This window comes from Phytophthora infestans, genomic scaffold (genome assembly GCF_000142945.1).
Source record: "Phytophthora infestans T30-4 supercont1.18 genomic scaffold, whole genome shotgun sequence".
In the NCBI taxonomy this organism is placed as follows: domain Eukaryota; phylum Oomycota; class Peronosporomycetes; order Peronosporales; family Peronosporaceae; genus Phytophthora; species Phytophthora infestans.
This window is the reverse complement of record NW_003303741.1, coordinates 541623-684268: the sequence shown is the minus strand read 5'-3', so window position 1 is coordinate 684268 and position 142646 is coordinate 541623. Positions and strand designations below refer to the sequence as shown.

Sequence of the window (142646 nt, the reverse complement as noted above, 5' to 3'; positions counted from 1 at the left end):
GGGCATTCACGAGCGTAATTTCAAAGAACTCGTTCCAAGCGAGGACTGCACCACTCAAGACGTCAAGTTCCTAAGCTGCTTTAACCGTATTACATGTCAACTCGCTGTGGCCATGGATAAAAGTGTGCACATGTATTTGCCTGGAGAGATACCGCTCAGTATCAATGTAACATCACCAATTTGGTTATGTTACATTGGTGATGTTACATTGAATCTGAGCGGTTTCTCCAGGCAAATTCTCCTGCACACTTTTGTTGGTGACCAATGACTCCACGATTGAGATGATCTCAATGAGATCACAGTTATGCGCAGTAAGTTGTACCAGGACATCACAGTGAAGATCGCGAAAGAAGGATCCTATCGCACGTTTACCAAGCTCATGTGCGAGAGCGCGTTCCCTGGTGTACCACCGGGGGCATCATTATCACAACCGCAGCTAAGCTTACTCTCGTGGATCTGATCAATGCAACCATCTCCCAAAAGCGACCTCATCGAATGTTTCTACCGTATCGACGTCGAATGTGATATTCCATGGTGTCCCGACGTGCGTCTCCTCTTGCCTATACATGTAATCATCCTAGCACCCGAACTACCCAACTCGTGGGTCCTTGAACCAGCAAAAGGCGTTTAAGGGTTACGGTAGTGTTAAATCCTAACTTAGGGCTTTACCGTACCAGGTACTCTACCAACAACTTTTTCTACAGTGCTGACTGGATAAGGGGACGCAGATACTTGTCGTACTCATCGACCACTTCGGAGGCATTCAGAGGCTCGCGCTTTGTTTGTTCCACTAGAGCACGGTAGATATCTCCGTCGTAGCGACCGATAGTTGAGTTGAGCTCAAAGTCGCTAAAGTCCCAGGCATCCGTCAGTCGGACAGCATTACGGCGCACTGGACTCAGCAACTTTTGTAGCTGCTGGTGCACCATTCCCCCTTGAGCGTGGGAGAAATAGTCGTCCTGGCGGAAGTCTCCCAGTCCTCTCACTAACAGCGACGCTCCAAAGAGCTGACAGAGCTGCGCAACCGCTGCCTTCGTCTTCCCTGCGGGCAAAGCGTACACACCTGAGACGAAAGACTTGAGTAACATCAGCTCAGCGTGATGTGTCGAGACAGTGGTCATGAGCATCATGCACGCGTTTCTGTCGTTTCCGGATGAAGCCATTGCCTCAGCAAGTCGCTGTATCGAACGAGCCGCTCGTACCTCGAACGCATCCGTCAGTACGTGGAGCTTTCCGAAGTCTTCAGCACGATGAGCATTGCATCGAAGACCAGGACGAATGTACAGCTCAGTGAAGCGCAGGAAGCTGGTGGGAGTCTCTTCGTAATCTCCTCGAGTTGCTTCACTGCGACGTAGACGAGCATGTGCCTTTAAGAGATAACGAGCATGTTGTTGCACCAGCACGTCGAAGGTGCCTTCAAATGTGCATGCACCCACGTTCTCTGCAAGAAGATGCGCCAAGTTGCTAGACTGCAGGAAGCCAGAACCTCCACACAGTCGACGACATTGCTCGATACCATCATTCACTCGATCTGCCAGGAACGCCTTCAAACCAGAAGATATCGCGTGGATCTCTGCAATTTGCGTTGTAAAAGAGCCGTGACCTCGCGTCACTAAGTCCAATGTGTCGTCATGCAGTGCTGTTATCGCTCTACCAGCGAAATTGGCAGCATAGGCCAGTGATAGCAATGGTAGAAGCACGTGCTGTTGGTTCTGGTAGTCCAACACCTGATACTCCTTGATCATGTCATCACTGCTCGTCGCTTTCTTTCCTTGCACACGAGCAGCGCTGAATCGCGTCGTGATCGTCGTCGCTGCTCCTAGAACGAAGCTCAGTTTTAAGATCAAATAAGCTCGAACTTGTGTCATGGTCAAGTACACCAGTTTGGAGTTCTTGGGCTTGATGAACGTGCCATCTTTCCGCACTTTTGCATACTTCATGAGCATGTTTCGTCGTGGGATTCTCACGTTACGGAAGACTGCGTATCCGTTGTCCAGCGACTTGAAACCCACCTTCGGTCCGATATCCCCCAGCTCAATCCCAGGTAGAGGAGAGTGGTCCTCCAATGACCTTAAATGCACAATGAATGCCTGGACACCTTCGTCGTCTCCGTCAATCTGTAGCTTGGCATGTACAATGGCATGCGTCGCGGTCTTGCCTAGACCTCCTGGCCACCATTTTCGACTCGTCAACGTTGGAGAGTTGAGGATGAAAGTCTGCGTCTCCTTGTCGTACACTGCCGTGGTTTCTAAGCCCTGCACATTGGAACCATGGCCCAATTCCGTTTGCGCATAGGCACCTATAATCTTGTAGCCTCTAGCAAGCGGCAACCACTTGGCTTGTTGCCCATTGTCCGCTTGGTTCTCGAGCGTCGGGATGAACATGGCACGATGCACTTCGAGTGGCAAACGCTCGCCCAATGCCACGTACAATTCCTCCTGGTCGCGTGGGTCGTCGATGCGTTGATCTTGCACTAGCTTGATATAGTGATAAGCCTTCTTCAAGCCTTTAGCGCAGCGTTGCTCGTGGTTCTGGAACATGGAATTCCGCTGGGACAGCACTGGATGACGACGCACCAACTCCACCATCAATTTGCGACGGCGATTGACCTCGCGACCTCCACGCAAAGCGTCAGCCAGCAAGTCCACGTCGATATCGCTGCATTGCCGCTCGCGACGTAGGAGTAGCGGAGCCAGGTCGTGCAGCGGAACGGATGACACAGACGCCATGCTTGTCATTTGGGAGATGAGACGAAACGAATGGCACATTTTGATCCGATTACTCATCATGCTTCGTAGCCATTACACATTTTTTAAATACTGAATGCAAGTTTATTAAAGAAGTGATTACGGTCCAATTTGTGACGACCAGTTTGAAAATAGTCCTGGAGAAACCCCATTGCACGACCATCGCCATGCTGCATCGCACATCGCTCCGGACGGGAGACTCCCTGCATTTACCTGCCAATTGGACTAAGATTGACCAGGAAATTATCGAGGCATTGCTGCTCAATCAGCCAGCAAGCGGCATCAGGTCAGTAGATGCTGGCCAAATACTTCGGCTTAACTCGTCTGCGCACTTTTTGACTCATATCTGTTGCTTTAATACAAGAGCGACGAGTCCGATTGCGCAACAAATTCTGAGCTCTTTTAGCAAGGCAAATAAGCGACGAAACACGCAAGTTTAAGCACAGAGCGATGCAGCGCCGCTTCATGCAGCGGAAAAAGGACCAAATTCTTCGAGTAAAGCAACAGGTCCAGCGACTCGAGAGAGAGTTCGAGCTGTTGCAGGCGAAAAAGCAACTGAAGACAGAGAATGACGCATTAAAAGAAGGTATCGACAGGTGCGGACCGCTGTCAGGAACATATTGACTTGTTACTAAGCACCAGCAAAGAATAATTCGAGACCACTACACGCCGTTGACGACCGCCGATTGGGATGATCTTTTGAGGAAAAACTTGCTGGAGTTTGAGGCTTCGAGCTGTGAGAAGAACTATGCTAGTACAGAAGCTGTAGTGCTGGGCTGGAGTCATCGCCGAAAGAGCGACGTGGCTAAAGGAACGACGCGCTTCGTAATGACCAAGCGGTTTGCGCATCTCAACGCACACGATTTCCACAAGACGACGTATGACAAGCTGTGCAAACCAGAGACACATCCAAAACTCTTTCATCCTGCAGTGACGATCCGGATGCAAAATCTTCAGGAAATAAACAAGGACGGCGTCGTGCTGCATCGCTGTATATTCAATCCGCAGACTGGTGACGTCGTGCATAGAGTCCTTAACAATGATGGTCAAATTGAAGTATGTTATCAGAGTGTTGTTCGTTTATGAGGTACACACAAAACAGCTGTGAAACTGGCTCCAGGAGTCACGGTACGGTGCAGTAAGTATTAGTGTATCAATCGGCTCATCGTCGACAAAATTGCAAAAACACCGTTCGAAACGGTGTGCAGCACCCTCAAACGCATAATAGCACCTTCCGGGGAGGGGCGACGCAGCTATGGCGCCAACTAAGGCGAGCGGGTGCGAGGTCGCGTAGCCGCAGCAAACCCGCGCGGGGAGCCCGCGAAGCAGGGCCGCGCGGTATTTGCGGAGGCGGGCCCAGCGCCGAGCTCACCAGCGAGCCGCGCATTGCACTTCCCAGGTGAGAGAATCTATTAATCGCGAGCGAAGCGAGCCCCAGCCAAGCGAAGCGCGGCTGGTAACGACCTCTTTACATTAAATAATGCCTTTCCACAGGAGAGTCGGGTAATCCCCCCCGGCTGCGCTTACAAATACCAAGTGAAAACAAAGCTTAAGTGTTATCCTGCAAAACAAGGTGTTTTAGATGCGTTGTCCTCATCGTCCCTACCGATTGATCACGAGTGATCTCACTCTCTTCGTTCGAGCTATCCTACTGTTCATTAGGCTCCGTGGTCGTCGCCTTCTCGCTGTTTGTCCCGCTCTTTGACGTCGCGACACTGCTGTGGAAACTCTGTGAAATGGAGTCGACGTCTGCGCTGCCTCCAACTGCGGATTTACCTGCTAGCTGGACGCCTACGGACCAGCGCATCATGGAGCATTTGCTGTTGGACCAGTCGGATGTGGAGGAACATTACGATGCAGCTCATCAAGATGCACGGAATTCCCCGCGAACTGTGGAGCTCAATAGGGCTGAAGACAAGCCCAAACCAAAGCAGAGCACTACGAAGCGTACTGTTAGTCCTGCTAAAGCGGATGACAGTAACAAGGCCAAGCGGGTGGAGGAGGACAGACGAGCGCGTCATCGAGAAGTACAGAGACGCTTTATGCAGCGCAAGAAGGCAGAGGTGGAACGCACCAAGACACTAGCGCAGACACTGGAGAAAAAATACCGGTATCTCGAAATTTCGGCGGAAGAGAAGAGCTTGAAGGTCGAGAACCGTGGGCTTCAAGGACGAGTGGACGCTGCGGCGTCCTCAGTGCCTCGAGTGCCTCATGTGGACCCTGTTCAGCTTTTGATGCAGGTAATAGATGCACTTTTACGGACCGGACTAGTGAGAAGTATCAAACTGATGCTTTTTATTGTTTTTTTTTTTCTTTCATTTTACCAGAATCAGATGGAGCTTGTGAAGGAGTTTTACGAGCCGATCACGCCTCATGTTTTAGCGAGTGTGCAATACAATGCGCAACAAGAGTACGAGCTCTCTCGACACGATGATACGTTTAAAACTTCCGGCGCGTCAGTCATGGGATGGAGCGACTTTCGTAAAATGGAGGAATCTTCCGTTAAATTTGTGCTCTCCAAAGGGTTTCCGAACGTACGAGCGCTGCATTTGATGAACTTTACTTGGGATACACTGTCCAATCCTGCTACGTACTCCTGCTTCTTCAGTCCTGCGTTCCCAATCAAGGTTTGTGCCCGATGTTTTTTATCATTTGTTTTAAACAGGTGCTTACAGTTTTTTTAGGTGCAAGTTCTGCAGGTGGTTAACCGCGACGCATTGGTGATTCATCGTGTGCTGTTTAACCCGCACACTCAGAGCTCGTCCAACTCGCTGGAGTTGCTGTGGCGTGTTCGGTTGGGAGAAGAATACGTGATTTTTGACACTGCCTTGCAGCACAACGCCGTTCAGCAATGTCTTGGTGCTTCTTACAAGTGGACGCAGATGACGACGTCGTTGGGTTTTGCTCCTCTTGACGTTAATCGTGACAGCGGCTGCATCCTCCGTCATGGTGGCTGGATACGCACCTCCATCACCAACGTCAAGTTTTGGTTCACTGAAATGTTCTTCATGGCCTTGCGCTTCGAGAGCACAATGGTAGCCCCAGTGTTCGCGTTGCCATCCGAAGAATGACGCATAGCTCTACTCGATACACAAAACAGGTAGTCTGGCCATCCGGATCGAACGGAATAAGTCAGTTTTGAACACTAGGCGTTTGTAGAAAATGAACTTGTACATTGCTAGACCTTTTACCATTTGTTGGTACTTATACATGTACGTCGCTAGTGTAACAAAACACCTTTTTGCCTTGCTCTCAAGGGACAAAATGACATCCAAGTATGCTACACCGGGTCAGCGTATAACTAGGCCATCGGTGGCTACAAGGTGGACTCGCGAACGCGCTGGGCATCAACACGCAGCGTGAAAACCAAATCGTCGGAAGCGAGCTCAGTCGCTTCATAAGTGGACAATCCGAAGAAGGTGGCGTTACCAACGTAGTTGGTTGGCAATGGACGCCTTCCAAAAATATAGTAAGCACCTGACATATCTGCAGCAGATATGTCAGGTTTTATCGACCTCTATGTCGACTTATATGTTTTGTGCCCCACCACAAATCTAGTAAGAGGAGGAACCTAGGCCAGTGCAAAGTGTCCCCTCCGCAAGAAGGTACTTGAGTTTACTAGCACTTTTATACATTGCGGCAATTTCTATTGGACTAAAAAAATTGTACTTGAAGCTCACCACTTCCCCTTTAGAGACTCTCGCCAACAAGATGCACGAGGAGGACGATGACGTTGACGTGCTGCTGTTATTGAGCGCCGCACACTCGTGGCGCGAAGCTAGTTTGGGTAGTGTCCGCCGTGAAGTGCACCAGCAGATGATGGAGAGCGCGTGGCGCGTTGCCATGCGTACACGTCACTACCTGACGGTGTCATGCTTGGATACACCCTGTGCGGCCGCGTGGATGGCCCTTTACCGGAACGGCCTCGACACGAACTTCATAAACGCTACAAGCCTCACGAGGTAGGTTTTATTGACGAGCGGATAATGTTCGCACTGTTCGTAACAACTGCTACTATATACTACGCAGAGCTGCCTTTAAACACCTACTTAAAAGATTCTCGCGCTTCTACCACCTTCCTTCGGCGAGAAGTAGAGGTCGGCCACCGAAGCTACGATATCACCATCAAGCCCTAGGACTTGTACTTTGCTTCTACGTGGGTTCAATGGAGAACGCGACTCTGTGCATGTTGTTCGGGGTTCCTCCCAGCACGTTGTCGCGCTCGCTACGTAAGGCCGAAGAAGCATTGTCGCGTGCCCTTCAGGACTTCTATCTAGCACGTATTTCATGGCCGTCGCCATCTCGACAGCGAGAGCTGGCGACGCTGGTCAATTCCCGCGAGCCGCTATTGAAACACACGTTCGGGTTCATAGACGGCAAGAACTTTCGTGTGGGTCTCTATACTGACTCTCTTTATTGCTACATGCCAATTAATATTCTTCTGTTGCTGTTTATATGTTTCAGGTGCAGCAACCATCTAATGCTGACCTACAAAATGCAATGTACAACGGATGGCTACACTCCGTGCTGGTGACCGGCACGATCTGCTTCGCCGCCGACGGGTGCATCATATGGTCCAAGCATAACTGCCCTGGGTCCTGGAACGATTCCGACACCTCTTTGGGATTTCGCATGAAGCTCCTGGATCCTACTTACTGTCCGGATGTGCGCATGAACGTCGTGTCAGATTCGGCGTTTCCCTGCTCCACGGCGATGACCGGGAGAATATTGACGCCGTTGAAGGACGGGGATCTCGAGAGGATTCAACCGTCGCTACGAAGCTCGGCGCGCACCCTGCACAACGCCATCACGTCGGTGAGACAGGCTGCTGAGTGGGGCATGGGCAGCGTGCAGAAGGTTTACAGTCGCTTGAACCTGCCGCTTCCCTACGACCAGAAGCTCCGTGGACTGCGACTAAACAACCTATTTCGGATGGCAAATTACCGAGTCCGCACGGTGGGCATTTCGGAAATCCGAACGACGTTTACAGGCGCGATGGAGATCTCCCTGTAACACGGGGTTGGGATTATGTATTTGAAGAACAGTGTCAAAGTTCCTTTGCATGAGTAGTTTCACTACGAGTTATATACAAGCGGAGATGACGGACAATTAGCATCGTGTTTGTGGGATTTTCGCTCTCTATCAAGGGCTATTCTCAATATGCAACGCTACGAAGTGGACTTCCTCCCTCTGTGGGCTGGTTTCTGGATAAGACTTCTAACGCTAGAAGCACTGACCGTATATCTTCTCACTCCTTCTTGAGAGGGCACCAATGAAATACATGAGCTCTTGCGATCGAGCGCGGGCTTCCTCCCTATCGCGACGAGCTCGTTCTTCCATCTCCATCTTCTCTTGGCGGCGGCGTTCTTCAGCTTCAAGTTTCTCGGCGTGCCAGAGGGCCTCCCGTGCTGCGACTTCATTGCGTCGGCGCTGTTCTTCATCGGCACGACGAGCTTCACCTCTGCGTTCGCTGTCCTCTCGCATGAGGATCATCATCTCAACGATATTGCCCCCCACCGCGGAGACATCTGTCTCCAGGTCACTGAGGCGTTTCTTCAATTGGTTGGCCGCTTTCGTAGCCTTAACTCTCTTCACTTTGGCGTAGCTGGCCTCCGAGAGGTCATCGTCGCCGTCAGCTCCGCGTTTGCGTCCACTGATGCTTCGAATTTCGGCTAGGTTGCCACCGCCGAGGCGGTTGGAAGACGTGTGGTATCGCTTCGAATACTCTGTGTCGTCAGCTCGGATCGAGGCGGTTTTCTCCACGCTGATGACGCTTGAGGTCGAAGCTTGCGGCACGTTCGGCTTCGGCAAACCGGTGGATCGGTCCTGTCGTTGCGAGGATCTGGTACAGACTGGGGACGGTCCCGAAGTGTTTGCAAACGCCTCTAGTCCTTCGCGCCCAGCAGCCGAATCCATCAGCTCGTCCATGCCGGCGATTTGAGCGGTGGAGTCGTCGACCGACACTTCGCCTAGGTTGGTGGCCGAGTAAAGGCTGGTTGTACTGACAGCGGAGGTGTTAACCATGTCGTCAACGCCTTCCAAGTCAAAGCTGAAGTCAGGCTGGTCGTCCTCTTCATCTTCGAATTGGCCGTCGACATCGGCACCGTCGTCCATTTCCGTCACCCCCGCCTTTTCGTCAATGTTCTTCTTCAGCAGCTTCGTCTCCTTGATATGTGGAGGCATGTCCGCCACACCTGTTGGTTTGCGGGTGCTGTAGAGCATCTTAAACTTTCGCCGCAGACTCTCGTAATCACGCTCGGAGATGCTACGACCTCGGTTTGAGTTATAGGAGATTGCCAGACGTTCCCACTCATCTTTACCAAGTGACAGAAACTTCTCGACGAGAGTTGGCAGTTGCACCTCGGAAAGTTTGTAGTCTGTACTCCCTGTTAGTTTAGCCATCTACAAGTAAGAACACGAGCGCATCGATAGACAAAACGTTAGTAAGGCTTTAGCGGGAGCACAGGAGAGGTTTTGACAAGTACCGGGGTCGTTGAGAACGCTGAGGGCACTGAAGGGCGAGGGCTACGTCGAGAACGGGGGTTGGACTTGCCCGAAGCTTGGCAAAACCAGTAATGAGAGTTCCATAGTCGCCTTGTCAACGCCGCGCTTTTGCGCGGAGCCGGCGGTGCTATTTGGCCTCTATCCACCAAAATCGAGCGTCAGTAGAAGCTACAAGATGCGTTCGCGCCCAACCGAGTGCGCTAACGGAGACCGAAGCTTTTTCTTACCATTAGTATCTCTTGGGGGCTCTTGTTTTGGCGCGAAACCCCGTCCTCCAGCTTCAACTTAGACTGTAAAGCTTCGAAATGAAGATACGTACAACTTCACTTCAACACCAGCGTGGACTTTCGAAGATGATTACATTCATTCACAGGATGTTAGTATGTATCCGCTTCTACTCATCACGCTCACATCTTGCTGGTACCCGCACGCACGCTACGGGTCCTGCTCTTTCTGGATCTCGCGGTGGCGGCAGGTCGCGAGGCCGCAACGACACACGAACCAGAGATCCGTCCCGTAGTCGACGGTGATTTCCTCTCCTTCCCGGATGTATTCCGTCGTGGCAACGACAACGGTGGTGCGACGGCCGTTCGACACCTCTACGAACTGCGCCACCGGCGCACAGGAGTGGTTAACGAAGCGCATTAGGCCGCCCATGCTCTCTGCGTTGATTGCGACACGGATCGGGTGGCTCGGCCTTTCCGGTCTCTGTGTCATAACAAGACGATAACCTTCGTTTCGAGGTCGGCCGCGGGGATTGACGCTCACATGCTCTAACTCGCCCAAATATTCGCCCAGCACTTCACCCGCTTCGATGTCTTCAGCCGCTACAACCGCCAACTGCCGTGTGCAAACATTCCGCGCCAAGAAAACCGAAGAGGACTCGCCCAAGGCGTTCCCACAATTGGCTTCGTAAGGACAGCAGCCTGGCGTGCAGAAAATCTGCATCAGTGAGTTCCTGCACGTACCCACACGGCACGGCAGCGCGCACTCACACCAGCCGAAGTGGGCCACCGTCGGGAACACCAAACCGGTCGGGTTAAACGGGGTGCGCAGATTGGCCACTCGACACGGCCAGTCTGCAGGTACAAAGCGGTCGCGAGAACGGGACACAGCAACACGCGGCTTTAGAGCCGAGATGGGGCTTGTTCTCAGGAGTCCCCGGGGGTTAGGCGACGATGACGCTGGCTCACGAGGATGGCCATGACGTCGGCGGTATGGGTCAGCAGCAGCCCGACGCTCTCGCCGTGATGAACGATGCTCGCGTAGAGGAACGCTTGGGCGCGGACGAAAGCAGTGGCGATGGAGGCGCCCCCCAGCATCACCGGTGATGATGTCGTCGGGGCTGCGTGGCGCGCGCGTGTGTGACGGAGATGCTGATGCCCGCAACCCCTCACCAACTGTCGGAGTGCCCCCCGGCTTCGGCTTGCGCGGCGGCGTATCCCTCACTACAGACGAAGTGCCTGTTGAGCTGTACCCGTCCAGATTATCGGCAACACCAGTGTGGAGATTAGGCGGCGTGTTCTCCTCCTCCGTCGACGAATCTGCAATGCACCGCTCGCGCCAATACGTGGCCGAGTGAACCATCTCCTGCAAGTAGGAAGCTAATTGGCTTCCTACTTGCAGGAGATGGTTCACTCGGCCACGTATTGTTTGCTAATTGGCAAACATTCTTCTCCAAGCTTCTTGAGTACGTACCTTTCGTTACGATGGCGGCACTTTGCCCTCAACGACCGATTTTCGAAAGTGTGGGCTTCTTCAACTTGAGCGCAAAAATGAGATATGCGAGATATATGCAGAGAGAGAGTGATTGTGGGTCAGTTCAGAGCGATGGTCAGCATTTCTAATACAAAATTCTAGATCTAGCGATAAGATGGCTACAGAGATTAAATATAGGGGAAGGGTAGATTACTCAGACGATTTTTACGCCCCACGGATTTTATTCGATCGTTAAGCCTGCAATATCTGCTGCAGGTATGTCAGGTGCTTACTATATTTTTGGAAGGCGTCCAATGGCGGTTTTTTACCAATACGGGACAAACATTCTTTTGAAGGCCTTTGTAAAGCTAGCTTGCACAGGGAAGTTTGTAGTTGCTACTCACTCAGAGGGCTCACGGTGTAACTGCAACAATCACGATGCTAAACCATGGGCCCCGGGTCAATGAAAATCAGTACGCTGAAGACTGTTCAACACCTGACGTAATTCAATTTGATTGTGCTGCGAATCAAAAATTAAACAAAGATCGTTGTTTCGATACCCTTTCATATTTAGTAAGTGCGATTTGAGAATACGTAACAAACACGTTTTAAATTAATCTTTCCGCTGAAATCAAATAAGTTATTCTTTCTATTATATTGAAGGAGTCTACTGTACATGTATCTTCAAGGCTTCTTCGTACTTCACTGCTCACTTTAGCTAGGTCAGCTCCAACTCAAATGTCTCGGCAGCATTTCCACCCCAAACCAGTTGCTCATTCTCCAATTTCCTCCCTGCAAACAATCGAGTTCTCCACTACGATGACCACCGACAACGCTTCCAACATCGTGGACTTGTCCCCCATGGACGCAGTCATGACCAACATCGGCGTCACGATCCTGTACATTTACGAGGCCACGGACGCCCTGTTGGAAGTGCAAGATGTGCACGTACATCGACTCCAGAGTAGTATCCTATGTTACGGCATATGGAAGGTTCTAGAAGGATCTAGACATAGTGATAGGTCTTAGTTAGCGGATGGTTTGTTAGTTCTCACTTCGAGATTGGTAAAGCCACTGACGAGGCCCCGGCGGGGGCCGAAACGCGTCTGGCGCGCGTTCAATCCAAGTCATTCACATCTACTCGATTCTACATTTCCTACAGGTTATGAGCCCAAACGGCTTGGTATGGGCACTGCGGTGTACGCGGAATACGCGCTGGGGGAGTTCACGCTCAAGTCGTCGCGGAAGCAACGGGCTCCGACGACAGGGGGAGCGGAACATACAAGTGCGCGGTGGACACGCAGTCGCTCTTTGCATTCGGGAAAAGGACGGCCGAGTTCTGCACAAGGAGGTGGTTTCGAGTGGTGTGAGTGGTGGATCAAAAGAGGTCGATCGAGAAGGAGAACAACAACAAGCTCAAGCAAGGCTTAAGGACGCCTACAAGGTGTCAAGAGACGACGTAATGGTGAACATGAGGGAGCCGGGAAACCTAGCGATCGCGGCAGCAACGGTTACGCTGGCCAGCGCGCAGGTGGTAAACCCTACAAGAATGTATGCAGTGAAGAGGCTGCAGCTGACAAGCATCATGCGGAGAGCAGCCGATGGCTGTACACTCGTGACCAAGACGGCTACGACTCATGTCGTCGAGGGGGAGTGTTGGAAGTGCAAGATGTGCACGTACATCGACTCCAGAGTAGTATCCTATGTTACGGCATATGGAAGGTTCTAGAAGGGTCTAGGCATAGTGATAGGTCTTAGTTAGCGGATGGTTGGTTAGTTCTCACTTCGAGATTGGTAAAGCGACTGACGAGGCCCCGGCGGGGGCCGAAACGCGTCTGGCGCGCGCTCAATCCAAGTCATTCACATCTACTCGATTCTACATTTCCTACATCTTCGTACTTCACTGCTCACTTTAGCTAGGTCAGCTCCAACTCAAATGTCTCGGCAGCATTTCCACCCCAAACCAGTTGCTCATTCTCCAATTTCCTCCCTGCAAACAATCGAGTTCTCCACACCGACAACGCTTCCAACATCGTAGACTTGTCCCCCATGGACGCAGTCATGACCAACATCGGCGTCACGATCCTGTACATTTACGAGGCCACGGACGCCCACCGCTACAACTTGAAAAAATTGAGGGCGTCTTTCGTTGAGACGCTGAACCAAGACTATCCGATCCTACTAGGTGAGCTCCACGTCGATCATGTACGGAGCGGGATGCTTTACGTTAAGCTTGACCCAAACAAGAGCGCAAGTGCTGTCCCTTTCCTGACGGATCCTGCGTGCCCTCAAACCACTGAGCAAGCACTCGACTCGCTCTCGTACGACTTCATGCCACCCCCACGCGAAGGCAGACACCAACTCATCGCAGCCAAAGCTTCCATTCTTTCGGACGGTGCGTTGGTCATTGGCCTCAACTTTGCTCACGGGGTGCTCGACGGAGAGGCCGCATTCACCTTCGTCAAGGTGTGGGCGCAACGCTATCGACGTCTAGCCGGGGGGCCCTCCAACGAGATAGAAGCACCAATCAAGCTGAATCACGACCGACACTTGCTCTCTGGACACGGAAATGGGGTTTCGGCACCTCATCCGGAGCTCCGTGTGGCTACTCCGAGTGACCTCAGTACTCAACATGAAAGCGCCAAAACGAAGCCTATGTTTGGTCCTATCCCTGTGCCGGTCAGTGACCCTGCACCGACAGCTCAACGCACTTTCCACTTGACCTCCGACAAGCTTGGACGACTGAAGAAACTTGCCGGCGGAGCTCGAGCGTGAGCACTATCGACTCGCTTACAGCACTCTTGATCGTATTGATCACTCGAGCTCGTGACAACGGAGGGGATATCCGCGTCGCAACGTGTGTCAATGCACGTGCTCACCTCCAGCCGCCATTGCCAACCAACTACGTTGGTAACGCCACCTTCTTCGGATTGTCCACTTATGAAGCGACTGAGCTCGCTTCCGACGATTTGGTTGACACGCTGCGTGTTGTTGCCCAGCGCGTTCGCGAGTCCATCATTCGAACTCGGGACGACCAATTTCTTCGTGATTCGATGGCATTCATCTCGTCGCAGGCCGACAAGAGCGCCGTGAGCGTCAGTACCGATTTCTTCTATGGGCCAGATCTCTTCGCAGGGAACCCGAAAATGCAATACTTAGATTAATACATCGATGTGAGCTGAGCAAAATTATAATTCATTTATTGGCATTACTCCGGCCCATGCTCGAGCGTACCTTGTCCACCGCACTCATGTCCCACAAGTCACGATTGTAGTTCAGAAACATTACGTCTCGGAGACATTCGCTTCCGTAGATCAGACAGCATCAGCTTAGCGAGAGAGATGAAGCGCTCACACTTGTTAGACTTTGGCGGGATGTACGCGACGTCGACGTAGTGCGCAATTGCGTTTCTTGAGCGCCGCTCTCACAATAGAACACTCCTCGGCGGCTCTTGAAGACGACGTTCGACCTAAATTCAGCGCAGGCTAATTTTTTCCGCGACGTTTAGCGCGCCCCACGCTGTAACTTGACTAGACCTTGCTCTAAATTAGGGTTGTTCACTAAAGTTGCCGTTGTTGACCGCCATAAATTAATAATTAAATTAAAAAATTAGGATTAATTTTTATGCATATAATTTTTTCGGGTTGTCACCTCGTGGGTGCGCATGGGGGCCTACGACGCCAATTTTGGCGGTGGAAAAGCAAGCTACGCCGGACTACCGCGGCTACCAGTCACTGATGGCTTGGTTGTCATTGCTGACCCGATGTATCCTGAGGAAGATGGCTTGGATGCCACTTTGTCACTTGAAAGCAAGACAATGATGGCTTTTAGCGATTTGTGGCAGTTATTTGCCCTGTGAATCTGGTAGCGCCATGGCCAGAATATCACAGGAGCTTGAAGAAGGCAAGAGCGCAACAACGCACAAAACTACATTTTGTAACGAACAGTTACTCTGCACATTCTCGCATCCGATAAATCAAGTTTTTTGTGTGTCCGTTTTAGCGTGCTACCCGGAGTTGAATCACATAAAATCACGGATCCGTTAAAAAATACCCCCTTTTGTGTAAATAATATTTACACAAAAGGGGGTATTTTCAAAAATTTGGTACAGTCAATATTATTGACTTTTGGATCTTTACAAACTAGACAAACAATTATTTATTACAGGACATGGAACTTTTAGAAACAGATCGGTTGGTTTTTTAAATTAGGCAGGCTAATGAAATAGCTTTTTTTTTTTTTTAGCGAAATCACGTTTTTCAAGTCGCTAAAGCTTTTTTTTAATTAGAGACTGCAGGGCAAACACTACAAAAACCATTTTTGCTAACCCACTTCAACTTGAAGTCAGGTCAGTTTTGACAAGTAAACACTTCAACAAAACACGGGCCGCCCTGCTCAATTGCCATCATCTAATTTGATCTGAAAGCGTCATTTGTCCATGGAGCTGAAAGATCTGACACCTCTGCTGCTGCAGCGCGAAAGAGAGTCGAGTGATGTGGATGTCGAGTTGCTGACAAACACTCTCCGTGGTGGCCATGCTGCCAACGTTCACCGGAAAGACGCCGAAGCTGCGACATTTTGTGCTCTCAAAGCGAGACACAGCCTTTCAAAATCACACGCAGCGATACGTGAAGCTCATCCAGAGCGGTAAAGTGGACAGTGACGCCCAGCAGATCATGTACGATGTTATTGGCGAGAAGCTCCCGATCCAAGTACACCGCTCCATGTTCAACCCGACTTTAGAGAACCAAGCGGACGACGAGCAACAAGCTCATTGGCTGCCTCTCGCCACGTCGTATCGGATCCTTGGAGCCTACGCACAGACGGAATTGGGTCACGGCTCGAACGTACAAGGTCTAGAGACCACAGCTGTCTACGATAAGGGGAAACAAGAGTTCGTCATCAACTCCCCCTCTTTAACGAGTCGCAAATGGTGGCCTGGAGGGCTAGGAAAGACTGCCACGCATGCCGTTGTGCACGCACAGCTCCGTATTGACGGTGTGCACCACGGTGCTCAAGCGTTCATTGTCCCTCTACGCTCTCTAAAAGACCACAAGCCGCTACCTGGTGTGGAAGTGGGTGATATCGGTCCAAAAGTGGGTTTTAATTCACTCGATAATGGGTACGCTGTGTTCCACAGCGTGAGAATTCCACGACGAAACATGCTCATGCGCTTTGCCAAGGTGTTACCAGATGGAACATTTATTAAACCGCCGAGTTCCAAGCTCGTATACCTCACTATGACACAAATTCGCGCGTACTTGATCCTCAAGCTCGGGCTCGCTCTTGGAGCTGCCACGACCATCGCCACCCGCTTCAGTGCTGTCCGTGCTCAAGGACGTAAAGTAAGTGATAATAACCTCACGTTAACGAGCGAGACCCCGGTGCTGGACTACCAGAACCCGCAACACGCTCTGCTGCCATTAGTGGCGCTATCCTACGCAGCCAATTTCGCTGGACGGTCAATGGTTGACATGCACGATAAAGTGCTAGCTATGGTCACCAGCGGTCAGAGCGATTTCGCTACTCAGTCGGCTCAGCTACACGCCATCTCGTCCGGATTAAAAGGGTGGCTAGCGGACCGTGTGAACGACGGCATCGAACACTGTCGTCGTCTCTGTGGAGGCCACGGTTTCTTACAGAGTAGCAATCTGGCGCATCTCTTCGCTGAGACTGCGGGATCCTGCACGTATGAAGGCACAGCCGACGTGCTAGTTCAACAACACGCTCGCTATCTGTTGAAGGAGTTATCGAGCATTGCCACGGCTCAAAACGAACAGTTCGTAGGCTTTCTAAGTCGCAGCGACTACTACTCGAGCCCGAAGCTACGATGCAGAGCCAAGAGTTCGGCAGATCTCGGTAGCTTGAAGGTGCTGATAGAGGCGTTTGAGGTTCGAGCAGCTCGCTCTATTCGAAATCTGTCGCGTGCGATGAAGAAGTCAAACGACAACGCGAATGCGTGTATGGTACTGATGACTGCAGCGTCGACGCATCACACGGAGTTGTTGCTGCTTAAGTGGTTTATCGCGGGAGCTGCATTGTTGCCCGTGGGGACGACAAAGAATGCCGTGACGCAGTTGTGTCAGCTTTTTGGTGTTTGGCTTCTGGTCAATGGCCTTGGCAACTTCCGTCATGACGGCTACTTCTCAAGTGCGCAAGCAGATATGGCGCATCATCAACTGGCAGCGATGTTGCCGCTAGTTCGCCAGAATGTTGTGCGATTGACAGATGGCTGGAACTTTAGTGACTTCGAGCTCAACTCGACACTTGGTTGCTTCGATGGAGACATCTACCGCTCTTGTTGAACACGCGCAACGTGAGCCATTAAACTCGTCTCAAGCCCCGGATGGATACGACAAATATCTTCGTCCACTCATCCAGTCTTCGCTCTAAGCTCTTCAGAGAAAAGTTGAAACTGAGTCTATTTTTGTTGCTATTGCTAGCTCTAAAACTCTAAACGTTCTCTGAGCTCTATTCCGCTGCATTATAGAACTTGTTGTACGCGTGGATAACCGCAGCGTTCGGATACTCTCGCCAAGAGTGTTTTGGCAACTTCAGCATGGCAACAAGATCTTCTTCGGATTTTCCAACGTAGTACCAACGTGCAAACTGCGCCAGCTGTAACTCTTCGGCAATCTTTTTCGTTGGTGCAGATTTTCTCCCCTCTTGTAGCAACTTCACGGTGCCAAGTGTCGTGAACTGGTTTGTGAGTGTCTCAATTAATGTTGTCTCTTTTCCTCGATGTGCCTTGTTAAAAACACTCAGATAACTCTCCCACGCCAGCATTTTTGGGTCCGTGAAAATGACCACACTGGGTTAGTCAAGCTTGAACACCCAAAAAATGTCGTCAGATGACTTCTGCTTTTAGCAACCACTGCTGCTTCTGTTGCGCTTGCAATTTGGTCGCAACGCTTTTAGTTGTCGACACTTTCTTTGCTGCTCAATCATTTCTGACAGGGGGCACCTCTTCGTAGATCTTGGACAATTTTGGCACAATCTTGGTTGATATGGATTTCTACAGGAGATCGTATTGAAACAGATCAATGACGGAATTCTATAAAGCTGCAAAGACTTAGCTTGGTAACCGCTCGCTTGTCTTGTTAACCAATTAAGCTACAGTACCTTCAATTATAAATAAATTATTCGACATGACTTCTCATTAAATGTAAAAGTTTATGGCTGCGGCGTGCAGTTCACTTAGCAATTGGTCCTGGAGAGTCTCCAGGCTAACCACAAGCACCAGGCAACGTCATCGAGAAGACAGAAGGCGATGGGAGGCATTCAGCACTGCGTCCTGCCCGGCTACACTGCCAAGTTTGTGTGATGTGGTTGATCCGATTGGATCGGATTCGATCCGATCAGAAGTGTAGTTGGTGCGTCTTACTTCATTATTTCAGTAAATCACAGCTGCGCAGCGCCGCCTGCGCTGTGCGGTCTGCACATGGACCCGCTCTGATTTAGCATCTCATTTCCTAATTCACTTCATCCGCATTTTCCACTTTTAGCATAGAGAGTCAGGTCGAGTCAAGCACAAATTCCGGGTCAAGTAGTATAAGGCACACTAAAAATCTAAGGCGCTCAGATATATGGACCTACATCTGCTCAAACGCGGACGGCACGTTCACGTGTCTGTTATGCCCTGCCGACACCGCTCCAGGTTGGAACAGCTGCGCTCACACCACATTGCGACGGCACTTACAGAAATGGCACAAAGAGGCGCGGAGATGACGAAGCTGTGGAGGGTACGAACGGTGCTCGACAGAAGGATTTACTTGCGTTCGGATTCGAGCGGTATGTGAGGCAGCGTACGTTTGACAAGGCAGCTGCTGACTCCGAGCTCATAGCCCTGATTGTATCCAACGCACTTCCTTTTAGTCTTGTCGAGAAGAAAAGGTTCAGATTGTTCTGCGACACGCTCTGCTCGGAGTACATGCCACCAACACGCAAGATACTGCGGAAAAAATATTGAGAGCGTTAGAAGTGCGAAAAAGGGCTGGTTCGGTATGCAATTCTTAGTGGCACTAAAAGGGGCTGGGTCTGTGCGGCAGAGGCTACGTACACAGTCTGAAGGGTATGAGTCAGTAATTTTTGCAGTGTCTTGCAGAGTCGTGCACAGCCCTGCACAGTATCTGGTGGATAGCCTCACCATGTGCTGGGTATAGCTGCCAGATGGCAGTCAGGTTTCTCTTCATAGAGCGAGCAATTTGGACAGCCCTTGGCAGCTGTGGTCACGCTTCTCTTCATAGAACAAACAGCGCTATCGGCTAAACTGTCTTCACAACAGGAACGACGGGCATCTTAGAGATTTCCAGCATTAAAAAAACGCAGTGTCTAATACGGCTGCCTAAAACAACGAGTTCGCTACGCAGCTAATGATCAATTCTTATACGTTAAGCAGCGATGCAATAGTGTAGGCAATATGAGATTACATTGTGCTTACAATCTGACTGATGTACCTATAGCGGAAGTACTGCAGCGCAGTCGAAGTATCAAACCCGGTCGGAACGACATCTAGCAGGAGCATTTCAAAAAACATTATCACGAAGACTCCGCAGTTATAGTCATCCACTTGCGCTACCCATTCAACTCGCTTGAATCGGTAGCGCTTTGGTGACGGCGGCAGCGGCAACAACGGGACCAGCTCATCACGAAGATATCTTCTTAGAGTCTCGAATCTGTCTCCGGTTAACTGAAGGTCGAATATCGTGATAGTGAGCTCATTAAAGTTTACAGCGGTGGCACACCAGTGGTCGCTAGCATAGAGAATAACAGCAAACAACCACACTGGTCTTTCTGGGCCACTGACGGCAGTGTAAGGGGCGGTTTCCCCCCATAGGTTCATCCTCTTGACTGCATCGCGGAGGTTCACTAGAACCTTCGACTCAGCAATGAATAGATTATCCACGGAGGGAAATCTCATCATGTACGAAGGGATGCAGAAAATCTCGTTGTCTGCGTCGTACATGCTCTTCAACGCATTTAGAGCAAGGTCTAAACACGATAGCTCCACTAAAGAGCGACCTCGGAGGGTTGTTATCCAAAAATAATCACCGAGAACATCGATATTTGCAATACGTTTCTCCAGATCATCTGGGAACAGCAATCCTGTTCGCCAACAATCTTCGGGGCTCCAATCTGTCAAATCTACGTGCCGAAGCCAGTGAATAGTTTCTCGAATGTCATTGAACCGCTGGACAGCTCTGTGCTACGAACGCATGGCTTTAAGCATCTCCACGTCGTACACAATACATTTGTTAATACCAAGACTTGTACACAGTCTGAGACTGACAGACATTTAGATCCACACAATAAACATACCTGGTGCGTTCGCCTGCTGTAGCTCCCCAAGTAGCGCACTAGATCCTCCCAGTCCGCAAAGAGTTTCACATTCAGTTCTGGAACGCGGATAGTGTTCTCCAGAGGGCTAAGACGCATTGGTGTAGGTTCATGTTGATCTTCAGAAGACGAATCCGATTCAGCGTTCGAGTCGGATGATGAACTATGTCTCGGCGGCGACGATAAGCGCCGCGACCGCCTCTTCTTTTGACGCGTGCTCTTCTGGTGCCTCGGTTGAGAGCTGCTCTTCTTTCTTTTCTTGGACTTCCGAAACGTAGCAGGAAGCGGACTCTGAAAATCGCTGTCTCCTCTCTCTTCTGTTTGCTCTCTGGACGACGAGACGTACCCTGAGCTTTCGCTCGCTGACGAGGCGTCTTCTCCACCCTCCGAGCTATGTGCCACCTCTGCTAGGACGCCGGCGTGCCGGCGGCGAGACATCGTGGAGCTCCGGGGATGCTAACGGTGCTGTCGGAGCGCGCGGATACGAATGGAGGGAGAGGCACGCAGGACCGCAGATTTCTACGACGAGAAAACCACACAAATCTGCGTGGATAGGGGATACACTATCCCACAGTTGACATCCCACTTCGAGTGAACAACGCCCCTTTTAATTACTGTGTACGAAGCCACTCTCGGGTCTGTGCCACGACAGACATGTGGACGTCAGTGGCAAACAAGGGATATATGGTGGTGACGCTACACTGGATTAGTGAAAATTAATTAATTTAGACAGTGATGGTTGGATTCACCAGGGTTTAATATCCTCATACCGGACCCCTTTTGCGCATCACCTTGTCGATACACTTCGGGCGATGCATGGGTCTTTGTTCTAAAAATTGTGGGCTATTACAACAGACAACGCCAACAACAAAGGAACAAAGATTGAAACAATTAATGCACTACTGCAGGACCAGATTGAAACCTACGCGCAACAAGCGGTGCCTCCTTCAACTTTTGACGAGATATCTAAACCTTCTTCGGATGTGCCATCTGAGCCAAGGGTTATACAGGTGCGGTGCCTTGCGCACGTTGTGCAGATAGCTGTTAAAGCGGGGCTGAAGCAGTGTCCACTCATGGGTGACAGCATCGGCGTGATTCGTGATTTTCTCAAGAAATTATCTGATTCACCTTCATTGCTAGAGGCTTTGCAGGGGGGGGGGTGCACGTCGGTAAACGTAAAGCTCATCGCACCGGAGCTTGATTGCGTGACAAGATGGAATAGCACGCTTACGAAGCTAGCGTTAGCCCACTCGCTAAAGGTGGCAATCGTAGAGTTGCAACGAAGAATTCGAGGGCGACCCGAGGGGTACAAAGACTTCTTCATCGGTCCAGATGACCGCTTAGCTGCACCTATTTCTGAGACCACGTGGGGCTATGTGGTAGAGCTCATGACGTTTCTGCGGCCTATTAAAGACGCTACAACGATGATGCCTGGGAAAAATTACCCGACGTTCGGCGTAGCACTGGTAGTTTATCATCTCGTCAGAGAACATGCATCAAAAAAATGCGGCAAATGCTGTTTCCTGATACACGAAGGACTTCGTGCGCGCGTTCAAGACTAAGCTTGATGAATACATTCCGGTCGTGAAGCATGCACAAATTGCTGCAGTGCTCGATCCTCGAGCCAAGTTCCACCTCTTCGACATTGGCATTGACGTCGAAAGCGTATAGCGCCTTGTAGAAGCTGACTTTGAATCCGTCTATAAGGGCTCTCACGACCAGCTTGAACTTGGTGCCATTTCCGAAGAGAACACGCCGAAACAGATTGAAGCAGCCGAAGACGCGGAGGCGCTGTACAGTCTAATTGACGAGCACATGGAATCGGAAACACTGGTAAACAGCACAAGCGAGTCGGTCGCAACGGAGTTGGCGAGGTGGCTAGAGCACCCTGATCGATCCATGGCCCTTAAAACAACCAGTCGAGCTGTCTGCAATTGGATGAAGCACGAAACAGCTTCGTTTCCGCGCATCAGGAGGATGCCGCGTGATTATTTGTCTGTGATAACTACTTCAGTGCCGAGTGAAGAAGCCTTCTCTGCTTGAGGAACAACTATCCGTTCTCGAAGGGCCAGGCTTGGGGATGATGCTGTCACAGCGATTTCGGAGTTACAAGCATTTTTAGCATTTAACATGACCTCGGGTGATGCCCATGCCGATCCCGTTGACATTAGCAAGCTAGTGTAAACAAACCGTAGCGACAGGATGTCAGTGATGCGTCGACAATAGATATTTGTTTACCTTTCATTACAGCACATCAACATCTACAAATAACTCCTACAGTACCAAAAGTTCAGCGTCCACCACCACCTCCGCCATGCCACCTCGTGCAGCAGGTACTCGCAAACAATTAAGTAGCAAAACGTTTCCAAAACAGAAACAAAAACAGTCGTTCGAAGTCTTGTACCCCTTACGGAGCTTCTCAACGCTCCTTCTCACGATCCGCGTCTTTTCCCAGCTGATTATTCTCCCCAAGCAAAGACGTCGTCGTTGGGCTGAATTTGTTGGAGCTCTTGGCAGCGACAGCAGACTTACTACTCCTCATTCTCTTCGCAAACCCGCCCATAAACGCATTACAGCCCTGGACATGCGCTCCATCTCCCTCACCTGGTTGTCCAGCTCCTGAGCAGTGGCGCTTGCGGCACCGGTCTGCTTCAGAGTCAGTTCGTATTCAATCTGGAGACTTCCGAGCTCTTGCGCAGAGCGGCAGTGCATCGAAGTGGTGCGCGAAAACTCCATCGTCGCTCACCACTGCTTCCTGGGCCACTTCGATCTCTCCCGAGGCCTTAGTCGCGCTGTATTAGTACCTCCGAAAACGCTGAAGAATCGACTGCAACTGCTGCTTGTGGTGCCGCGAAGCCTTTCGTCGTCAGCTCAATAACCTGGTCGGCCAGCTTCGACCGCGCAGCTTCCAGCTTCTTGCTGGACTTTGTTTGACATCAGTGTTGGTCGTGTCTTCCCCGTCTTGTAAATGAGCACGAGAAGGATCACGCTCGTTGCTGAGCTTCAAGGTGAGCGAGTTGATTTGGGAAACGCAGCGACTCTACATCTCTTGCCGAGACATGGCCATCTACACCAGACGCTGGTCGTTGGCTTGCTTGGCCTTTGAGGAAATATGAAAAATCCACAGTTTTTCAAGGATAATCCACACCGACAGATCCACAGTCCACAACAATCGACGACATTGTACTGTACCAGTGCAGTGTTATATCGACGTCATCGCCTGTAAAACGATGACGCCCTCGGAGGCTTAAGTACCATTGGTACTTAAGCCTCCGAGGGTACTACCAAGTACTGTTTGGTAGCCAGTGTTTTATCACTCGAGAACTACCAAAGAAGCCCCAATTCGTCGCTTGAGCAGCCCGCAACCCCGTCCAAATCCACCCGCGCACAACAATCACGACGCAGTGCCTTCCCCCAAGCACGAGCTCCGCCACCACTGCCAGAAGAGTCTGAGCCGCCACCAGAAGCCGCACTTGCTTGTTTTCCAACCCAAACGCCACCGAGGTGTCTGTTCCGTCGTCCGAAGCCTTGAAGATTCTGTTAACGAGTCAGTATTGACCCCAAGAAGCCTCGCAGTCGGCACCTACTTGCTGTTCGTCGTGAAGAGGCTGCTGCTGTTTACAGACGTGCGTTGTCTTAGACGCGTGAAGCTACAACCGTTGGTCCGCTCTGCTGGCGAGTACCTCAACCACATTTACGACTTGACACGACCTGTGTGCTCCTTCACGTGTGTGCCTGGCCAGTAAGTGTGACGAGGTGTCAGTCATTATGGACGCTAGTCTAAAGGCGCAGTTCTGGAATGAAGGCTACCTTGTCGGAAACTTAAGACTACCGCCTCACACTTTGGAGAAAGCTAAGCAAGAAATCGAGCAACTGGACTTCAGACCTATTTTTGATGAAGTGTATGAAGTAGAACGTGACCATTTCCGTCTTCAAGCTTCTATTGCTACATTTGGTCCGGCTACAAACAAAATATACAAGCGAGTGAAGGGTATTGTGGAAGGATCTGATAAAACTTGGTACACCAAAAAGTCTATTTGGAACGCATTGAAATCACTTCCGGGGGGCCTTTGCCAAGGCATCTACCTAGATTTTCCTTCATTCGAGACAAGCAAAGCGAAACTGGAAAAGGGTATTGTTCAGGCGTCTGTCATTATTGCTCTTCAATCAGACACACAGTTCTACGTCTATCCTGGCTGTTTTAAAGTCTATGCAGAAATGGACAAATGCAAACTGTTGTCACTCGACGCGGGTGCATTCCTGCTGTTCCGCGGAGACTTGATCCATGCAGGGGCTGAATTTGAAGAGGAAAATTTGAGGCTGCATTGTTACGTACGTGTACGTGGAATTCCACAAGAGGCCGACGCAGCTGAAGCTGCTGTGTTCAGAAGCTACATGTGCGAGCATTGCGTCCAGCAGTGCACATCGCGTCGTCATCTCTCCAACCACCGCCATTACTGTGCTGACAGCCCCAACAAGGTCAAGTCCAAGAAGGCGCGCCTAGAAGCTGATGCGCGTGGGGGGATTTGCCACAAGTGCAACAGGGAATTCAAGAAGCGAAAAGCGCTGTACCAGCATAACCACCGCCGCCATCCGAAGAAACCGGGGAAGTCCAGCTACACTGAAGAGCTAGCGTACGTGTACCACGAGGACGGCGTGGATGACGAGGTCGAGCACGGTGATAACATTGAGGAGGAGAGCGATGATGATTTCTACGTAGATAATGATGATGCGGTCGACGCTGAGAGCGACGACGAAAGTGAGGACGCTAGCGAAGAAGAAGTCAAGGAAGAGGAGGGTGGGGAGGTGGGAGAAGCAGAAAGCGCGGTGGAGAGCGAGTGAGAGAGTGAGGCGGAGAGTGCACAGGACAGTGAATAACTGAATACACAATTTAATTTGTTTTTCTGTTTATTTTACGCTAAATAAAAAAGCGATCCGTATTGTCAGAGTAAGCGATCCGTACTGTCAGAGTAAGCGATCCGTATTGTCAGATGCAAAATGAAACTGTGCGGATCACGGTCGAGTCGTTTTAACAGTGTCTTCGTAGTGAAGCCGACAAAAAATGTGCTAGTGTCGGTTCCTTCACCAATATTGATGTCTCCATTACAATTCATGTTGCTCGAAAACGAAAATGCAGAGCTTTCTTCTTCTAGCCCAGTGTAGGCGTTTGCTCTGATAACTTCCTCCAGAATATCCAAATGGTCCGTATTGTTCAATTCAGTCTTGTGGCAATATGTAACAAAACTTTGCACCTTGCTAAGATGCGGATTTTTTTTCGCAGGGGCACCAACAGCCAGCGCGTTTTGAATTCGAGCAGGTTTCAGACCGTTAACAGCTAGTTGGCACGCCGTTCTCTTTTGTTCCAACGTCAGTCCGCCAGTAGGAGGATCATCTCCTTTCACTTCGTGTAAACCAAGCTCGTAAATATTCACTATGCCGCTTTTGCAGCATACAAGCGTCTTGCATTTATACCGACACCTCAAAGGTGCGACACACGCATCCGCACACGTAGCTGAAGAACACGAGAAGACCCGGTATCGCATTGTGTGAGGTGATGGATCCGTACACACGGCACATATCGATGTGTTGCTGACAGTGACTTTGTGTTTCTTCGCGTGCTTCATGTTTTTCACAATACGCTCGCTTTCCCCCTCCGACACCTGCCGATACAGCATAGCCCACGGGAGTGGCTTTCCCATTTGCTAAAGCGGCTGTGCCAGATACATTGTTAGCAATCAAGCAAACAAAATACAATAATTAGGTAGTTTTAGCGTCCGTACGGTAGGTAGAGGATTTCGTCTAGCTACTCACTATGGGCTTACGAGTGCTGCGCGTAGAGAGCAAGGGGAGTCAGGTGGCGTTGTCGGTGGCTGGTCTCGACGTTTCCTACCGCAGATTTTGATTGGATGCGTGTTGGCCAATCTCCGGAGGTTTGTAATCGGCCACTGGCTGGCTAAATTTTAGTTTGTTTGATTACCTGACATTTGGTGGATTGATTGATCTTCTAGTGGATTTGTCAATTCAGCTATGGATTAGTATAGTGTGTTATTTACTGGGCTCACAGATCTGTGGATTAATACTATCTCTGTGGATTGACCTCATAGTCCTGTGGACATTTTACGCGTCCTCCTTGGTCCTTTAATGTTTCTGATCTGCGTCTGTTTCTACTCGACACTTCGGCAAGATTAGCACGAGGCATCTCGATTTCAGCCAGCATCTGGCTCTTGACTTTTTTCAGCCCCTCCTCCTTCTCGGTAGATGCACTGCCACTCTTCCATCTGATTATCGCCGCCCTCACCTCCAGACGATTCTTCGTCTCTTCGAGGTCCAGAATCTGGCTGAGCACTCGTCAACCTTGCTGCAAGCCTCCTACATACCACCCGTCAAAGTCTCCACTTCACGCTGATGCCAATCGTTTCGCCCTGTAGCTCATTCTTCAGTTCTGCGATCGTCGTTTTGGTCAAGCACCGACTTGGCGCCTTTAAGCTTCGTTACGTTCCTCGAGCTTTGCCTTTATTGGTGCAAACTCTTTCGTGTGCACCAGACGGAGATTCACCTCGGTCTTGAGAATCATACGCGTGTGCTCGATCTGAGCACGCTGGATCCGGCAAGTTGTTCTTCTCGTCCTTTAGCTCCACCGAATGTTCTTCAAGCGCGTCTTCTCATCAAGCGTGCTGCACAGGTGGTACATGACTCTGTGATCTACTGCTACATCTCGCTGGTCTTCTCGTCGTAGTCGCTCGAGAGCTTCGTGATGAAGCCACCTTCTGACTCCACTCGGCAGCGTTTAACTCCTCCGTCCAGGTTCGGTAGTAGAGGGACATTTTGTTTTTAATAGTAGTGAATCGCTAAAAGCGATACTGTATCACTACTAAAGATACTAGTAATATATATGCATGTCGGAGAGTAATAATTATTAATATAGTTATCAGTCCAGCATTGACGTTACCAGTATCAAAAGTGATATGACTGATAATATCACTAATAACAAGCTGCAACAACCGAATCTTCCCGTGTACTCCTTGATAGCCATTTCATTATCTTTGCGTACTTGCATTAAATGGCTCTTTGCGCTTATCATGTTGCTAGTATCTTTATGGCTTCTTTTTTAAGTACGTCTACCATATGAGCAAATGTGTGCGAGCTCTTTGCCCCTGTGCGTGGTTGTCCTCAGTCGGGGAATCGATCCCCAAATGGAGTCAGCTGACTTCGTAGGCGAAACGTGGGCAGTGTTGTTTGGAATAGCGCTGATGGAGCCAAGTATCGCGACTAATTCGGCCTGCAATAGATCACCACTGTTGCATCACGCTCCGGCGTTTTCTAATACTGACTGCTTGGTGTGAACTCCTGCTACTAACTATCAGGGCCGGTGACCTTACCAACGCGAAAGTGGTTGCAGAACCGGCAGGTATAAACGTTTTAGTATAAGTAATCAGCGGTGGGGATACTAGCTATTAAAGATCCCCGCGGTAATACAGTTACAAATAATGCGCTGGTCGACTGCACACGATGCATTAGAAGTCTCTCGGATTTTTCCCCAGGAGCAGTCGACCTTCGCACACTTGATCAATTGGCAGGAATCTTAAAGATGAGCGAGTTCTAGCGAGTTGGGGAGGATCCAGCAGCTAGATTCAATGGATTCAACAAGATTTTGCATACATTGAAGTTCGTTCACAGATTATCAGTAATATAGTAGTAATATCACCGATGTTGTTTTACTACTATTAGATACTTATATTACTATTGGTTGTTCTAAAGCCAGATAATAAATCATATCATTATTTCTAGTAGTAACCCTTTCGTGGTCAAACGCGGCATTTTGCCGCGTTTGACATGTTTTTCAAAAGAGGGTGGGAAAACGACCCTTTAAACGCGGCATTTTGCCGCGTTCTACAAAATCCACACCTTGTTTTGTTCTTGCCAATCAGATCTTCGGATTACGGCTTCTGATAGATCCTTTTGTACCGACTGGCGAAACTGAGTTGTGAATATCGCGAGAGCGCGTATCTTTTTCGGCCAGTATAGCGTCATTTTTGCAGTTCGGCTGGTAGCCGCACGAAACGCAAGAGAAAAACGTGTTGTAAACAAGGCTAGCAGATCCTAAGACCTATCATAAAATTATGGTCGAGGCTTCAGCCCCAGATCCACCAATCGTGCTGGTATCAACTATAGTATTCCTAGGTTAGATGCATGCCTTCTCTCTCAGTATGTTTTGCTATGCGGACCAACTTCACCGACGCACAAGACAAACAAATTGTAGCGCTTGCACTCGAGTATGAATCCCAACACAAGCGAGTAGAATGGAAGGAGGTGTCGCGGGCCATGAGAAGTAAACATTCTGTCCAGAACCGGCTGCGTGCTCTGAAGCGCACGTACATCCGCGATATCTTCAGCAACGTTTCGGCCGCGGACGTTCGTCAACAAGCTGGAAAGACGGATGAGAACGCAGGTGAGATGCTGCCTGCCGCTATATCAGCGTGATTCAAATGATTGGAGCTGTGCATCAAGACGACGTATTTCTTGACATTGGTGCTGGCCTGGGGAATGTTGCAGCGCAGTTTGCGATTCAGACGATTGCACGCCAATGCTTGGGAATCAAGAAACGACCGGAGATTTTCTTCGAGGTGTTCATTGTTTGCGAGCGCATGTACTAAGGCTGCACGAAGTGTTTTTGAGCCAAGGAGACGCTCTTGATACGCCCCTTTCGTCGCGTTTACCATTTCAGCGTGCATCAATAGTTTTTCTAAACGATTTCCTGTTTGATGAATTAACAAAACAGGCCGTACAAGAGCTGCTGCATATGATGCCGAGAGTACGTTTAATTGTTTCTACGTCTCGCTATTGTTGCTCCAAGTGGAGGCTCGCAAAACCACGTATAGACGGGGTAGCTGGAAGTCTCCTCCAATCCCAATCTACATGTACACGACATTCCAGACTGGAGAGGATAGTGTGCTGATGCTGGAACGGTCGTTGAGACAAGTATCACGGGGATAAGACAGGAAAGTGGCCGAAGACGAGCGAGGACGTGGGCTTCTTCACGCTGACGTCAAGTTCAACAAGACACTGGACAACAAGGGCAAGGACAGGTTCCTGTCGTACCTAGCCCAGCACGAGAAGAAGGTGTTCTATGGCAGCTCGTACGTGAACCTGATTTCCGCGAACGCGGGCAACGTGTATGCCAAGCTGCCACCCGCAAGCGTGGACCACGCGTACACCAAGCGGCTGCCCGCGGACGTAGAGCCCGCATACACCGGCAGCGAGTCGCCGTAGGTGGTCACGTTCGAGCTGGTCATCTGAGGCAGCACCCAGCGCCTGCACTCGCTCGTGCGCATGAGGGTCAGCTCGCACGGGTTCAAGACCGACGGCAAGAGCGTCAATGAATGAGTGCTGGTCAAGCAAGGTCTACCAGAGAATCAAGTCAAGAACCTCAACCAGTTCGAGGCCAAGGACAGGGTGGGCACCAATCACGTCCCAGGCCCGCAGGACAAGAAGCCCGCGGACTACGACGACACCCCAAGACCATCTCGGGCCCACGCCACGACGATATCATTGGGGAGCGAAATACCACAGCAGTTGGCATAATACAGAATATCTAGAACAGAGACAAGGGCGGTAATAGTTTAATCAAGATATATTCACGTGTACGCAAAATTTTGCCGTGTGACTCTACTCTCTTGGTTCGGAGGGCTCTGCTGAGGTTGTTATCTGCTTTCTCTTTGTTGCCCTGGTGACCGGTGCTAATACAGAGTATCTAGAGCAGAGATAACGGCGACAATAGTTTGTTCAAGATATATTCACCCTATCCAGTCCACATACAAAACTCAAGTGATTTTCGTCGCCAACGCCTATGACGAATATAGGCGTTGCCGACGAAATGTATATTTTGTGTATGGACTTACATGTGATTAGGAGGACTACGGAGGAAAGTAGAAAGGAGCTAGCAAAGCAAGACAAGTACAACTAACTCAATAAAACTCACTTTCAGATTTCATTTCTCCTTAACACTCGACTACTACAAGCCTCGAACGCATACTCTCAATTTCAGGAACAGAGACAACGGCGGCAATAGTTTAATCTAAATATATTCACGTTTGCTCAAAAATTTGTCGTGCGACTCTAGTCTGTTGGATCGGTGGGCTCTGCTGAGGTTGCTGTCGGCTTTCACTTTGTTGCCCTGGTGAACGGTTCTCATCTAATAGGCTGCGTTGACTCGCTAGATCGTCTCCGACTGGTTGGGTAGCGCATTTGCATTGAACCTTGAGCTTGACCAACGTTGAGGACCTACGCAGATTCCTTTTTTCGTTGAAAAGACCGCTTTGAAGATAGAAGCGGTGAAACTTGTCCCAGCAGGTCCAAGTGCTATGTGGCCAGACAAATGGAGTTTCAGCGTCACCGTGCACAACTCGGCAAAGACACGCGGTGTGAGTTAGACAGTAATCGGATACCTATGTCGCGTATCTTCCGTCATAGCGACAGACAACGCACTCACGCTTTCTCCTGCTCCTATTATTGTACATTTGCTTTGACGATATCGCCACACACCGCGCCGACTGAGTCGGTGCCGGGACTATAGATAAACCTGTGCTGGGAGGAGTAGCACTGGGGGTGGCGGCGGCTTCTGCAGCTCCATCTCTGCACCATACGTCGGGGTCGGCATTGCCTGCAGTCACTTGAGCAGTGTGAAAAGCATGATCATCTGCATGTTCGTGTCCGCCGACATCTTGTACGACATCAGGTTTACCTACAACAACGGTACTTATATGTTTTGAGTCAACAGCATTATTGTAAGCGCTGGAGAGCAGGTACTACTCACAATGTTGTACGGAGTGCCACAATACTTCTTCTTCTCCAAGCAGGTAATCAACGTCAGCTCTTCCGCTACCAGTACAACCGGGGAGGACAAACCGATATCGATCGTCGAGGCCACTTGGAAGCTTAGACGTCAACCCAGCTGCCTTTAGCTCTCTTCACACACCGTTAAAGCCTAGCGTCGATGACAATTTGGTAGCGTTGTCGCTGAGGGCTTGGGCCCGCCGAAGCCGCTGCTTTCTTTCAAGCTCGACGACATATTGAAGAGCCCAGGTTTTTAGTGGTTTTATTATGCAAATGATTTCAACACAAAGAACCCTGGCGAAGTAGTGCCGAGTCGGATTCTTCTGGACACAATTATACGGCCACCTCGTCGAGTGCCCATAACTCAGTCAATTTTTATTATTGGACTATGCGGTTTTCACACAAGCTGCAAAATATGCTTCAAAATAGCAAGGGTGTGCTAACTCTCGCGTTTTTGTCATTTAAAGGGAGGCACACATACAAAAAAGAGATTTGTCAAGCTGGACACAATTTACGGCCACCATGGGCCCAATACAAAAACCTAATTAAAATAAAACATGTGTCATTTTGGCTGACTAGAAAATTGTATGGGCTGAGTACAATTGACTCCATAAGCGCTTCTAAATTTTGTTGTATTTATACCGTAGCAATGTCGTGAAAGCGCTTAAATGGCGACATGATTAAGAGCCTCTGTGATGGCGAGATGCAGTAGCTACAGTTGTAGCTTCTACACTGCACATTCTTATTATTGTACCCGTTTTTAAAGAGACGTTGATAATTTACGTCAATTACTCGGATATACTTTACAATATTTAACGCTCGCTAGCCACACACAACTACTATTAGCATCTAGCTCTACATCGACACGACCAGCGGTAGCTAGGTGGCCTGACGAAACCACCGGAGTCCGCCCTTCGAAGTGCCACATGAAGGCACGCACCCAACGGGCAGCCTGCCGCCCGCCCTGCCGGGTAAGACATCACAGCCCTTGACGCTTCGCCCGCTGCTGATATCCCCTTCGCTTCTTTCGTCTTTGAGCTCCTTCCTGTCCTTGCTGCCGCTATTCTTGTCGCCGCCGCCACCCTCCTGCTGCATGCCGTCGTCGCCACCCTCCTGTCACACGTGCCGACGCCGTCATCGCCTCCCTCCCCGCCTTCTGCAAAATAATAGTGTTTAGTGTGTGGGCCACAGCATCTAATCCATAAACTAATAAATTGGTTTTGAGGGTTTTCAAATAGCGTACCCTAGTTTTGGTACAGGTCCCATAAGGTCATCCGGTCCGATAAATTTTGGTATGGGCACTCGACGAGGTGGCTGTAATTGTGTCCAGGAGTGTACCGATCAGTCGGATTCTATCGAAGCAGATCGAAAATCAGCCAATCGGATCCCTCAGAAGATACATCTCGATTGATCGGATTAGCATTTTAAACGACCGGTCTAAATTAGACCCAGATTTATGAAATTAAAGATATGCTCAGAGGTTTCGGAATAAGTACCCCCAAAGCGGAGGCGAAGCTACGCGGAGGCGCTCGGTAATAATACGAAGAAGTATCGGTACATGAAAGAGTTAACTTTCGTTCGAGCTTGGTTGTTCACGGTGTCTGCAGCACGTAAAATCATCGTTAGTGGCGTACGTAAATGCAGTCAGTAACGGAAGGTAGCGCACCGGGATAAGCGTGCCCAAGTCCTCAAAATGCCAGTTCCAGTTGGACGTGTACTCGATAGCGAAGTAAGACACGGCAGAGATCACGCTATCGTAAACCTTGTCTGCGATCGAGGTGGTTATATCGGTGGCGTGCTGCATGACTGCTGTCGGCTGATCTTGGCGCAAATTCGGAAATGACAATCTGCCCGCAGCTATCATAGGTATTGCAACCCTAGCTTCCCCCGTTCGTTGGGAATGAAATGCAATGGTCATCATCCACACTCGATGACGACGGCGAGATGACCGCAGATCTAACAAAGTTTGGTACAATCGACTGGCATCGACCACGATTCATGCATTCGATTCTGCTTCAATGATGAGGTGAGCCCAGTGATGACAGCAGTATATTTCCTAGCTGTAAATCTAGTTGGTTTCTAAATTATTTGTTGCCAGCCTCCAAACTTCAACTTTGTTTTACGGCCCCTGCAACACATCCCTTACTGAATCTAGTCATTTTCCGTAACCCATCACCAAACCGTCGTAACCTCGCAACGCCCTTATTACTCAGCGACAATAATGGAGACGGATGCACTGCCGCTGGAGCGCGGCGGCGTGGAGATGACGACGCTGCTGCAGCCCGCGGGGTCGCCCCCAGTTCACGCCGTCTCGCAGGAAAACCTCACGCCCACGCACCAGAAGATGCAACTCATGCGGCGCGTACGCAGCGTGCAAGACGCCGCCAAACATGGACTGCTTTTGAGCTCTCAGAGCCGCAGTACAAGCCGCCCCGGTCAATACGGAGCCGTCACCAATCCACACAGCTCTCAGCTCACATTCTCAGTCCACGACAGCTTCAGCTCCAGGGATCCCCTCGCGACTCCACAGCTAAGCCCATGGAAGGTTAAATCATTACTACTCGACGTTGTCGTGAACGGGACGTCAGGCGTGATTGCGTTTTTACTATCGTCGACACTTGCAGTGTCCTGTGCCAGTGTTGTCGTGGGCCACGGAACGCCATTGGCCACAGTAATCGCCCACTTCATCGACATTAACCTTCTCGGTACTGCGATTTTGTCGGTGGTTCTAGCTTGGCAAAGTTGCGCGCCATGGACATTAGGTGCCATCGATGTGTTCGTGGCGCCAGTAATGGCCGAGATGGCCGAGAAAATCTCGCACCATTTGCATGGAGATCTGGAAAAAGTGGTGCCCACCACAGTCGTGATGGTCGCCATCACCTCCATGATTCTAGGCCTCGTCTTCTTCTTAATGGGGTTGTTTCGAGTCACATCCATCGCAAACTACATGCCGTATCCGGTAATTGCAGGTTTCTTATCCGGAATCGGAGCGCAATTAATGAAGAACGGAGTGCACATGGCGTCCAGTAAAGCGGTGACAGCGGCGTTCTTCACGTGGAAAGTGCAGCTGCTGTTACTCCCCGCAGTGGCTTTCGCTGGCTTGGCTAGACTTGGTCAGTACTTGAAATTCCCCGTGGCTTTCTCCTTCCCGTGTTTACTAGCTCTGTCCCTTGTGGGATTCCAAGTCATTGCCTCCATGTATGGGTCCAATATGGAACGACTGGGTAAAGAAGGCTGGGTGTTTTCGTGGGACCCAGTGGTAGTGGAAGATACGCCGATGTGGTTTCCTTGGGCTGAGATCGACTTTCAACACGTGCATTGGCACACGCTTACCAACGAATGCATGGAGTTTATGGTCTCTCTTATCATTCTCGGAGCACTCAAATACAGTGTCGCTACCACGTCACTTTCGACGCTTTTCGGACGGGAAATCTCTCCAGATAACGAGATGCGAGTGATCGGATTGGCCAATCTCGCTAGTGGCTTGATGGGGTGTTGTGGAGGCTGTCACTACCTGTCTGCTATGGGCATTATGAAGCAATTTGAGGCTCATGAGAAGGTCCCAGCTTTGGTCTGTGCCTTCCTGGTTGTGGTGCTGTGGATGGTGGGTATCCGGATGCTTCAATTCGTACCCAAATTCATCTTCGGCGGATTGCTGCTGAGTGTTGGACTGCACTTTTTAGAGGCCTATTTGGTGACCCCATTCCACTTCCTCAAGCCTATTGAAAAGGCCACAGTTGTGCTCATTACGTCGAGCTTTTTGATTATTGGCATGTTGGAGAGTGTAGCTCTGGGTATCACTATCTCCATGATCGAACTCATCTGGCGTATCCACGCTGTGGGTTGTGTACACCACGAAACAACTGGTGCATTAACTCGTAGCGCAGTGGACCGTACGCCCGAACAAACGGCGTATCTCGACTCGGAAGGAAGCGCCATTTTCGTGTTACGACTCCAAGGATATCTGTTTTTCGGAACGTCAGTCAACATCTTGGAGCGTATGGACACTCGCGTGCATTCGCTGGATTTCCCCAAACTCAAGTTCGTGGTTATTGACTTCGGACTTGTCCCGAGTTTTGATGCTACTGCGTTACTCAATTTCCGCAAAACTTCAGCTCTCGCAGACATGTACATGTTCGACATCTACTTCTGTGGCCTCAAACCGGAGATTGAGTGTGCACTTCGACAAAATCACTACTCGCGACGTGTGCATTTACTTAGTAGCGACGTGGATATCGCACTGGAAATCTGCGAGAACGAACTGCTTCCTGATGATATTTGTTTAACGCCTCAAACTCCGAGACCTGGCAAGTCTTTGAACGAGTGGAAGGGGAAGAGTCAGTTGGAACTTTGGGAACATTTCATGACTGCGTCACCCGAACATGACGGCACTGCGAGTTACCAGAAGCTGCTCCCTCTTGCGGCGTATCTGGACATTGTCGTGGTGCCCAATGGGTCACAACTTGTGCCTGAGCGTCTGCGGGATGACACGTACTTTATCTGCTTTGGGTACATGAATTTTGTCACGGATTCCGAGTTTTCGAATGCACACAATATCCCTGGAATCCGATACTCGGATGTTGGTGATGGAGGAGGCTACCACGACACTTGTCAGAACGACGAAAGTGATGCAAATGACCTGAGTGGAGTCTTTAATCGACGTAAACTGTCGTTTGTGGTGCCGGAAGAATCTCAGTGGACGCCGTTCACGACGTCCAAGTCGCGATTGCTGAAGATCGGGCCAGGTTCTATCATCACGCCGAGTGTGGCTGGTATGGATCCAGATTACAAATACTTCGCTACTTCAGACAGCGTAATGTTGCGCTTAAGGGCTGCAGCGATGGAGACTTTGGAGGATCGCGCACCACACACGGCAGTAGCAGTGCTCAAGCTTATCAATATGCGCTTGGCCTCAAGTTTCCGCCACTCCAGCAAGCGCGTCTCGCAAATGTCTTCGCTGCTGTACAAGTAGACTGCGTCAGGCGCACAACTACTTTATGTAGACATAGATCAAAGATCATACTTTCAAATTTAAATCTTCTTCACTGGAATGTCGTTCAACTAATACCGGTACTACTGAAGCGTTAGTGCACAATTCCCAATTTAAAAAGGAAAATAGTCCCATTTTTCATTATCCGGCCGATAGAAGTGGTCCATTTCGTTGCTAGCCGCTGAACCGAATCACTCACCACGAAGAGTTGATCGGGCTCTCGACAGGAACGACGTCTCTAATGGTGTTTCCCTTATACACTCCAGGAAACTCGTTGACTGGCATACCGACCTGCCGCCGCTCAATGGGGCGCTGCTGTGGGCATCCAGTCGAGTCGTTAAACTTGAGCTTGTTGCTTCCGTCCATCCTCTTCACTCCACGTTCTCAGCAAGGAATTTCTTGGTGAGTTCGCTGATCTCCTCTTGGCCCAGCAAGAATCCGTCGTGACCGTGTGGCGACGATAGTGCTGCGAATTGCGAGTTAGGCAGCAGGTCAGCGATTTCCTGCTGCTCGGACAATGGATACAGGACGTCCGAGTCGATACCGACGACCAGAGAAGGCTGCGACAAAGACCCCAGTGCCTGACCGACACCGCCGCGGCCACGACCGACGTCGTGCGTGTCCATCATGTGCAGTAGAGCCAAGTACGAGTTAACGTCGAAGCGAGAGAGGAACTTTTCTCCCTGATACTCTAAATACGACTGTACTACATAGCGTCCGTGCTTGGAGGCCAGGCTGTCGTCTTGAGCAGCTTCTTCTTGGCATCGACCGAACTTGTCGGCATACGCGGCGTGAGTACGGTAGCTCACCATGGCAATCTGGCGAGCCAGCGCAAGGCCGGTGTTAGGAGGAGCGTTGGACGTGTAATGGCCATCGCGGAAGTTCGGGTCCATGTAGATGGCCTGGCGTTGTAGTTCGCTGATACCGATCTGCCACGCCGAATGCTGGGCGCCACATGCGATGGCTACAAAGCTTTTGACGAAGTCCTGGCCCTGGAACGCCCATTCCAGTGTCTGCATGCCGCCCAATGACCCGCCAATCACGGCCTGTACCTGACGCACACCCAGCCCGTCCTCCAATAGTTGACGTTGTAGAGCAACGGCGTCGCGCAGCGTCACAGCGGGGAACTCTGGGCCGTACGGGAGTCCTGTGAGCGGATTGATACACGTCGGACATGTGCTGCCGTAACACGAGCCGAGTACGTTGCTACACACGATGAAATACTTGTCCGTCCACTCGGGCGTTACCATGGCATCCCAGTACTGATGTACCAGCGAGTGGCCCGTGAGTGCGTGGCACAGCACGATCACGTTGTCCCGCGCCACGTTCAGCTTGCCGTAGGTGGTGTACGCCACCTCCGGCGCCACGAGCGTCTCCCCCTTCTCCAATTGCAGGGTCCCGGGCAGCTGATACACGCCCGAGACGGCACTGGGATGCGCATTGTCGTTGTACTCTTCCTCAATGTATTGGCCACAGGAGGCTGTGGATACCTCGGGGGCTATGGATAACCGCCGAGACAAGAGGGGGAGTGATAGAGGGGAGGAAGATACTCGCGAGACGCGACGCACGACGCGGTGCAACATGATGCAGTGCTGTGGATGGACAGACAAACTGCACCGAAGACGCGTGCTGCCTTGGCGCAAATCGCTGAATGGCTTAATTTTAGCCCTCCACCACCGGCCAGAAGACCCAAATCAGCCGACATTTGGGTACGGTACTTGAAATCTAAGCTCATCAATACATGCAATTTGTTTTAAGTGAATCACAAATTGAGCACACACTTGCTTAAGTAACTCAGAAGTATACCAAAAGTAACATGCTGCGTTCGAGTGCATTCCCTCTCATTCGTCGATATCCTAACCAAGTCAAAGATTCGGATCTCCCCACTACAACTACTGCTATGAAGGTTCTGGTACCCGTAAAGCGCGTGGTGGACTACGCCGTCAAGATCCGTGTGGAGCCCAAGGGCGTGGATCTTAAGAACGTTAAGATGAGCATGAACCCCTTCTGTGAGATCGCCGTGGAGGAGGCCATCCGCCTCAAGGAGAAGAAGGTGGCGTCCGAGATCGTCGCCGTTTCGATCGGCCCGAAGCAGAGCCAGGAGACCCTCCGAACGGCCCTCGCTATGGGTGCTGACCGTGGTATTCACATTACGACGGACATGCGCACGGACCAGGAGCTGCAGCCGCTAGCCGTTGCCAAGCTGCTCAAGGAGGTCGTGGCCAAGGAGGGCCCCAAGCTCGTCATCTGTGGCAAGCAGAGTATCGACGCCGACGCCGCCCAGACGGGCCCTATGCTCGCCGGTCTGCTGGACTGGAGCCAAGGCACGTTCGCCTCGGATGTCGCTGTGGACGGTGACGCCGTCAACATCACCCGTGAGACTGACTCTGGTGTGGAGACGCTCAAGCTCGGTCTGCCCGCCGTGGTGACCGCCGACTTGCGTCTTAACGAGCCTCGCTACGCCACGCTGCCTAACATTATGAAGGCCAAGAAGAAAAAAATCGAGACCCTTGCAGCCGACAGCTTCGGCGTGGACCTCGCCCCGCGCATCGACGTGGTGGAGGTCAAGGACCCCGCCTCACGCAAGGCCGGTATCAAGGTGGCTAGCGTGGACGAACTCGTGGACAAGCTGAAGAATGAGGCCGGTGTGATCTAGAGCGGCAAACGAAAATGCAGTTTAGTAGCACTGCGGGTTATATACACGTAGTTGAGTTGCACCAAGTTCAACGTTGTGCATAATCTGCAAATCGTGACCTTTATTGCAAGTACAGATGGACCGGCAACTTTGGTGATGTGATATTAAAAAAGGCGTTGGATTTACGTCTCATCTTCTTCGTCAAAATAAAGCGCAGAAATCACGACGAGGGTAGGAGATTTATTAAATCGTTGCCTTCTCCAACGAGACTTTTGATAGCCACATGCATCTTCGGTCGCTCTTGATATAATAGTACAACGAATGACAGCGCTTCTTATGGAGTTTTTTTTTCTAAGAAGTATAGGAAACCTTCAACGAAGATACGGGTTAAACGTTTTCGTGTTGGCTTCGTCACAATATGCTCCGATTCAGCTGTGCAGCAGGGTCCTCTCCTACAATTTTTATCGGCTTTACACGGCAGCCTGGAGGACAATGACAAAAATCTCGTTGGTGTTTTCCGGAAGCCTTCTGAAACATGATGATCCTCGAGCAGAGCAAGGTGTTGGACGAGAAGAGTGTGAGGAATCTCAAGAGCACATATTATTTCTGGTGAGCCACAATCGACGTACTGGAGCCGATGAAATGCAGATTTTCTAGCTCCTAGTTCTACCACCTCAGATTTTCTAGCTCCTAGTTCTACCACCTCGTTATGCTGGACCACGTATGTCATCAACTTTTACTGCGGTCGCTAGATCTGAGCCATGCTTCAGTGCCGTTCGCCACGATACCTCCGATTCGAAGAGTATTGAAGGCAGCAAACCTGCACGCCATTATTGCATTATCCAATTTCTTTGGTAATCCTCAAGTCAACAACTCCAACGATGCAAACGGATATCTCCGACTACGCTTTCAAGATGGACGTCGCTCTAGGCAGCCTACTTGAGCTTATGATCAAGATCACACCCCTGTCCGCGCTTTTGAGCTGGGATATTCAAGACCTCGGTATGTTAATTCCCGAATGGGGCATCTAGTCGAGCGAGTTCAAGAACCTGCAGATAATTGCACCAGGAATCGATCGAAGATTTACAAAACCGTAGCGGTTAAGCTTGAATACAGCATGCTGCTTCCATTTTTTTTCTTACGCGAGTGTATTGTAGTATGCTTGTATATAAAATCAATCGAGCTGTAAAATAGCAACAAGGAAGCTCTACAACTCAGCGTCAACTGTTCTTGCATTGTTGAAGACGAATTGGTATGGAGGAAGCATCAAACGTTATGCGTGCTGTTAACGGTAAACATTTTACGGATTCAATATTGCCCGTAAGCCATAACTTCCATACCCTCCCCAGGCTGGGAGGGACAGCCCAAGAGTTTTTTGTTTGCGAGTTTTACAGATCTCCCAAAAATGCGACTGTGCTACTGTTTGTTATTCCACCAAACTACCTAAGGTTCCACAAACAAATAAATCAGCTAAATAAAATACGGAAATGCTACAGTCCATGCGTCAAATCCGCTTATTTTCCATGTAATACTCCATGTAATGTCCATGATGTAAAATATTTTCATTCGGTAATTTATAAAAACAACCCAGTCGTTGAGTGCAATTATTGTCCAACTCTCATCCGTGTATTGTCCACGATGTGATCTATGTAGCTAATACCGGTACAATACTGTATACCGGTAGTTGTACCAATCACACCAGCCTTTCATTTGCTTTTCAAACCCAAACTCGCCCCCCTTCGAGCATTGCCGCCGCCGCCACTCCGTTACCTGCACGCCGCAGCCTACGTCACGAGATCAACCGTTGCTGCAATCGCCGGCCATGTCGCTCAGTCTACCCGCTTCCGCGACGTCTGAGGTGCGTTATCTTGCTGTTTGTGGTCTCTGTGAACGTGTTTCTAACCGTGCGTTATCTATTTGTAAATACAGGGTGGATCGTCCGACTCCTCTTCAGATATCGACATCACGGCTTCCGCAGCCTCCGGCGCGGCTGCAAACTCGGACGACGCCTCGCCTGACACGGACGATTTCAAGCGTCCATGTATTGTCCAGGTCGTAGACTCTCCCTCCCTTGTGGAGGGCCCCGCAGACGTGACGTATCCGAGCTGGTCGGCGTGGAATGAGTATTTGAAGGCTTACTCGGTAAAGTCCCGCCAGGTCATCCGCATCCAGTCAACGCTTAGTTGCGTATTGAGAAACAAGCGGCTGGGTCAAACAGCGGCAGCAAAGCAGGGAATGGATGTTCCGTACGTACCAGAGACGTGGGGTGCTTACCAACGCACATACATCTGCACACATGGCTGGCCAGCAAAAGACAGGAGCAGCGGATTGCGAACCAAGCACTTCGTCCGAGGATGCGGTTGTCCATTTCGATTTGTGGTGCAGCTCGTGCAAGTTGACGGCTTATGCTGCCTTCGCGTAAAGAACGGTGTGTACCAGCACAACCATGCGGTGGGGACAGCGCAGTTCAAGACGTACGCGGAGAACCGTAGGTTGGACGACACGGACACGAAGGATGCTGTGGACAGCATGGTGATGTACGGGTAGAAAGCGCGCACGCATCTATGAGTATCTTCTGGGGAGAGGCGAGAACCTCGTCAAGAAGGATGTGGACAACATTGTGCAACGTGTTAAAGCAGAGATAAGAGGAGGGTTGAATGACGACGACGCTTGCGCCGCAACTCTCGCGGAATTCGCAGCTATTGACGGTAACGTAGTCACGGTGGACGAAACTGATGCGGGACACTCTGGTGTGATCAGCATGACTTCCAGACATATGCGCGACATGGTTACTAGGTTTCCAGAGCTTTTGCTTGTGGACTGTACCCACAAAACGAATCGGTAAGTCATCCCATGTATTGTGCAATTATTTGTCCATGTATTGTCCATGCTTATTTTAATGTCATGCCCATGTATTGTGCGATTCTTGTCCATGTAATGTGCATTAGATACAACTACCAGCTTTGTACCTTCATGATGATAGACGACAATGGGCGTGGGCAGCCTGTACAACAGTCTTTGCTCGAACGAAACGCCGATTGGCAGATGTCCCGAGCGCTGGATCATCTATTTCGGATTGACGATAAGATTGGCGACAAGGTTCAAGTTATAATGGTCGACAAAGATCTGAATGAGATCCGCGTGTTGCGTCGGTACTTCCCTAAGTCGCGCGTGTTGATTTGCGTCTTTCACGTCATCAAATATCTCCGCACAGCGTCCAGGAAGCCAGAATATGGTAAACTTTCGTCGGACGATCACGACGCCATCGACGCATTAGTCCACAACATGGTATATGCCTTAAGTTCAGAGATCTACGAGACCAATTGGACCTCCATGAAGGCACTTTGCACTAGGACTGGATATATGGCATTTTACAACTACATGGATGAAAACTGGAACACTTGTACGGAGATGTGGGTCATGTACCAACGCTCACGGTTGGCACATTTGCGCGTCCACACGAACAACCATTTAGAGAATTGGTTTGGGCATTTTAAGGACGGGGTAAACTCCAACATGACCATGACGGACACCGTGAAGGCCCTTGTGGGTGCTGATGCCAGGACTTCCAGTGAATACGTGTTCGACAAGACTAGGATCGGGTTACGTGTCAACCGCAACTACGACGAGGAGATGTGCCAAGTTTTGCGCTTTACGACGCATTTCGTAGCAACACACGTGGAGAAGGAGTACGTAATGGCATGTTCGAAGGTCGACAAGTTCAATTTCGACTTAAAGTCAAATCCAGGCTTCGTGGAGGTGACGGGTAAACACAAGACGCATGCTGTGGATTTGAAAACGTGGAGCTGCACTTGCTCGTTTGCTTCTGCAATGCGTCTGCCTTGTCAACACGCGATCGCGTTTCGGAAGTGGAGTAACGCCCCAGGAAGCGTAATACCGCTGAGTTGCATCGATGAAAGGTGGGTTAACTCACAATTTATCCACGTATAAGCCGTGAGTTGTCCATGTAATATCCAATATTGATGTTGTACTGAGGGTCTGACATGTCATTCATTAAGATGGTTACATCCTGCTGAACAACCGATGACTCCGCGGCCTTTTGTGCTTAATGAGTTTAAACCAGGGGAGGCGAAACACAAGGTGCTTGACGCTAATGTTAAGTACAAGAAGGCAGTCAGCGCGTTCCAGGCTATATGCAGTGAGCTAGCCGATATCTCTGATGACGACGAGTACTGTGAGCATTTAGACTTCGTCGTGCAACAATGGAGGAACATTAGGCAGCGCAAACGTGTAAAGGTTGAAAAAACGAAGGTTCCAGTCACGAGAGAAGAAACAGAAACAGATGAAGTGACCTCTCCAGTGACAACCAGCCGAAATCGAACCGGAACCAAGCCCGAAATGGAGCAGCTTGCGCTTGAGACCACTCCTGATGACAACGAAGAGAAAAATACTGATAGTGGATTGCGCATCTGTCTGAACCCCAAAGCTGCGAAGTCTGGTAGGCCCCGGTTGAACAGAAAGGAGAGAGAAGCAGACGACAAGAAGAAACGAGCGTTGTTTAACGAGTCAGAAGCCCATAGAAGATGTCTTGGAGAGGTGACATTAATACAACTTGCGCGCAGTCTTCAACTTCAGAAGCCTCCACTTCAAGACACTCTACGTCGTGTTCTGCCACTCCAAACCAAGTACAACAACGCGGGTAGCAAGAAACCCAAGTACACTAGAGAGAGTGCGCCTGTGCTGAATAAAAACGCGTTCTACCTACTTCCACCCAAACTGTTGGACAAGTGCGTTGCCGTGCTGCCTGTGAGCAACACCAATGAAACAGCCATCGATGTACTCACCCAGAGTCAAACTACACAAAAAGACAAAGAAACATCTACAATACCTGGATAAATCATGGACAGCAACGGACAAAACCCGGAGATCGAGTGTGTCTACATCGCGGGTATCGGAACATTTTCACGCGAACAGATTGAGGCCATGGCATACTTAGCAAACGTGAAGCGTTCGTGTGATGATGGAATGGCGTTTACCAAATGGTTAACACAGGATGCAGCCAGCGCCATACCAGCAGCACAACAATCGACACTTCAGAGCATGGCAGAGGCCATTGCTCGCGCCTATCCCCAAGATACCATCCCAATTGACGGCAACGATTACCACTACGCGATGCTGTACCGTCTCAAGCCGCCCCAATGGGCTAATGATGCGCTGATTTTGGCTTTTTGCGCGAGATTGTACAGGACGGGCACCGGCGTTCGCATCGTCGGTGTCGAGGCAGCCTCGGCGTCAAAGAAGAAGAAATCTATGAGTGAAAAAATGAAGACAAAGGTTCAGGAACTACTCACTGAAGCGGATGTACTGCTCATTCCTGTAAATTTTGGGAACATGCATTGGTGTGCAATGATCGTGGATGGCAAGCAGAACAATGTCCTGTACTACGACTCAATGAACCTGAAGACGTACAAGGACGTACTGGACCGCATGTCGTGGGATCTGGCTACTACGCTCAGCGACGACTTCAAAGTTGTGTCCGTCAATGGACCGATCCAGACAGACGGATACAACTGCGGATTCTACGTAATGTTGAGGTTTTGGCGATATGTAGACAAGAGTGTGTCGCTGGACGTAACTCCGATTGGTCTAACGCTGTTACGCTTCCGCATCCTTCACTTCGTGCTTCACGGTAGCAAGCCATAATGCAACTAATACAATCTCATTTCTATTGAAACTGGAATCGACCCGCCTAATGTTCATGCGTATGGTTGACCTCCTGACTTCTGTATACCGGTATGTACGAGAGATGTCAGAGGACTTTCGTTTGCGAAGGTCTAACAACTTCCATTCACTATGGATTTTAAAAACAGTGGTAAGTAATTTATTTCGACACATGGACATTACATGGAGTATTACATGGAAAATAAACTGAGTCGACGCATGGACTGTAGCATCGGCCAATAAAATAACACGATATTTCGAAAATATCTTGAGCTATTAATATGTAAAAAAAACGGCACCCCTCTTGTCCAGGTTTTATCACTCAGGTATTGTCCAGGTATACCGGCAGGTATTGTCCAGGTAGAGTTTTTACGGTTTAAATTACTCTCATTTTCTTCTTTTGATTCCTAGCCACCAGTTAGGGAGACACGTGGCAGCTCCCCCCCCCCCACGCACCGAGGATGGCACGCACGCACAAGACTGCCCAGATCAAGGCGAAGATGGCAGAGCAAGAGCGTGTGGCCGAGGAAGCTCATCAGACTAACCTTGCTCTCTTGCGTGCGGCGCGTACGCGCTCAGAGAGAGCACACGCCAGAGAAATCATGGAGACATCTCGCCCTAGTCCAACTGAAGTAGCAGAGGACAGCAATGCTCAAGAGCGAGTGGAGGAGGAAGCAGAAGACGTCGCAGATGAAGGAGGAGATGGTGAGGAAGGGCAGGGAGGTGTGGACACGTCGAGTGAAGCAAAGAAGACTACGGGCGATGAAGAGGACGATTCGGTGGAAGATGAAGAGGATGCAGAGGAGGAGAAGGTTGCTTCGGGCGAAGGGGAAGAGGGTGAAGTGGAAGAAGATGAAGTGGAGACGGAACCAACGAGAAAGCGTCGTCAAGGAAAGAAAAGAACCGTCTCCGATGTCGAAGAAGAAGAGCTGGTTCAGGTGCCTGTATTTAAGGCGCATCATGATTCGTGGGCCTCGTTGGAGCAGTCTCTCAAGGAATACATGGAGGCGACGCGCCAAAAAATCGTGGTGAAAGAGGTGATAAATGTAGCCCGCAGGAATGCTGATCTTCGGCGCCAAGTGAGGTACCAAGGGCTTCCTGACTCAGATTTGCCCTTCGTCCCTGCAGAGATGGAACCTTATCAGCGCAAGTTTATTTGTACGCATGGGTGGTCCGAACGTGACAGATCAACGGGAAAGCGGACGTCACACAAGCTGAGGACTACCGATTGTCCGTTTCAGATGCTGGCTCAAGCTACCAAGCGTAGTGACGGTCAATGGGGCGTTGTGATGAAGCGTGAAGTGTACGCCCATAATAATCGTGTCTCCGAAGACATTTACAGGTTTTATCCAGGTATTCGCCAGGTTCCGGCGGACTCACCTTTGATGCCAGGTATTGAGCTGCTGGTTGAATCCGAAGCCGGGACAACAAACGTGTACAACTACATTCGAGAGAACTCAAAGCACCGAGTCTCCATGGATGATGTGCACAATCTACTTCGCCGGCTGCGTAAGCAAGGTAAATGTTTGGTTTAATTACATGTCTTGTCTTCTTGTTCCCCTCTAACTTGATGTATTCGCAGGCGTGGAGCTGTCTGATAACAATGCCGTGGCTGAGATGATTATGGACTTCAACAGAGAGTCATCGGCAAATGTTTCTTCGGTGCACGAAAGTGCACGTGGAGATACCGGTGTCCTTTCCTTCACTAGTGGGCATATGCGTGCGATGTTGGACAACTTCCCCGAGATGATTCAAATGGACTGTACGCACAAAACCAATCAGTAAGTTGCATGGTAGTAATTGGACAGGTTTTCCCCAGGTATGACCAGGTTTTGACCAGACTTTGTGTATGGTTAGGTACAACTACCAGCTTCTTACGATGGTTGGTATGGACCAGTTTGGCCAAGGCCAGCCTGTCTAGTATTCGTTAATCGAAACGAACGGTGACTGGCATATGGCCAAGTGCTTGGATCATTTCAAGCGTGCAAACGAACACTGGCGGTTCGTCCGTATTGTGATCGTCGACGTGCCAGATCGAGTGCGATTCCGGCTAGTCGAATCGCTTGTTGATGATGCGTTGGATGAGTTGAGGGGCGGAGTGGCGCTGGATGAAGAAATTGAGCTGGACAGTGACGGTGAACGAATGGGCAGCATTGAGAGTTACGTGATGTCAATTGAAAAAATTGGTCAGTTCACCAGAGAGCAACTGGAAGCTATGAAATCCTTGTGGGGGCTACAAGATACTTGTCGCAATGCTGCTCTTTGCTGTACCTGGTTGAATAGCACTGTTAAATTCGCGGTCAGTGACCCCGCTTCAGCGGGTATTATAATGGGAAAGATACTGGAGTGTTGGCCGTATACACCGCTGGTTGAATTCGGATTCGACCTGACGTACAACAATCTATATTGCTTTCGAGATTCCGCTTGGATAAACGATAATGCCATGCGTGCTTTTGCGGTTTGTCTCGCACGGTACAAGAACAATTGTACAGCCGTCATTCCGCCCCCCAAAAAAGCCAAAGATGCCAAGAATGGAACCCAACCAAAGGCCACCAAAAGTCGTATCTCTACAAGCACGCTCGACAAAGTTGGTGAAAGTGTTGCCTCGCACCAATTCGTGCTTCTTCCTATCAATTTTGGTGGCACGCATTGGGGATGCCTCGTGGTTGACCAAGACACCAAGGTTATCAAGATGTACGACAGCATGGGCGGTAAGAGAAACAAGAAACGGTTGCAGAAGATGGCTGAAGAAATCCGTACGGGGCCTCTACGTGACGATTCCTACGAAGCTTTGGAAGTAAACGAGCCGGTGCAAACGGACAGTGACAGTTGCGGTGTGTTTGTGTGCCGGTTTTTTTTTACTTGCGTGAGCAGCGAATCCCCCAGCGATGTGTCCCAGCTGGTATAACGAAGCTGAGGTGGGAGATGCTGCACGCAGTCATGAAGTTGAGGCCGCGCTAGTTATTCGTGCATATCCGTCAGTGCAACATGCATGCAAACACTAACGATTTTAATACATGGTCAATTCTTGGGCAAAACCTGGACAATGACTGTATGGTGCAGAAGTCGATAATGGTACATTCGTGGTACGCCACCATGAGCGTCTCCGCCGACATACCGCAGCGGCCATCACTCTAGAATTTTTCTAAGTAGCGCACACATGATTTACCCAGGTTTTAAAACCTGTAAAATACCTGGGTAAACGGTGAAGAAAACGATTGGTTGCGGTGAGTTCCGACGTCGACTGCCTACGATCATTTCCACTTTAGCCTAAGTCGTGCACACATGAGTATCCCAGGTTTTATACCTGGAAAATACCTGATTTGGTCATTTAAGTTCCCGAATGTAAATTACCAAATCTGATTCCGTTCTCTATAAGGAAACCTGGGCGAAACCTGGCCCCCTAGCTGGACTATCCATGGAGAATCAGATTTCTGAGTATTTTTTTCAATCTGGGAAACCTACGCTAAGGTCGTCCTAAAAAAAACACGCCGAGAAGTTGAGCAAACTTCGTACTTAAGTAATAAAGTACGAAAAGAATTTCATTTTTACTTTTGAACCGGTTGTGCAGATCCGTGTATACTCGAGCCGTATAGCCCTTCCAAAAATTACCGTATACTGTACAGTGTCACCGATGGCTTCTTTCCTGCTTGGCGACGAATATGCCTCCTCCTCCTCCTCGGACGAGGAAACTTCTTCTAGAGCGACATCAAACATTATAGTACCTCCGCAAGCAGCGACACCCGCGATGACGCAGCTATTACCATCAGCAGATGAGTTATTCGCCAGTAACACCAGCGGAGTATTGACAACCACGAGTGCATCATCAATGTCTGCAACGACGCATAAGCGGAAAAACGAGCAAGTACCACGACCAGCAACCAAAGCGGTGAAAAAAGAGACGGGAGAGGCTGCTCGCAAACCTGCAATTGCGCCGTTTGCACCGCCTCAGCTCCGCCGACCAAATATTTCGACAGAAGACCGAAGGTACGTCGCGCTAAAATGGGGCTAGCTGTTTTGGCTGAGCTTTATTGTGCTGTTTGTATTTGACGCAGCTCGTGGAATACGGACAAAACGATAGCGTATCAGAGGAAAGCCAAGGAAGGAGTGTGACGAACTTTTCGGGGCTCTACGATCGGAGTGTAGACAATAGCAATCTCATGTGTACACTGCTCACTGGCAACATAAATATCCATTGCATTCGATAGAAACGTTAAGTTTGGACGAGATGTTTCTTTCCTAAGCACCATTCACGTGGAGAAGCCGTCACGGATCAACGCCCAACTTAAAATCCACGCAGTTAGGGGTTCCACACACTGAGATAACTCCTCAGAACAATGGAGACGCGTAGACCGCCATTTCCTCCGCCGAAAACATGGTCTTGGATTTCCCAGGTGATTCCTTCATGGCCATAAGGCGATCCTGGATTCTCGTCAGCTTCTTCTGCAACCTCTCGACTCTCGAGGGAAAGTTGCGGAGTCGATCCGCGTAGCTCACAAGGGAGCTTCCCTCGGCCTTTTCCGCCTCTTGAAGACCTGCATCAACAATCGGTAACCTCTTAGAGCTCAACAACCCAGCCTTTACCGATAAAATTCTCCCCTACCGGCAATAAGTACGTCCACTGTCTGCTGGAGCTTCTCCTGGGCGGCCAGTAGCAACTCTACATAGTCGTGACAGCGCTCAATCTTGGGCCAGAGGGTCACGAACATGCCCTGAGCGAACGCTGCGTCTTCAGTCGTCGCCATCTCAAGGTTTGACTGGGCTTCACTTTGCGGTTTTGCGTCGTTCCTGCTGCGTCTTGGAGAACTGACAGAGCTGCCGGTAGAGAGGCTGCAGACGTAGACACTCGACAGGCTGATTTCTTAGAAGGTGGAGCAGTTCGCACCGCCTTCACTGGAGCGCAGGTTTGCTACTGAAAACTCGGATCGCATTATCTTATTGGTGTAACGAAATAATAGCACACCTTTTGGAAAAATAATAATAAAAAGAACGAAAATTATTCTATTGGTGGACTTTTATTGTAAACTCAGACTAATTATTTTTCCGTGAATAGTGTACAGTAAATGCTGGCGATTCCGGTACTACTATAAAACTTATATCCTGACTCAAATGCTAGTACGTGTATCGTTTTAGAGAGGGTTTTAGAGTGTGCGTGATATAATTTACGAGACTCAGTTACGACTGTCGATGTTCAACACAGCCGCAGCCTATTCTCGTAAGCCCACACGTCTGCACTGAGTTGAATCGCAAGAGACCTGAATTTCTATGTGCTTAAGCTGGTAAGAATAGCTACCAAATGAAAGGACACAATGACAGTAGGCCCATGAGAACGACGAAGTTCAAACAATATTCTTTAGCGATGTCGTAGGATGGCCGCTTACAAAGCCCGTGGCCCACGTCAGGATCCCTGACTTAGGGAACCTGACGCGGGCTGTTTTGGAGAGCCGCACCAAACGGATACTTTCGTTGCATCTGAACTAAAGGGTTTAAATGCCGATATGCGAAGTCGAGTTTCCGTGGCCCGCAAGCATATCAGCACATTCTAGGAGCGCTAGCTATGTGTAGTGTTTCCCGGGTCCGAATACCAAAACTCCAACACAGCGATGCGGGGGCCAACCCGCACGAAATAGTAGCCGAATGTATTGATGTGTTGGTGACTTGGAAGATTGGAAAGTGAGTGCCTTGGGAGACCGTGAGTCTGGTGCTAACCAGCCCGTGCTCGCCAAGGTGAACCCAAAGAGAGAGAGGCAGACTGTCGTAGACAGACTGCTGAGAATGTACATGCAACGCACCAAAGGAAACATGCAGTTGGGCTTACTAAATCCTAATACATCTTGGTAAGGCAACTTGCTCACCAAGATCACAGAGCTGTACCCATTGTACACAGAGGAATGCCGTCGGACACATGCGGGTACTTCTGTGATCTTCACTGTCGACATCTCTCGGTTACTGAGCCCGCCGCTCAGCACCAGATCTGGATGTCTGTCAACCAGCTCGAAGTTCCACTGCGGTGAATCCAAGCTGGAAAGCCCGGAATCCATTACACTATGGACGAGATTCAAGTGCTGCAAACTTCACCCTCGAAACGCTGTCTGGGTCGAGAATTGGTCTCATCAAGTATGTATATGGTGAGTGAGTGATAAACATTTTATTGAAATTACTTTGAGCTCTCTGATTCTTCGATGTGATCGTCGTGCATTAAAATGAAGTCACGGACTATCTCCGGATGGAGTGAACATCGCTTTGCTATCTTAATATTACCAGCGGTGGGAATCGCCCGCTCTGATGGGGCTGAAGTTGACACACATCCCCGCCCTTTTCGTGTAAGTCTCGAAAGAACAGGGTACATGAGCAAATTTATCTTCCACTATGCCGTGGGTCACCATTCATCTTCAATGTAGCTCGATGTTGGTTAGCGACTTCCACCATCATGGCACTCAATAGAGCACGACTTGGCAGCTCTACTTTTACAGCACCTGACACCTCACATACGCAAGTAAGCAACGAGTCCTGCATTCTCCACTGTAGAGAACGGCTGAAGACTTTGCGCGATCCGTATTGCGAGCAGTTTAGTAGCATGCTCTTGTTGTTGTGGGGTAATTGTCTAGCTTCTGAGTGCCTGATGTCGGAATTGTGATACATGCTACATCGGCATTCACTAAATAAAGATACGCCAGGTTTACGCTTATGATTTCTTTTGCTAACAGCGTCGAGAAGGTTCGAGTGCCGCTTTATCACTTTACAACGCAGTACCTGCTTATCAGCATCCGGATCGGTTCCATGTGTTTGAGCGGATTCCGCAGACAAGGACTGCTGATACCGACACCAGTCAAGAACCGAAGTACGATACTGGTGGTGTCATTGGGCCAGGCCCATTCTATCAATACTTGGAGTCTCGGACGTCGCAGCCATCTCTTTACCCGTCGTCGGAAAGTTTTGTTACTCCTTCTAGGCGTCCACCACGAGCTCCATAGACCTTGTCACAGCGCCGGATACTCCTTGGGAGCATGCTTTGTCGCTGAACATGTCCCTGAGTCTCCTCCAATACCATTTACACCTGATAATATATTCAGGATTAAGGGAGCCCACAAACTAGAATTGTGGGACTTCGTTCGACTTTTCCGTAGAGATAAGTACGCTGGTGTGCCCAAAGACAAACTTAGTGTTGGACAACACTCGAGCTGCACACTGCCTCAAGTGTGGGGTTAAAAATCAATACACCAAGGGCACCAGGCATTCCGATAATACAATTGCAATCATATTGAAGGTCCATGCCAAAATAAGCTATTGCTACCAAAAACTACAGCTTAAGAAATAAATAATTGACATCAATAGTAGTGTATTGGAAAATTAACTACTTAGATGTACAGCACTGCACATTACTTTGCGTTCACGATAGCTGCTACAGTGTTTGCGTCCCAGAAACGCCGATTCATCTTCAGGAACAACACGGTTCCAAGGTGAATAGGCAGCATACGCTGGCGATGGTGGAAAAGAGTATGTTTCGCCACACTAAAAAGACGCTCCACGGTGTTTGACGTCGGCGGGATGAAAAGCACACCATCAAATATCTTCTTTGCACCGCGCCGCTTTTTTCTAGTCGCCAAGACTCTGTCGGCAAAGCCCTGTGGGCGTCCGTGCCTGGTGTCCGGTGTCGTAATTGCGGGTACCGTCTCAAATGGCTGCAACATCAGCTCCTGGTCGTTCGTCAGCTCGTCCACGGCGCCTGACAGGGCTACAACGCACGCTCGCTCGAAGTCCACGTATTTGCGTCGGCAGCAAGATACTTTTTCACAACGGAATGCTTCTCGATGAGCGCATCAAAGATATCGCGCACATCGAGAAGCGTTACGTTGTCGTCTTGAAGCTTCATGGTGGCCGACTGGAAGTCGCCAAGCTGGCAGTAAAAAAGTAGCTGCAGACGTGCTTGGTCGTGAAGGTGTTGGCGAGAGCCATGGTGAGATCAAAAATGATAGACGAGCGCCTCAGGTTCGCGTTTTGAGCGACCGTTGCTAACAGCCATCTGGAGACCGAGCTCCGTATTTACGCAAAACAAAGCAAAGAAAACTAGATTTTACGAAAAAATAAAGTACTTTGTTGTAAATACAAAATAACTAATTGGACAAAGTCATCCAATTTGTAAAAATCAATAATTAAGTGTAAACTATTGTATTGAAGCAGCAATACAATGATTATTTCGGAATGCCTGAAGGGCACTACTATCTACGTTAAGAAGCACATCTGGCTCGGTATGCGCTCGGGCCAACCGGATTCCAGGATTCTTGGTTGTCTTGGCGCGGAATCAAGCTGATAAAAGTTTGCTGAAGCGGGGGGGGGGGGGTCGAAGGTTTGCTGGAACAGAGATGGTCGGAAAAAGCGTAGCATCACGGCGGCCTTCGTCGTATCTAGAGCAGTCGGCTTTATCATATGGCGTGGGCCATGTTAGTGCCGAAGACAAAAAAAGCGCTGTGGACGGCTTCCCAACGACATTCAATGCCACATCAGCTGTTTGCCAGTGGAGTAATGCCACGCGTCCGAACGCAGCTCCGAAGCGCTGCTACTGCAGTAGACCGCAATTGTGCAGCACGTATTGTTCGATGCTACGTCAGAGATATTGCAATCCGTTCTTTTTAATTAAACTTGTTTAATAGCAAGTTTTGGAACATTCAAATGAATTGGACCATGGAATCTTTACCATATTGGCCCGTTGCAGTAATAAATTTAATCGTGAATATACTTTGGACACAGTTGACATTCAGTATCGCGCAGCAGGACGCGCAGTTGGAAACTAAAAGGGGCATTTTCCTCTTTTTTTTGGCTGGGAGCACTTGGTGACCGTACATTTACAGCACTATCTCTGACTCAGGGAGCCTTCCTGTGGAGGAAATATAGCAAACACAGATTAGAATCTGAATAACACCGTAGCCCATCACCCACAATACGCACGGACAGGGCAACCTGGTGCTCGGCTGCGCACAGCTTTGCACAGGAGATGGATGAGCAGGCAACGTGCATCATGGTTGGCATTTGTGACACTAATGTGACTACGAAGTGTGGCACCAGTGGATCTTTGAGTGGCTCCCTTCATTGTCCAGAAAGCCCCAGCAGCCCCAGGGTCCTGACCAGCCTGCGCCGTCCAGCGCACACCACAGGGCGATGCCGGGTCTCAGCGCGTCGGAGCTGCCACCGGAGGCGCTCCACGCTGGGGACACGATAGAGTATTTCTCCCGTGCCTTTGTCTGCGGCGACCACCGAGGATATCGTCGCGCCGTCGTCACCTGTGTCGACGGCGGTGACGACGTGGACTTCCCCGTCACTGTAAGCACTGAGGAACCGATACCGACGAACATGATGGTCAAGAAGGTGACAGACTGCCTCGGCAACCCCCTGTCACGCGTCAAGACAAAATGGCGTAAGGTTCGGACGTTTGAGTTGGTCCCAGGAACCTTTTCCGCTCCAACGAGGTCCAGTGAGCTGAATAGTGTCCTACAAGCGGCTGTCGCAGCGGCATACGAGGCCGTTCGTGGAGAACGAGAACATGTACCTGAGGTGATCGTGCCGGAAACGCTACCGAGTAGCGCAAGCAGCTCCCCGATCATGCAGACAAACCAAAGCCACGTCGTGCCACCCAGCTCCCCACCGCAAGTCTCTACTCCGGATGCGTTATATGCAGGAGGGTCTACGGTATTCGGTGATAATTCTCCATGTGAGGAGGACTCTGGAACGTCAGCGGTGAGAGAGATAATTGACCTTGTAACACCCGAAAAGAGCAGCGGCATTGTCTCCGACGCCGACGCTGCTGTGTCCGTCCAGTCGATACCTAACCGACACGCCCGCGCCAAGATCCGCCACCAGCCGAAGACGAAAAGGGCGCAGTGGCTAGTTCCAAGGTCTAGAAAACGCAGAGACCTGGCAAAATGTGCGGTGACGAGGAGCGGCTCTATGATTTACCACGCGAAGACCGTCAAGGCGGCGAAGTTTAATCAGCTGCGGAACAGCCCCGAGATCAAGAACTAGTTAGAGATCCTGCACACCAAGCGGTCGACGTATTCGGATCCTGAACAGAAGCAGTGCCGAACTCTATGTAAGACTGTAGCCTGGCCAGCAGAGATCGAGAGGTTCACCACGTGCAAGCGCAACGGGGTGAAGTTTCCAGATATTGGGAGCTACGACTCGTGCAACTGCTTCGGTGACTGCTTTTGGGATACCTGCACGAACGTGGCATCGGCGTCCTTCTGCATGCCCCAATACTGCAAACTGGGCGCCATCTGCAGTAATGCACCTCGCACTCTAAGCTCGCTGAAGCTGTTCGATACTGGACGGGTGGGTCTAGGCGTGTACACGACCACGGATCTCGATATCGGAGACGTACTAGGTGAGTACTGTGGAGAGCTGTCAGAGCTCCCCGCAGTGGTGGAGGGGCAGCCACCACTGGCCGTGAAGACGAACACAGGGTACACGCTGCTCTACAACACCAGATCCGTGAACAATAACTACGTATACGTTGACGCCTTGCGTTGTGGCTCTATTACACGCTTCATCTCTCACTCGTGCGAACCGAATGCCACCTTTTTGGAGCAGCAGACGCGCACTCGCGTCCGAGTGCTCGTGAAGATGATTAAGAATGTGCAGGCAGGCGCTCAGATCACCGTGCACTACGGCAACGAGCGCTGGTTCAAATGCGCCTGTGACCTGTGCTGGAAGGAGCCGAGCAGAACGGGAGACAGCAGTGGTGACGAGTAGGAACAGCTATCGGTGTATCTTGTCTAGTGCCCGCAGCTCTCTGTAGCTATAACTTTTTATAATAATAAGAAGGAGTATGAAAACGGTCATTTGCTCACTCGTATATTGATAGGATGAACGGTACAAAGTTATTCTGGCCATGTAACAGCACCTTCTCGGGGATCCTTGCGCGCAGAATCACTCGAAGCTAAGCGCAGCTCCAATTGTCCTCGGGCGCCCAAGATCAGGCAGAACTGACACTTCGCCCCGCTTTCTTTTACGACGATTGATCAAAACTTCGCGCCCGCTGCTATCCACGTGAGCTGTAACGCGCAATGCGAACAGTAGATGAACGCACGCGCCGAAGGCAAAAAAGTAATCGCATGGACATTTCTGAGTCTGGACGTTCACGGGCCAGCCGTCGTCGGGCTCCCCCTCGTACTCCTTCCGCGCGTAGTTAATACCCATCTGCGCCGACACGGCTATCGCCTCCTCGCTGCGCTTGTTCGGCGCGACGGAAACGCGGCCTGCAGGCAGTGATATTATACGCAAGATACAGGACGCTCCTGAGCGCACATACTCGGCATCGTGACCTTCAGCAACGCCTAAGTATCGCTCCCGCACCATCTCAGACACCCTCTGTGCGAGGTTTTGTGCCGGAACCACCGCAAAGTCAAACGCTCTGGTGCTGCTGGACTGGTCCTGGCAACACCCGCTGAGTTCACATAGCAGCGTGCCCATCAATAGCCGTCGGCGCAACGTATAGTCACGCTTTAAAAGTGCGTTGAAGGTCTCCGCCGGGTTGTTTGTGGAAGCAAACCCGCATGACTTCGCAAACTCCTGCCACGTCCTGAACGGTCTAACGACCCACTGCCCGTAGAAGTACTGAGCAAACGAAATTAGGGTCGGGTCAGCCATCCAGCGACCCAGAATACAGCGCAGCATCTCCATATAGTGCCCTTGGTCTCGCGCAAAGTGCAAGTCGTATACTTCTCTAAGCACACGAGCTTGTGCGTCCGATGATAAAAGCTTGACCCGCTCCTGGACGTGCTTCATCACATGGAAGAAGCACATCAGGAAGCAAAATCGCGGGTTGTCCCCAAAGACTGATGCGAGAGCATTGAACTGAGCTCTATCGCCGTCAGCCATCGCGTACTGAACGGTCAAATGGTTTCCTGTGATCCACAAGTATAGGCGTCGTAGGGATAGCAGCGCTGCCTGGAACATTGGCTCAGTTTCTTGTGACATCACAAACATTGCCACCAAGTGAAATCTGCGAGAGCGGTCTGAGACCCCGACTACCAACACGGGGTAGTCCATCTGGTTCGTCTTGTAGGTTCCATCCAGGTGGAGTATGAAGCTCTCAGGCGGGACCAGTAGCCGTAGCATCAGTGCTTTTGTAGTAATCCCAACTAGGAACGGTTTGTGGTCCGAGCCGTTGCCGATGAGGGGCAATCCAGCGTTGTCCAGATCCCACGTGAACGTGACGGGCTCCATCATGGACTTCGAGGCGTCGTAGGCGTGCTCGCGGACCCACTTCGTCAAGTCCTGGACGCGGTCGTGGTTTTCCATCTGCGTCCGGGCGTAGTGATTCACGAAGTTTTGCACCGTCTTCAGCGCTGGTAGTTCCTCCAGTGGGGTGGCAAATTTGCGTGCCATCGCGTGTCTTATCCGCATGGGTCGCAGGTGATTCTGGACCAAGTCCCGGCAAAACGCCTTCTGGACCTGGGTCAGCTTCTTGCGCACTAGGATTCGTAAGGATGAGGAGGCCGATGTGTGCTCTCCGAACTCGAAGACGGAGGCCCGCTCAGACTCCAAGTACGTCAGCATCTTTCCCCTCCATGTGCACCTCACGGGGCTCGCGTCGGTGCAGGACGCTGAACTGCATTCTACCAGTCGATACCGCATCTTGTGGTCGCCGCCTGGACAGATTGTACACGCCATCGCTTGGGACTTATGAATGTCAAAGGACTTCAGGTTCGCGACCACCGTCTCGGCTTCAGCGCCGTCTACATCTACGGCGATCTCTCGCCAGCTCACCCGTGAAGGCATGCTTGGTCGCTTTTCGGGGAATGATGTGGGTCACACTGCAGAGGGCAGTGTGACCCACATGGTGGGGCTGGTCTCCGCTGGCCCAGTTTCACCCTCCAGGCACCCTTTTTGCGTGCTTCCCGTATTGTCCGCTTGTATTGTGCTGAGTACTGTGCTGACACACACTGTTGTGTGGAGAGCAGCTTCTACGGTGCTGACACAGATTTGTTGTGCCATGGCCATACTGTATGGTGTCAGTAAGGCGTTCTCCTTCCTGTGACTGTACCTTCTTCTCGTCGATACGGCTGCCGTGCAACCACATGTGTGGAGACAATCACCTTAAATTGATAGCCACCAAATTACTACAAACTGAACTGATCACGATCCAGTGTGTACCAAAACGATGATACAGTCAGGTCAACCTTAAATTTCAGTCATGTGCGGTTGGTTCGAACGGTGCGATTCGCTCAAGCACTAAACAATATCGCCACCTAATTCGAAATTGCGACCATCAATGTACCTTGCAGAAATAATGAGTGCGTACAGCGAGGAATTGCTGACCACTTTACCATGTACTGAGCTAAAATAATGAATGCGGGAAAGTGCGGCACCATTATCAAAGAATCATGGATCAGGTAGTACGAGGTCAGATTAATGCAATACATTTCGCATCTATGTGATACCTGTGCGAAATATCCAACCTCGCAGGCTTTATTCGTCCCACCTTTCCGGATTAGGCAAGGATTACTGTAGAGCGAATGCAAGCGTTAAATGCGCCCATATCTCCATGGCTAGCCGAGATTAATACGCGGAGTAGACTAGCTAAGCTGACTGGTAATAGTGTCCAACATCTTCGCTCGGACTTATCCACACTCAGCACCAAGTCGCAATACGGTCGACTACTCTTTCCCGAACCGCCCGACATTGCCATCCCAGCGCACAGCACCTTCATATATATATGAGACGGCGCGAAACGAAAAGACGCTTACAAACCTAAGTACGAATCGCGTTTTAGGCACACCATTCGAAAGAGGAGGATCTCCTCTTTCAAATGATGCCTTCAGACTTCTAAAAAGTTAAAAAGTGAAGGAGCTCGAGTCCACCAAAAACGTTGCCTCCCAGAAAGACAAACTTAAGGAAAAAATTTTCACTCTTCTTGTGTAGTTAGCGTATCCGCATCGTTCGAGCCTATTCCCGCGTCCTAATTCGACTTCCTTCTGCTTCAAATGAATGTCTTTACCAGTTGGGGCCCAAATTTGAGGGGATATTTTATTTGTTTTGGATACTTACAGCCTATTTTAAAAACAAATGGGTACGGGCTAGAAGGATCATATCAATTTGCTGCTTACATTTAGTGCCTTTGTGGGCCTACGTTTCTTTCCTGGCACGCTTGCGTGTTGGTTTGCAGGTTTTAGGCTGGGCTGTGCTGCCCGTAGTTACATCCATGCTGTCGGGGTTCGTCGTTGGTTGTCCTTCCAGACAACTAGCGCTTTTCTTCTTCTTCTGCGTGCTTGCTTTACGACGCGACTGCTTAGCTTCGCTTGCGAGTCGTTCCTCTTCGTCGGTTGGAGCTGCGTATGTTGGGTCCGACGCATACTCGACGGGCACGTACGGCTTCACTTTGTTGTGCATTTGCTGCTTCTTTTCAAAATTGGGGGCTGGAGGCTGTAAGGGCTCAAGATAGTTGTCCAGAAGGTTGCGCACCTTCGTATCATCGATCTTAATCCCATCAAACGTTCTTCGTAGGTCTTCATCAGCACCCACATCATCCGGTCCTACACGACACGTCACAATTCCAGGGCTGGCTGTACGCATCGCAAAAAGCTGAAACCGCTGCACGTTTGCGAGATTTTTGTAAGCTTTTAAGACCACCGTACGAAACGCCTTCATCATCGAGTTTTCCTTGGGAGCATGGACGATAGCTGCGCTTATGGAAGACGCATTGATCACTTCCAACAGCTGATCCGTAGTCCAAACGTCCTCCTTCGCAAATTTCTTTCTCATGTGCCCGAAGCCGCGATCGACAGCATTTTTGGTGTGTCCTTTTACAAAGAATTTAAAATCAATAGTCTCCAGATTACCAATTTGAGTTAGTGCTAGCAGCATCTTGATGATGAAGTTGTTTTTGTTCTGGCCTTCACAGTTGTCGGCGTAAATTGTAAGGTTTCGATGTCCATTGCCAAGCACAATTCGGTGAACAAAGTGATACATCATGCTGTTCACCTCGTCACTGCCTTTACCCGCCACCGACTCGTCGTAGACGTAATTGTATTGAATGCCTTTGTTGGCATAACAGATGTCAAATACGTTCACGTTGATCAAAGACAGGAAATATCATTCGGAAGGCGTAGACGTCACACTTGGCAGTGTCAAATTTTGACTGAAGTCCATCACAATCACAGCATGTTCATCGGAAACTGCTTGCAAGTCGTTCTGGTACTCTAACCTATATAAAAGTTCATAGTAAATCAGAATGATCTTAGAATCCTTGGTGAAGCAGAATGATTCTTGTGTACAAACCTCATAGCTTTAGCTGCGGCAGTGTGAACACCAAGCTCTTCGGTGAGTTCTACAGTGACCCGAGAGCGCATACGTACGTACAATATAGAACAGAAGTCGCACACGTTGCTGCGAGGAGATCGGATTCGAATGACGGGACAATGTTTCTGTAAAAGCTGTCGGAAAGTTGATGGTCGAGGTTTCCTCACCTCCAAGTCGTTCTCCACCACGTAGTTGTGCATCTCATTGTAGAGTTGGTCCCAGGTGAAGTAGGCAGGGAGCAGCGTATAGTTCTCGTCAGTATATTGCTTGCGGACCGCTCCGTCAACCGTCTTCTGCGTTCGAGCTCTAACCGGGACGACGTCTACCGGAGGCTTGGCGAACATTCGAAACCAGTTCGCCAACCAGCGGATGTCTATCTTAGCGGCGTTAATGTTGAGCTGGTCCCGGTGTGTGTTGACGGAGAAAGCACCTCTCTGTATCTGTCGCCGGTAGCGCGTGATTGTTGCCGTGGAGATTCCATACACGGCGCACCATGAATCCCGACACACACGCCCTATTAGCGGTAAATAAAACGAGAAGACTTGCCGTTCACCACTCCCACGACGACGTACTGCGGTGTCTGTCTTCATCAACATCGCCAGCGAGGTCAGGATGCTCTGCTTCTTTTCATGCGTAGTCATTTGCCCCAAAGAGCACAGGAAGTTTTCAAGATCAGCTGTTTTGCCTTGAAGGCACTTCTCCGTGCAAAGATCTTGCTGAATCAAACTCGTAACTTGCTCCCGAATTTGGTCATCAGACCAAAAGATCCTACCCTCCACTGAAAAGTCCTCAACAGACTCTACGTCTGAATGATTCTGTAAGGCGTCCTCCAAGGTATCTTCAACGTCTTCAGCACTCGAAACGCCACTTGATTCGCCTGATATTGGCTCCCACACACTGTCATCTGATTTTTCACCGCCGGTTGCGTCCGGGTCAGGTAGAGAGAGCCCAGTAGATTCCTGTCATGTTGCCGAAGTGCAGTGTTTGTCCTGGTACTGGCGTCGTTGGCCACAACTGAAGTGCTGGAATAGTTTGTGCTGGTGTTCATCGTGCTCGTTCTAAAATATACACCACCAAAAAATGGGTCCGTTTGAAAAAACACTTCTACTGAAACTTTCGTTTAAACACGTTTTTGAGTGGTCAATTTTTAAAGCCGTTTATCTCGATTACTCTAAATGGTTCGTAAGGATCAGTTCGTTTCGCGCCGTCTCATATGATACCGCGCAAAACACTTTCGGTATACATATAATATATATTATATGACAACAAGCTGGAAATCAGTATATCAACCAACTGCCCCCTACGAAGGGAAACAAAACCAAACAGCAGGTGTGGGCACACCTCGCATCGATTTTGATGCGGCTCGCTCATGTACCTTCAATGCGGTCTGTGTGCGCGCCTGTCACAGGATCCACAACGAACTTGTTGCGGTTGACCCATTTGTGAATGCAGCCCTTGCCCATCAGCTCCTTATTGTTTTCCAGCGTGCGCTTCTCGTTAACGGAGACGTTTGAGGAACACTGGTCGGAAATGATCGTGCTACTAGTATTGATGTGCTTATCGATGAGAGGAGAGCGTGCTTTCTTCTTTCAGTTAACGCCGGTAATGAAATTAAACCATCTACCCGTGTCATGATCGCGAATGCTGTTAAAGTAGGAAATATGAAAGTGGTGCGGCTATTGTCGACGCACTTCTCGGAGTGCTCTGTGCCTTGAGAAGCCCTCGCTGAAGCTGCTAAACTAAATCGAGAGGAAATAGCGCACTGAGTGGTAGATAGCCATACCGACACGAGGTGGGGCGTTGGTGTCGTTGGGGTTGCAATTGCCAATAACCTTGTTGAAATGGCTACATGGCCCAGTCAAAGCGTAGAGATTGTCGACAACTATAGGCTGCGGCTGTGGCCCGAATGTGTTGCGGCGAATGGAAACCGTGAAATGGCCCACTGGGTGTGTACATTGTCGGAGCATCCGCATCTTGGCGCGGCCTTAAATGCAGCAGTGGAAGGAGGCTCGTCATGTGGATTACACAACAGTCCGGTGTTATGTCGGACACCACTCGTACTTGCCTAGATCAGATGAGCGCTAACGGTCATGACGAGGTTCTTAAAGGGGTCGTTCAGCACTACCCAAAGTAGTGCTACGTATCTGGCACTGATATTTAAGCTGCCTCAGCAGGGCGGCTGGATATCGTGCGTCTTCTTCACTAGAGCGGCATTGAAGGCTGCACCAAGGGTGCACTGGCATGCAGCAAGTCGAGGCCATTTTGATATTGTCAAAAGGCTGCACAATTGCAAGCATTTTAAAGAGAGCTCTGACACTCAATCTATCACAGGCGCGGCCAGGAGCGGCGTTTTGGGTATTGTCAAGTGGCTGCATGAGAATACGTCTGATTCAGACGTATTGACTCTGAAGGACGCAGCACGTATGTATGGATGGAGCAGCTGAGGACAATCATCTCGACGTTGTACAATGGTTACATCACAATCGGTCGGAAGGGTGCAGCATACTCGGAGGTAACATACTCTTCTCCTCACCGTCGCGTCCACTGTCGATTGATGTACGTACCGGCGCTGCATTATCCAGCTCGAACCTCATCAATAGATCTTGGATCACTTGCTCTTGATTCATCGCCCACCCATATTCGCTATCATAGCTAAACGCAATCCCTAAGAACTTAGAGACCACACCCAAGTCTTTCAGTTCCACGACCTGCATGTCGTCGAAGAACTTGTCGACCTTATCCTCGCTTGTTTCCGTTACTAAGATGTCGTCCACGTAGATGCCTACAAGTGTCATGCCATCTCTTTCTGTCTTGATGTACATGCAACTGTCGGTGTAGCACTGCTGGAACCCCAGCGACACCAAGATGTTGTGGAATAAGTGATTCCACAGTCGACCTGACTGCTTTAACCCATAAAGTCATTTCTCCATAATCAACACGATGTCATCTTTACTAGTAACGCCTTGTGCTATGAGCTGTGTCTCAGCAAATTCCATGCCTTGCGGTAGCAACAGGATGATGATCAATTCAGCTTCCTTCTTTGCCTTTATATAGGCACTCGGAACATCTCCGTAGTGCGCTGGAACCTTCCAGATACGTGACACCACGAGTATCACTCTCCCTGACACCAACCCCAGACTGCTGAGAATGTGAATGTATAGTCTAGGCATACTCTAGCAGGTCTCCCCGAGCCACCAGGCTAGCCTTGTACCGTTCGATGGTACCATCCGCGTGAGTTTTCAGCTTAAACACCCACTTCGTACGCAGACACTTGGGCTCCCGGCGGCTTCTTCGCCACTGTCCACGTGCCGCTCTACTCCAACGCATCAATCTCCTCCTTGATACTTGTCTGCACGCGGGTCCTTCATCGCTTGTTTATAGCTCTTCGGGTCTTCACGCACCACGACGCTCACCCTGTTTACAGAAACGTGCTTCTCTCCCATGTTGCGCGTACGCATCCGTTTGTGCTGCTGTTCTTCGGCTGGCACTTGCTCGTCGTTTGCTCCTTCCTTTTCTACAGCATTTTTCCTTGCAGCTGCATTCTTGTTTTTCCTACTCGACTTCGATTCCTTCAAACGTTTCTTCTTCTTTGTCGACTTGCCTGTCGAGCTGTAGTCCTTCTTTCTGCAGTCTCAAGGTCATGCGACTCCTCCTCGATCGTCTCCTCCCGTTTTGACTTTCGTCTTCCGACTATTTTCTTCGGTTCTGGATCATCAATTTCAGGTTGCGCCTGGAGTTGTGCATTCTGCTTCGCATTTAAGGTCTCCACGTTCATGATGTGCTGCGTTGTGATCACTATCCTGTCTTTGGGTAAGTACACCTTGTATCCTTTGTTCTCGTCGTTTTTACCAATAGTCATGCCGACTTGTGCCCTTGGTATCCAGGCCTTCTTTTCGACGTCTCTGTATGCAGTGCATGGACTGCCAAACGTGACGATATCGGACGGATTCGGCACCGTACCTGTCAGCATCTCTAATGGTGACATTCGCTTGGCATTGGCTCTGCATGAGCTGCGGTTGAGTACGCACGCTGCGTACTCGACTGCATCTTCCCAAAAATACAGCGATAACCCACTAGCGAACAGCATACATCTAGCCATATTTAGCACAGTCCTGTGCATCCGTTCGGCCTTCCCATTAGATGCTTGGTTCTCTCTTGCACTAATCTGGTGATTTGCAGAACGGATCCACGCTCGTGTACTCTTTGCTTCCATCGGTCCTGAGCACGTGAGCTCTGCAGCTGAATCTCTTTTCGAAGTATGTTAAAACTTCTTCGTAGCGTCCACCTTGGTTTTGGCCCGGAACACTCTCACGTAGTTCGTAGACTAATCAATGAAGTTGATTAAGTACCTGTTCTCGCGTCTGTCCTTGGGTGTCATGGGTCCCTTGATGTCACTTCTAATGACGCCTCCGATCTTATCAATAGGTGCGTTTGCCCCTGTGTCCTTCTGAGACTGATTGTTTTTACTCTGCTTGCCTTGTGCGCAGTTCAAGCTGCTCAATCGTTTTCTACTCGTTAATCTGATACCGGAGCCGTCCGCGTCGGCCATGCGCTCGACCGTGTCGTACGAGATGTTCCCGAGTTGCTTGTGCAGCTCCAGTAGTGCTGTCTCCGTCACAGCATCGTCCAGTAAGTTTTGCTTCCTTTAATTGAGTGACTACCGCACTGATCCGTGCTCTCTTACTAGTATTTCCTGTTGTATCAATCATCAATACATTGTGCCGTCTGTGGACCTCGAATGCCCGCACACCACTTTTCTGCTGTACCATGAAGCTCCTGTCGCTCCAAAAACACAACCTTTTCTTCTAATCTACCGTAGCTCATGATGTTGTCAGGCAGGTGCTCAGCGTAATGGACATCCGAACCGTCCACCACGACTTCTTACCCGTCAACGATCGTCTTTAGCTCCACTGAACCCTTCTTCACTACTCGTATGCTCTTTCCGTTTGCTGCTATGTACTGATCATCACAGTCGACACCATCTTTCAGTAGTTTTGCATCTTTAACCAGATGCACACTGGATCCGCTATCTAAGATCCATGCATGTGTGTCAGCGTCTGTGCCCGTTCCGATTGCCAGCGAAACGTTGATCTCCTTGGCACCGCCATTCTTCTTTTCCGGGCAATTTCTAGCGATTGTCCCACTTCATCACAGTTAGAGCACGTGCGTGTCTCTATGTCACCTACGCGTGATACGGACTCGATTCCTCGTCCAGTTTGAGCATCTTGACTGCCACCGTGGAATCGTCAGTCATGTCCTCGGCTGCCACGGCCTCCATGACCACGTACTTGTTCGTTCTTAGCCATGCTTGCCTCATACTCAACTGCAAAGGCCACTAACTTCGTAGCCTGCTGCAAGTGATCTATGCGCTGCGAGTTCAGCCTTGTGAGCATCGCGCTCTGAAAGTAGCCAGGTACTGAATTGCATAGGCACTGTAGTACGTGTAGATCAGAGCACCCTGATCGCTCAGCCACGTATGTCAAGTACTGAAAATGTTCAGCCCACGTCCTGTCGCGCTACTTCTTAGCCGTCATCAACTGCAATCCTTTTGACGCCGTAATTGTCGTCATATACGGAGCCAACATCCGATTCATCACATGCTCCAGTGTGGGCGACTCCGTCATCCAGAGTGGGAGCGTCATTTCAAAGTATACTAGTGCGGTTCCTTCTCGCTTGCCATTTAGGGTGAGGATTCGGAATTCCTCCGACCAGTCGCCACCGCTCATCTGCTGAGCTGCAACCACCTTCTGTAGGAATCTAAGCCCCCACGTCTTGAAGTCTGCACTCAGGCCAGGGTATACTTCCTTGCCTGTGAAGTTCGCGAAGCTCGGCCAGTCCAGGTCGCGTGGATTTGGGACCTTGAGTCCAACGTTGATTGGTGGAACGAACTGTTCCGCTAAAGGTGGATCTATCCGCTAATGCGTGTTCGTCGCGTTCTGCGTCTGCGGTGTCGGCATCTCTGGTGCTGACGTCACCTGTGGCACTGTCCTCATTGACGTATCAAGCGACCCTACTTTCATTCGTCGGCCTCGAGCCTTAATGAAGTTTGTGACGCGCTCGATTCTGCGTACTTATGCTCAAATGAAGACGTGTCGTCGCGTTGCTTCAACTGCTTCTGAAGCTCCGCCTGGTTTGCCATGAACTGGGCTTGTTGCCTCGCCATTCCTTCGAGGAGTACTTCAAGTCTTTCCAGACGTTCAGAGCTTGCGCTGATGCTCCAGTTTTCCCTTCCGGGAGCATCGGACGCGCTTGTCTCAGAATGCGTCCCCTCGAGCAACTCGAACGGGTCTGCAGTCACGTTCAGCCCGTGGACTCGGTATCGTGGACATCACGCGATTTTGGTTGCTGTGAGGTATCGTCGGAACCCGTTGGGCTCATAACCTGTTGGGCGCATTACTTCTTTTATTTGTGGAAGATTGAAGACTGATTGCATTTAGCTGTAATGTAAGCCTGTTTTGGCAATCCAATATGCATCCTCTCCTGTGAGAGGTTTCTTAACTGCTCATCCTTCTCTTATTTCTCCGCCAAAGCTCATCTTCTCGTGAAGGGATCTTCCCAATCTCATCCTCTTCATACGACGTCACAAGATCTCCTGATCTCATGCAGATCACCTGCCAGTTCCGACACGCTGTGTATACGACGAGAATAGCTACACTCCGCGCTATAAGTTATCGACAGGGTAAGTTCCTGCCAACAACTCGGCCAATTGTTTTAATTCAGAAATGCTGTATAGATATGACACGCAATTTATTGGACAAAAAACTCTACACGTGTTAACGACATCGATTTCGACATCCTTAACAGGGCTGATATACAAATGAACCGATTTGGCACTGCGACAAAACTATCGGCAGATAAGCGTCCATACAAAAATTAAGATTATTAGAGTGATGGTCACTTTGTCGACAGCCACTGGTTTTGTGGCAGGCAGCGCTTCACGCGCCATTCAGAGTTTTCTCGGCTGTATGGCAAGCAAGCCACGAGTGCAGGACGAAGAGCGCGGGCGGATTAAGGGGCTGTTTGAGGCGAACTTGTCGAAGAGCCAAATTGCTAAGCGAACGGGGCGCTCAAGGGGGACGATCACACGCGTGGTGACGAGCGTACCAGCTGGAAAGCGTACGGTGCGGCCTCCTACCACTTCGGAGCGTGAAGTACGCCGTATTGTGCGCACGGCTGCTGCTGGCGAGTGCAGCGCTGCACGGCTGAAGGAGACGCTTGCTCTCAAGGCGTCTGTTCGCACCATACAACGCCTTCTGGAGCGCGTAGATTGGCTAAAGTACAGCAAGATGGACAACACGCTAGATCTGACGCCAGCACACAAGAAAGACCGTCTAGACTGGGCTAAGCGCAACTTACTGAAGCCTAATGGCTGGGTCTCTACAATTTTTTCAGACGAGAAAAGGTGGAACCTTGATGGCCCCGATGGATATCAGTATTACTGGCGCGATATACGCCAGCCCGTGCGCCACACTGTGCGCCATCAAAATGGAGGTGGCTCTATAATGGTATAGGGTGGGTTTAGTGCTACGGGAAAGACGGAGTTGGCTGTGCCTGTCGGCCGCCAGAATTCGGGCAGCTACGTGTACACCCTGTCGGAGTATCTTCTTCCGTACGCGCACAAGCATTACGGGACGGAATTCACGTTCCAACAGGACAATGCCAGCATTCACGTGTCCCAGAGAACCAAGGAGTTTTTCGAGGAACAAGAGCTACAGTTGATGGAGTGGCCTGCACGTTCTCCTGACCTAAATCCTATTGAAAACCTCTGGGCCATCATTTCCCGGCGTGTCTACTACAATAGCCGCCAGTACCACAATGTTGCGGAGCTCACGATTGCTGTTTTAGCTGCCTGGAAAGACATACCTGAAGCGACGCTTGCAACGCTAATTAGTTCGATGCCTAAGCGCTGCATCGAGGTGCTTGAGAAGTGTGGTGGTAAAACTCACTACTAATGCAACGTGACCATCACTCTGATCATCCTAATTTTTGTATGGACGCCAATCTGCCGATAGTTTTGTCGCAGTGCCAAATCGGTTCATTTGTATATCAGCCCTGTTAAGGACGTCGAAATCGATGTCGTTAACACGTGTAGAGTATTTTGTCCAATAAATTGCGTGTCATATCTAAACAGCGTTTCTGAACTAAAACAATTGGCCGAGTTGTTGGCAGGAACTTACCCTGTCGATAACTTATGGCGCGGAGTGTAGTAGTACAGTATTAATAAGTGCCGCCACGGCCGGGCACTCGCCCAGATATACATATCTGTACTTTTTCAATCCAGACGGTATGCATTTGATTTAAGCTCGAAAAAAACACTAGATATTCACTCTAAAGATTTGACAACATCCAAAATCATCCGTTTTAATGGGCACACGAGAAATACATCCATTTTGCACTAGATTTTAATCTGTAACCGATCGACCCTACTCCGTGTGACGTCACGGCGATCCAGGGCCGTGCTAAATGGCCATTTCGAGATTGCGTGCTTTTTCCCTCAAGGTCGACAATGCAATGAGTGCGTCGTCATTCAAGCCTTAAATGACTGCTCGAATCCGAAACGTCGGTGGGAATTTGCGGAGTCGTTGTACCCCACCATCGAGATGAATTTGAGCAAGTTACCGAAGATTTATTTGTAGAGTGAATATCGAAGCTCTCATTGGCTGGGAAGAAGGCAAACACGATTACATTTAATCGATTACAATTGCAAGCAGGAATCACACCGGAATGATAGGATAGATTCCTGTCACTTTTCCGAAGGGGGGTGTCCTCTGACGCTTCGTAAAATTAGCATCGAATTGAAATTGATGCAACAAACGCATCACTTCTCCGACGACGGATTGCTGTTGGCTAAATCGTTAAACTAACCTGCTATGTGTTAACTTGATCACGACACCGGAATTATATGCATGTAACACAGCACTCGAGTTGCGATTCCATGGTACAGTCGTGCACCTCGTATTCGGCGGGGTGGACCATATATAGTCTACGAGCTGCGAAGGAACAGATGGAATCCAAATGTACTTCTTTGTATTACCTTAATTAAGTACAAATCTCAATTACATCTTCGACACAATACCAGTGTGATGGCCAACCTTCTGAGCACCACTTCATCGCTGTATAAATATTGACGGGGGTATACTTCTCGCCTTTGTAAAATATGTCCAGCTCGGCCTCCTGCTTCTTAGTACGATAGTGGTCCTTGAGACTTTTAATAATCCCTTGGTCAATTGACTGCAAGGCGGCGGTTGTGTTGGGAGAAAGCTAGTGAGCAACGACGTTAGTTAACTCAACAGGTTCGTCGTTATGAGACGACACTCGTCGGACGAGCGCTGCGAAGCCGTGCAAAACCTTTTGCGGAGAGAGTGAGCATTCGGGACGTCTTCGTAGTCCCTCTTGCGCTTTAGAATGCTTTGGAGGGTGGAGCGCTTTTCGTGGGTTTGAAACTCTTGTGTGGCCTACTGAGTGAGCTGAGACTGTGTCCATGATGGCTCTGTGGCTGCCTTCCTGCACAATGTTTGCTTATTGGCGAGATTCAACGTAGAATAGGCGGACGGGCGACGTGTCATGGCGTTTTGCGACAAAATTTATAATGAGCTGTTGTATGGTGTGATACATCGTGGCGGAAGTGCGGCGTTTCATCCCCCCTCGAGGAGGGGAATACCATTGAGGTTATTTGGTCCAAAGGAGATGGGCAACCCATTTGCGCAATGCATGTGGCGCAATCATTAGATTGTGCAGGTTATTAAGCCATACCGGGGCCGAAAACGAGGTGCACGACTGTATGCATAATGCATACAGTGCATAATGCATTTTGAACGCGTTCGTTAACTACTAGTAGTATAAAAAGTAGTACTAGTATGAGTAACAACAAAAACGTAAATGAATCTTCGATTACATGAATGAAACATTTGGTTAAACGAAAAAACTGTTTCTATTATTCGGTAGAGTCTCAGTGACTAATAACACGAGGATGCTAGACAGACAGTCAAAAATGGCAGTAGGATAAAATCTATTCGCAGTCAAGCACAATGCGGCCAGCCAGCTTACCAGCTGCCATGCGCTCGAACACACTTGGCAGGTTATCCAGCTTCTCGATGGTGTAGGTGGTCGACACGTCGCCTGCAGCTGCCAGCTTTAGAGCTTCGATCGAGTCCTGACGGTTGCCAACGTATGATCCGATGATGCGGTGCGAGTTGAGCACGGAGCCAAAGACCTCAGCCATAATATACGTGTCCTTAGGCAGACCAACCAGTACAACGGCGCCGTGCGGACGGAGGAAGGACAGGGCGTCGGCGTAAGCGTCACCGCCTGAAGCCACAACAACGCTGGCGTGAGCTCCACGACCCTCCGTAGCCTCAAACACCTTGTCCTTTACGTTGCCCTCCTTGAAGTCAATAAAGTCCTTGATGCCGTACGAAGCGACCAACTTCCGCTTGTCGTCGCCAGAGTCGATAGCGATCACGCGGTAGCCCATGGCACGGGCGTACTGACAGGCAAGGTGACCCAGACCGCCACCGGCACCCGGGATGACGACGAAGTCACCACAGCTGCCCTCAATCTCCTTAAGAGCTTTGTATACAGTCACACCGGCACACAGAATGGGGGCGGCGGCGTGCATCGGTAGATCCGTCGGGATTGAAGTCACGTGCTCCGAGAAAGACACGCACCATTGCTGGAACGAACCGTCAACGGTAAATCCATGCAGGTCGGCGTCAATGCACGTGGATTCGTGGCCTTTACGGCAGTCCTCGCAACCGAGGCAAGAGTTGGCCAGCCACTTGACACCAACCGGGTCGCCGATCTTGAGACGAGTGTTGGTGTGTTCGGCGATAGCAGCGACGTATCCAGCACCTTCGTGGCCACCGACCAGAGGCAATTTGTTGTCCAGAGGCCAGTCACCGAGCCACACGTGCAGGTCCGTGTGGCATACACCGCTGTAAGCGAGACGGACGAGCACCTCACCGGGCTTCAAGTCTTCCGGTTGTGTGACGGGCCAGTCCTTGCGCACTTGAAGGGGGTCGTTGTTCTTTTCAAAGACAACAGCAGTCTGCGTCTTGGGGATGTCGTAATGCGACTGTGACTTGACCGAGAATGATCGGGACTGGCAACGCGGACACGTGCAGCCCATGGAATGTTGCACACAGTTGCCGCAACGGCACTGCATGTTGTGAGCTCCGGCAATCGACTTGCTGGCGGCCGTGGCCATGCGGCGAGCGGGTTGGCTGAAACGGGACACCACGCGCAACATGGTGGGCAGGATCTAAAGCTTGGGGAATTTACTGGATAAGCAGTAGCCGGTAAATGGCAGAATGAGCTCTGCAGTGAAGCAATGGATGCTGCGGCATTGGCCTTTGCAAGCAGGAGCTGCAGAATTCGGCATCTTTGTGTCCAAGCGGCACGAGGCAGCATAGAAACCTCACCCCACACCAAGCAGCGTTTTGCATGTGTCCCCAAAATGCGTTGCCACCTTTTCGGCAGCATCTTGCAACTTGCAGCAGCCCAAATTTGTGTCAAAAATATGGACCGTTTGCTGTTAATTGCGAAAATTGCAATAACTGAGCCCAAACATTTCCGACATCACTCGTTTTCTGTCATTATCAACTTCAAGAAGGTCAATACAAATATCAAGTCAAAATGAACTCAAATTCGTTAGCATGTCAAAGGAACACTCGCGTCGAGCAGAGCTGCTCTCCACTTCACTACTGCTTCTCGACGCTTCCTCTCGCAACAGCACACACTGAACACGTCGCAGCCATCGGGTACTGCCTTCAAACATCCACTGCTTTACTCGCAGTCAAGCACAATACGGCCAGCAAGTTTGCCATCCGCCATGCGCTGGAACACATCCGGCAAGTTTTCAAGCTTCTCGATCTTGTACGTCGTGTTCACATCGCCCGCAGCCGCCACCTTCAAGGCCTCAATCGAATCCTGACGGTTGCCAACATACGAGCCAATGATACGATGCGCGTTCAGCACAGAGCCGAAGACCTCTGCCGTGATGTACGTGTCCTTAGGCAGACCCACAAGCACAACAGCGCCGTGCGGGCGTAGGAACGAAAGCGCGTCCTTGTACGCCTCCCCACCAGAAGCCACCACGACTGTGGCGTGGGCTCCACGGCCCTCCGTGGCCTCGAACACCTTGTCCTTCACGTTGCCTTCCTTGAAGTCAATAAAGTCCTTGATGCCGTACGAGGCAACCAGCTTCCGCTTGTCGTCACCAGAGTCGATAGCGATCACGCGGTAGCCCATGGCACGGGCGTACTGGCAGGCAAGGTGACCCAGACCGCCACCGGCACCCGGGATGACGACGAAGTCCCCGCACTGTCCTCCGATCTCCTTCAGAGCCTTGTATACAGTCACACCGGCACACAGAATGGGGGCAGCAGCATGCATCGGTAGATCCGTCGGGATTGGAGTCACGTGGTCGGCAAAAGACACGCACCATTGCTGGAACGAACCGTCAACGGTGAAGCCGTGCAGGTCGGCGTCAATGCACGTGGATTCGTGGCCCTTACGGCAATCTTCGCAGCCGAGGCAAGAGTTAGCCAGCCATTTGACACCAACCGGGTCACCGATCTTCAGGTTTGTGTAGCTGTGGTCGCCAATAGCAGCCACGTAGCCAGAACCTTCGTGGCCACCGACCAGAGGCAGTTTGTTGTCAAGCGGCCAGTCGCCGAGCCACACGTGCAGGTCCGTGTGGCATACACCGCTGTAGGCGAGACGGACGAGTACCTCACCGGGCTTCAGGTCCTTTTGTTGCGTCACAGGCCAGTCCTTACGAACCTGCAGTGGGGCGTTGTTATCCTCGAACACGACAGCGGTTTGCGTCTTTGGAATGTCGTAGTGCGACTGCGACTTGACTGAGAACGAGCGCGATTGGCAGCGCGGGCACGTGCAACCAGTGGGGTGTTGCACACAGTTGCCACAGCGGCACTGCAGGTTGTGCGCACCAGCGAGAGACTTGCCAGAGGTCTGCATGACACGGCGAGCGGGCTGGTTGAAGCGAGACACGATGCGAAGCATGATGAAAGAGCTTGAAATTAGAAAGGGTTACTTGAAAGGGTTACTGGGGTGACCAGCAGCCGGAAAATTGGGGAATGAGTCGAATCAAGTGCGTGGCAGGCACAAGGGCAACGGCTCTTGGCGTCCCAGGGCAGGTATGGATACTATCTTGTTGCCAACTTCAATGTCCAGTCTTGCGTGTCGGCGGTAGTCGCTGGCTGCAATGACTGGCATGCTGAAGCGTTGCGCACAACTTCAATGCACCCTTCTGCTTTCGGTCGCTTACGGTCGTAGTGAGCCGGGAGCAGCTTCAACCAGACCGTGAAACGTCGGTCTGGAACGGCAGTGCTCTGCAGTCGATGCGAGATTTTGTATCCGCTGCAATTAGCTTTGCCATCACGCGAAATGCAAGGCAACGGATTGAAATGTAAGGCATGAAGAGAAGGAGCTCTTCAACGCGCGACTAGCACTTGGTTTTAGCCTTTGGCGGCTGTTCGGGGTTTAGCAAGTGAAACGCAATTCACACCTTTTCCATTATGCTGCGTGTTTTTGCATTTTGATCAGGGGTTAATCAAAATCGGTGAAGTTAATATTGTGAAAATATCACCTGTAGACCAGTTAATATAAAAAAATATCACCTAGTATTTTCTTCTGAGACAATATGATATTATTAATATCAACTTAATATTAGTTAATACGATATTATATTTTTCAATGGTTGCGTAATCGGGCTACATTAACCAATCAGATGTCGTTAACGCTCGACTAGCTGAAGTATTACTAATCAACCGTGAGTACCGGGACAATTGTGAGTGACGGCAAGGTTGGCGTTGTGTGGTGGCACTGCTGAGCGCATGAATCTAGTGCCACAGGCAGCAAGTTTATTAGACGCACGATGTCGACGAGGAGATCGGTAGAGAACAAGAACAAATGTCTTGATTTCGCTTTATCAACGTTAAACAGCTGCAAGCGTTTGCAGTTTTCCATCTCGATCGCCTTTGTCTGTGTCACAGTGAAATACTAGAGCAAATACTCGTCAGTCTTAAAGCCTACTGCTTTTCTAGAACCTGATCGAAAAAGGTATTTGGCTCCGCTCGGTTCACAGAGGTGAGCTGGCAAGAAACGTACTTAAGTGAGAAAATATCATAAAATATCATGTAGTATCTAATATTTTTCAGTTCTCCGAGCTAATATAAAAATATTATGTTAACTTTTGCAAAAATGAGTTACTATTAATATTTAATATCACAAATAGTACTATTACTATCAAAAATATCATATGATATTTGGTTACCATTAGACTTTAGCACAACCTTGGCACAAACTAAACAGAAAAACACGCGTATTTCGCGTAGAAACAGGACAAACGCGGAATATTACTTCGAAGTATTTATTGGCAAAGAATATGTTATTAGTAATACATGTTCTAATACTTTTATCGCACTAAGTATTTAGCCTTCAATTGTAAAAAGAAGCTGCTCGATACCTGTTTTCGATAATACAATGCATCTACAAAGATCACTTCGATCGCCAATGCATTTCCATTAAGCTTATATGTACATAAATGAAGTACTCTTCTCAGAAGTCCTGAGTTTTCAACGGCTTGTTGAAATTCGAGCGCTGTCGTCGCCGAAACAATTCACTGAACAGCAGTCGGAGCTCGTGATGCGCAACGACCACCATCTAAAGTTGAGGCTCTCAACAACCCTCTGCACTGCAGACTCTGCAGTTTGTGTCTGTAACGGGCCAGGTATTTAACCCCTCCAAGATCACTAGCTCGCTCTTCCCACCAGCACAGAAAGCTCCCCACACCATCACACTTCCTCCTCCACTTTGGCGACGAGAGTAAATTTGCGTTTCGAACCTCAAATCGTGCCAGTAGTACTGTAGCCCGTCAGGCCCATCTAAATTAAACTTCTTCTCGTCGGAGAACACGACTTGAGACCATTCCACAGCGTCCCAGGTCACCTTCTCTCTCGCCCACTTAAGACGATTCGCCTTTATCTCTTCGTGAGCACAGGTGAAGCCATACGCTTCTCGTACCTAAACCCAGGGTGCTTTGAAGAAGCTCTCGAATTCTACGAGCACTCAGGCCTAGCTGAAGCTGTGATTTAAGCTTTGGAGCGCTCAACTTGCCCTTCGAAGCCTCCCGGAGTAGTCGACGCTCAGCAGTAGGTGTCAGAGTTTTTGGTCTCCCTGTGCGTTTGATGGTGCTGTAGGTGTCTGGACTAGTGATGTACGCGTGCACAAGAGGCCTAGATCGTCCTAATGTCTTTGCAATGGCTCGTTCGCTCAAACCGCACTTGTGAAGTGCCGAAATCTCGCCTTTTTCCTTCTCGGTCAGCTTCACGCCTCTAGGCATGCAGTCAGCAGTCAATTCCGCACAATTTCTAGTAAACAGAACATGAAAAGATACGTTAAAATCATTATTCTCATATGCGATCAAAACCACGTCAGTAACCTGCTCAATACGGCGATGGCAGTATACTTATCGCCGCCTAGATGAGGGGGTCCACCACGTATTTAGTTGTGTCTACGGCTGTAGAGTGCTGAATGGTGTCAATCGACCACCAATCGCTTTGTTTTAAAAGGAGCTTTCCATTGGTCCAAACAGGGATTGCTTAGCTAGATTATTGGTCAAAATAGGATGAAAAGTCTGGGTGGCAGTATAATTACCGCCCGCACTGTAGTCCAATTGGCTAATAATGGGTCTGGCTCATCATATATCAGCCAATGGCATGACAACATTTCAGCACACGCTAGTTGTGCGCCGATGCACCTATTTATGTAATGGAGGGGCCCATCACATTACCCCCCCCCATCTTAAAGTTGCACTTACGCAACATAAGCGCTGATGAAGAACATTGAAGAAGACTGCTGGGACGGCGGAGGTGGCAGCAGTGACACTAGCGATATCAAGCCACTAGCGTATCAACAAGAGACACCACACACGGCAGCGAGCGTGCAGAGCGAGAAGCCATCTCAGAAAACAGCTTGGAGGCCACCGGCGCTGGCGCTGGTGTCGACACACGTGGGCTTTGATGTGCCAGGCGAGGCGGGACTAGGTTCTGGTGGAGTGGAGCTTGGATCTTTGCTCATGTCCTGAGGCACATCGTGTACTCTGCGACGTCGTGTCCGAGCGGGTAACGAATCATGCTCACGCGCAGTACGCGTGAGCTCGATTCCCACGAAGATCAAACTCCGCGACAAGCGCACGTGCAAGTGTTTTTGCAAGGAAACTCTGGCACGATGATCACCACAGACGCAAAGACTGTGCGCCGACTGGAGACTTCCTTGTGCTTGGGGATACACCCATCGTGAGACGTCCACGATGTTCCAACAGACACGAGGATCACGAAGACAGCGCGCCAGGTACTTGAGACCGCGAATACGGGGACGACAACCACTTCACTCAGTTGACTGGGCGACGATGTGCAACTACACAGAGTACGGAGACGTATCATGTAGACCAAGGCGACTGCGACGTCGGAATATAGGCGTCCTGCGAGCTTGGGTTTCACTCGTCGTCGTGGAACCTCGCGTCACTTACGCACGCACTCACTCACTCTCACTCACTCACTCACTTGTTCACTCGGCTTACTCACCGAGTTGGTCAGCGATACAGTGCCGAGTTCTCGTGTAGCTGGTCACCAGCTCGATCCCGTCGACTCCAGTTTTCTTCTTAATCATCACGGCGAGCGCCTCCGTGTACCCGCGGAGGCTGGTCGCCTTCTTCACTGCGGGTATCAACACCCAGCTCACGCTCGCTTCGAAACTGAGTGTCTTCTCGTATTCGTTCACGATATCGGGAACGCCTTCCAGCAAGCGACTACGCGGCTCCCAAGTATCTTCACCTGGGGAGAGTCCCAGCCAACGCACGCGATAGTGTTATTCCTTGTCCCGCAGGGCGCGACCCTGTGGAAACGCTTCAGTGTGCCCGTCGCGGGTAGTATGGCACTGGCGAATGTCATGGTCGACGATCCGCTCAGCGATACAACGCTGAGCACCCGAAGAATTGATCAAAGGAGGAGGACCATCTCGCTGGAAGCTTACCTCGTCGCTCGAGGACGAATCAGCATCCAGGATCTTGGACGGATGGTACTCCTCTAAACGTCCGACGTAGAACGTCGGATGTAACCGTAGTGTCGAAGCAACGTCGAGCGTTTAGGCGTCACCAATAACCTTGGTTACCGTAAATGGCCCAATAAAGCGCGGCGCGAGTTTGTTCGCGCCGAGGCTGGTGACCGCTGAGTTTCTGATACCGTCAGTTGACAGGAGCACTCGTTCACATCGTAAATGTGGCCGTGTTCTTGCGGCCCGTCTTGTCAGCATTCTCCTTCTGCTTTTCCACTGCGTCCTGCAGTGCGTCTCAAACATATCAAGTGACCGCTTGGCGTTGTAGTACGAAGTCGGAGACGGCTGCGGAGTCGATTGGTCGCGCCGCTCGCTTCGGCGCGTAGTTAGCTGACGCAAGTGCGCTCGAAGCAGTTCTGGGGATGATCGGGTTATGGTTAGCCCAAGCTGCGAGAGAGGACGTCGCGGAACGTGTCACTGCGTTGGCCGACGTGGGGACTGGGGATACACTCGAGATATTATTAGCAACCGGTGTATGTACCGGTTGACCCAGTACCGGTGTTGCCGCCGGAGACGTCGGAGCTGGAGTAGACGGATTGTCGACAGCTTCTTCCCCACCCAGAGTGGAGACACACGGCGCTGTGAGATGGTTCAAGACGAGGAGAGCAGGGACACGCGGGTGTCGCGCGTTGTTAATGAAGAAGGGCGTCAGTCCGGTCGATAGGTGTACCGCGTTGCTCAGCGCGAGCTCGACCAGACGCAGAAACCAGTTCCAGCTGGAGAACAACGTCGCGTATCTTCGAAGGACGTCTTCGAGGACGCGATTTACGCGCTCCGTCTGGCCGTCCGTTTCTGGATGGGCTGTCGTAGACATCAACAGCTTCGAGCCCAGTAACTCGAAGAGCTTTGACCAGAAGGCCGACGTGAAGCGCGGGTCGCGGTCGGAGACGATGGATTCAGGAAGGCCATGATGGCGGAAGACCGCATCAATGACGTTCACTGCGGTATCTGTCGCGGTGATCGAATCCGACACCGGAATCAGGTGCACCATCTTGCTGAAGCGGTCGACGAGCACCAAGACACCTGAACGTCATTTATCATCGAGTGGGTGCCCGAAGATGAAGTCCATCGACACCGAGCTCCAGGCCTCGGTGACCACTGGTAAAGGGGAGCCTGCGACGACGAAGCAGGTTTCACGCGCTGGCAGATCTTGCAGGTGCGCACCCACTTACGTACCCATTTATACTTATGGGGCCAATGAAAGTCGCGTGACACAGCGGCAAACGTCTTCTCGCGACCGAGATGAGCGCACAGCGGGGCATCATGAAATCCATGGATAATCCGTGAGCGCAGGTCGGGGTCGTTAGAGACAACGACACGTGGTGCATCGAAGTTGTCGATGCTGTACGCCAGCAGCTCGTCCTCAAGACGATATCGGTGGATTTTGTTTCGTACAGAGCGGGAAAGGGCTCCCAGTGTGTCGGCGCTGGGAGAGCGGAGATGCTTCAGGATACTGGAGCACGTCGAGTCATGTTCGTAAGCAGCTCGGATCTCGTCGCGAAGTGGCTTTACCGGGGAGATGCTCGTCAGGTTGACGCCTCGCACGTGGCACACTCGTCGACATCGTCTTCATCCAGCGAAGCTTGTCGACCCAATACACCGCGTGGGTCGTAGTCGGGACGCCGAGACAAAGCGTCGGCGAGAAAGTTGTTCTTGCCGGGTTTGTAGTGGACAACGAAGTTGTACTCAGAGAAGAACGAAAGCCAGCGGGCCATCCGCTGGGAGAGATGAGGACTCTTCATTGCTGTCCTCAGCGATGCATGATCGGTGTACACCGCGAAGGTATCCTCAACCAACAAGTACACTCTGAACTTGATCAGAGCGTAGCGCATCGCAAGGAGCTCCTTGTCGTGAACAGGGTAGTTGCGCTCCGCCGGCTTCATCTGTCTGGACTGGTAGCTTACGATGCGCTCCCGACCTTCATCATTGAATTGCATCAGCGCACAGCCGATGACGAAATTGCTCGCGTCGCAGACGACGTGAAAAGGCTTCGAGTCAACCGGGAGCGCGAGGATTGGGGCCTCAGTGAGACTCTTCTTCACCGAGTCGAAATCGACTTGATGTGCGGAGGTCCACGCCCATGAAACGTCTTTCTTCAACAACAAAGAAAGCGGCTGTATCAATCCGACGTAATTCTTCGTGTACTCGTGGAGATAATTTGCGAGACCCAGTCGCTGGCGCATATCAGTGGGATTATGTGACGTAGGCCACACACATATCGACGGCACTTTCTTGGGGTCGGCGCGGACGCCGTTCTTGCTCACAAAGCAGCCAAGCACCGGAATCTCCGGCGCACAGCATATGCACTTCTTCAAGTTTGCGTACAGCTTGTTTTCGCGCATCACTTGGAAGACTTGCCTCAGATGCTTCAAGTGGACTTCGAGCGCGCTGAGGCCCCCCTTAGCGCGACTATGTACAAAGATGTCGTCGAAGTAACTTGGTGCAAAATCACGGAGCCGGCGCAGCACATGGGATTCCATGCGATTGAACGTGGCGGTGGTATTCTTTCAGTCTTGTGGCATAACAAGCCACTCCTAGAGCATACCACTGGGAGTGCTTACCGCTGTGAGCGGTATGTCACCCAGCCTCATGAGAATTTGGTAGAGCCCATCGGCCAAGTCGATGGCGCCGAAGACCTCACTACCCGACATTACGTCGAGCACCATGTCCTTCCGAGGAATCGGTGTATGGGCAAAAATGGTAGCATCCTGAAGGCATGGACGATGCGCCACCCACCCGTTGCTTTATTCATATAGAAAGTTGACTGGGATGCGGCGATGTACTCTCACGCACATGACCCGCCTTGCGGCGGCTCTCAAAGAAGTCATCGATAGCTTGGACCGGATCTCGCGGGAGCGGTCACTGCCGCGTTACACAATACTTCGAGCCGGGCACGAGACCGATCTCGTGGCGAATTCCTCGGTCAGCTGGTAACTCAGCTGGAATCTTATCCGGAAAGACATCTTTATATTCGCAAAAGGACTCTTTCACTTGTTTGCCGGATTCGCGTAGTGCTTCCCAAGATTGCGCTGCGAAGCGCTTCTCGCGGGCCGACTTCGGTTCGGCGCTCTTTGGGCGCGAGGTAGCGTCGTCGTCACTGACTGCATTCACTTCTAACGACGTCGAATCGGCGTCGTTGATCATGCAGACCTGCTCGATTTCATCGTCCTTGAGGCCGCAAAGAAAGTTCTTCCAGGAGAGACCTGGAAGTCGAGTGATCGACTGCGCCTCTCGAGGTGGGTTTGCAAGCTCGGGCGCTCGTCGCCGACCGGAGGTAGTCAAGCACCCAGACCGACTCCGTCGGTGAGCTGTCGCTTGGTACGGGCTTTCGGCAAAGTTTCAGCCGACGCCACTTCGACTTCTTCTTTTGCCGCCTCGAGTGCGAACTCGAGGATGATGAGTCGCTCTTGCTGGACGAGATCTCACCCCCTCTAGCGGGAGCATTGCTCGACCGCCATCTCGTTCGACTGGGGGGGGCAGGGGGGGCTGCTCGACCACCAGTTGGTCGTGGATGACCGGTCCACGACGGTGACGTGAGGCCAATCCTTCCGAGCGACCAGGCGGTGCGTGATCGCCTCGCTCACATCATAATCACTGCGACGCTTGACCGACCGGGCCAACCAGTCAATCTCTGGTTGATAGAGCGACAACCACGGCATACCCAGGATGCTGTCAAACGCGTAATTTATCTCCATGACGAGGAAGCCGTCGTTGCTTCGAAAACCGTCGAACGTGTACGGAAGTGAATCTCGCGGAACAACGCGCGGCGTAATTTCCCATCAGCCGACTTAACAGCGACTTCCCATCTACCTTTGTGGACAGTGATGTCCGACGGGAGTACCGACAAGCACGACGTGCGAAAGAAGTTGTTGGTTGCTCCTGAATCAAGGAGCGCTCGCAGTGGTCGCCAGGCGCCGGCGACATGAAGACTGACAATGATCAATCTTGAATCACTCGGCGTGGTGGTGGCATGAAAGTGTGCATGTAGCACAGGAGGTCTAGGAGGTTGGGCTGCCACCGGGGGACCCGGACCTCCATTCCAGCCAGTAGGGCGCCCCGCACCTACTGACCCTGACCGTTTTCTGGCTGGTCAGAACTTACGGGCTCGGCATCGACATGCGAAAGCACTGGAGCTAGTGCGCGGCACTCCGCCGCACGATGACCGACCTTCAGGTAGGTGAGAGAACGATCGTTCCGAGCACCGCCCCGACGCGTTACATGACGCTGATGATTGCTCGTCGTACCGATAGCATTGATGTCCATGGGCTCGGGCGCAGATTCCCGAGCTGAAGCGGGCAGCGCGTGAGCGTATGACGCCGCAACCACGTAGTCCTCGCGTAGTGCAAGGGCAGATGCCTCTTCGAGTGTAGAGGGATTCGATCTTGTAAGGCAGTAGCGCGTCATACCTTCGCGCATACTGAGCACGAATACATGAACCTGAGAGGCCATATCGATGGGCTTGGACACGATACACGACGCGAGGTGTCGTGTCTTCTGGACGTAGTCGCGCATAGTCATCGTGCCTTGCTGAAGGGCGAAGAAGTCTGCCCGAATTGGGGATTTATCTTGCGGCGGCTCGAACGCGAGCCGAAGGTCACTCTGGAGGGTATCGAGAGTGGGGAAGGTGTTGGGGTCGGCGACCAACTTGCCGAGGGCCCATTCCTTCATTTTCCCCGGACAGCCGCGAGAGGAGGAAGTGGACCCTCGCGGAAGGCGCCTCGATCAACCTCGAGGCGATGGCGATGTCGATCTCTCGAAACCAGCGATTCAGCGGAAGTCGGTCTTCTCCGGCACTGGAGTAGGTGGACGTCTCTAGCTTCACAACGTCATTCGAGGAGATACGCGAGGGAGTTGATAGTCGCCGATTCGCAGCTCGTGCTCCACGAATTCTTGTGCCGCAACGCGCTGCTCGTCAGGCGTCGCTGAGCGCAGCAGCGACGTGACGACGGCTTCTTCGGACACCGCCGCGGGGCGGTGGAGAGCTTCCCACTCGACCCGAGAGAGATGGGGGAAAGCAGCATGGTCGAGTTCTTGGCTCATGTCGAACTTGGTCATTGGAAGGACTACGAAGTGCTACCAGGTGTAACGGGCCAGGTCTTTACTCCGTTACTTGCTTCCACTAAAGTGTTGAGGAAGCTCGCAATAGGACGACTGAGTCTTAGGTTTAAGGAAAAATCAACTCTGAATTTTATTTTTATGACCAAGGCCCACACGTCATATTCCATTTGGGCTAATAATGGGTTCTGGCTCCCCAAATATTAGCCAATGGCATGACATCATTTCAGCACGCTTTAAATCGCACCTACTTATGTTATGGCCCTTATCCTAAAGTTGCACTTATGCAACATAAGCGCTGATGAAGAACATTGGAGACTAGTACACTGTAATGGGTCTTAGTGGGTCTTAGTGGAGATACTGTAATTTACAGTGTCTGATGTAATCGTAAAACCAAAATAAGGTTTTTAAGTAGATTAACCGTGCACTCAGCCATTATCTTGTGCGATGGAACGCTGTCGTTGGTCTCCTCGTTTAGCTTAGATGTCAGCTACCCGTACTGCCTAAGCGGGGGTAATGTCCTCCATCATGCACGTTATTCAGCTTTAACCGCAAGCGCAAAGCTGAGACTGAGATGGGCGACAGTGTCAAGTTTTTCAAGATTTCAGTCTTGGCACCGTGCAATGATATTAGGCCATTCGTGGTTTACCTCCTGAAAATGTTGCGAGCAAAATGTCTTTTGTGCAACGATGGCTGTTTGCTTGTCCTTGGCTGATCTACCACATACACACACCGTCATGTAGTCGCGCAACTTGCGGAAGGTGGACTGGCAATTTACTATTCTTCGGCGCTTTGAAGAAATCAGCCAGCAATTACAATTACATGCACGCGAGCTGCCTTACGGAGAGGTTTTTTGTCCTTGTTGCAGGTGTTTGACAAGCGCACTAGCAGCTTAACATTTACGCGAAGATTTTGTGTGAGCATGCTATCTCAGGGATGTAAACTGCAGTGGGGGCGAGAATGGTGTCGGTAAATCTTGGAATAGCTGGAAAGTAGACGATGACGCCATCGATCTTGAACTTGAAGAGAGCCTTACCTGAGGCTCAAGGCTTAAGTCAAGCTGACTTAGTCGCTCAGACCCATCTGTGGCAGATTCTGCGACTGTATCTGGCGCACGTGTTAATACCACTGCTCAGTTCGTGCGTCGATCGCAGTAGACGTAGTTTAATCTAACCATTACAGTGTTATCGGTTAAGCTATAAATTATAGTACTGTAAAAGGTTTTCGAATTTGTAATACACTATTATTAAAAGTGCTAACCTGTTTTACCGATTGCCCTACCCCTATTAAATCATCAAATGTCCTATCAAATTGCAGCGATCTTTCATTGCTCTACAGTCGCCAGTACAGCCAAAATGCGACTTGTGGTGTCCACGGGTGAAGTGATCTTGTGCGTCTGTGCGCTCGCTCTCGCGCTCTACCTGTCGCCCTTTTTCATTGATGAAGTGAACGCCAATGCTTCCAACGCCTGGGAGTTTCTTCTCGTATGGGACGACGAGGAGAACTTCCTGGAGAACAAGGTGATCCGAAGCGGCTTGAATGTAACAAACCTCTACGCTATGTTCACAATGACCAAGATCAACGTGTACGAGCCATTCGGGTGGATACTCAAGGCAATCCAAGTGCAGGTAGTGGGGCTTGACTCCTGGTGGATTCGAATTGTGTCGACTGCGCTGCATTTCGTAGCTGCGGCGGTGTTGGCACGAACCTCCGCACAACTACTCAACATTATGGCGCTGCTTTCGGACATCAAAGCAAGAATTTCAGTAGATAAGGTGACGGGGCTGCGGCGAGAGAGAAATCGCTGGTATGGCTGTTGTATCAGCGCCATGATATTCGCCATTCATCCGATTCACGTGGAGGTCATCGCATGGCCGTCCGCGCAGCCTTACACACTGTGCGCGCTATTGAGTAGCCTGACGTTGTATGTCTACGTCCAAGCACTGTATCGGAGGCTATGCAAAGTCCACAATGGAAAGGTAAATGCCATTGCTAAGCTGATGAAGAGTGTGTTCGTCGGAGGTGGGCAGAGTGATCTGCTCTGTTGTGGTAAGTTCACTTCTATCACGTGGAACTCCTTTGCTTAGAAATAACTAACACTTTGAATGTCACTACAGGATTGTATCTAAGTGCATTGCTATCGAAGAGTGCCTGTATTCTCCTTCCAGCAGGTTTCTTTCTAGTCGACATCCTCGTATTTGCAACCTTGCAGCCTCTTCTTCCCAGACCAACCGCACGAGAGTATTGGACGTACATCACTCGGAAATTACCGGTAGTTGCTATTCAACTCTCGTTTATTGCAGTTACGTTGGTGTCCAACTACAACGGAATGCACCCGGACACCGACTTGTTCTCGCTCACACTTAGTGAACGAGTGTTGAAGGCGACAACGATGCCAGCGTGGGTTCTACGTCGGATCCTGTGGCCAGCGAAGCTGCGACCGCATTATCAACTTCGTCCAGGAGTTTTAAGCCTGACCAACTCGGACTACTTGCTGTCTCTCTCGGTGTCAATGGCTCTAGTTTTATTCACGATCTGGCTGTTCCGACATCGTCAAGCACCGCAACATCTGCTTGCTCTGGCATATTTTGCCATCATGGTGCTACCGGTCTCAGGCCTCATTCAGCATGGCATGGTGTCTGCTGGATGTGATCGCTACGCCTACTTTTGTAGCATTGTCTTTGTTCCTTACGGTGGATCCTTGTTGGCGCAGCTTTTTGGTGATCAGGAGGAGAACGTCAAGGATCAAGAACCCGAGAACAGTCAAACGCAGCGCAAACACGAGCATACAACAATTGGCATTAGCGCCGTGTTTCTTCTCGGTGGAACTCTGCTCTTAGTTTCGACCAGTTTAATGGGAAATTGGCGGAATCAAGACGCACTGCTCGAGTACTCACTTCGGTACGAAAGGATAGTTTTTTATTGTGGCTAAGCCTCTTCTTTTTGGGTCTTACAGTTTGTTGTTTGTACGTGGCTAGAATGGACCCTACGGACTGGAGAATTTTGGACCAGCGCGCGACATATTTCGTCACGAGTGAGCGCTACTTAAGAAGTGACGAAGAGTGCAGGCGTCTTTGGGAGCTGACGTACTATTATACTCCCGTTGGCACGCTCAAATCGGATCTCCAACGTCTCAAACTGTTGATCTGGATGGACGGAATAAATGACGTCGTATGTGATGGATACACAAAGTTGCTGGAGGTTCGTCCGGACAGTTGCCACGTGCACAATAACGTCGGTGTGTGCTTGATCCACCAAGAGAAATATGGAGAAGCACGACACGAATTCGAACAGGCGTTGCTATGTCCAGGGTACGAAGACCTGTACGCAACTCCACGCCTCAACTTAAAGAGATTGGACGAGTGGATTGCTTTAAAAGAAGAAATTTTAGCTCGAGGTGAAGAGGACAGCGTGCCACATGTTAAATCACAGATCATGTTTTAATCACAGACGCAATTGCAAAAAAACTTGGTTGCATTTTTGTTTTTTTCGACAAACGTTCACACAGGGAATTCCTTACTTAAGCACAGTCCAGAACCACACGACCGGCAAGTTTGCCGGCCTCCATACGCTTGGCAAATTGTCGAGATTCTCGACGGAATAATTCGTGGACACGTCGCCACCGGCAGCAACTTTGAGTGCCTCGATCGAGTCCTGGCGGTTGCCCACGTAGGATCCGATGATGCGGTGTGCGTTCAGCACCGAGCCGAAGACGTCCGCCGTGACCTTGGCATCTTTAGGCAAACCGACCATCACGACGGCGCCGTGTGGACGCAAGAACGACAGAGCGTCGTTGTACGCTTCTGGGTTGGACGCAACCACCATCGTAGCATGCGCACCACGACCCTCAGTAGCAGCGAGGACCTTTTCACGGACGTTGCCGTCTTTAAAGTCGATGAAGTCCTTAATACCGTACGACTCGATGAGTTTACGCTTGTCTGCGCCAGTGTCAATGGCAATCACGCGGTAGCCCATAGCGCGTGCGTATTGGCAAGCGTAGTGGCCCAGACCGCCACCAGCACCGGGAATCACCACGGAGTCGCCGCACACACCGTTGATCTCCTTCAAGGCCTTGTAGACGGTGACACCGGCACACAAGATCGGGGCTGCAGCAGCCATATTCAGGTCCTTCGGGATCGGAGTCATATGGTCGGCGAACGACACGCACCACTGCTGGAACGAGCCGTCCACGCTGAATCCGTGCTGGTCAACCTCTGTGCAGGTGTGCTCGTAGCCCTTACGACAGTCCTCACAGCCGAGACACGAGTTGGCGATCCACTTGACACCAACCGGGTCTCCAACTTTGAGGCTCGAGCGCGTGTAGTCACCGATGGCAGCGACGTAGCCGGCACCTTCGTGGCCTCCGACACACGGCATTTTGGGCTCCAATGGGAAGTCACCTTTCCAGATGTGCAAGTCCGAGTGGCAAACACCACTGTATGCCACACGCACCAGCACCTCACCGGGCTTCAAGTCTTTTTGCTGGGTCACAGGCCAGTCCTTGCGAACGGTTAGCGGGCCGTTCGTCTTGTCAAAGACCACCGCCGTCTGCGTCATCGGGATGCTGTACTGGGACTGCGACTTGACCGAGAACGAACGCGACTGGCAACGTGGACACGTGCAGCCCATGGGATGTTGCACGCAATTGCCACAGCGGCATTGCATGTTATGGGCGCCGGCAAACGACTTGGTGCCAGTTGCCGCCACGCGGCGAGCAGGCTGGTTGAAGCGGGACACGAAGCGCAACATGGTGACAGACTTTTAATGCTGGAAGTACCAGGAGAATTCGATAATGAGCATGAAATAGGCTGGAGGACTTAACCGTTGGACTAGAGCCTTAAAACATCGAATCTAGGTTGAAGCCGCTAACACACTTCAACGTGCGGAAGTTCCAATGGCGCTTCAACGTGCAACTCGCTCGTGCCATCAACAGTGAAGTTCACTGTGAACTTCACTGTGGGTTCTATATTTGTTGCCGTGCTGTTGCACAAGTTGCTGCGTCAAACCCCAAGTTTAACGCACTTGTGATTCACAAGTTGTGAATGGCTTCGACATACGAGTCGTAGTATGACACTTAACTTCAACCACACACGGGTTAATACAGTTGTAGCTGCTATTATACACGATAAGCGGTTTAACAAACTGGGCCCACGTCATCCCTTAGTGTCGCAGAACAGATGAAGCTGTCTTGGTCTAGACGAGCTCGTATATCATGATAGCTAAAGTTACTCTTACAAAAAGGTCCGTGTGTAAGTAAGTATTTTTTTCAATACCTCCGACGGAGCCAAGCCAAGCTCAGCCACCGGACCGGCGTTGTTAGTCAGGCTGCGGATCAAACAGACCTCTAATCGTCGATAAACTGACCAAATAGACTTGTCTGATCTCTCTCAAGTAAGTATTTTTTTCTATCCAATACCGATATTGGTTTTAAACCGGTACTGTACCGGAAGTCGTGCTTAAAAATTAGTCGTGCATTCGCGCTTTAGTGACGTCACAAATCTGAAATATTTTAGAAAAATCATCAGTTCTAAACTAAAACACCGGTTTTGGTGAGATCTCTGTATTTACTTTATTCTAGTATGCTTGGCTTTGAAAAATGAGCGAGTAATTTTTAAGTAGCGAGTGACTAAATTACCAATTCTCTCAGCACCCTAATTAGTCATGGCATGACTAATTACAGTGAACGGTGTACAATCTGATACTACAGAAATTCTACTAATAGCTGGTTTTACGAATATCAAATTTTGAACACGAATTGCTATGATCAAGAACCTTATGGCCCCATGAAGACCCGACCTTCGTGACATCGACCACGTCGAGTTGTGCAAATGGGCGTTGGCTGACGCCACACGACAAGTTGAAGCTGTTGCCGTACTGTGGCGTCTGTGTTAGGATGCAAGCTGTAACTTTGCGAGTTTTTATATGTGTTTCAAATTGCAAGGTAGCTTTTGAATCCTACGTAGTTAGTCAAGCTCTTGTACTGTAGTTGGTCAAGCTCGGCTGTGCGATTGAACTTTGTTACACTCTAGACATACCCGTGGGTGATAAAATAGACTTGGTCAAGAGCAGCGCCCTAGTTGAAGAAGTAGGGGCTGTCCAGCACGCTCTGGAGGTCCAGGTCGCCGAGCTGCGGCACGTCGTCGAACTCCATGTCGGGGAAGCGCAAGTGCAGCTCCGTGAGCAGATCCTCCAGCAGCGGCTGCTCGTACAGGTTGACAAACTCCTCGCGCAGTCGGCGGTTCATAATGTCCACGGAGCACGCGTGCGTCCAGTAGCTGTCGTGCACGGCTGCGAACGAGATCTGCTCGTCCTCCAGACAGCGACGCGCCGTCAGCATCATGTGTGTCGAGTCCAACGAGTGGACAAAGTTGGGCGGGAAGGCAGATTTCTGGCGGCCAATACTGACCGGTCGGCCTTCGTTGTCCACCATCAGCACGTGCTGCACCTTGGTACGCACTTGCTTGGTGGACTTGCTGCGATAGGGCTGCACCACAGGCAGCCCCAGAGGTGTGATCCAAGACATCGGCTGGCCACTCTCTCCGACCTTCCCAGCACATCTGGCCAGCCAGCCCATAATACCACGAGCGGACGTGAACAAGTCGCCCATCGAGCCCATCGTGAGCTCCGCGCAGTAGCAGGATGCGTGGTAGATGTTATCCTCCAGCTTGTCGTCCATAATGTGGCCCTTGGTCAAGAACGTCTCGTGCAAACGCGCAGAGATCTGCTTACGCGCGCCAATGTACGTAACGCCGTACACACTTGTCATGACCGTCTGCTTGACCACTTTACGGGTAATGATACCGTCCAAGAACTGCGCGTATTTCTTGCGATGTGCTTGGTCCAGAAGCGTACGGAACTTTGTCCTGCGCGACAACGACTCGGTGCTCTCGTCGTCAGGAACAGCTGCAAGCATCGCACGCACTTCCTCCACTGTAGGCACCTCCAGAGCGGCATCGCGCTCCACCTTGGCCATCACCTGCGTAGCCACACCCATGTACACGTCACTCGGTCGGTCTGCAGGCACCAGGTTCACCTGAGCACCACCGCTGTGATCCCGACCCAGCGCAGCATAGTGCTGCAGACCATTACACGATCCGTCCTGGTGAATAGGGATGTTCGACATGTACTGCGTCGGGTCTGGGGATTCAATCGCTCGCTTCAGCTCAAAGCAGACGCCAAGGGCCAGGAAAGGGTAATCAGCGCCCTTCCACCACGCACAGTCGCCCTCTCCAAGTGGATCACTAGCAGACGCCACGACCTTATCCAGATGCGCGTCCGCAAACTCCACACGCTCGTCAAACGAGCACTTGTCCACACCGAAAACGTTGGCCAAATGGATCTTCATCCAGCGCAGACCTCGTTCTCCAAGAGGCTTGCGATCACGGAAGATCAACAGACTACGAGAAAGATCTGAGCCCAAGTGGTTCAGGTTGGGTGGGATCGGATACACGCGGCCACGGAAATCCATGTTGTACGGGTAGTACAGCTCCGGCTCGTCCTTAAACTCCTCAGCCACTTGGAGCTTGTACAGCGTATCACATCGTAGCGAGTGGAACTCTCGATTCAGTTGCTCAATCTGCATAAAATTACCACAAAAACTGTGAGTTTCTTTGTCGTACAACATAAAAAAGCTAATATAAAAATATGTGAGTCACGAGACTCCACCGTAGGAGTCTCTCAGATGGCTCAAGGGATAGGAAAATCCACCCAACAACCTCCAAGCAGTGACCGCTTACTGTAGCAATCAGTTTGAACCCACATGACGTAGAAATAGTCATCATGTGGGCTTGATTCTGTTGCGTCGATACACAGAAAATAATAGCCAGTTTCTTACCTTGCGGACATTCTTGTGATACAGCGCCGGGTCGTCTGCGAACTCGGGACTGTCTGGGTCTGGCAGAGGAACATCTGTACGTGTCGGTAGGTCTCCAAAGTTGCCGCCATCTTCCCAGATCTGCAGCACCACATCCAGCACTTCTTTGTTGATCACCCACGGTACTTCAGCCATTAAGTTGAGCGCCTTCAAGATCCCGTCCATTTCGCCACGCTGCACACAGTCCATTTGCCAGGCCGAGTCTCGTTGACGCATGATCTTGGTACGCAATTTGAGGTATCCTCCATTGATCACGCTGGTCCACGGACGCGGCGGCACCAGCATCGGCAGGTAACGCGCCGTCCAGGGCAACACATTGGCGTCAGGGTTGGTAGCTAGCACGGTATCAGCCATTCTCTGGTGGATCTGGATGACTCCGGCGCGTCGATTCCGGTCGAACACGTAGTTGTGGATAAAAGCTGGTTCGGGGGGAGGAAGACCTTTAGCCGCGCACAGCTCAGGCGTTGAGACTTCTCCGTACTCGTTCGGTACATAGCACGTGCGTTGGATGCAGTCAACAACCGCAGCGCCGACTTTGAGCTGCAATCTCTTGTCCCAGCCGCCCACAGAGTCCACATATTCCTTCATGCGCATTTTCAGACTCTCCAACTTGATATTCTTGGAGACTTGCAGATAAAATTTGTCATCGTCTTGATATCGCTTGGAGATTGTTTCTTTCTTGGAGATAATCTCTTCCTGCACGGCTTTCCCCATAGCAAGAGCCAGTTTGATGAACTTGGGGCCTTTGGACTCCATCAGACACATGTTCAGCATGATGTTCATGCCGATAGCAGCGAGGATATCGTGACGAAGCAGCATCAGCGCGGGGCCGTAGATGTTGCTGTCGGTACTGTGCGTTCCAGACTTGATCTTCTTCTGCTCGGACTCGATGTATTTCTGCGCCTGAGGCATCCACTTTGTGATGAGATCTTTCGCCGCGTTGGTGGACGTAGAGCGGCCCAGCTGTCGGACTTTATCATGCGAGGCCGAGTACTTGTCCATGGCCATTTCGTACACGGAACACTCGAGACGGAGCTGACGCGCATAACGTCGACGCATGTTCTGGGTCTCTTCGGGTGTTGAGCACTTGGCTAGTTCATCGTTAGGGATCTCGAAGCTCTCCAGCCATTTATCCACGTCCTCGTCGGACATGAACGAGCGCGCGCTCTTAGCCAACTCGACGGAGTCGGCAAACTCCTCCTCAGTCTTGCCGATAAGCTTCTCAAGTCCCATAGTTAGAGGCGCTAGTTTGTAAGGCTTCTCCACTGTAGAGCGGGGAATCAGCTGCTGCGCGCGGATAGCCCAGTCGGCCTCAGCTAGACGACGTGGTGCTGTGCTCTCGGTCATGGACTCGAACTCGTCGGCTAGTTCTGAGTCTGCAGCGGTGGCTGCCTCGGCGGCCAGCGAGCTCTTAGAGCGCGTCAGGAGGCTCAATGCGCCACACTGCATTCGACTACGACGATCCAGGCTGTGGGAGGCACGACGCAGCGCCGCACGGGCCATGCGCGCAGTCGTCAAAGATGAAGTCTGCATCGTGAAGTAAAAACGACGTTTCCTTAGCTGCTAGAGCGCGACGGAGACTGTAAACTACGTGAGTAGACGCAGCACGGGGACGCAGAGATGGTGGTGTGACTGGCGCTCAGGTCCGAGACGCACAGGACACTACACAGAGCAAGACACGACACCGGAAAACTCCGATCTCGACGCTTGACCCTTGAGCTTTTCGAGTGTGAGGCTCGCAACGAGTTTGGTAGCAAGAAGGCGATGACTGGGCCACGGCGATCGCACTTTTTATAGCCAATCAAGTGCCACGAGAAAATTATTTTCAGCCAATGATTTGTGACCAAGACGTCTGATTGGGAGTAGCAGCCAATAATGTTCCGCGCCCTATTACTATGTTTTGCGAGATTCTAGAACTTACAAACATCAAGCTTACTTTCAGGCGGGATGAAGCCTCTATATTGATTTGGCACAATCTTTCCGTACATGAACGACTGACTTTTTTGCAACTCATGACACGAATCAAATTGAAAAGGTGATGGCAACACCAGCAAGTCATGTCCGCGCTTCCTCATGCGCTCACAAAGGCAATGCACATGACCACACACACGATCACGACGTCGACGAGCTCAACGAGATGGACCTGGCTTTTGATCCAACGCTGGCCTCGTGCTGCGAGCGCGATGAGCACGAGTACAAGAAGGCCATGAAGCTCAAAGCCGTGTTGACAGCGCACGACCCCACATCCAGCGCAGTGCGGATGCGTCAGCAGCTGTTCCAGCCGCCGGCAACAGTCACAACGCACTCATCGGTGGTCGTGCCTCAAGTTGCACAGCCACAGCAGCCACAAATATCCGATTCAGAGTCGGACTCGGACGACTTCGACGTTAGTGACGATGAGTTCGGCATGGAAGCGATGCTGGCCGCTCGTCGCAAGCAGCTCGAGCAGCAATTCCAGAAAGCTGCGCAGGATGCTGTCGATGGATACGGAGTAGTGCTGGATGTAGCACTACCACAGCTCGTGCAGGAACTACAGAAGGAACCGGAGGTGCCACGGGTGGTGTTTGTGGTGGACAGCACAGCTGAAGCTTCCGAGTTCTTGCAAGCCATGTGCCGTGAGATTGCTGCAGTAGCACAGCAGTTTCTAGGAACAAAGTTCTACGTAGCAATGGCAGCACGCGACGAAGACGCGTTGCGACAATTGGGTTTGGCGTCGGTGCCAGCCTTGGCAGCGTTCCGCCGTGGCGAGTGCGTGGACTCCGTTGCGCTGGACCCAAAAGCATCAATCACAAAGCTTGAGGTCCTCTGGGAGGCTCGCTTCTTACCGTGGCTGGCCAAGTGTAATGTGCTGACCAGTGAGCGTCAAGCTTCTCAGAATAGTCAGAGCAAGTCACGCTGGAAGAAACCAGCGGACGAGGATGAGACGGAACGTGAGGGTTTTGACTGCGGTGTGGAGAACTGCCGCCTGCGATTCGGTTACGAACACGAACACGTAGGGACTTCGCAACAAACCAAGGACGAGATCGCAGCGTGGCGCCAGAGCTCCGCCTAATTTTAAGGAAAGAGTACTAGCTTCAGAAATCATTAATTATGTGTGCTCTTCGATGTGTTATATGGCTTTCTGTTGGTATCACCCATTAGCGACGTCTCTGATGTGGGCGGAGCTCCAGTACTCGAGGAAAGCGAAGGGGCAGGTGACTGGTTTCCACCAAAGCGTCGAATGTGATACCGGTACAAGTGATTGGATGGAACTTTTCGGGTCTCCACACACACGTGCAAGTGCCCTACTGTACAACACCACGGCGGCAGCAGCCAACTTTATATCGAACATTGGTACAGTACAATTATTGTCAGCTGTAGTTGCCATCAGGTTGATACGGAAGCCTAGTTATGGCTCCAATCCTTGCGATGACGAGGTTCCGATGCATCAGCGGTGGTACGCTCGCAGTCCCGCCGTGCCACTGAAGCAGTGCCGCCGCGTACGGTGGTGATTTGAGGTGGATCGGCGCAGCTTACAAAACTGAAGTTGCCGCTGAACTCTAGGTAGCCGGTGGATCTTTTCCGGTCCGAACAGCGGCTTACAAACACCAAGTTCGCACACGTCGCAGACCATCGATGTTGAAGCGACACTCTCGTTCTAAATTGTTGCACGCACGTCGAAATGGAGGCAATGTATGGCTCGAAGCCAGCGACGCCCTCACCGTCGCACGGTTGTCGCGCGAAGCAGAACCTGGAGCCGCATTATCAGCTCCGCCGTTAATTAACCTCCTGGTGGCTTTCCAAACCGGCCATTGGCGCCCAGGGACAGGGATAAGGTCAGAGGGAACGTCACTTCAACCGCCCGCGATGCCTCGTAACGGCATTTCCTATTTGGAGGCGCAGTGCACAAGCCCCAGAGCAGCACGCGAAGGGGGAAAGCGACCAAAGCTTCTTCCTATATTTAAAACACACACAAAAGCATGGAGGAAGAGCCTCAGGAAGGGACGAGGAAGCCGGCGCGCGAGCGAGCGAGCTCCGGTATGTTGCGTAAGGAGCTGGACATGCGGCTCACGGCGTATCTGCCCGCCGTGGTGCGTCGGCACGTGGAGAAACAGGACATGCAGCGTCCGCTGTCCATGCCCACGACGCACCGCACGACCGTCGTGAGCATGTTCGCCGACGTGTCGGGCTTCACAGCCATGACCGAGTCTCTCGCTGCCCGAGGGCCTGTGGGCGCTGAAGATCTAGGCAAACACTTGAACTCGTACTTTGAGCAGCTACTGAGACTCGTGTCCAGCGCGGGCGGAGACGTCTTCAAGTTCGCAGGAGACGCCATGCTCATCTTCTGGCCCGAGAGCAAGGAGGACACGATGGACAGTTTACTACGTCGTGCACTGCAGTGTGCGCTACGGATCCAGTCACATCTACACGAGGCCGAGCTGGCTCAAGGTGTCGTATTGAGTGTGAAAGTGGGCGTGGGCATTGGAGAAGCCACGATCGCACATCTTGGCGGAGAGAGTGACGGCGCCACTGCGCGCGTCGAGTACGTCGCAGTGGGGCCAGCGTTGGAGCAGGCGTTCAGTGCCGAACACCAGGCGGAAGCAGGGGACGTCATCTGCTCTAGCGAATGCTGGAAGCGCGTCAGTGAGTTCTTTGACGGTGCTGCAGTTCGCGGCCACGACAACAACAATGAGGACGGGAACTGCTTCCACAAGGTCACAGCAGTGAACAAACCAGTCAAGATCTGCTCCAGAAGGCCGTCTTTTACACGCCACGACGCGCTGCTGCATAAACGAATGAAACAGTATGTTTCTCGTGCTGTGTGGCCCTATTTGGACGCTCATGATGAGTTCTGGGGCTCCGAACTCCGAGACGTCACTGTATTATTTATCAACCTCGGCTTCAGGTACGCTACTCACTGATAGATACACAAAACAGCCTTATAACTGACGAGACGACTGCAGTGAGCAGGATCTAGCTCGAATGCTCGGAGCGAAGGAGCTACAGCGACTGCAGGACGCGTTTGCCACCGTCCAGAAGTGTGTGTACGACTATGAAGGCACCATCAACAAGTTCCTAGTGGACGACAAAGGCAGTACAGTCATCGCTGCCTTCGGTCTACCACCCGTAACACACGAGAACGACCCTATTCGAGGCATCTTGGCGTCTCTAGCTATCTGTGCTGCACTCGGCAACACTGGACTCAAGGCTTCGGTGGGTATCACGACCGGTACAGCATTGTGTGGCGTTGTTGGCCATCAAGGCAACCGACGAGAGTACACGGTACTGGGAGATATCGTGAACCTGTCGGCTCGCTTGATGCAGCGCGCAAAATCCGAAGGTGGCGGCGTGATTACAGACGCCTCAACGAAGATCTACACGCAGGACGTGCTGCACTTCGAGAAGCGTCCAGAGATTATGGTCAAGGGCAAGAACGAGAGCATCAAGATTCATCGTCCGTACCCTCGAATGTCCATCTTGATGGACTATCATCTGTCGTCTACTGTACAGCAAAACCCTCGGAAGCTCAAGACTTGTTCGGTGGGACCCACAGATGAGATAATTGGTCGTGTAGGACGTGCCAACGCGCTGTCGGTTGTGAGTCGAGCTGCGCCGATCCAGAACTTGATGGAGAATATGCATCGTGTGCAAGTACGTGACGCCCAGCGACGGCTATCCGTGCGTGCTGATCGACAGTGCTTACCGGCTGCAGAACTCGTGGAAAGCGAGAGCTTCGTCCAAGCTCGTACAGCTTTGTTGGACAAGTGTTCGCATCTGAATTCCTTTGCTCCCGGAGGAGCCTTCGTGTTGGAGGGTGACATCGGTGTGGGCAAGACTGTACTGCTTCGATCTGCCCTTGCCAGTGCTGAAGCTGGAGATTACCAAGTGCTCGTGGGTACAGCTAGTCCTTTTGCCACGAAGAAGCCGTATGCCGTTTGGTCCGAGCTCATTACGAGAGGAGCGATGGAGCAGCTACATGGTAGCAGCAATGAGCCTGCGCCTCCACTGTCGCCTGATGTGGGAACCACAACGGACTCCACTGCGGTACAGGCTCCAAGTCGAGTGGCGGAGACGAAGCGCAGACAATGTGTGGCTCAGTTCGTGAGGCAGAAGATTCGCGAAGGAGCAGCGCCCAACAGGACACTCGTCCGCTATGCGCCTCTGCTCGACGAAGTCTTGGACACAGAGTTCGACGCTTATCCTGACACTAGCGACGTCAAGAGCGATGACTGCAACACAGAACAGACCAACCAGAGCGACGAAGATGCTGACAAGAGCCAGCGACACAATGAACAAGAGCTACGGGCGTGTGGATACGCCTTCGCTGAGAGCCCGGACCGAACGCTTAGCGTGAAAGAAGACGAGATCGCGTCGTGGTTTTTGGGGTTACTGGAGATGGATCTGGCTCAGAAGGAGGAAGAGGCTCGAGCGTCGATGGATACTTCGTCTTACATCGACACAAAGGACAGTGAACCGGACGAGCAAGAAGACGAGCAAGAGTCAGAGTGGAGACCTGATGCTCTGGATCTCAGCGGCATTCTCCTCTTGTGTGCACTGCACGCTATGTCACGCGATCGCGCAACTGTATTTTGTCTCGATAACGCTATGCACATGGACGAGAAGTCGTGGGTTCTGGTCACGATCATCGCGAAATATTTCACGAACTGTTTGGTTGTCGTCGGCACGCGGCCTCCAAGCTTGGCACTGGGTGAAAACACGGAGAGTGGCTCGTTCCGCAAGCAGTTACGTCTGCTCAAGCGCCTCAAGTCTTCGTCGTGTAAAGCACTCGATACGTGCAGTAGTGGAGAGACCGAGCTGCTGTCACGTCAGATCTTGAAGGTTCCTGTGATCCCCAGTGATCTCTTGGCGATTCTCGTGTCGCGTTCCCAAGGAAACCCGCTTTTCCTACTCGAGATCATCGCCGAGATGCAAGAACAACAAGTGATCAAAGTGGACGACAAGAAAGGAGCTCGGACGTGTGAGCTGCGTGTACAGGAATCGTGGGGTGACAAGTCCAAGGCCCAGTTCTGCTTTGCTTGTCATGCCAGCTTTGCGAACCCCAAAAAGGACAAGGACAAAGACAAGAAGATCGATGTGGAGAGGGAGATGAACCAGATCACGGACGTAGATGTCACTAGGAAAACCAAGCATCGTTGCAAGTGCTGTGGCTATTTCTTCTGCGCCGAATGCACGCCGAAGGCGTGTCAAGCGAAGATCCCAGGCAAGTACAGTGAGCCTGTACGTCACTGTCGAACGTGCTACAATTTGTCCTCATCGCGTCGACCTAGCGGCTCATCTCACGGCGTCGGAGCTGCAGTTGGAGCGGTCACAGACAAGCGATTACGTCCTAAAGGTCGAATTCGCTCCATCTTCCAGTCGGGAGGAGGTGGAGACCTTTTGTCCTCGTCGTCAGCTTCGTCCAAGTCTCCTGCGCTATCGAATCCTCAGACCTTGACGAACCGTATCGCGTTGAGGCCTCCACGGACGGTTAAGAGCGTTCTTACCACGATGCTGGACCAGCTGACTTGTTCACAGCGTATGCTGATGAAGACTGCGAGCGCCATCGGACCGGTCTTTGACAAGGAAATGCTGCGTGGCGCGTGTCCGATCGAGGCTTATTTATGTCGATTCGCTCAGGACTTGGAGGAGTTGGAGCAGCTGGCAATGATCCGAAGAATCGACACGTTTATTGGCGGAGTGCCAGCTTCCTTAGGAGCTACGGGTGCCATCCTGACTAGCAGTCAAACTGCGCCACCGAGCAGCTATTTGAAGATTAAGTTCGAGTTCAGTCATGGCTTCATGCGCCGTGTCGTCCGTGACCAACTGCTACGAGGTCAACTGGACAAACTCAACGCTCGAATCGCAGATTTCCGCGAGCAACAGCAGAAGGAATTACGCCACAAGTTTTTCGCCAAGGCGAACGAGAGTCTTTCTCGTCCGATTCCGTTGAGTATTCCAGCTCCTTCCGGAGAAGATGGTGACATTCGACGAGCGCTAACTCCTACTGGAGTTGGTATGGGGAACTCTCAATCTCCAGGGACAAGACGTCATCGTTTGGTTCGACGCAACTCGCACTCAGGGATTCGTCACGACATTACGTCCAGTGAGATTGTGACTGCATCGTCCGATTCCTCGCCCGAGTCGTCGATGACGCAAGCGCTACACGAGACCGAGTTCGACGACGCACTGTCCCATAGTGCTACTAGAAGTAACACGCGTCAGGTGGGGTCGCAAGTGGGCAGACAAGCGACGTTCATTCGGTTGAAGGCGGACCGCGTGGTCGTCAAGAAATATAGTAGCATGTTCTCACATTTGAAGCTCAAGGGACTCAAGAACGCACGACAGTGGAAGACTCGCTATGCTGTGCTAGAGAGCAACCGCTTGTTGCTTCAATACTACGAGGACGACCCCATTGGAGACGTCAGCAGATCTGCTCCGCTCCAGCATGACAAAGGAGCTCGACACTGCACCTTGTTGTCTCTGAAAGGTGCCAAAGTGAGCGCGTGTGACCCCGAAGTGGCTGCTAAGGTCAACTGCTTCCAAGTGCAAGTCACGGAGTGGACGAAAAAGGGCAAAGTCATCAAGAACCAACGACGCTCTTTTATCGTTGGTGTCGAGAGCGAAGAAGAGGTGGAGAACTGGGTCTACATGATTCGATTTGCGATTGAATCGCTAGAAAGTCAACCTGCCAACTTGCAGCAGTAGACAACAGCTGATGTAGGCGGTGGTTGCCTTGGCGCGGGCTGGTAATGTGCTTTACAAAGTTGCAGGTCTGACAATCATGCCTCGATTAGGAAAATAAGCTGTAATTTACGTAAAATACGGACAAAATTTTTGCTTGAACTCCTAATTAAAATGAAAAGCCTTATGAGGTTTTACTTCAGGACAGACACATTACTAGCTGTGACATCCCTCCTCGCTGACCGCGCTTACATGACGTGCCGCCCTTGTCTAATACAAGGCATGGAGACCCAACGCGTTTAGGAATGCTGGAAAATGCTGCCACCTCACGAATGCTTCAATGGTAAACGATACTACTTTATCAGCAAAGTACTTGTAATACATTAGTACATTAATGCTGTGGCATTCCGTCTGTTTGACGAACATCCCACTATTTAATAAAGCAATTATATAAAATCAGCAAAATCAAAAGATATTTACCGTGCTGCAAACCGCTAATCCATAACTATCACACTATTTAATTAATAAAGCATTTATATAAAATACTTAGACCCTTCTCATCGCTTTCCTTACCAGCAAGATACGTTTGAAGCCATCGCGTTTGCTGCTCTTTGAAATATTAAATCATTAAACCTGTACAAATACTAAGCAACAAGCGGTTTTAGGTCACAATGTAAAAATAAAATAATAAGAAGACGGTTTACCCATTCTTCCCGTCGCACATCCTTCGTAAAGGTTACCAAATCGTGAGAGAGTGTATTAACGGCGCTGCACCCTGGCCCGTCAAGGTTTTGCTGGTTTGGGCACCCGCAAAGTCTTGGATGTTCTCTTTATCGTCTAGCCAGTCGCGAAGTCGTGCGAGGGATATTTAGTTTCTCTGATGCGGCTTGGCAGCTTCCTAACGCCTCACCAGTCGCGATTGCTTCGCGCTTGGTTAGAATTATATAGGAGCGCTGAGGCGCCATTTCCAGAGATAGAAATTTTAACTATATGTATAATGCTACCCGTTGGAACCAGTCGATTCAATTTACTCTATCATTGGATAAAATAAAAAATTGTTCAAATCTTTTATTTTGAACTTCAAGTGTTCGTGGCGGATTTGTATGGTATGGCGGATTTCACCGTCGTTGTCTGTAGAGATAGAGTTTTTGCTTCTGACACATTTCGACAAATACTTGTCGGGACCAGTGACGAAAGATGTATTTGTCTCTACAGTTGCCAACTGAATTTTTTTTACCAGATATTTGTACAGTTCAGGCAGCTAGGCTAGGTCCTAGACTAGGAAGACAGTTTACATGACATTGAAAGCCCTCCTCACTGTTCAGATAGCTAAGAAAGGCAGATGAACCTAATGAGCCTATGTTGGTGTGGTGCCAACGATCATCCTTGCCACCTCGAGGGGACAACATCTGTATCGAGTCTTGCATCTGTCCACGCTGCAGACAGCACTTTGTCATCTACAAACGCAGACAATCAAGAACGAACAAAAGTCAAGGCACGTACTAAGCGCGGAGAAGATGGCGTACAGGGGTACGTGAACCGGATGCTTAAGCGTGTAGCTGAACCTGAGGGTGCTACCTCTGCATTGACGTCGCATTATTTTAGACGCGGTGGAGCCCAGCATGCAAACGGCGACGACGGACTAGCTGCTCAGTGGATCTTCGACAGGGATGCGTGGGATATGACAAAGACCAGCAAAGCATTCGCTTACATCGCAAACACTGCACGCGAAGACAGGAAGGTGGCGCGTGTCTTGAGTAGGTGGAGGACGGACGAGTCGCCAGTGATTCTTGATATCGCGGCGCTGGATCACACAAGTCGGGAGCGACTTGGGCGTCTGCAGGTGTTCCTGTTCAGTGCATGTACTGGTCTAGAGCAACAACGGCTGAATGTAAGCACGAAGGTCCTCAGCGTTCTCACGGCGTACCTCATCCGGTACTATCCGCAGATAAAGGAGCTAGCGCCAATGGCTCCAATCATCACACAGGCTGAAGATAGTTTAGTTGCTACAGATATGCCATTCGACGACATGCTTGCATGGTCGGTGGATCTGAACCAAGAAGCTGTGCAACCCGCTCGAGATAAAGAAGAGAAGAAGCTCTCTTGCCGAGCAATGGGTCATCCCCTCTCTGTCATTCAACAGCTTATCACGTCGAGCAAGGTACTTGCCGCGCGGTTGACTATCGTCGAATCTGCGCTACTCAAGCCTACCAAGGCGCAAGAACCTACTAAAGACGAGCAAGTACAAATAACACCAGATTAAGAATCCAAACCCACACGCAGGAAAAGCAAGTAACCAGCCTTTCCTCCGCGTGGTGCGAATGGTACGCGCGAACCGCTTTCGTGCCTACTAACACTCAGAAGGCACACACCACCGCGATTGCCACTTTCAAGCGGATGCTGGAGGAGGAGGACGTTAGCATGGACTTTGTCCACGCTAGCATTCGCTTGGACACCTCCGGCAAACGCTTAGCTGCGACGATGGATCGCTTTAGATTCTATCTTGCCACGAACGACGGTAAATAAGGTAAGCCTGCACGTAGTACGGCGACCTCCTACCTGAAGCTACGGCTATTTAATCAGTACCCACACTTGCGTGTGCCTACTAAATTGATACCGCTCAAGCAAGGAAAGACACTAGACAAGCATTACATGGAAAGAGAAAAAGGTGGCTTGATGAATAAGGCTCCTCCTTGTCCTAAGGAGGATTTACAGTCGCTAATCCGCTATTTATACAGCACGGCACGCGTGCATGGTGACTACCAAGATGCTGCACTAGCGTGTCTGATGTGGCACTGCTTTGGCCGATCTTCCGAATTGGGATATATTCAAAAGCAACACGTGTCAGTTTCTGCGGATAGTACATTCTACATTCGACTGCTGCGTGTCAAAACTTCCGAAGAGCAGGGCCTCACCTTGATTCCGGACAAGAACAATTTCTTGACGTGTCTCTTGCACGCTTTGGCTGTGGCATTAGCAAGACGCCACGTGCGCTGCACTGCTCGACCAACTGCCCGAGCTGGTATCCGAAGAGTCTACAAACATCGATGAAGGTGCCCCACTGCACGATCTGCTCGCCGCTGATCCAACCTCCCTCCGATCTTGCTCACAAAATCCCGGAATAGTCGCAACCGCAGTGGCAATAATGTCGCTCCGATAGACTTCTTCACCGTCTGTCACTTTCTTCTTGATGCGCTTAACAATACCAGAATCGTAGGACAGTGTTGGCGCGGCCACACCTGGGTGTTTAATGCGCTTTAGCGATGGGTTGACCGTTGACGAAAATGTCTTCTTTGGTCAACATACATCCGTGCAAGGTTGTACGCTGTATATTAAGCTGTCGGGACCCTGCCGTTGTGTCCCAGTCTTGTTCATCACATTTTACCAGTACCGTAGCGCAAGGCTCATGGACGACCAGATTCATCAAGCGTTACAAACTAACTAGCCTCATTTCGGTTGTCCCTAAGAAGAAAAAGAGGAAGAGAGAGCAGCCTCCGCCGCCGATGTCCAGTTTGATCGAAACCTCCAAGGAGGTGGTGTTAAGTATGGCCGAAATAAACAAAGAGGCAGTGTCGAGTTAACCCAAGGGAGCAGTGTCGAGTTTGGCCGAAAATATCAGTACCCGAGATTATTTCTCTGGAAAATGATGAATGTGATGGTGGCGGTATTGGGTACGACTTCGGAGACGAATGGGGTATATATGCATCGGATATCGTGAAAGAAACACAATCGCCATGCTTCGTTGTTGGAAAACCGAGCAGCAGAGTGATCATAAAACCCACCGATATCGCGACAGCTCAAGGCGATAACTGGTTAAACGATTCAGTGATGCCATACTGCACACTAACACTTCTTCCGTCGCATGGAAGAACGTTTGTCATAGACTCAACCGTTTTTGGCTACATTTACAATGAGTTCAAGCTGGTTAAACGCAACATTAGGGTCGTCCACAGAAACTGCTGTGGTATTACTGCAACGTTTCCATTCGAAAAATACGACCGCGTGGTTGTCCCTATATGTACGGGACTACACTGGACCTTTGTAATTATGCAAAACCCAGTTCTTACAACAGAAAAATTAAGAAGGTGTATCGTACATGTAGGAATACCCAGATCGAAGCAGTTAAGAAAGCATTGAACGGGGATTTTGATGAAGAGCAGAAGAAGAAGTTTCCAGAGAAACCCGTTCCGGATTACGTCGTGAGAGGAGTTCATACAAGACCGATGCAGAGGTACTCGGATGATTGCGGCATTTTTGTGCTCTATTTCGTGAAACGCACCGTGGAGGCGTTCCTACAAGGCAATACACATCTTTTAAGCGACATCGAAACTTTCTGCACAGCTCCAAGGTCCGCACGCTTTAATCCAAGCATGATGCGAAAGGACGTTTTAAAGCAGCTAGTTCATTAATATTACCAGGTTAAAAGTGCCATTCGTATCTGTAATGCATGTTCTACATAATATTACACAATTACAATGCATTAGTGCATATCCAAATACAACCTTCCCTGCAATGCATCATACAATTTTCCCTGCAATGCATCAGTACGCGCAGAGACCGCGTCTATCACACTTCAAAAGACGTTTTCATGCTCACAACACGCTCCCGCACTTACAGACAGACACACACATCACACGTTCGCACACGCCCCCCTCCCCCGCGCGCAAGCACACTAAGACACTCTACACCAAACTACCGCACACTTGATTACCGCTGCCTCAACGCCACACTCTAATGAATATCCTCTCCTGAAATTATTGACGACGGCGGGTATTGATCCCGCGCCTTAGGTCATTTTGACCTGTGCTCAGCTTTGACCTACGTCGTCAGAATGGGTGGGTGGGGGGGGGGCTTCGGTTGGGTTTGAGGTCTGCTGGGTTTGGCTTAAAAAATGAAGACTGAGCCCGCGCGCCTTCCTGAGCCGACCGTTAAACTAATGGCTGATTCTTATTGGCTAGATCTAAAACCTCACGAGGTTTAAAAACGACTGGCTTTGGACTGGGATGCGACTGTTGTGGCTGATACAGGTCATTATCCAGAAACTAAAAGCTCCAAAGAGTGGCCCCTCACCTGGATCAGGACCTCATTCATGAATTTTCCGGCGTAGGTGCACACTGCTCTGAGCTTATTAGTTCTTTGAACTGAAAAAGTCGATTTTCCCGGCCTACAGGCCTCTAGGGCTCAAACGGTGGCCACCACGAGCGTCTTATGAAAGTTGACTAGAACCTTAAACCCTCGAGACTTTAAACCTCATTTCCTTATACCTAATTCATCTGTTTTGGATTCGTATCTATCAGTACTAGACAATCTTTTTCCAGACAGTCGGGATGTGCTGGGATGTCGGAACGGTTGCGATATGAATGATGATCATTACTTATCCTACCATACTTGAGTTTTATTTGTACTAGGCCTATTACAGTATTTAGATTAATTTATACCAATCACAACAGCACAACTATCTCATTTTAGCCAGCCAGCCAATCCGACGTATCAAGTCGAAAGGACAGGAAAAATATGTGTATGTCTATTCAAAAATTAAGTGATGGACATATCACTTGCATTTTTGCAAGACATCCGACAAGGATGGGACTAGAAAAGCTCAAGCCCGGAAAAACAAAACGCGAAAAGGCAGCGGCAATTGTGGCGTTCAAGACTTTTGTTTAGAGTGAGTCAGTAGATGTAGATTGTGTAAGAGGTTGTATTGAGAAAAACGATAGTGGAAAGTGCTTCGTGTCTATCTTATATATGATTGGTTTGTATCTTGCCTTTAATGAAGGCAAGAATTGTAAGCAACTTGCCCGGAATACTACAATGCCGTGTTATAGACAGTCTAAAAAGTGACTTTTCTAGCTCTTCCCGCGCAGAGACACATTGTTGAAGCAAAATTGATTAGCATGAGGAAGACGTTTGACAATTTTTGTCTGCAAAGAGATGGCAAGATTGTGTGTAAGGCACCACCCTGCCCTAACACCGATTTACGTAGGTTGGTGCTTTATGTGTGTAAGAATGCGTCTACTTCAAGCGATCTTTAAGACGCAGCGCTACTGTGTATGCGACTTGTGGTACCTGATCGTACGCGCGTCTATCTTGTCGCTCGTGCAGAAGCAGAACGTCACCATTGACGCCGCCGGCGTCCTCTTCGTGCGCTTCATCCGGATCAAGACACCCGAGGAGCAAAAACGCTCGCTGTTTTCTGATCTTAAGCTCGTCACTTGCCCCGTGTACGCCATAGCTCTTGCGTTCTTGACGCAGGGGACTCCATGCATCGACATGCTGGATAACCTGCCAACACTGCCTGTCGAAGCTGCCGCCTCCTTGTCCCCAACCACGCCGCTTGTGGAAGTACTGGACCACTCTGACGCGTACACCGCTCTTAGAGCTGCTGCTACCACCGTGACGACAAGTTTCGCTGCTGCCGAGAAGAGACCGACCATCTACTCGCACGTCGATCGAGTGCTTGACCGGATCGCTGCGGTCGCTGGCGTTGCGGTGCCCCTCTCGTCCGACTCCTTTCAGTGGGGGAGCACAGCATGTCAATGGATGTGACGGACTCACACACGACTAGATCTTCGACCGTGGTGCCTGGAGCATGAGCACAACGAGCAAGGACATCAGTTATATCTCCAGCACAAGCCGCGAAGATCACAAGGTTAATAAGGCTCTCAGTGGATACAACACCACCGCTAATGTGCCTTTGAAGGACTTACACGCGCTCACGCACGAGAAATTTGAAGTTATGCGGGCGTACCTATTCGCAATATGTCTCAAGCTGGATCAAGTGAAGTACAGCGTGAGTCAGCGTGTCCTTGATGTGTTAACGGCTTACCCTCTTCTCCACTATCCGTAGATGAAGGAAGTCCATCCAGAGGGGCCAGCGGTGAAGCGCTTGGAGACCTGTGTACGACTGGCAGGATCGTCGCTTGCGGACTTGCTTGCTTGGGCGACCCATCTTGCTGGCACTGCCTACGAAATGAACCTGGCCACAGTCGACAGGGAAACCACATCACCCAAGCAGCTGCGTCACGACAACACGTTTATTGAACATCAACGTAGAGTGATTGACCAATAAGTTCATCTATTGAAGCACCAAAATGAACACATGGATATCCCAGTAGCTACAATGGAAGGCAACAAACAGACTGACAATCGTCAGCTGAATCACGATCAAGACCAAGAACCAAGCAGTTCACTTAAGTGTCGACTAGCCTCCGTAACTCACCTGCACGTACTCGTGGTATGCTCAGGAGCCTCTCTGGCTTCTACTGCGCCAAGCAGCAGCGCTCGAGCGCAAATTAGCTCGTCGCATACATGAAACGCTTCAGTACTGAAGGCGTCGTTCTAGACCCAACTGCTGGTGACTTCTGCGACAGAATTCTTGCCCTGGGCAAGCAAGCCGAGACAGAGAAGCTGGGCCTCCTCCGCAAGCGTACGATTACTTCACGGGGATCGACCTCTGCCCACAAGCGCCTTCAAGACCTTCACGCTGCTGGTGCGCTTAACTACCTGATCGCGCACCACCGCAAGCACATTCAAGCCAGTACTGTCAAACACCCCGATCGGCAAGAAGTGCTTGGGCCTGTGCCTACGACACTTTAGGACTCTAAGAAGCCAGGAGCATACATCTGTAATGCATATTCGTACATCACAATTTGCAATACCACATTGAATTACAGCAAACAAACCTGGTAAATCAATCGGCGTATTGCGATTACAAACAGGTACTGCATGGATTCTAACCCCGAAGCAAAAACAATGGCGACGGCTAAAATCGAACCAGCTATCCCCGAAAAAGTACCTCGTGCTCACCATGAGCTTCGTCGTCGTGGAGGTGAGGAGAGGGGAGTACCGTAGACAGCACCAGCTGACTAGGTGAGGAGGACGTCGGAGCTTCAGGAGCTCTGCGTAGTAGTACAGAAAAGTAGACGAATTAGCCGCGGCTGTAGCTGTCGGCGACAAAGTGCGGTGTGTGCGTGGCTAGAAATCTCTTTCTGGGTGTGCCTGTGTGTACAAAATGGTATCATTTCCTTGGTGGAAACTTGTCCACTGAAGAGTGTGCAGCAGTGACTGGCTGTCAGCTTTCTCTCTTATCTGGACATACGCTATTTATCCGGATCCTCTGGATGATGGCCCTCTTTTGTTTTTACCAGCTCGAGCGTACATAGCTCTCAAACATAATTTGCATGGTCTCATTTTTTTTGCGATTTTCTCTGCTTACAGGCCGTTTCAGGCGATTCTGAGTCGCCTATAAACTTGACACATTACACTCCCTTCTGCATCTCAATCATGTTTTGATATCCATCGCACACCATCTAAACACAATAATTACCGTTAGGTACCGTAATTGTCAAATAGAGTCGGCTGATTTTTTTTTCGTTTGATGTACACATTTTTGCCACAAGGTCCTACAGTCGGATAAATTTTGGTATGCTCGTGGTGACAGCAGCTAGAGTGCAAACGAGCTAGCCCATCAGTATTGATATCTAGTAGTTATCGACTTAAAACTAAAATTGAGGGCACAGAAATTGACCGCCCCCATCGTAACCAGATATCTCTCCATACAAAAACCTAGACATTCAGGACTAAAGCCATTCCAGCTCGATACTTCGTGTGGTCACTCCTTCACCACATCAAGGCGCTTGGGTATTAAGCGTACAGTCTTACGAGCTGAATCGTCATCAATGGTAGACCAAATGCGCTGCAACTTCACCTGTAAGTCCTCAAGCGAAGAAGCCGAAGACCTGCTGAGCTCACGCTTCATCTCCGACCAGAGGTTCTCGATAGGGTTCGAGTCCGGGCTTTGCAGGGGATGGCTCAAGCTGGTCAGCATGATCGCCTTCAGGCACTTAGTGATAGCTTTAGCTAGGAGCTCGTTTTATTTAAAATATCTCCATATTCGGTCTTTTGACAGTAATCGTGATAATTGTAAGTTTAAACAAACAATTTTTTACATATTATGTAGACTAGTCAGAACGATTAGTACGTTAGCTCAATTTACGTAGCTAACGTGTACAGCAACTAACATGTCAGCTTACAAACAGCATATAAAATGACCTCGTTTAATATGTCCACATAGTGTTAGTTTTATGGGAATTTATGATTGTGTAGGTCAGTACATGCACATGAGCCTTTGCAAAATGTTTATTTCGAGATATCATTTTATTTTTGCCTCCTCTACAGGTGTCATTCTCTTGCGAATTAGATAAAAGTGAAAACAGATTTGCAGTTTAGAGCACATTTTCCAGTGAACAGTAGCGACGTGCTCTATTCGACGCAGTATGCTAATATAAATAATATGTTAGCAAACTAATATATATGCAACAACATTACAAATTTTCACTATTCTCTAAAACGGTGAAACGCTAGCTGTGCTGGTATCGCTGGAAGCGCAGCTTGCATGTGGTCTGTGGGGGTAGATTGCACCAGCCCTTAACGATGATGGCCACCTTTTCGCTTGGCTTGCCCTCATCGAGCAGCTCGAGACAAGGATAACTGGGATTTTATTTGCGAGTTTGCAAGATTGTGGATCAACAATTGCTCATACAAAATATAAAATGTACTAGACAGGCTACAGTTATTTTGAAGTGGCAAAGCCTACAAGATCAACCAAGTCTTTACTGTAGTCACGCCACCTCAACGGAAAAAGAAGCACCCACACAACCACGACGAAGCAGGTTGACCGCAATATCCGTACGGGTACTTTGGGAGATTCTGTCCTGCCACCTCCTCTGATGATTTGTCGCCAAACGCGCTTTTTGAAACGTTCAACAAGGATGTTGCGGTGTCTAAAAGACTCAGCACAAATAGCGCACTGCACTATTGCATGATCTAATCTACAAAGTGCTCAATCAATTTAAAAAAATCATCATTCAAAATCAAAGACCTGCGTAAGAATATATCTACCGATCTATTTTGTAGGAAATGATGTCATGACTAGAAGTAAGAAGTAACGCATGGCAGTATTTTCGCCCACTTGTATTCATCTGCCCTCACTTCCAATTTGGTGCTATGCCAAACAAGACCTACCCTCTTCACAAGCGAGAGTGCGTGCTGCGTGTAGCCAAGGGGGCTGGCAACTAAAATGAGGTGACGGCTCTGTATGACGTCAACGAGAGAATGTCGTGGGGATTAATGAATTTCGCAATGGACATGGGGGACTGGAGCGAACGTCAACAGTGAGGAGGCTTCACCAAGGAGCTGGCGGACTGGCACATTGATTACAGATAACGACATAATTGTACGGCATCAATCTATAATAAATTATGCGACTGGCCGACATTTATTTAAATCAATAATTTGATTGGTCGAAAAGATATTCTCGAACAAAAAACTGATAGAAAACCGAAGTCTGCAAAAAGAAGCTTTTTTGTAAATGATAATCTCAGAATACTAAGGATTATCCTTTTACAAGCTACAAATTACGGTCTTCACCGGAATGTCGCTCCAGGCGTCAACTGCCGCCCGTATTACACGAATACGGTTTTGTTTGGCGGTACCGCCCGTTATGGCAGACCAATTGGTCCACATTTTCACTGTAGGGCCCCCATAACACCGACATCTACTGACTAGCACACTGATGAGCTGCTCACAGATAATGAAAGTATAGTGGCGCTATCTTCTTCAGCTACAGCTCGCTGTCGAGCTTCTGACACTTGGCATCCAAAGTTGTTTAAAAGCGGGACAGTGGGTCCTTCTACCTCGTACTTTAGCAACTTCCTAGCGTAAATTTCCCAAGTTATAGTCTCCAACCAGGAGCTTTCCTACACAGTCAAAATTCCCCGGCAGATAATCTTGGCGCTCGTTGGCTTCAATTCGATCCCCCAGCGTGCCACATACAATCAATAGACTGGGTATTTGATTATACTAAGAATAAAAAATAAAACGAAATAAAGAACAAAAAGTAAAACAAATACCTCCGCACGACTTGTAAGCACTGCCGTCATCCGCCCTTCCTTCCTTGACGTGTTAGCCTGTCGTGCAGCATCACGTCGGCCCCGACCAGCCCAAATTCGTGAGGTGCCCGGCATGCCGAAGCTATTGGCGTTTTCATCAACGTTTAAAATTTCAGACGACCCATTAGCTCCATAGGTCCTAAAAAACTCGCAAACTAGCCCAGCACGAGTTTCCTCCAAATACCCTGTACTCTTCATCGTAGCTTCGGGCATCTGCTACGTAAACCCATGTCTAAAAACGCAAATGTGTCAAATATCACACTATTCTTTCTTAAAACATTTTTTATAACCCACCGGTTTGCGAGACGTCACACATGTACTGTAGCGCTAGGAGTCCACTCCTCTAGTTTGCCATGTAGTTTGTCGCCCAGTCAGGTTCGGTGTTCCGCATGTTCTCCATTATGCCGTGTGTCGTAAGAGCTTAATTCTCACAAATTATTAAAAGGAAGCAAAACACTTATTATAAATACATTGCATTATCGACTCACCAGCTTGTTACGCCGCTTGTCTTTCATGGATGGCAGAGACGTCGGGCAACAGTTTCTTACGTCTCTTCCCTTCATCGTCTTGGAGGTGACGTGGCCAATGAAACTCATCAGCTTGTCGGCCTGCTGCCACCACCCGTGGGCGGTACAGCGAGCGCACAGTAGCTCGCGGGCTACCTCCTGCACCCCAACCTCTTGCATCCGGCGGACAGTGTCCCACTTCTCGCGAATTTTGTAGCTTCGTTGCTTCTTCTTCTAGGGGAAAGGTCCTCCATTTTGTACAATGAAAAATAATCAAGTCACGCAAAACAAATTAGGTGCAGGTTTACCATAAGAATTTAATTTTTATCAAAAGACGATTGGATAGTTATTGTTTTTTTTTAACTTTGATTGGATAATAATTGCTACTACATCCTCTGTTTCAGATTACTTGACTAGATGGTGCTGAATTATTGGTTTGATTCGTGGAATATTTGTAGTTTCAGCATCCGATTGGCTTATTAAATCCCATTAGTGATGACCTGGCAAGTATTTTGTCGTTGTTCCGCGAGGTTTTAATTTTTAACGCAGATAGAGTGCATTTAAGTAGATCTAAAAGTACAGTCAGGAGCGCATAATCGCGCTGATTATTCTATGTGCGTTTTGCATGTGGTCTCAGCCAAACATTTGCCAGCGCGCTAGGAGAACTAAAATTTGGTTAAATAATCTGAAACGGAAGGAGGATTTACTATAGAGCGGCGATGATTTTTTTGCTATTCCTTTGCCGGCTTTATCTGTCGCTGTCTATATCCGCTCGGCGAGCTAACACCTGAGCTGACACTGGTTCAAATGTCGGAGCGCATCGAGCAGAAGTTCGACGTGACTGTTGGCCCGATAATTCGCTAGGTGTGCACTAGATGGCCGCTACCAATACCCCCACCAACGAGCAAAAGTGATACGACTACACCCTCAAGCTCTACGATGCTCTGGCCATCAGCAAAAAGATCCTTTATCCAGATAAGACTAGGCTCAGCCTGTGATACTCGCGATGCCGCGGGCGGAGCGCGCGCAAACAGCGGGCTGTTTAAACCACCGATGCAGGTAAGGGCAAAGTTATCCATGTTATTGCTATAATTTCAAGCACGGTTCTTGCATACCACAAGTCTCTATTTGAGTTCTTACATAGGATCTTACCAAACAATTTGAACGCCGATTTTTGCGCTACATCAAGGCGATTTCACCATTACGCGATGTTGTACTCGTGCTTGATAACGCCCCTGCCATACAAATACTAAGAATGCGTTTGACGAAGAGGAATTCGAAGAAGGTGCTAAGGCTGGGGCCTAATTCTTGCTGAACCCTATCGAGAATGTGTTTTTAATAAGTAAAAAACCCGCCGCCAAACGTTTCCTTGCTCGGCAGCGCGCTGTTATTTGGCGGGTTCCGGAGGGCATTACAATTACGAATATCGGGCAGATGTTTTGGAGCCTGTGGCTGACCCACTTATGTCTAGGTCGACCCACGATTTAACGCTCCAAATTATTTTGTACCTCAAAGATTTAGGCTACTCTTAATCTGCTTCAACTTCACTTTACCGTTAGCAAATACAGCAGGGTCGCAAACAATTGAGCTCCGTATAAGTTTTAATATACCTCTTGCTGACGCGCACTTGCGGAAAGTCATTGTTGCCTTTGTGCGAAATGATACATTCCATAACCTTTTGCAGCGCAATGAAACATCTAACCAGCGTCCGACTTAGTGGCAACTGAAACGTAGCCATCGCCGCGCCAATATCATGAGTAGGTTGTCGATACTGCACCCATCGAATAGAATTAAAGATACCAAGATCTTAAATGTTCATGTCTGGAGATTTTGCAGGCTGGAACTCCATATGAATGTGTCATCCTTCTTCTTCGGCAGCCTGGAGCACCACAGGTCTTGCCGCTGCGGCGTGTAGACTTGCTTTTTCATGTTGAACACGGATACGACGACGGTTTTTCAGCCTGTTTACATATACAAACCGTAATTAGATACGGTGCCTGACCACACAGCTTGAACAGCCAGGAAAACCCTGTTAATGAGCGTTTTTGCATACTCATCTGATGTCACGGAAACGTTTTTTTGTCTCCCAGACTCCAGCCAATCGATTGACGGATGTTCACTGAGCTTGTATACGATCAACTATCGGCCAGATACCGAATTTACCACCGAAATAGGTACGTCGATAGAAGTCGTAGCGTGACCGAGCCACAGCGCTAGAAACATTACCTTGCCAGTGTATTTGTTTTGACTCGTGTATGATGCGGAAGCTTTTCCGTAGGTGACATTTAATAATGCGTCGACCCCTTCTACATACTAAACCATTTTTCATCGATATGTACAACGCCGTACGTATCGACGAAGCGAGGCTGTCTGAGACCTACAATATCAAAACCAGAGCACGTCAAAATTATAAATTAACAATTGATAAAAAATAAAAAAAAAGTGTTTACCGGGTAAATGACAAACGTGTTTTGTGATTTGTCATGTTGTAATAGGGCATTGACGGTGGTTGCCGAGGAGTCAAGCAGTAGAGAGTACGTGGGAGGTATTGGGTACGTCAGTGAAGTGAGCGGTTACATGGCGTCAGTTGGTGTGGCGAGCGGAGACCTCCAGAAGCGACGCGTGAGAGTTGCGAGCCAATCAGGAGTGACCAAAGATCGCAACACGAACCCAACGTGCAGAGGAAAAGCGACGTGAAGACGGAGAGCGGTGAGACTTCGAGATTTGCGCAGGAGAGCAGTAGCAGATTGAATCTCACTTCGAGATTTGCGCGGTCGAGCACAGAGGCGAAGTAACTGCGAGTACGGAGAAGTGCGAGGTAGTGAGTAGGGTGCACGAAGCGGTCAGAGGACCAACACGAGAAGAGAGAAGGAGAAGAGAGAGAAGAGGTGCGATTGGACGGACGATCGGTCGTCAGTGCATTGGTGGACGCGTGGGGCAACGACAGCGACGGGCGACGAGACCAGGAGGAGAGGACCCTCCGAGTTACTGTGTGGCTGCGAGCCGTAGGGTAGGCGCCAGAGGCGTAATCCAAGTGGCTTTAGTAAGCGAGGTTTAGTGGGACCCGAATCGTCGGTGCTTTGCGTGGACAGAGTTGTGCTGGGGGTGGATTAGAAGGACAGGAGCACGGAGAGTGGGCGCTCGATAAGTTACGGACGCGTGGCGAGTCGGAAGCGTAAGAGTGAGTAGCGGTGTATTCCGGGAAAGAAGGCCCAGAGAAGAACCGTGGCAATAGGTCGAGAGTTGAGAGGGTGAGTCAGGTGAGTGATAGCTTGCCATCGAGAGCGAGTTCGCGGCTGCTAGTCACAACAGGCCAGAGTCACAGGAGTTGAGGAGGGAAGTAAATAAAATACGGACGAGAGTCCCGGCACCTTTGCGAGGGGCCTACAGAGTGTGTGAGTTGCATTGAGACGGGCTACCCAACAAACCGAACTACTGGTAGTCCACCGCAGGAAGCACAGACAATATACGATCCGCCAGCAACGGGGCGTAAGCGGGTTGTCACAATGTAATTGAGAGCTGCATGCTTATGAGAATGTTTGTGATGTAGAGGCCGCTGTGCTACGCTTACGTCGGGCGAAGATGCTTGGACAGCACAGGAGCTTTTGTCTCGGCCACAAGAGTCGACACAACCCTTCGTTATGCTGTATACAAATTTTTACATATATACACACCCACCTGACCCACTATAAGGTGCAGAATCTGGATAAACGTCCATTCTTGGTGTCAAAAATACGTAATTCGCAGTTGTTTGGTCGTAATTAGGCCTTTTCTGAAGTCTGGATTCAGCCTTATATTGCGCTGTGGATAATCCATGAAATCTTAGTCCATGATTGGTCGGATCGACAAACAGATGTTTTTTTGCCAGCGGTCACAGAAGAAGATACAACAGCTCAAAACATACTTGCAAATCGAAGCACCAATATATTATGTATAGGGGGTATGCTAAAACGAGTAGACCACGGCTTGATTATTTGCATCGACATTGTCGCTGCTGTTGTAGATGTCGCCATCTGCGTCGCCGTCATCGTTATCATCAGCCTCTTCACTATCATTCACAAGACAGTAGTGCAGCGGCGTATTCGTTCTAAAATTTTTTGGACATGGCGGTAGTATCAGAAACGTGATTGACATTGACGTACGATTCATCGAGAAAAGCCTTAGGTCGCACAGGGTTGCTGTTTTCCTCTCGATTCGCAAGCTTCTTCTGCAAATATGTAGCTCGAAACGCAACATTGTTTTCCTTTTCCGCCAAAACATTTCTATGATTACCCCTTACATGAAAAAAACATTTTTCTCAAAAGCCGACGCATACTTCGTACTGGAATGATTTTTTTCTTGCTCATGACTTTTGTCACGTGAGCAGCAATGAGTTGTACAGTAATTGGCCGTATTGCCTTATTTTCGGTGACGACAAACTCTTTGATAACTCCACACAGCTTCGGTGTAGTGTACCTGCTCTGGACGGCGCGCCTCGTCTCAGGAGGCTTCAGGCTCAATTTAAAAACAAAAAGATTTGTATATAAGTGTTAGAAAAGGGTACAATACACTGCAGCTGCAACCGCTTTTGAGCCTCGTTAAACTTCGCTCCGGGATTCTTGTTTCAGTGTGCTATTACACGAGCAACCGTTGCCGCACCAACGTCGAGACAAGCTGCTATACGGTCCCGGGTCCCAACGCCTCCGGATCGTCTAGCTTTTCCTTCTAATGCGAGTTATTCATGTGCCTTCACTATCCTGTGCTTTATCTGCGGAGTGAGAGGTTTGCCGCGACCCATATTTTGGAAGCTGTAGCAGCGAATGCGGCCTACCGCTCTATTAGGACTCTTCCAAGCAATTTAAAGTAAAACTTGTAGCGGTTTCAAGCTAATAGCATCAAAATTGAAAACCTAACTATTATTTCATAAATGTGTTACAAAACACTTTTGTTGTTGTATCTTCTCTCGTGGCCGGGACAATAATCAGTCCGCCAGTAAATGTCTTCATCCGTATCGGATTGATTAAGTAGATACCAAACGTCTCAGCCGACTCATTTTGTGTCCATCCAGCCCACCACTTCACCATGCGCAGTGACCACATCTTCCGGTGGTGCAAACATAAATCGGTTCTGCGCACCAGCCCGACGGAAAGTGTGAGAGGTTAACCATACGTCGCGCCATTGCTGTTGAATATACCCATCTTTGACGTTCCATTACGATTTAGATCTCGTACGGCACAATTAAAGCAAGGTAATAATTGCCTGCTCAGACATCTTCTTACCCCACGCTACGCGTGCGTTCTCATAGCCTGTAAATGGGTCGTCAGTAGTGATAACGCCCTTCGAGATATTGGACAGCGCTAGGAGGATGTAGCTGTTGTCATTCCTCTTGTGATCCGTCTTCGTTTGTACGTACGTCAGCCAGTCGTCAATTTTTTCGAGAGGACGTTCGTTGGTCTTTGAGATGGTGTATGTCGTAGCTTTGACCTTCAGCAACTTCTGTCTTCCTGCATTCAAGCTCGTAGACGCCGTTGGTAATGGACACAGTAAGACCGGAAACCCTCGGTCGTGTGAGACCTAGGATGAGCTCCATGATATTTTTTAGCAGCGCGGACGACAACGCAATGGCTGAATCAATGTCATCACGGGCGGCGAGTCGCAAGCTCAAGGCACTTTTGCCCAGCTGGTCGATGCGCAGTCGATCGCAATGAAGCCGCAGTATGAGTAGTTGAGCATACTGGACGGACCTGCTCAACATCCTACTGGAGGTCATGTCATCGTTGGGCGAATATCTCGGTAATCACCTGACGTTGAGTCGAGTGTTGTAAAGGTGTTTGGGTCCCAAGCAATAAAGCTGAAAACCCCATTAATTTTGCACATGCCATAAAGCGCGAGCGCTGTCATAGCAAGGAACCATATACGACTTGCTTTCGTGAATCCGGTCGTATTTGCCAAGTGGGAGTGGAGTACTCGGAGCAAATCCAGCGTAATGCTGGCGCTACTTAAACTCTATGCTCTTTCGTTTCTTAAGTCCTTGCAAAAGGTGTCGGATAAACACATCCTTGGCTGAATTGCCGAGTTCATACTTGTTACCTTTATCGTCCATCAGTACCATCCATTTCTTAGGCCCTGTTTCGTCTCGGCGAATTTAGCTGCCGTAGTAGTTTGCAGCAGCGGCTCGCACCTTCTCGACGATATGATTGAACGCAGAGGAGAATGGAGATACATTTTTCATAAACGCAGCTAAACGCGAAGGCAGCTCATGCCGTCGAGCCTTTGCTGAATCCGGGCGATACAGAATTCGAAGAGCTTTTTAAAGTACGACGCGTAGACATCCCTGGTTGCCTTTTCAATCACATATGTGGCAGTGGCAATAATACGACCTTCTAGCAAATCTTGGAGCGATGTTCGCCATTAGCCTGAAGTCTTCTGAAGTTGGTCCAGCCAAATGGAGCGTGAGCCAGAGACTCTATGAGAGATGAATTCGTCCGCCAAAAGGATTGTGAGCCTAAGCACAAGATCTTCTCGTTACATATCGAGCATTGGAACTGCAACAAACGATAATAATGAGAGCTAGCTTATAAGATCATTTGTTTTGTTAAGTTACTTTTAGTCTTGTCATAGTACCACTCTGGTCCACTTAGGAATTGACAGATTGTTTTTTGTGGGCCACATAACATTTTGATTGGCTATGACATGTAGAGGATTAGGTTAAATGCGATGGTAGTAAAACCTTGCTGGGCTTGCAATAATACCTAGCACCAGTCATTTTCAGTTTCCCGCCATTTACGAACCTTCTTACCAAAGCTCAGCAACATGTCACGCCAGCGCAAACAACCCAATCCTACTTCCCATAAGAAGATGGCCATTTTTCTATATCTTTTCAGCAAGGCGACAAATACGGTGCTACCCTACGGAGCCAAGACGCAAGCGAGTCGTGTCCTCACATGTCACCGTGAGACTGTTGCTGGTGTGTGGATCAAGAGAGATGTTCCAGATTATCTTCTTGCACAGTCACACCACCGTGTGAACGGGGTCCGGAACCCCGACATCGCTGAAAAGGTGGTGAAGATGCCGTTTTCGCTGCGCCAGACACTCCGGAGTCTTTCTCAAGCCGTGCGCGGGCCTCGCACGACAATTCAGCGATATTTAAAGGCCGGCTGCCAGTGGCGACGGCTCTCGTCAGTGAGACCTTGACTGACAGAAGGCCACAAGGAGCGTCGCTCGTAGCTCGCGTTAGCACAGTTTTAGTTTAGCCTACTACACAAATGTTTAAAATAATTAGCACAATTTGTTTAGGTAGCAATATTTATATTATAGAAAAAGCTTTGTGCGCATAAAGAGAGACAAGATCAAAAGTACTATGCTTCTACGACAAGACTGAATTACCTAGACGATATTGAAAGTACTTTGACAAGATCAAAGAAACAAAACAAGACCAGAAATACTGCGACAATACTCATATTACTATCACTGCCGGTAGACATGCTTAGGCTTTATGACCCGACGTTTTCTGTCAAGGCGAATGGATTTTAGCTAGCGATTGCGAGAGCGTTGAAACCAAATCTGTCCTTCAGTCAGTGCTTAGAGTAGTACGCTGAAGACCTTAATAAGGCCGAAGCAGATATGTTTAGAGGATGCGACGATCCCTTCTAAATTATAAAGTCTCGTACATATTCGCCGATAAGCTTGGCAGCACTTAGCCGACCAGGTAAAGCACCGCTCTTCTTTCTCTCCACCGATGTCGACTCACTGAAAGGTTTGGATAGGTGTCGAGCTGCGTCAGCGTTCTAATACATTGTGTACATATCCTTCCAGTCTTCTACTGGTGGAAGAACTGAAACCTCGCCACCCTGATCTTCTTTTCGTGTGTCGAGCTCTGCGGATGTTGGTGTGCTGCAAGCATTATAGAGGCAAGCATGTCGATCTTGTTCTCGATAGCTTTCACCGCGTTCTCGACAGTTTTTAGCCTTTTTTCAATTGTGTTGTTTTAGCAAGCGGAAGCTACTTCCACCCGATATCTAATACAAGAACCAATGGACATGCATTAAGTACAAGCTAGTTCTTAATTTAAAAATACAGCAATTCATTTCCGTTACATTTCGTACACCTTTTTAAGCTGTGAAGCGGATATGCTTGATGCAAGCAACAGCTCTTTATTCTCCAACTTTCTCTACAGCGATGGCAACCTTAATCAACACTTAAGCTCCCCCGTCCGCTTTCAAGGCATTTTTTCGACTAGTGCAAGCAGTATCTAAAAGAACAGGGGCGGGGGGGGGGATGAGGCAGCCGCCCGGTATTTCAGGTTATGAGGTCTCATCTAAGCAGGAGCGCCCTCAAATACCGGGGACGCAATCAAGCGGCTGCTTGATGCGATTTCTTACCCGCGCATCATCAAGGTCCGCCTGATCGAAGCTGCAACCCAAGGAAATGATGCGGGCGAGGTAGAGTGGGTCCTACCAAGTGAGGTAGACGTTCAAGGACCTCCGAGCTACTAAATGGGGACACTTTTGAACGACAGACGTATTAATGGAAGAGTGGAGCTTTAAACCACCAGGGAGCCTACCTCGGAACCATCACCTAATCTCCCTTCCGGGGAGTTGAAGAAGTACCGGCACTGCAAGCGCCGCAAAGTCGAGCTAGTCTACATCGAAGTTGAAGCCGAAGAAGATTAATTAGAAGAAAAAGCTTGCATCTACATGTATTTTGATTTACTACTCGATAACAAAATTAAATACAGTTTGCAAGCTTTTCTTTAAGCTTTGAACACGCCAGCACAACAACAAGCACATTATGCGAGCCAGTTGCCATCAGCTAGAACGGTACAGGGGACAGCCCTTCAACACGTTCAGCACAAGCCACCAAACTCACACCACACACCTATCACCGCGCACAGCACCGGGATTTCTTATCCCGGTATTTCAGATTACGAGGTCTCATCCGAGCAGGAGCGCCCTCAAATACCGGGGACGCAATCAAGCGGCTGCTTGATGCGGTTTCTCACCCGCGCATCACCAAGGTCCGCCTGATCGAAGCTGCAACTCAAGGAAATGATGCGGGCGAGGTAGAGTGGGTCCTACCAAGTGAGGTAGACGTTCAAGGACGTCCGAACTACTAAATGGGGACCATTTTGAACGACAGACGTATTAATGGAAGGGTGGAGCTTTAAACCACCAGGGAGCCTACCTCGGAACCATCACCTAATCTCCCTTCCGGGGAGTTGAAGAAGTACCGGCACCGCAAGCGCCGCAAAGTCGAGCTAGTCTACATCGAAGTTGAAGCCGAAGAAGATTAATTAGAAGAAACAAGCCTGCATCTACATGTATTTTGATTTACTACTCGATAACAAAAATAAATACAGTTTGCAAGCTTTTCTTTAAGCTTTGAACACGCCAGCACGACAACAAGCACATGGTGCGAACCAGTTGCCATCAGCTAGAACGGTACAGGGGACAGCCCTTCAACACGTTCAGCACAAGCCACCAAACTCACACCACACACCTATCACCGCGCACAGCACCGGGATTTCTTATCCCGGTATTTCAGATTACGAGGTCTCATCCAAGCAGGAGCGCCCTCAAATACCGGGGACGCAATCAAGCGGCTGCTTGATGCGGTTTCTCACCCGCGCATCACCTGGGTCCGCCTGATCGAAGCTGCAACCCAAGGAAATGATGCGGGCGAGGTAGAGTGGGTCCTACCAAGTGAGGTAGACGTTCAAGGACGTCCGAACTACTAAATGGGGACCATTTTGAGCGACAGACGTATTAATGGAAGGGTGGAGCTTTAAACCACCAGGGAGCCTACCTCGGAACCATCACCTAATCTCCCTTCCGGGGAGTTGAAGAAGTACCGGCACCGCAAGCGCCGCAAAGTCGAGCTAGTCTACATCGAAGTTGAAGCCGAAGAAGATTAAACAGAAGAAACAAGCCTGCATCTACATGTATTTTGATCTACTACTCGATAACAAAATTAAATACAGTTTGCAAGCTTTTCTTTAAGCTTTGAACACGCCAGCACAACAACAAGCACATTATGCGAGCCAGTTGCCATCAGCTAGAACGGTACAGGGGACAGCCCTTCAACACGTTCAGCACAAGCCACCAAGCTCACACCACACACCTATCACCGCGCACAGCTCCGGAATTTCTTATCCCGGTATTTCAGATTATGAGGTCTCATCCGAGCAGGAGCGCCCTCAAATACCGGGGACGCAATCAAGCGGCTGCTTGATGGTGCTTCTCACCCGCGCATCACCGAGGTCCGCCTGATCGAAGCTGCAACCCAAGGAAATGATGCGGGCGAGGTAGAGTGGGTCATACCAAGTGAGGTAGACGTTCAAGGACGTCCGAACTACTAAATGGGGACCCTTCTTGTTTCGACAGACGTATTAATGGAAGGGTGGAGCTCTAAACCACCAGATAGCCTACCTCGGAACCATCACCTAATCTCCCTTCCGGGGAGTTGAAGAAGTACCGGCACCGCAAGCGCCGCAAAGTCGAGCTAGTCTACATCGAAGTTGAAGCCGAAGAAGATTAAACAGAAGAAACAAGCCTGCATCTACATGTATTTTGATTTACTACTCGATAACAAAATTAAATACAGTTTGCAAGCTTTTCTTTAAGCTTTGAACACGCCAGCACAACAACAAGCACATTATGCGAACCAGTTGCCATCAGCTAGAACGGTACAGGGGACAGCCCTTCAACACGTTCAGCACAAGCCACCAAACTCACACCACACACCTATCACCGCGCACAGCACCGGAATTTCTTATCCCGGTATTTCAGATTATGAGGTCTCATCCGAGCAGGAGCGCCCTCAAATACCGGGGACGCAATCAAGCGGCTGCTTGATGCTCACCCGCGCATCACCGAGGTCCGCCTGATCGAAGCTGCAACCCAAGGAAATGATGCGGGCGAGGTAGAGTGGGTCATACCAAGTGAGGTAGACGTTCAAGGACGTCCGAACTACTAAATGGGGACCCTTTTGAACGACAGACGTATTAATGGAAGGGTGGAGCTCTAAACCACCAGATAGCCTACCTCGGAACCATCACCTAATCTCCCTTCCGGGGGGTTGAAGAAGTACCGGCACCGCAAGCGCCGCAAAGTCGAGCTAGTCTACATCGAAGTTGAAGCCGAAGAAGATTAAACAGAAGAAACAAGCCTGCATCTACATGTATTTTGATTTACTACTCGATAACCAAATTAAATACAGTTTGCAAGCTTTTCTTTAAGCTTTGAACACGCCAGCACAGCAACAAGCACATTATGCGAACCAGTTGCCATCAGCTAGAACGGTACAGGGGACAGCCCTTCAACACGTTCAGCACAAGCCACCAAGCTCACACCACACACCTATCACCGCGCACAGCACCGGGATTTCTTATCCCGGTATTTCAGATTATGAGGTCTCATCCGAGCAGGAGCGCCCTCAAATATCGGGGACGCAATCAAGCGGCTGCTTGATGCTCACCCGCGCATCACCGAGGTCTGCCTGATCGAAGCTGCAACTCAAGGAAATGATGCGGGCGAGGTAGAGTGGGTCCTACCAAGTGAGGTAGACGTTCAAGGACGTCCGAACTACTAAATGGGGACCCTTTTGAACGACAGACGTATTAGTGGAAGGGTGGAGCTCTAAACCACCAGGGAGCCTACCTCGGAACCATCACCTAATCTCCCTTCCGGGGAGTTGAAGAAGTACCGGCACCGCAAGCGCCGCAAAGTCGAGCTAGTCTACATCGAAGTTGAACCCGAAGAAGATTAATTAGAAGAAAAAGCTTGCATCTACATGTATTTTGATTTACTACTCGATAACAAAATTAAATACAGTTTGCAAGCTTTTCTTTAAGCTTTGAACACGCCAGCACAACAACAAGCACATTATGCGAGCCAGTTGCCATCAGCTAGAACGGTACAGGGGACAGCCCTTCAACACGTTCAGCACAAGCCACCAAACTCACACCACACACCTATCACCGCGCACAGCACCGGGATTTCTTATCCCGGTATTTCAGATTACGAGGTCTCATCCAAGCAGGAGCGCCCTCAAATACCGGGGACGAAAATAAGCGGCTGCTTGATGCGGTTTCTCACCCGCGCATCACCGAGGTCCGCCTGATCGAAGCTGCAACCCAAGAAAATGATGCGGGCGAGGTAGAGTGGGTCATACCAAGTGAGGTAGACGTTCAAGGACGTCCCGAACTACTAAATGGGGACCATTTTGAAACGACAGACGTATTAATGGGAAGGGTGGAGCTTTAAACCACCAGGGAGGCTACCTCGGAAACCATCACCTTATTCTCCTTTCCGGAGAAGTTGAAAGAAGTACCCGCACCGCAAGCGCCGCAAAGTCGAGCTTAGTCTACATCGAAGTTGAAGCCGAAGAAGATTAACTAGAAGAACAAGCTTGCATCTACATGTATTTTGATCTACTACTCGATAACAAAATTAAATACAGTTTGCAAGCTTTTCTTTAAGCTTTGCACACGCCAGCACAACAACAAGCACATTATGCGAGCCAGTTGCCATCAGCTAGAACGATACAGGGGACAGCCCTTCAACACGTTCAGCACAAGCCACCAAACTCACACCACACACCTATCACCGCGCACAGCACCGGGATTTCTTATCCCGGTATTTCAGATTACGAGGTCTCATCCAAGCAGGAGCGCCCTCAAATACCGGGGACGCAATCAAGCGGCTGCTTGATGCGGTTTCTCACCCGCGCATCACCATGGTCCGCCTGATCGAAGCTGCAACCCAAGGAAATGATGCGGGCGAGGTAGAGTGGGTCCTACCAAGTGAGGTAGACGTTCAAGGACGTCCGAACTACTAAATGGGGACCATTTTGGAAGACAGACGTATTAATGGAAGGGTGGAGCTTTAAACCACCAGGGAGCCTACCTCGGAACCATCACCTAATCTCCCTTCCGGGGAGTTGAAGAAGTACCGGCACCGCAAGCGCCGCAAAGTCGAGCTAGTCTACATCGAAGTTGAAGCCGAAGAAGATTAATTAGAAGAAAAAGCTTGCATCTACATGTATTTTGATTTACTACTCGATAACAAAATTAAATACAGTTTGCAAGCTTTTCTTTAAGCTTTGAACACGCCAGCACAACAACAAGCACATGGTGCGAACCAGTTGCCATCAGCTAGAACGGTACAGGGGACAGCCCTTCAACACGTTCAGCACAAGCCACCAAGCTCACACCACACACCTATCACCGCGCACAGCACCGGGATTTCTTATCCCGGTATTTCAGATTACGAGGTCTCATCCAAGCAGGAGCGCCCTCAAATACCGGGGACGCAATCAAGCGGCTGCTTGATGCGGTTTCTCACCCGCGCATCACCATGGTCCGCCTGATCGAAGCTGCAACCCAAGGAAATGATGCGGGCGAGGTAGAGTGGGTCCTACCAAGTGAGGTAGACGTTCAAGGACGTCCGAACTACTAAATGGGGACCATTTTGGAAGACAGACGTATTAATGGAAGGGTGGAGCTTTAAACCACCAGGGAGCCTACCTCGGAACCATCACCTAATCTCCCTTCCGGGGAGTTGAAGAAGTACCGGCACCGCAAGCGCCGCAAAGTCGAGCTAGTCTACATCGAAGTTGAAGCCGAAGAAGATTAATTAGAAGAAAAAGCTTGCATCTACATGTATTTTGATTTACTACTCGATAACAAAATTAAATACAGTTTGCAAGCTTTTCTTTAAGCTTTGAACACGCCAGCACAACAACAAGCACATTATGCGAGCCAGTTGCCATCAGCTAGAACGGTATAGGGGACAGCCCTTCAACACGTTCAGCACAAGCCACCAAACTCACACCACACACCTATCACCGCGCACAGCACCGGGATTTCTTATCCCGGTATTTCAGATTACGAGGTCTCATCCAAGCAGGAGCGCCCTCAAATACCGGGGACGCAATCAAGCGGCTGCTTGATGCGGTTTCTCACCCGCGCATCACCAAGGTCCGCCTGATCGAAGCTGCAACCCAAGGAAATGATGCGGGCGAGGTAGAGTGGGTCCTACCAAGTGAGGTAGACGTTCAAGGACGTCCGAACTACTAAATGGGGACCATTTTGGAAGACAGACGTATTAATGGAAGGGTGGAGCTTTAAACCACCAAGGAGCCTACCTCGGAACCATCACCTAATCTCCCTTCCGGGGAGTTGAAGAAGTACCGGCACCGCAAGCGCCGCAAAGTCGAGCTAGTCTACATCGAAGTTGAAGCCGAAGAAGATTAATTAGAAGAAAAAGCTTGCATCTACATGTATTTTGATTTACTACTCGATAACAAAATTAAATACAGTTTGCAAGCTTTTCTTTAAGCTTTGAACACGCCAGCACAACCACAAGCACATGGTGCGAACCAGTTGCCATCAGCTAGAACGGTACAGGGGACAGCCCTTCAACACGTTCAGCACAAGCCACCAAGCTCACACCACACACCTATCACCGCGCACAGCACCGGGATTTCTTATCCCGGTATTTCAGATTACGAGGTCTCATCCAAGCAGGAGCGCCCTCAAATACCGGGGACGCAATCAAGCGGCTGCTTGATGCGGTTTCTCACCCGCGCATCACCATGGTCCGCCTGATCGAAGCTGCAACCCAAGGAAATGATGCGGGCGAGGTAGAGTGGGTCCTACCAAGTGAGGTAGACGTTCAAGGACCTCCGAACTACTAAATGGGGACCATTTTGGAAGACAGACGTATTAATGGAAGGGTGGAGCTTTAAACCACCAGGGAGCCTACCTCGGAACCATCACCTAATCTCCCTTCCGGGGAGTTGAAGAAGTACCGGCACCGCAAGCGCCGCAAAGTCGAGCTAGTCTACATCGAAGTTGAAGCCGAAGAAGTTTAATTAGAAGAAACAAGCCTGCATCTACATGTATTTTGATTTACTACTCGATAACAAAATTAAATACAGTTTGCAAGCTTTTCTTTAAGCTTTGAACACGCCAGCACAACCACAAGCACATGGTGCGAACCAGTTGCCATCAGCTAGAACGGTACAGGGGACAGCCCTTCAACACGTTCAGCACAAGCCACCAAGCTCACACCACACACCTATCACCGCGCACAGCACCGGGATTTCTTATCCCGGTATTTCAGATTACGAGGTCTCATCCAAGCAGGAGCGCCCTCAAATACCGGGGACGCAATCAAGCGGCTGCTTGATGCGGTTTCTCACCCGCGCATCACAAAGGTCCGCCTGATCGAAGCTGCAACCCAAGGAAATGATGCGGGCGAGGTAGAGTGGGTCATACCAAGTGAGGTAGACGTTCAAGGACGTCCGAACTACTAAATGGGGACCCTTTTGAACGACAGACATTCATGGAAGGGTGGAGCTCTAAACCACCAGGGAGCCTACCTCGGAACCATCACCTAATCTCCCTTCCGGGGAGTTGAAGAAGTACCGGCACCGCAAGCGCCGCAAAGTCGAGCTAGTCTACATCGAAGTTGAAGCCGAAGAAGATTAATTAGAAGAAAAAGCTTGCATCTACATGTATTTTGATTTACTACTCGATAACAAAATTAAATACAGTTTTGCAAGCTTTTCTTTAAGCTTTTGAACACGCCAGCACAAACCAACAAGCACATGATGCGAGCCAGTTGCCATCAGGTAGGAACGGTACAGGGGACAGCCCTTTCAACACGTTCAGCAACAAGCCACCAAACTCACACCTCACACCTATCACCGCGCACAGCACCGGGATTTCTTATCCCGGTATTTCAGATTATGCGGTCTCATCCAAGCAGGAGCGCCCTCAAATACCGGGGACGCAATCAAGCGGCTGCTTGATGCTCACCCGCGCATCACCAAGGTCTGCCTGATCGAAGCTGCAACCCAAGGAAATGATGCGGGCGAGGTAGAGTGGGTCCTACCAAGTGAGGTAGACGTTCAAGGACGTCCGAACAACTAAATGGGGACCATTTTGAACGATAGACGTATTAATGGAAGGGTGGAGCTCTAAACCACCAGGGAGCCTACCTCGGAACCATCACCTAATCTCCCTTCCGGGGAGTTGAAGAAGTACCGGCACCGCAAGCGCCGCAAAGTCGAGCTAGTCTACATCGAAGTTGAAGCCGAAGAAGATTAATTAGAAGAAAAAGCTTGCATCTACATGTATTTTGATTTACTACTCGATAACCAAATTAAATACAGTTTGAAAGCTTTTCTTTAAGCTTTGAACACGCCAGCACAACAACAAGCACATTATGCGAACCAGTTGCCATCAGCTAGAACGGTACAGGGGACAGCCCTTCAACACGTTCAGCACAAGCCACCAAGCTCACACCTCACATCTATCACCGCGCACAGCATCGGGATTTCTTATCCCGGTATTTCAGATTATGAGGTCTCATCCGAGCAGGAGCGCCCTCAAATACCGGGGACGCAATCAAGCGGCTGCTTGATGCTCACCCGCGCATCACCAAGGTCTGCCTGATCGAAGCTGCAACTCAAGGAAATGATGCGGGCGAGGTAGAGTGGGTCCTACCAAGTGAGGTAGACGTTCAAGGACGTCCGAACTACTAAATGGGGACCATTTTGAACGATAGACGTATTAATGGAAGGGTGGAGCTCTAAACCACCAGGGAGCCTACCTCGGAACCATCACCTAATCTCCCTTCCGGGGAGTTGAAGAAGTACCGGCACCGCAAGCGCCGCAAAGTCGAGCTAGTCTACATCGAAGTTGAAGCCGAAGAAGATTAATTAGAAGAAACAAGCTTGCATCTACATGTATTTTGATCTACTACTCGATATCAAAATTAAATACAGTTTGCAAGCTTTTCTTTAAGCTTTGAACACGCCAGCACAACAACAAGCACATTATGCGAACCAGTTGCCATCAGCTAGAACGGTACAGGGGACAGCCCTTCAACACGTTCAGCACAAGCCACCAAGCTCACACCACACACCTATCACCGCGCACAGCACCGGGATTTCTTATCCCGGTATTTCAGATTACGAGGTCTCATCCAAGCCGGAGCGCCCTCAAATACCGGGGACGCAATCAAGCGGCTGCTTGATGCGGTTTCTCACCCGCGCATCACCGAGGTCCGCCTGATCGAAGCTGCAACCCAAGGAAATGATGCGGGCGAGGTAGAGTGGGTCATACCAAGTGAGGTAGACGTTCAAGGACGTCCGAACTACTAAATGGGGACCATTTTGAACGACAGACGTATTAATGGAAGGGTGGAGCTTTAAACCACCAGGGAGCCTACCTCGGAACCATCACCTAATCTCCCTTCCGGGGAGTTGAAGAAGTACCGGCACCGCAAGCGCCGCAAAGTCGAGCTAGTCTACATCGAAGTTGAAGCCGAAGAAGATTAATTAGAAGAAACAAGCTTGCATCTACATGTATTTTGATCTACTACTCGATATCAAAATTAAATACAGTTTGCAAGCTTTTCTTTAAGCTTTGAACACGCCAGCACAACCACAAGCACATGGTGCGAGCCAGTTGCCATCAGCTAGAACGGTACAGGGGACAGCCCTTCAGCACGTTCAGCACAAGCCACCAAGCTCACACCACACACCTATCACCGCGCACAGCACCGGGATTTCTTATCCCGGTATTTCAGATTATGAGGTCTCATCCAAGCAGGAGCGCCCTCAAATACCGGGGACGCAATCAAGCGGCTGCTTGATGCGGTGTCTCACCCGCGCATCACCAAGGTCCGCCTGATCGAAGCTGCAACCCAAGGAAATGATGCGGGCGAGGTAGAGTGGGTCATACCAAGTGAGGTAGACGTTCAAGGACGTCCGAACTACTAAATGGGGACCATTTTGAACGACAGACGTATTAATGGAAGGGTGGAGCTTTAAACCACCAGGGAGCCTACCTAGGAACCATCACCTAATCTCCCTTCCGGGGAGTTGAAGAAGTACCGGCACCGCAAGCGCCGCAAAGTCGAGCTAGTCTACATCGAAGTTGAAGCCGAAGAAGATTAATTAGAAGAAAAAGCTTGCATCTACATGTATTTTGATCTACTACTCGATAACAAAATTAAATACAGTTTGCAAGCTTTTCTTTAAGCTTTGAACACGCCAGCACAACAACAAGCACATTATGCGAGCCAGTTGCCATCAGCTAGAACGGTACAGGGGACAGCCCTTCAACACGTTCAGCACAAGCCACCAAACTCACACCACACACCTATCACCGCGCACAGCACCGGGATTTCTTATCCCGGTATTTCAGATTACGAGGTCTCATCCAAGCAGGAGCGCCCTCAAATACCGGGGACGCAATCAAGCGGCTGCTTGATGCGGTTTCTCACCCGCGCATCACCATGGTCCGCCTGATCGAAGCTGCAACCCAAGGAAATGATGCGGGCGAGGTAGAGTGGGTCCTACCAAGTGAGGTAGACGTTCAAGGACGTCCGAACTACTAAATGGGGACCATTTTGGAAGACAGACGTATTAATGGAAGGGTGGAGCTTTAAACCACCAGGGAGCCTACCTCGGAACCATCACCTAATCTCCCTTCCGGGGAGTTGAAGAAGTACCGGCATTGCAAGCGCCGCAAAGTCGAGCTAGTTTACATCGAAGTTGAAGCCGAAGAAGATTAATTAGAAGAAACAAGCCTGCATCTACATGTATTTTGATTTACTACTCGATAACAAAATTAAATACAGTTTGCAAGCTTTTCTTTAAGCTTTGAACACGCCAGCACAACAACAAGCACATTATGCGAGCCAGTTGCCATCAGCTAGAACGGTACAGGGGACAGCCCTTCAACACGTTCAGCACAAGCCATAAAACTCACACCACACACCTATCACCGCGCACAGCACCGGGATTTCTTATCCCGGTATTTCAGATTACGAGGTCTCATCGAAGCAGGAGCGCCCTCAAATACCGGGGACGCAATCAAGCGGCTGCTTGATGCGGTTTCTCACCCGCGCATCACCATGGTCCGCCTGATCGAAGCTGCAACCCAAGGAAATGATGCGGGCGAGGTAGAGTGGGTCCTACCAAGTGAGGTAGACGTTCAAGGACGTCCGAACTACTAAATGGGGACCATTTTGAACGACAGACGTATTAATGGAAGGGTGGAGCTTTAAACCACCAGGGAGCCTACCTCGGAACCATCACCTAATCTCCCTTCCGGGGAGTTGAAGAAGTACCGGCACCGCAAGCGCCGCAAAGTCGAGCTAGTCTACATCGAAGTTGAAGCCGAAGAAGATTAATTAGAAGAAACAAGCCTGCATCTACATGTATTTTGATTTACTACTCGATAACAAAATTAAATACAGTTTGCAAGCTTTTCTTTAAGCTTTGAACACGCCAGCACAACAACAAGCACATTATGTGAGCCAGTTGCCATCAGCTAGAACGGTACAGGGGACAGCCCTTCAACACGTTCAGCACCAGCCACCAAGCTCACACCACACACCTATTACCGCGCACAGCTCCGGAATTTCTTATCCGGGATTTCAGATTACGAGGTCTTCTTCCAGCAGGAGCGGCCTCCAATACCGGGGAACGCATCCAGCGGCTGCTTGATGCGGGTTTCTACCCGCGCATCACCAAGGTCCGCCTGATCGAAGCTGCAACTCAAGGAAATGATGCGGGCGAGGTAGAGTGGGTCCTAACAAGTGAGGTAGACGTTCCAGGACGTCCGAACTACTAAATGGGGACCCTTTTGAACGACAGACGTATTAATGGAAGGGTGGAGCTCTAAACCACCAGGGAGCCTACCTCGGAGCCATCATCTAATCTCTCTTCCGGAGAGTTGAAGAAGTACCGGCACCGCAAGCGCCGCAAAGTCGAGCTAGTCTACATCGAAGTTGAAGCCGAAGAAGATTAAACAGAAGAAACAAGCCTGCATCTACATGTATTTTGATCTACTACTCGATAACAAAATTAAATACAGTTTGCAAGCTTTTCTTTAAGCTTTGAACACGCCAGCACAACAACAAGCACATGGTGCGAACCAGTTGCCATCAGCTAGAACGGTACAGGGGACAGCCCTTCAACACGTTCAGCACAAGCCACCAAGCTCACACCACACACCTATCACCGCGCACAGCTCCGGAATTTCTTATCCCGGTATTTCAGATTATGAGGTCTCATCCAAGCAGGAGCGCCCTCAAATACCGGGGACGCAATCAAGCGGCTGCTTGATGCGGTTTCTCACCCGCGCATCACCATGGTCCGCCTGATCGAAGCTGCAACCCAAGGAAATGATGCGGGCGAGGTAGAGTGGGTCATACCAAGTGAGGTAGACGTTCAAGGACGTCCGAACTACTAAATGGGGACCATTTTGAACGACCGACGTATTAATGGAAGGGTGGAGCTTTAAACCACCAGGGAGCCTACCTCGGAACCATCACCTAATCTCCCTTCCGGGGAGTTGAAGAAGTACCGGCACCGCAAGCGCCGCAAAGTCGAGCTAGTCTACATCGAAGTTGAAGCCGAAGAAGATTAATTAGAAGAAACAAGCCTGCATCTACATGTATTTTGATTTACTACTCGATAACAAAATTAAATACAGTTTGCAAGCTTTTCTTTAAGCTTTGAACACGCCAGCACAACAACAAGCACATGGTGCGAACCAGTTGCCATCAGCTAGAACGGTACAGGGGACAGCCCTTCAACACGTTCAGCACAAGCCACCAAGCTCACACCACACACCTATCACCGCGCACAGCTCCGGAATTTCTTATCCCGGTATTTCAGATTATGAGGTCTCATCCAAGCAGGAGCGCCCTCAAATACCGGGGACGCAATCAAGCGGCTGCTTGATGCGGTTTCTCACCCGCGCATCACCATGGTCCGCCTGATCGAAGCTGCAACCCAAGGAAATGATGCGGGCGAGGTAGAGTGGGTCCTACCAAGTGAGGTAGACGTTCAAGGACGTCCGAACTACTAAATGGGGACCATTTTGAACGACAGACGTATTAATGGAAGGGTGGAGCTTTAAACCACCAGGGAGCCTACCTCGGAACCATCACCTAATCTCCCTTCCGGGGAGTTGAAGAAGTACCGGCACCGCAAGCGCCGCAAAGTCGAGCTAGTCTACATCGAAGTTGAAGCCGAAGAAGATTAAACAGAAGAAACAAGCCTGCATCTACATGTATTTTGATCTACTACTCGATAACAAAATTAAATACAGTTTGCAAGCTTTTCTTTAAGCTTTGAACACGCCAGCACAACAACAAGCACATGGTGCGAACCAGTTGCCATCAGCTAGAACGGTACAGGGGACAGCCCTTCAACACGTTCAGCACAAGCCACCAAGCTCACACCACACACCTATCACCGCGCACAGCTCCGGAATTTCTTATCCCAGTATTTCAGATTATGAGGTCTCATCCAAGCAGGAGCGCCCTCAAATACCGGGGACGCAATCAAGCGGCTGCTTGATGCGGTTTCTCACCCGCGCATCACCATGGTCCGCCTGATCGAAGCTGCAACCCAAGGAAATGATGCGGGCGAGGTAGAGTGGGTCCTACCAAGTGAGGTAGACGTTCAAGGACGTCCGAACTACTAAATGGGGACCATTTTGGACGACCGACGTATTAATGGAAGGGTGGAGCTTTAAACCACCAGGGAGCCTACCTCGGAACCATCACCTAATCTCCCTTCCGGGGAGTTGAAGAAGTACCGGCACCGCAAGCGCCGCAAAGTCGAGCTAGTCTACATCGAAGTTGAAGCCGAAGAAGATTAATTAGAAGAAACAAGCCTGCATCTACATGTATTTTGATTTACTACTCGATAACAAAATTAAATACAGTTTGCAAGCTTTTCTTTAAGCTTTGAACACGCCAGCACAACAACAAGCACATGGTGCGAACCAGTTGCCATCAGCTAGAACGGTACAGGGGACAGCCCTTCAACACGTTCAGCACAAGCCACCAAACTCACACCACACACCTATCACCGCGCACAGCACCGGGATTTCTTATCCCGGTATTTCAGATTATGAGGTCTCATCCGAGCAGGAGCGCCCTCAAATACCGGGGACGCAATCAAGCGGCTGCTTGATGCTCACCCGCGCATCACCGAGGTCTGCCTGATCGAAGCTGCAACTCAAGGAAATGATGCGGGCGAGGTAGAGTGGGTCCTACCAAGTGAGGTAGACGTTCAAGGACGTCCGAACTACTAAATGGGGACCATTTTGAACGACAGACGTATTAGTGGAAGGGTGGAGCTCTAAACCACCAGGGAGCCTACCTCGGAACCATCACCTAATCTCCCTTCCGGGGAGTTGAAGAAGTACCGGCACCGCAAGCGCCGCAAAGTCGAGCTAGTCTACATCGAAGTTGAAGCCGAAGAAGATTAATTAGAAGAAACAAGCCTGCATCTACATGTATTTTGATTTACTACTCGATAACAAAATTAAATACAGTTTGCAAGCTTTTCTTTAAGCTTTGAACACGCCAGCACAGCAACAAGCACATTATGCGAGCCAGTTGCCATCAGCTAGAACGGTACAGGGGACAGCCCTTCAACACGTTCAGCACAAGCCACCAAACTCACACCACACACCTATCACCGCGCACAGCTCCGGAATTTCTTATCCCGGTATTTCAGATTACGAGGTCTCATCCAAGCAGGAGCGCCCTCAAATACCGGGGACGCAATCAAGCGGCTGCTTGATGCGGTTTCTCACCCGCGCATCACCATGGTCCGCCTGATCGAAGCTGCAACCCAAGGAAATGATGCGGGCGAGGTAGAGTGGGTCCTACCAAGTGAGGTAGACGTTCAAGGACGTCCGAACTACTAAATGGGGACCATTTTGGAAGACAGACGTATTAATGGAAGGGTGGAGCTTTAAACCACCAGGGAGCCTACCTCGGAACCATCACCTAATCTCCCTTCCGGGGAGTTGAAGAAGTACCGGCACCGCAAGCGCCGCAAAGTCGAGCTAGTCTACATCGAAGTTGAAGCCGAAGAAGATTAATTAGAAGAAACAAGCCTGCATCTACATGTATTTTGATTTACTACTCGATAACAAAACTAAATACAGTTTGCAAGCTTTTCTTTAAGCTTTGAACACGCCAGCACAACAACAAGCACATGGTGCGAACCAGTTGCCATCAGCTAGAACGGTACAGGGGACAGCCCTTCAACACGTTCAGCACAAGCCACCAAGCTCACACCACACACCTATCACCGCGCACAGCACCGGGATTTCTTATCCCGGTATTTCAGATTACGAGGTCTCATCCAAGCAGGAGCGCCCTCAAATACCGGGGACGCAATCAAGCGGCTGCTTGATGCGGTTTCTCACCCGCGCATCACCAAGGTCCGCCTGATCGAAGCTGCAACCCAAGGAAATGATGCGGGCGAGGTAGAGTGGGTCCTACCAAGTGAGGTAGACGTTCAAGGACGTCCGAACTACTAAATGGGGACCATTTTGAACGACAGACGTATTAATGGAAGGGTGGAGCTCTAAACCACCAGGGAGCCTACCTCGGAACCATCACCTAATCTCCCTTCCGGGGAGTTGAAGAAGTACCGGCACCGCAAGCGCCGCAAAGTCGAGCTAGTCTACATCGAAGTTGAAGCCGAAGAAGATTAATTAGAAGAAACAAGCCTGCATCTACATGTATTTTGATTTACTACTCGATAACAAAATTAAATACAGTTTGCAAGCTTTTCTTTAAGCTTGAACACGCCCAGCACAACAACAAGCACATGATGCGAACCAGTTGCCATCAGCTAGAAACGGTACAAGAGACAGCCCTTCAACTCGTTCAGCACAAGCCACCAAGCTCACACCACACACGTATCACCGCGCACAGCACCGGGATTTCTTATCCCGGTATTTCAGATTACGAGGTCTCATCCAAGCAGGAGCGCCCTCAAATACCGGGGACGCAATCAAGCGGCTGCTTGATGCGGTTTCTCACCCGCGCATCACCGAGGTCCGCCTGATCGAAGCTGCAACCCAAGAAAATGATGCGGGCGAGGTAGAGTGGGTCATACCAAGTGAGGTAGACGTTCAAGGACGTCCGAACTACTAAATGGGGACCCTTTTGAACGACAGACGTATTAATGGAAGGGTGGAGCTCTAAACCACCAGATAGCCTACCTCGGAACCATCACCTAATCTCCCTTCCGGGGAGTTGAAGAAGTACCGGCACCGCAAGCGCCGCAAAGTCGAGCTAGTCTACATCGAAGCTGAAGCTGAAGAAGATTAAACAGAAGAAACAAGCTTGCATCTACATGTATTTTGATTTACTATTCGATAACAAAACTAAATACAGTTTGCAAGCTTTTCTTTAAGCTTTGAACACGCCAGCACAACAACAAGCACATTATGCGAACCAGTTGCCATCAGCTAGAACGGTACAGGGGGACAGCCCTTCAACACGTTTCAGCACAAGCCACCAAGCTCACACCACACACCTATCACCGCGCACAGCTCCGGAATTTCTTATCCCGGTATTTCAGATTATGAGGTCTCATCCAAGCAGGAGCGCCCTCAAATACCGGGGACGCAATCAAGCGGCTGCTTGATGCGGTTTCTCACCCGCGCATCACCAAGGTCCGCCTGATCGAAGCTGCAACCCAAGGAAATGATGCGGGCGAGGTAGAGTGGGTCATACCAAGTGAGGTAGACGTTCAAGGACGTACGAACTACTAAATGGGGACCCTTTTGAACGACAGACGTATTAATGGAAGGGTGGAGCTCTAAACCACCAGATAGCCTACCTCGGAACCATCACCTAATCTCCCTTCCGGGGAGTTGAAGAAGTACCGGCACCGCAAGCGCCGCAAAGCCGAGCTAGTCTACATCGAAGCTGGAGCCGAAGAAGATTAAACAGAAGAAACAAGCCTGCATCTACATGTATTTTGATTTACTACTCGATAACCAAATTAAATACAGTTTGAAAGCTTTTCTTTAAGCTTTGAACACGCCAGCACAACAACAAGCACATTATGCGAACCAGTTGCCATCAGCTAGAACGGTACAGGGGACAGCCCTTCAACACGTTCAGCACAAGCCACCAAGCTCACACCTCACACCTATCACCGCGCACAGCACCGGGATTTCTTATCCCGGTATACCAGATTACGAGGTCTCATCCAAGCAGGAGCGCCCTCAAATACCGGGGACGCAATCAAGCGGCTGCTTGATGCGGTTTCTCACCCGCGCATCACCAAGGTCCGCCTGATCGAAGCTTCAACCCAAAAAAATGATGCGGGCGAGGTAGAGTGGGTCATACCAAGTGAGGTAGACGTTCAAGGACGTCCGAGCTACTAAATGGGGACCATTTTGAACGACAGACGTATTAATGGAGGGGTGGAGCTTTAAACCACCAAGGAGCCTACCTCGGAACCATCACCTAATCTCCCTTCCGGGGAGTTGAAGAAGTACCGGCACTGCAAGCGCCGCAAAGTCGAGCTAGTCTACATCGAAGCTGAAGCTGAAGAAGATTAAACAGAAGAAACAAGCTTGCATCTACATGTATTTTGATCTACTACTCGATAACAAAATTAAATACAGTTTGCAAGCTTTTCTTTAAGCTTTGAACACGCCTGCACAACCCCAAGCACATGGTGCGAACCAGTTGCCATCAGCTAGAACGGTACAGGGGACAGCCCTTCAACACGTTCAGCACAAGCCACCAAGCTCACACCACACACCTATCACCGCGCACAGCACCGGGATTTCTTATCCCGGTATTTCAGATTACGAGGTCTCATCCAAGCAGGAGCGCCCTCAAATACAAGGGACGCAATCAAGCGGCTGCTTGATGCGGTTTCTCACCCGCGCATCACCAAGGTCTGCCTGATCGAAGCTGCAACCCAAGGAAATGATGCGGGCGAGGTAGAGTGGGTCCTACCAAGTGAGGTAGACGTTCAAGGACGTCCGAACTACTAAATGGGGACCATTTTGGAAGACAGACGTATTCATGGAAGGGTGGAGCTCTAAACCACCAGGGAGCCTACCTCGGAACCATCACCTAATCTCCCTTCCGGGGAGTTGAAGAAGTACCGGCACCGCAAGCGCCGCAAAGTCGAGCTAGTCTACATCGAAGCTGAAGCCGAAGAAGATTAAACAGAAGAAACAAGCCTGCATCTACATGTATTTTGAGATACTACTCGATAACAAAATTAAATACAGTTTGCAAGCTTTTCTTTAAGCTTTGAACACGCCAGCACAACAACAAGCACATTATGCGAGCCAGTTGCCATCAGCTAGAACGGTACAGGGGACAGCCCTTCAACACGTTCAGCACAAGCCACCAAACTCACACCACACACCTATCACCGCGCACAGCACCGGGATTTCTTATCCCGGTATTTCAGATTATGCGGTCTCATCCAAGCAGGAGCGCCCTCAAATACCGGGGACGCAATCAAGCGGCTGCTTGATGCGGTTTCTCACCCGCGCATCACCAATGTCCGCCTGATCGAAGCTGCAACCCAAGGAAATGATGCGGGCGAGGTAGAGTGGGTCATACCAAGTGAGGTAGACGTTCAAGGACCTCCGAACTACTAAATGGGGACCATTTTGAACGACAGACGTATTAATGGAAGGGTGGAGCTCTAAACCACCAAGGCGCCTACCTTGGAACCATCATCTAATCTCCCTTCCGGGGAATTGAAGAAGTACCGGCACCGCAAGCGCCGCAAAGTCGAGCTAGTCTACATCGAAGTTGAAGCCGAAGAAGATTAAACAGAAGAAACAAGCCTGCATCTACATGTATTTTGATTTACTACTCGATAACAAAATTAAATACAGTTTGCAAGCTTTTCTTTAAGCTTTGAACACGCCAGCACAACAACAAGCACATTATGCGAACCAGTTGCCATCAGCTAGAACGGTACAGGGGACAGCCCTTCAACACGTTCAGCACAAGCCACCAAACTCACACCTCACACCTATCACCGCGCACAGCACCGGGATCTCTTATCCCGGTATTTCAGATTACGAGGTCTCATCCAAGCCGGAGCGCCCTCAAATACCGGGGACGCAATCAAGCGGCTGCTTGATGCTCACCCGCGCATCACCAAGGTCTGCCTGATCGAAGCTGCAACTCAAGGAAATGATGCGGGCGAGGTAGAGTGGGTCCTACCAAGTGAGGTAGACGTTCAAGGACGTCCGAACTACTAAATGGGGACCATTTTGAACGACAGACGTATTAGTGGAAGGGTGGAGCTCTAAACCACCAGGGAGCCTACCTCGGAACCATCACCTAATCTCCCTTCCGGGGAGTTGAAGAAGTACCGGCACCGCAAGCGCCGCAAAGTCGAGCTAGTCTACATCGAAGTTGAAGCCGAAGAAGATTAATTAGAAGAAACAAGCTTGCATCTACATGTATTTTGATTTACTACTCGATAACAAAACTAAATACAGTTTGCAAGCTTTTCTTTAAGCTTTGAACACGCCAGCACAACAACAAGCACATTATGCGAACCAGTTGCCATCAGCTAGAACGGTACAGGGGACAGCCCTTCAACACGTTCAGCACAAGCCACCAAGCTCACACCTCACACCTATCACCGCGCACAGCACCGGGATTTCTTATCCCGGTATTTCAGATTACGAGGTCTCATCCAAGCAGGAGCGCCCTCAAATACCGGGGACGCAATCAAGCGGCTGCTTGATGCGGTTTCTCACCCGCGCATCACCGAGGTCCGCCTGATCGAAGCTGCAACCCAAAGAAATGATGCGGGCGAGGTAGAGTGGGTCATACCAAGTGAGGTAGACGTTCAAGGACGTCCGAACTACTAAATGGGGACCATTTTGAACGACAGACGTATTAATGGAAGGGTGGAGCTCTAAACCACCGAGGAGCCTACCTCGGAACCATCACCTAATCTCCCTTCCGGGGAGTTGAAGAAGTACCGGCACCGCAAGCGCCGCAAAGTCGAGCTAGTCTACATCGAAGTTGAAGCCGAAGAAGATTAAACAGAAGAAACAAGCCTGCATCTACATGTATTTTGATTTACTACTCGATAACCAAATTAAATACAGTTTGAAAGCTTTTCTTTAAGCTTTGAACACGCCAGCACAACAACAAGCACATTATGCGAACCAGTTGCCATCAGCTAGAACGGTACAGGGGACAGCCCTTCAACACGTTCAGCACAAGCCACCCAAGCTCACACCTCACACCTATCACCGCGCACAGCACCTGTATTTCTTATCCCGGTATTTCAGATTACGAGGTCTCATCCAAGCAGGAGCGCCCTCAAATACCGGGGACGAAAATAAGCGGCTGCTTGATGCGGTTTCTCACCCGCGCATCACCAAGGTCTGCCTGATCGAAGCTGCAACTCAAGGAAATGATGCGGGCGAGGTAGAGTGGGTCCTACCAAGTGAGGTAGACGTTCAAGGACGTCCGAACTACTAAATGGGGACCATTTTGAGCGACAGACGTATTAATGGAAGGGTGGAGCTCTAAACCACCAGGGAGCCTACCTCGGAACCATCACCTAATCTCCCTTCCGGGGAGTTGAAGAAGTACCGGCACCGCAAGCGCCGCAAAGTCGAGCTAGTCTACATCGAAGCTGAAGCTGAAGAAGATTAAACAGAAGAAACAAGCTTGCATCTACATGTATTTTGATTTACTACTCGATAACAAAATTAAATACAGTTTGCAAGCTTTTCTTTAAGCTTTGAACACGCCAGCACAACAACAAGCACATTATGCGAGCCAGTTGCCATCAGCTAGAACGGTACAGGGGACAGCCCTTCAACACGTTCAGCACAAGCCACCAAGCTCACACCACACACCTATCACCGCACACAGCACCGGGATTTCTTATCCCGGTATTTCAGATTATGCGGTCTCATCCAAGCAGGAGCGACCTCAAATACCGGGGACGCAATCAAGCGGCTGCTTGATGCGGTTTCTCACCCGCGCATCACCAAGGTCCGCCTGATCGAAGCTGCAACCCAAGGAAATGATGCGGGCGAGGTAGAGTGGGTCCTACCAAGTGAGGTAGACGTTCAAGGACCTACGAACTACTAAATGGGGACCATTTTGAACGATAGACGTATTAATGGAAGGGTGGAGCTCTAAACCACCAGGGAGCCTACCTCGGAACCATCACCTAATCTCCCTTCCGGGGAGTTGAAGAAGTACCGGCACCGCAAGCGCCGCAAAGTCGAGCTAGTCTACATCGAAGTTGAAGCCGAAGAAGATTAATTAGAAGAAAAAGCTTGCATCTACATGTATTTTGATTTACTACTCGATAACCAAATTAAATACAGTTTGAAAGCTTTTCTTTAAGCTTTGAACACGCCAGCACAACAACAAGCACATTATGCGAACCAGTTGCCATCAGCTAGAACGGTACAGGGGACAGCCCTTCAACACGTTCAGCACAAGCCACCAAGCTCACACCTCACACCTATCACCGCGCACAGCTCCGGGATATCTTATCCCGGTATTTCAGATTATGAGGTCTCATCCGAGCAGGAGCGCCCTCAAATACCGGGGACGCAATCAAGCGGCTGCTTGATGCTTACCCGCGCATCACCAAGGTCTGCCTGATCGAAGCTGCAACCCAAGGAAATGATGCGGGCGAGGTAGAGTGGGTCCTACCAAGTGAGGTAGACGTTCAAGGACGTCCGAACAACTAAATGGGGACCATTTTGGAAGACAGACGTATTCATGGAAGGGTGGAGCTCTAAACCACCAGGGAGCCTACCTCGGAACCATCACCTAATCTCCCTTCCGGGGAGTTGAAGAAGTACCGGCACCGCAAGCGCCGCAAAGTCGAGCTAGTCTACATCGAAGCTGGAGCCGAAGAAGATTAAACAGAAGAAACAAGCTTGCATCTACATGTATTTTGATTTACTACTCGATAACAAAATTAAATACAGTTTGCAAGCTTTTCTTTAAGCTTTGAACACGCCAGCACAACAACAAGCACATTATGCGAGCCAGTTGCCATCAGCTAGAACGGTACAGGGGATAGCCCTTCAACACGTTCAGCACAAGCCACCAAACTCACACCACACACCTATCATCGCGCACAGCACCGGGATTTCTTATCCCGGTATTTCAGATTACGAGGTCTCATCCAAGCAGGAGCGCCCTCAAATACCGGGGACGCAATCACGCGGCTGCTTGATGCGGTTTCTCACCCGCGCATCACCAAGGTCCGCCTGATCGAAGCATCAACACAAAAAAAATGATGCGGGCGAGGTAGAGTGGGTCATACCAAGTGAGGTAGACGTTCAAGGACGTCCGAACTACTAAATGGGGACCATTTTGAACGACAGACGTATTAATGGAAGGGTGGAGCTCTAAACCACCAGGGAGCCTACCTCGGAACCATCACCTAATCTCCCTTCCGGGGAGTTGAAGAAGTACCGGCACCGCAAGCGCCGCAAAGTCGAGCAAGTCTACATCGAAGTTGAAGCCGAAGAAGTTTAATTAGAAGAAACAAGCCTGCATCTACATGTATTTTGATTTACTACTCGATAACCAAATTAAATACAGTTTGAAAGCTTTTCTTTAAGCTTTGAACACGCCAGCACAACAACAAGCACATTATGCGAACCAGTTGCCATCAGCTAGAACGGTACAGGGGACAGCCCTTCAACACGTTCAGCACAAGCCACCAAGCTCACACCTCACACCAATCACCGCGCACAGCACTGGGATTTCTTATCCGGTATTTCAGATTACGAGGTCTCCTCCCAGCAGAGCGCCCTCAAATACCGGGGACGCAATCAAGCGGCTGCTTGATGCGGTTTCTCACCCGCGCATCATCGAGGTCCGCCTGATCGAAGCTGCAACCCAAAGAAATGATGCGGGCGAGGTAGAGTGGGTGCATACCAAGTGAGGTAGACGTTCAAGGACGTCCGAACTACTAAATGGGACCATTTTGAACGACAGACGTATCTATGGGAAGGAGTGGAGGTCTATACCACCCAGGGAGCCTACCTCGGGACCCATCACCTACTCTCTCTTCCCGTGGAGTTAGATGAAAGTACCGGGCACCGCCAGCGGCGCACAGTCGGAGCTAGTCTACATCGAAGTTGAAGCCGAAGAAGATCAAACAGAAGAACAGCCTGCATCTACATGTATTTTGATTTACTACTCGATAACAAAAATTAAATACAGTTTGAAAGCTTTTCTTTAAGCTTTGAACACGCCAGCACAACAACAAGCACATTATGCGAACCCAGTTGCCATCAGCTAGAACGGTACAGGGGACAGCCCTTCAACACGTTCAGCACAAGCCACCAAGCTCACACCTCACACCTATCACCGCGCACAGCACCGGGATTTCTTATCCCGGTATTTCAGATTACGAGGTCTCATCCAAGCAGGAGCGCCCTCAAATACCGGGGACGCAATCAAGCGGCTGCTTGATGCGGTTTCTCACCCGCGCATCACCGAGGTCCGCCTGATCGAAGCTGCAACCCAAAGAAATGATGCGGGCGAGGTAGAGTGGGTCATACCAAGTGAGGTAGACGTTCAAGGACGTCCGAACTACTAAATGGGGACCATTTTGAACGACAGACGTATTAATGGAAGGGTGGAGCTCTAAACCACCGAGGAGCCTACCTCGGAACCATCACCTAATCTCCCTTCCGGGGAGTTGAAGAAGTACCGGCACCGCAAGCGCCGCAAAGTCGAGCTAGTCTACATCGAAGTTGAAGCCGAAGAAGATTAAACAGAAGAAACAAGCCTGCATCTACATGTATTTTGATTTACTACTCGATAACAAAATTAAATACAGTTTGCAAGCTTTTCTTTAAGCTTTGAACACGCCAGCACAACAACAAGCACATGGTGCGAGCCAGTTGCCATCAGCTAGAACGGTACAGGGGACAGCCCTTCAACACGCTCAGCACAAGCCACCAAACTCACACCACACACCTATCACCGCGCACAGCACCGGGATTTCTTATCCCGGTATTTCAGATTATGCGGTCTCATCCAAGCAGGAGCGCCCTCAAATACCGGGGACGCAATCAAGCGGCTGCTTGATGCGGTTTCTCACCCGCGCATCACCAAGGTCCGCCTGATCAAAGCTGCAACCCAAGGAAATGATGCGGGCGAGGTAGAGTGGGTCATACCAAGTGAGGTAGACGTTCAAGGACGTCCGAACTACTAAATGGGGACCATTTTGAACGATAGACGTATTAATGGAAGGGTGGAGCTCTAAACCACCAGGGAGCCTACCTCGGAACCATCACCTAATCTCCCTTCCGGGGAGTTGAAGAAGTACCGGCACCGCAAGCGCCGCAAAGTCGAGCTAGTCTACATCGAAGTTGAAGCCGAAGAAGATTAAACAGAAGAAACAAGCCTGCATCTACATGTATTTTGATTTACTACTCGATAACAAAATTAAATACAGTTTGCAAGCTTTTCTTTAAGCTTTGAACACGCCAGCACAACAACAAGCACATTATGCGAACCAGTTGCCATCAGCTAGAACGGTACAGGGGACAGCCCTTCAACACGTTCAGCACAAGCCACCAAACTCACACCACACACCTATCACCGCGCACAGCACCGGGATTTCTTATCCCGGTATTTCAGATTATGAGGTCTCATCCGAGCAGGAGCGCCCTCAAATACCGGGGACGCAATCAAGCTGCTGCTTGATGCGGTTTCTCACCCGCGCATCACCAAGGTCCGCCTGATCGAAGCTGCAACCCAAGGAAATGATGCGGGCGAGGTAGAGTGGGTCCTACCAAGTGAGGTAGACGTTCAAGGACCTCCGAACTACTAAATGGGGACCATTTTGAACGACAGACGTATTAATGGAAGGGTGGAGCTCTAAACCACCAGGGAGCCTACCTCGGAACCATC

General features: G+C 50.1%; 18 protein-coding genes across 18 annotated transcripts; 8 read left to right on the top strand and 10 right to left on the bottom strand.

Annotated features, from left to right (window-relative positions):
• Positions 1-698: 698 nt before the first annotated feature.
• Positions 699-2729, bottom strand: PITG_10309 (peroxisomal acyl-coenzyme A oxidase 1, putative; the record flags this gene model as incomplete). Its single annotated transcript, XM_002902079.1, has 1 exon — positions 699-2729. One exon carries the CDS (start codon positions 2727-2729, stop codon positions 699-701), a length of 2031 nt encoding a protein of 676 aa, XP_002902125.1.
• Positions 2730-3197: 468 nt separating this feature from the next.
• PITG_10308 (uncharacterized protein) lies at positions 3198-5937 on the top strand (the record flags this gene model as incomplete). The annotated part of the gene is made up of 6 exons (XM_002902078.1): positions 3198-3343; positions 3395-3759; positions 4042-4146; positions 4410-4987; positions 5075-5374; positions 5432-5937. 6 exons carry the CDS (start codon positions 3198-3200, stop codon positions 5816-5818), a joined length of 1881 nt encoding a protein of 626 aa, XP_002902124.1.
• Positions 5938-15387: 9450 nt separating this feature from the next.
• On the top strand, positions 15388-17342 carry PITG_10305 (peroxisomal acyl-coenzyme A oxidase, putative; the record flags this gene model as incomplete). The annotated part of the gene is made up of 3 exons (XM_002902077.1): positions 15388-15495; positions 15542-17249; positions 17290-17342. The coding sequence occupies 3 exons, from the start codon at positions 15388-15390 to the stop codon at positions 17340-17342; spliced, it is 1869 nt and encodes a 622-aa protein (XP_002902123.1).
• Positions 17343-31930: 14588 nt separating this feature from the next.
• On the bottom strand, positions 31931-32922 carry PITG_10303 (uncharacterized protein; the record flags this gene model as incomplete). The annotated part of the gene is made up of 3 exons (XM_002902076.1): positions 31931-31940; positions 32059-32231; positions 32785-32922. 3 exons carry the CDS (start codon positions 32920-32922, stop codon positions 31931-31933), a joined length of 321 nt encoding a protein of 106 aa, XP_002902122.1.
• Positions 32923-33339: 417 nt separating this feature from the next.
• Positions 33340-36090, top strand: PITG_10302 (Sulfate Permease (SulP) Family; the record flags this gene model as incomplete). The annotated part of the gene is made up of 3 exons (XM_002902075.1): positions 33340-33567; positions 33664-35701; positions 35768-36090. The coding sequence occupies 3 exons, from the start codon at positions 33340-33342 to the stop codon at positions 36088-36090; spliced, it is 2589 nt and encodes an 862-aa protein (XP_002902121.1).
• Positions 36091-36479: 389 nt separating this feature from the next.
• On the bottom strand, positions 36480-37691 carry PITG_10301 (homoserine O-acetyltransferase, putative; the record flags this gene model as incomplete). The annotated part of the gene is made up of 1 exon (XM_002902074.1): positions 36480-37691. One exon carries the CDS (start codon positions 37689-37691, stop codon positions 36480-36482), a length of 1212 nt encoding a protein of 403 aa, XP_002902120.1.
• Positions 37692-37954: 263 nt separating this feature from the next.
• On the top strand, positions 37955-38844 carry PITG_10300 (electron transfer flavoprotein subunit beta; the record flags this gene model as incomplete). Its single annotated transcript, XM_002902073.1, has 1 exon — positions 37955-38844. One exon carries the CDS (start codon positions 38009-38011, stop codon positions 38762-38764), a length of 756 nt encoding a protein of 251 aa, XP_002902119.1.
• Positions 38845-48059: 9215 nt separating this feature from the next.
• Positions 48060-48538, top strand: PITG_10299 (uncharacterized protein; the record flags this gene model as incomplete). The annotated part of the gene is made up of 3 exons (XM_002902072.1): positions 48060-48227; positions 48276-48412; positions 48481-48538. 3 exons carry the CDS (start codon positions 48060-48062, stop codon positions 48536-48538), a joined length of 363 nt encoding a protein of 120 aa, XP_002902118.1.
• Positions 48539-48644: 106 nt separating this feature from the next.
• PITG_10298 (uncharacterized protein) lies at positions 48645-49221 on the bottom strand (the record flags this gene model as incomplete). Its single annotated transcript, XM_002902071.1, has 2 exons — positions 48645-48960; positions 49029-49221. The coding sequence occupies 2 exons, from the start codon at positions 49168-49170 to the stop codon at positions 48755-48757; spliced, it is 348 nt and encodes a 115-aa protein (XP_002902117.1).
• Positions 49222-65198: 15977 nt separating this feature from the next.
• PITG_10294 (uncharacterized protein) lies at positions 65199-66097 on the bottom strand (the record flags this gene model as incomplete). The annotated part of the gene is made up of 5 exons (XM_002902070.1): positions 65199-65235; positions 65294-65607; positions 65704-65782; positions 65830-65928; positions 66033-66097. The coding sequence occupies 5 exons, from the start codon at positions 66095-66097 to the stop codon at positions 65199-65201; spliced, it is 594 nt and encodes a 197-aa protein (XP_002902116.1).
• Positions 66098-69000: 2903 nt separating this feature from the next.
• PITG_10293 (alcohol dehydrogenase, putative) lies at positions 69001-70967 on the bottom strand (the record flags this gene model as incomplete). The annotated part of the gene is made up of 2 exons (XM_002902069.1): positions 69001-69164; positions 69767-70967. 2 exons carry the CDS (start codon positions 70965-70967, stop codon positions 69001-69003), a joined length of 1365 nt encoding a protein of 454 aa, XP_002902115.1.
• Positions 70968-71503: 536 nt separating this feature from the next.
• PITG_10292 (alcohol dehydrogenase, putative) lies at positions 71504-72742 on the bottom strand (the record flags this gene model as incomplete). Its single annotated transcript, XM_002902068.1, has 1 exon — positions 71504-72742. One exon carries the CDS (start codon positions 72740-72742, stop codon positions 71504-71506), a length of 1239 nt encoding a protein of 412 aa, XP_002902114.1.
• Positions 72743-82870: 10128 nt separating this feature from the next.
• PITG_10291 (uncharacterized protein) lies at positions 82871-84825 on the top strand (the record flags this gene model as incomplete). Its single annotated transcript, XM_002902067.1, has 5 exons — positions 82871-82879; positions 83003-83045; positions 83249-83959; positions 84214-84732; positions 84821-84825. The coding sequence occupies 5 exons, from the start codon at positions 82871-82873 to the stop codon at positions 84823-84825; spliced, it is 1287 nt and encodes a 428-aa protein (XP_002902113.1).
• Positions 84826-85426: 601 nt separating this feature from the next.
• Positions 85427-86659, bottom strand: PITG_10290 (alcohol dehydrogenase, putative; the record flags this gene model as incomplete). Its single annotated transcript, XM_002902066.1, has 1 exon — positions 85427-86659. One exon carries the CDS (start codon positions 86657-86659, stop codon positions 85427-85429), a length of 1233 nt encoding a protein of 410 aa, XP_002902112.1.
• A 1324-nt stretch (positions 86660-87983) lies between these two features.
• On the bottom strand, positions 87984-91490 carry PITG_10289 (DNA-dependent RNA polymerase, putative; the record flags this gene model as incomplete). Its single annotated transcript, XM_002902065.1, has 3 exons — positions 87984-89486; positions 89566-89703; positions 89745-91490. The coding sequence occupies 3 exons, from the start codon at positions 91314-91316 to the stop codon at positions 87984-87986; spliced, it is 3213 nt and encodes a 1070-aa protein (XP_002902111.1).
• Positions 91491-91821: 331 nt separating this feature from the next.
• On the top strand, positions 91822-92835 carry PITG_10288 (uncharacterized protein; the record flags this gene model as incomplete). The annotated part of the gene is made up of 1 exon (XM_002902064.1): positions 91822-92835. The coding sequence occupies one exon, from the start codon at positions 91822-91824 to the stop codon at positions 92833-92835; it is 1014 nt and encodes a 337-aa protein (XP_002902110.1).
• A 907-nt stretch (positions 92836-93742) lies between these two features.
• Positions 93743-98468, top strand: PITG_10287 (adenylate cyclase, putative; the record flags this gene model as incomplete). Its single annotated transcript, XM_002902063.1, has 2 exons — positions 93743-94668; positions 94727-98468. 2 exons carry the CDS (start codon positions 93743-93745, stop codon positions 98466-98468), a joined length of 4668 nt encoding a protein of 1555 aa, XP_002902109.1.
• Positions 98469-108686: 10218 nt separating this feature from the next.
• PITG_10286 (uncharacterized protein) lies at positions 108687-111540 on the bottom strand (the record flags this gene model as incomplete). Its single annotated transcript, XM_002902062.1, has 6 exons — positions 108687-108691; positions 109355-109374; positions 109578-109609; positions 109882-110133; positions 110802-110833; positions 111510-111540. 6 exons carry the CDS (start codon positions 111538-111540, stop codon positions 108687-108689), a joined length of 372 nt encoding a protein of 123 aa, XP_002902108.1.
• Between the last annotated feature and the right edge of the window lie 31106 nt (positions 111541-142646).